Source organism: Zalophus californianus, chromosome 6 (genome assembly GCF_009762305.2).
Source record: "Zalophus californianus isolate mZalCal1 chromosome 6, mZalCal1.pri.v2, whole genome shotgun sequence".
Lineage (NCBI taxonomy): Eukaryota > Metazoa > Chordata > Mammalia > Carnivora > Otariidae > Zalophus > Zalophus californianus.
Genome location: NC_045600.1, coordinates 14588982 through 14710877, shown reverse-complemented (window position 1 = coordinate 14710877; position 121896 = coordinate 14588982). Strand labels below are relative to the sequence as shown.

Here is a 121896-nt window from a genome sequence, read left to right as displayed (position 1 = left end):
GGAGATTGAAACAACATGATCATAGAGAGTATCTTACTGCATGTAACAGAAACATAAAAGTAGTTTTATGTTTATGTTTTATATAAATAAAAATTAGTTGTCTTCCTTTTGTGTCAGTGGCTTAATGTACAGTTGATAAAGTGATAGAAAAATACGTGTTAGCTTTGAACCTTTCCCAATGTTGAATGATGTAATGCTCTTGTTTTGAAATTCCAATAAAAAAAACCCTGCATTTTCATTTTGCACTGGGGAAATTATGTAACTAGTTTTGGTGGTCAGGAATGATCACTCTAATAACATTTAATGTGGAACATGAAGGAAGAGAGGAAGCAATTCTCATGGACATCTGGGAAAAGAGTCTTCCTGGTAAGAAAAGAGTAAGTGCAAATAACCTGATAAGGGACCATGTGTGGTCCGTTCAAGGAATAGCATAGAGACCCCTGTGACTTGGGTACAATGAGCCAATGTAAGGGGGCATTAGATTAGTTTAATCTTATCTAATGAGGTGGGTGAGGGGGTCTTACGAGTTAGCGTTAAGAACTTTGGCTTTTAAATCTGAGTGAGATGGCCAACACTGAAGGGGTTTTGAGGAAAGAAGTGACATGATCTGACTTAGGATATTTTGAAAGAATCACTTTGGCTGCTGGGTTGAGTAGTGTCAATAAAGGGACAAAGACTAACGCAAAGCTCCCAGGAGGCTAAAGCAGTGATTGATATAAGAGATAAGGATAGTTGGGGCAAAGTGGTTTAGTAGAGGTGGATTCTGGATCTATTTTTGAGGTAGAACCAACACCGGGTTTGCTAATGAATTTGGATGGGTATGTTTGAGAAGAGAAGATAAGTATATATGTAAGTCTTTTGGTCTAAGCAACTGGAAGGATGGATGTACAGTTTCTTTTTTTTTTAAGATTTTTTATTTTATTTATTTGACAGAGAGAGACAGTGAGAGAGGGAACACACGCAGGGGGAATGGAAGAGAGAGAAGCAGGCCTCCCACCGAGCAGGGAGCCCAATGCGGGGCTCGATCCCAGGACCCCGGGATCATGACCCGAGCCAAAGGCAGACGCTTAACGACTGAGCCACCCAGGCGCCCCTGGATGTACCATTTTCTGAGATTGGATTGACTTCAGAAAGAACAGGTTGGGTAGTGTAGGGAGGAAATACCATGTTTATGATATGTTAAATCATCACATATGTGTAGCCATTTCTGGCTTTTCTATTCTATTCCATCAATCTACTTTGTGAACCTATTCTGGTACCACCTTGTTTTGATTATGTAGCTTCAGTGTACGTTTTTGATATCTTGTAGGGCAAGACTGTCCTTATCATTATTCTTTCTCAAATTTGGGGGGGGCCGTTCTTCCTGATGACTGTCAGATTCAACTATTCTAGTTATTGAAAATACACTGAATTTTAGGTTAATTTGAAGAGAACTGAAACTTTCCACTATATAATCTCCCCATCTAGGAACATGATATTTGTTTATGTTTCTTTTTATATGCCCTTCAGTAAAATTAGTAGTGTTCTTCATGTGGGACTTCTTCACATCTTGTTAATTTTGTAGAAATGGATATTTGAATTCTAATTATGGGAGAAAAAAAGGATGAGTATGAAGATATTAGCTTTGCCGCAATAAATGATCCAAGCATCTCAGTAGCTTACAATAACCAACATTTCTTTCCCATTCACATTGTTTGTAGGCAGTTGTAGGTCAGCTACTGTGATGTTGCTTAGCTGTACTTTGCTAAGCTCTTCTCATTCTAGGTCTCAGGCTGAAGGAGCAGAGCGAAAAAAGCAAAGCCAACCACAGAAAGGCACTTAAAGTTTTAGAACATGTAGCATACTTTTTCTGTTCATAACCCATTGGTCACAGCAAGTCCTATGGCCAGGTTCAATGTCAATGGGGGCCAACTCAATGTCAAGTCACATGGCAACAATGGGTGAGGATGTTTAATCTTCTTGCAGGGGAGGAGTGAATGAATAACCAGGGATAATAATACAGTCTGCCACAATATCCTGAAGGAAAAGGAGTCATGTAATGGAATTCAACAGCCTACAAATGCTTAGAACTTTAGAACTTCCAGAGTAGGGCACCTGGGTGGCTCAGTCGCTTAAGTGTCTGCGTTCGGCTCAGGTTATGATCCCAGAGTCCTGCTCAGTGGGGAGTCTGCTTCTCCCTCACCCTCTGGTCGCGCACCCTGCCCCCAGCTTGTGCGCGCGCTCTCTCTCTCTCTCAAATGAATAAATAAAATCTTTAAAAAAAACTTCAGTGTGAAGTGGACAATTTTTTCAAGATATTGAGGAGGGGAAGGGGAATGCTAGTAAGTGTAAATATGACACTTTCACAAGAAGACAAAATATGTTCCGCCATGCAGCTCTAGACATTCTCCTCTTCTCAGAGCCAGTTGGGGAGTCAGGGATGGGTGGTCAGGATGTAAGTGAAAGGAGGCAGTCTGCCGGGCAGATGACTCTTCTGGACTCTTTCTTCATCACTTCTGTGCTAAATTTGTCTAGTAATGAATACCATGAGGGTAGCACTCTGCTAGTGACCCTAACAGCAGCGAGAGGGCTGAGGCCAGGGATTATGAATAGAACGGGATAAAGACACAGAAGGTCTTGAGATGACAATTTTCTGTTTGGTTTTATGAGAAGTATAGATATTATGTTCAATTAAATAATCCTTACTACCAAGTGTCAATATTTATCAAAATGCTAATCAATAGTTGGATCGTTAAACTCAAATAGTAACCTACAACTTGTATTATTTAGTACAAGTTGTAGGTTACTTGTACCTACAAGTATTATTATTGGAAAGAAAGCAATTCATTCAGCAAATATTTTTTTGAGGACATATTATGTGCCAAGCGCTATTCTAGGCACTGGGGATACAGTAAAGTGTCAAATCTTGGTGCATGCGTTCTGGGGAAGAGAAGGTAGGTGCAGACATAGATGATAATATTTAGATGCATACTTAAGAAATCTGTTAAGGGGTAGGCACTACAGAGAAAAAAGTGGCAGGAAAATGAGATGGGCTGGTTTGTAGGGAGGACCTCTTTAATGAATAACATTTCAGTGGGGATCTTCCTGAAGTGACAGAGTGGAGGGAACTCTTCATTAAGTGACAGAGTGGATATGTGGGGGAAGAATGTGGCTGTCAGCAAAGACTAAGAACAAAATCGCCCTGCTAAGTCCAAAGACCAGCAACAGGCCAGTGTTGCATGAGTGGAGTAAGCAAGTTGATAAGGGGATGAGATACTATCAGAGAAGTAGCCAGGAGCTACAGGACTTTTAAGTCTTTTTTTTTTTTTAAAGATTTTATTTATTTTTTAACAGTGAGAGAGACAGTGAGAGAAGGAACACAAGCAGGGAGAGTGGGAGAGGGAGAAGCAGGCTTCCCGCTGAGCAGGGAGCCCGATGTGGGGCTCAATCCCAGGACCCTGGGATCATGACCTGAGCCAAAGGCAGACGCTTAACAACTGAGCCACGCAGGCGCCCCCCTGGACTTTTAAGTCTTGCTGCGGAGTTTGGATGGTGGTGTTAGAGCATTTCTGGAACTTAATTTTTTTAAAAATGAACAGTACTCCAGCCAAATCAAAGACACTTGCCCTCCTCCCATACATGTATGCAACTGTCCTTGTGGCAGGTCAGAGTAGAAGGCAGGGATGTAATAATACAGCATGTACCACATTTCTAAAATCTGTACTTTTATTTTGCATTTTTAAAATTTGAAGTATAGGGGCACTTGGGTGGCTCAGTCAGTTAAGCGGCTGCCTTTGGCTCAGGTCATGATCCCAGGGTCCTGGGATCGAGCCCCACGTCCGGCTCCCTGCTCAGCGGAGAGCCTGCTTCTCCCTCTCCCTCTGCCTGCCACTCTGCCTGCTTGTGCTGTCTCTTTATCTGTCGAATAAATAAATAAAATCTTTTAAAAAATAAAAATAAAATAAAATTTGAAGTATATTGAGGTATAGTTGACACACAATGTTGCATTAGTTTCAAGTGTACAACGTACTGATTTGATAACTCTATATGTTACACTATGCTTACAAGTTTAACTACCATTCATCATCATACAACACTATTGCAATACCATTGACTTGATTCCCTATGCTGTACTTTTCATCCCTGTGACTTATTCATTCCATAATTGGAAGTCTGTATCTCCCACTCTCCTTCACCCATTTTGCACATCCCCATACCCTTGCCCCTCTGGCAACCATCCGTTCGTTCTCTGTATTTATGAGTCTGATCCAGATTTTTATTTGCTTGTTTTGTTTTTTTTTAGCTTCCACATATAAGTGAAATCATATGGTATTTGTCTTTATCTGTCTGACTTATTTTATTTAGCATAATATCTTCTAAGTCCATCCATGTTGCTGCAAATGGCAAGATCTCATTCTTTTTCATGGCTGAGTAATATTCCAACATATCTATACATATTATCCGTACACACACACACACACACACACACACCGCATCTTCTTTATCCATTCATCTATAGATGGACACTTAGGTCACTTCCATATCTTGGCCATTGTAAATAATGCTGCGGTAAACATAGAAGTGCATGTATCTCTTCAAATTACTGTTTTTGTTTTCTTTGAAATATCCAGTAGTGGAATGACTAGATTATATGGTATTTCTATTTTTAATTTTTTTGAGGAAACGTCATACCGTTTTCCACAGTGGCTGTAGCAATTTACTGTACTTTTATTTTATATTTTAAATATTTATACTAGGATTCTCTATATGTAAATGTCATATGATAGGTAGATTTTGCTTTGATCCTCGTCATTTTTTTCAGTGAAAAGAATCTAGGTCTATTTTTCTTTTCTTTTAAAGATTTTAAAGAATCTGGATGACAACTTACCAGTGAACAGAAATAAGGTACTCTTTCATATCATGTCCAGCTGCTTGAGGACAAGATGGAGTCAGAAGTGGTTGTCTGTCACGTAAATAGAATTTACACCAACAGAGGTCTAAGCCTTCTTCAATTGTTAAGAATTAACTCATTTTTCAGACTTCAGAATCTGATTTTCAGAGTACAAGAAGCTTGATGGGAAAAGCAATTGAATGTAATCAGCCGCTCTTTATGTGCTTGGTTTAAAATTGTTTAGGCTGTCGTATGTGATATGAATCAAAGGGAATTGATAAATATTTCTAAGAACACCTAGATGGCTCACCTGAGTGGATGCATAATTGCTTGTGAAATTCAGACTGAAACAAGCAAATTTGGAATAAAAGGAAATGTTTAATAATTGTATTTTCACTTTCTTAAAGCCTTTGCCAAAATAACAGGTAATAGCTTCATTCAAGAGCCACAAAAAGAAAATAGATCCTGGCAGATGGTCAGTAATTTGAGATTAATGGAGTGCAGCTCAGGTGCAGAAACTGAGAAGCATTATCTTTATTTTCAAGGAAGTCACTGGTTTTATAGGGCTTTTTTGATTTGGGGTTTACTATAGTAGCAGCAGAGTATTAAGAGAATACTTCCCAGTAGGTTAGGAAAAATTATGGTTCAAGCATTTGAAACACCAGTAATATTGGAGTGTGACTACCTTTATAGCATAAAATAGCTTTTCTATGAATAAAGGCTCACGTAAGTTTGCAGACTTGGAAAAGATGTGTGAAGACTGTGAAAAGAAAAGATTTGTAAATAGAGCTACAGAAATTAAAACTGTGCTATACTTTCAAAAATATTGACCTTCATGTCAATGACCCTGAACAGACTACCCAGAAACAGTATTCCTTCTATTATAGAATTTATCATATAATGAAGGTAGCATTCCAAGGCACTGATTCAGAGTGTGCAATAAGTTACAGAATATGAAATATTAAAAAAACAAGAACTTTACAAATTACAAAATTTCCTAGAAAGACAATTATCTGCAACTGGTAAACAACAACATTTTGGTTCTGCCTTTCCAATAGCCAGACTTTTTAACTTTGTTCATTGCATTGACTGTAATTTTCTGAACAACATTAAATAATAGTAGTGCTAGCTGTCGTATTCCAGATTTTGCTGGGAATGTTTCTAAGGGTGTATCGTTGAGTTGAGTATCATGATGTTGGCCATGGTTTAGGATACGTATATTAGTAGTTTACCAATAGTTGTAACTTCTTCTCCCATCCATGACAAGACAGAGCTCTAATAATCAGTGTACCCATAGCTTAGAAAGTGTCTGGCACAGGTAGGCATTCAATAAATGCTTGGTGAATAACAAATTATCAAGGGGATTGTATCAGAAGCTCTGTGAAGTGTCAAAGAAATTATCTGAAAAAATAAAAAAGCTTATTTGAGATCTTAAGAAAAATTTATCTAGCAAGATTGGAATTATACATATAGAAAAGTATTAGAAAAAATACCCACTAGCTTAAAACAAATGAACTTTTTGATAATTTGTACTATACATATATTAAAATACGTAAAAATCTTTAAATTGATCATTTTAGAAAATAAAGACCAAAAATCAGTTTGATAGACTTTTAACCCTTTAAGGATTATCCCTTTTTAATTCTCTTTGAAAAGAATCTTCAAATTGCTTTAGGTAGACTATATTTATACAGACTGATCTTCAAAGGCTTTGGCGTTTTAATGAAAACAAGTTGTATAGCACTAAGTTTTGACACGGTCAAAATTAGTTCCCTAAGCATTTAGATAGATGTCAAAATGCATATTCAAACATTAAACTATTTATTTCAAAATATAACTGTCAATTTTGAATTTGGTACAAAAGTATAGTATTCACTGAACTTCATTCAGTGAAAATCTATGAGATGTCTATTATCATGCATCCACATGTACTAGGCTTTTGGGAAGGTATGGATAACATTAAAGTTTACTAGGGACAGAGATATTAAAATGTAGCACAAGAGGTTTTATATAAGAGGAGTATTGAGAGTATCCTATAGACAGGTCTTTGGAGAATCAGTAGAGTTCTAAATAGAGTTGAACTTTGGCTTGGATCTATGCCAATCAGACAAAAGAGATGGGGGAAGGAGACAAGACACTGCAGCTATGGGACATCATGTGCAAAAGCAAGGAAGGCTGAAAGTACATGAAGTGTAGAGGGAATAGGAGAAATTCAGTGTGGCTAGAGCATCTTGTACACTTGAAAAAATACAAGTTGCACATTTGGTGGAGGGTGTGGGATCTTGACTAAATATGAGGTCAAATCTTGGTTCTGCCACAAACTAGCAGAATGACTCAGCAAACAACTAAGTGTAAGTTTCCGTTCTTTCTTTGTAGAATGGGGACAGTAATAGTACCAGGCTTGCAGGGTTAGGGGGGAGAGTTAAGAGCATGTATAGAACCTTATATTGTGTCCAACCCACCCAGAGTGAGAGTTCAATAAGTGGTAGCCATCGTTATATTGGTAAATAGATACATCTGTTAGTGACTAGTCTATTTTTTTAAAAAGATTTTATTTACTTATTTGAGAGAGTGCGAGAGAGACAGAGAGAGAGCGAGTGAGTGAGCGAGCATGATCAGGCAGGGGTGGGGGGAGGGCAGAGGGAGAGGGAGAAGCAGATTACCCTCTGAGCAGGGAGGCTGATGTGGGGTTCAATCCCAGGACTCCAGGATCATGACCTCAGCCGAAGGCAGATGCTGAACTGACTGAGCCACCCAGGCACCCCAGTGACTCCTAGTTTAATACTGAGTAACATTTGCTTACATATTGCTGAGAATTGTTCTAGACTCCGTGGCTTTTTTTTTTTTTTTAAACTTAAAAAGTAGAATAAGTACCATCCTGGTGCTAATAATGAGCTCACTTTTTCAGTGGAGTCCAGGAGTATAAAACTATCGCTTCTCCCTGAGTAAAAAGAGTGTAAACATGTTACTTCAGATCATATCCATTTTAGAGAAAAATTTCTACTGCAGAATCTAGTACTATATATGCAACTATCAGTAGTAGAATCCTATAGCTTAAAAAAATCTTACAGTATCTATTATATGGTGAAACATCATAAAGTATAAAACTTCTATTAATTCAAGCATATGCATGTGGCTTTGAAAGTATTTTAAAATCATTTGCATGAGTGACTGTTCCTTGAAAAGAATAACCTAATGTTCCTGTGTCTATTTCTTAGGTCTGATTCTCACCTCAGCCAATTGCACTCAGATTTCTTTGCCTGTTCTCTCTTGACTCCACTGAAGTATCACTGAGAAATATTGTAAGTAGATGACTAATGGCCAAATCAGTTTTTTTTTTTTTTTTTAGTTTCCATCATTTCTTGCCAGAATTTAACATGGTTGAACTGCTTCTTCTTTTTTGAAATTCTCTCTGTACTTTGGCTTCATGATGCCACACTCATCTGTTTTTCTTATATCTGGTTTCTTACATGTCTGATCATTTCTTCTTGGTATGTTTTATCTTTCCTCTTTCATTACCTGTCTGTTTTTTCCTTTTAAAAAAAATTAGTTTCAGAGGTAGAATTTAGGGATTTATCAGTTGCATGTAACACCCAGTGCTCATTACATCCAGTGCCCTCCTTAATGCCCATCACCCAATTATCCCTTCCCCCCATCCACCTCCCCTCCAGCAACCCTCAGTTTGTTTCCTAGAGTTCAACATCTCTTATGGTTTGTCTCCCTCTCAATTTTTATCTTATTTTTCCTTCCCTTCCCCTATGTTCTTCTGTTTTGTTTCTTAAATTCCACATGAGTGAAATCATATGGTATTTGTCTTTCTCTGACTGACTTATTTCGCTTAGCATAGTACCCTCTAGTTCCATCCACGTCATTGCAAATGGCAAGATTTCATTCTTTTTGATGGCCAAGTAATATTCCATTGTATATATAGACCACATCTTCTTTATGCATTCATCTGTCGATGGACATCTGCATTACCTGTCTCTTGATATTGGTAATCTGCAGCGTTCTGTCTTTGGTTCTTTTCTTTTCTCATTCTACTAACTCTCTATGGGGGGTAATCTCATCCTCTCCATTGCCTTCAATGAGCAGATAAAAAATTATAGGAGTCTCAAATTTAACTCCATCCCCGACCTCTTTCCATGGCCTCTTATATGCATCTATTTCCAGTTACTAACAGAGTATCACCGTCTGGCTGTCCCAGAGACAATAAAATCATTATGCCCCAGACTGAATTTAGTATCTTTTTTTTTCTCAACCCATTCCCTCTCCTTCACTCTAATCTTGATGACTGGCCCCCCTATCCATACACTCACAACCTAGAAACCTGGGAGTTAGACTAGCTTTCTCTCTTTCCTTAGCCAAACGCCCTCCACCTATCCAATCAGTGTCCAGGTCCTACTGATTTTATTTAACTTTTTTTTTTTTTGCCTCTTCTGTCCATGCCCATTATTTCCAGAATCTCGTACCTTAACTATTGCAATAGTATCCTAAGTGATCTTTCTGCCTTTACTATCAGTCAGTCAAGTTGTTTTTGTTCCCTGATAAAATTTCCCTGGTGGTTTTTCATTGAATGTGCAAACTCCATTATGTGATATTCCACACTTTTATTTTTTTAAAGATTTTATTTATTTATTCAACAGCGAGCCATATATATAGAGACAGCACAAGCAGGGAGAGTGGCAGGCAGAGGCAGAGGGAGATGCAGGCTCCCTGAGAACAGGGAGCCTGATGTGGGGCTTGATCCCAGGACCCGGGGATCATGACCTGAGCCAAAGGCAGACGCTTCACCGACTAAGCCACCCAGGTGCCCCCATAAATTTCAACCTCCAATTTCTTTGGTATTGTCTCAAAGTACTCTTTCTCTGGCATGTAATAAATGTGTCTGACTGAAAATTGAGGTGATCCCTGGTTACATACATTGTTGGTTTCCATCCCAATGTGTTTCTGTGTTCTTTGAAAAGGTGATGTAATTACGCCTTACCTAAATTAAATTGGCTTGATCTCTATAACCATCCCATAAGGTAGTCACTATGTCATCATTGTTGTTGTAGTCATCATCATCGTCCCCATTTTATATGTAGTGGAGAAATGCCATGGTCGCCTCTAAGTACACAAACTTGTAGGCTATCCCAGAAGTCCTGGAATTGAAAGGTTCATAGACCAAATTAAAATGCTCAAACCAGCCAGTTTGTTGAATCAATTTAAAATCTACAGTGAAAAGCAAAGGGAAAGGGATTGGGTAGGTTAAGAATTTAGTGCAAATAGGTGGAAGGACCACACTGCCTGTGGGTCGCTCAAAGTTCCTCTGTCCTGACTCTCTTTGCACCACTTTCCTTTACTGCAAATGGTGTGGTTACAAGGAGCAGAGTTAAGGGCAGGCAAGAAAGTTTAAAGATGGAAGAAGGTTTGTGGTGCCAGTACATGCTTGCTCTATTGGAGAGATGAAGAGGCTATTAAAATATGCATGGCTACAGCTGTAGCTCTGTGATAATCCAGTGAGCAACAGTATGTATTTTAAGCAGAGGGCAAGTGTGCTAGAACATGTGATACCAATGGGTAGCCAATTTGAGTTGATAAACCTGATCCATGCTTTATGAATATTTAAGGTTTATTTTGCTTTCCATCTCTTTCTATCCGCAAGTAACACTTTCATTTTTTCATCCTTTCAATGTGTTTAACACGTAAATGTCTCTTCTATGTTTAACATGTCCTATGGGTCTATAATATACTTACTATCTATAGTTAACCTTTCTTATGAGTTTCATACATCCTGTTTGTTTTCCTTGTCCTTTAACGCAGAATCAAAAATTCTTAAAGAATGCAGCAAACACACATCATATTATAGATGAAGCACATACGTGAGGCACAGGACTACTATACCACTTGCTCAAGATCCCCACATTTCATGTCTAGGAGAGTCAGGAGTTCAAATATAGGAAATGCCGCTCCACAGCCCACTTCTTAACCGGCATCCTAACTTGATTCCTAATTAGCCTGAGAAAACACAGCTAGTTAAGTCTGACCTCAAATCCAATGCTCTTCCCGCTAAGTACCCTTAGGGCTCGAGACCCCTTTTTTTAATCTCTGTTGTTCATTTCCCCAAGCATAGGGCCTACACAAATACTTGTTGACCAAGAGAAGATCCCATTTTAACTTTGCTTTTCTTTTGGGTTGAGTTTAAAGGGCCCGAATAACACCCATTTAAGATTGAAGAAAATTTAAACTTTGGCGTTTAAAGTTACATTATCTTTGGCATTTGACTTTAAACCAAATTAACCTAAAGAGACACCTAGTCGCTGGAGAGCAAAAGATAAGGATCCATGAACTGAGATCTAGCTCTGATTGTGAAACTGACCCTTTCAAAGGGATTAAGGTATCTCTCTGCTTCATTTTCTTCAGTAGGAAAATGGCTCTAGTAATTCCTATCTACCGCTTTCACTAGGAACTGTTACATTTGCTATTCTTCCTGTTACTAGCATGCTGTTTAAAACAATGGCTTCTGCATTATGGATTAGAAATTATAAAAAATGTAATAAAGTCTATTTGTACATTCATATGATTAACATATTTACACGATTAAAAAATAACAAATGTTTATAACCTTTTTTTAAAAGATTTTATTTATTATCGCTTCTCGGCCTTTTGGCTAAGATCAAGTGTAGTATCTGTTCTTATCAGTTTAAAAGATTTTATTTATTTATTTATTTATTTGAGAGAGAGAGAGAGAGAGAGAGAGAAAGAGACAGCATGAGAGGGAAGAGGGTCAGAGGGAGAAGTAGGCTCCCCGCCAAGCCGGGAGCCCGACGCGGGACTCGATCCCAGGACTCTGGGACCACACCCGAGCCGAAGGCAGTCACCCAACCAACTGAGCCACCCAGGTACCCCAAATGTTTATAACCTTTTAAAAGCACAGTTTATGCTACATTTGGACATGTTTCACATCCAGCAGTTTGCTAAGTAATCCACAATTTTCCTCATCCATTTGACTTCTCTAAAATAAAAACAAATAGCAGCCTTCTGAAAGAAGCTAAGATGAATTATTAAGGCCCTAAAATATTTTTAATGCCACTTTTTAAATTCCATACTTATTTATATATTTATGTATTTATGTATGTATGTATGTATGTATTTATTTTCCCACTTACAAAAACCTTGTTCCTGTGTAGGAAGTTGGCAATGAGCTCAATATATGCAAGACCATGTAGAACTCAACATGGTGTTCAACCCTGGCTGCCTATTAGGATTGACATAAAAAAAAATACTGATGCTTTAGCTCTATATCAAACCATTTATTTATTTATTTAATATCAAACCATTTAAATCAGAATCTCTAAGGATGGAATTCGGCCATCTGTTTTTAAAAGATTTCCGGACATTCTACAAAATACTTGACCAGTACTCTTCAAAACTGTCAAGGTTATCATAAACAAGGTCTGAGAAACTGTCACAGACCAGAAGAGGGAAGGGAGACACAATAACTAAATGTAATAATGTATCCAAAGTGGGGTCCTGGAATGGAAAAAGGATATCAGGGAAAACCTACTGAAATCCAAATAAACTGTGGAGTTTAAAGCAATGTGCCAATATTGGTTCCTTTGCTGTGATTTTATGTACCGTAGTAATATAAAATGTTAACAATGTTAACAATAGGGGAACTCTAAAATAAAAAATTTATTTTAAAAATCTAATATGGAGCTGGAGTTGAGAATTACTTACATAGCACCTGCTTATACTGTATCAGCAAACAAAAAGTCCCTTTGAAATATTGAGCTCAAGTGCAATTGGCAGCATGCGTGGTCCTGAAAACCTGACTCCCAGAAACAACAGGCTGCTTAGGACAGAATACATTTCTAGAGGCACTTTGAGAGAAACAAAAATGGACTAATTATAATAAACATAACTATTTGCTTCTGAGATGCAAAAATTCAAGAAAGACTGCTTAGTAAAGGAGGAAAAAAACTACCCTCAACCCATTTCTCAGGTTAGAAAGGTAGTTTTATTTTGATATCTATGAAAGATATAAATATCTGGATTAAATATAATGTTTGCATTATGGTACCCTAGTAGTTTGAGAAAATTGTGAGTGATTTATCTTTGCTAAGAATTGTTGTTTCTTATCTATAAAGGAGATTTAGACCTGACCAGAAAGTTCTTCAGTATTAAGTTAATTTTTCCTCTCTTGCCTCTCCCCCTGTGGTAGGAAGGAGGCAAGGAAAAAAGATCTGCTAGTCCTCCATAATGAAGTCTACCTGGATTTAGCCCGGTCACACTTCTTTTTTTCATAACCATTAAAGATATTTGTTATCTGTGTAAATCTCTAGAGGGAAGTCAGAATTGTGCCTAAAGAAATTATTCTGCACAAATAAGCATTTGACAAACAGCAATTGTTTGGAGATGCCGTTTCAAAAAGCTCCCTTTTAATTTTTTGTGTTGCATTATTTTGTTTGCAAAAACGTCACCAATTTGTAATCCAGAATCTGTATGCGTTGAATAAACGGTATTAACAGCCTGTAGTCACCCAGATCACAGTCCAGCTCCCTAAATTCATGCGACTTCAGGTAAATAATTTCTCTTCTCTGAGCCGATCTGTTTCTCATCTGTAAAATGCGTCGGTTGGGCTAAGCAGTATTCAATGCTCCCTTCTATTCGAACATTGAGATTTTTTGAGGACTTGAAACAAACTGGAGAATTTTAGGATGTAGGTCTTTGGGTTCTGGTGGGCAGTATGGTATTGAAGAAACTGTTCTCATGCTTGTGTTTCTAGAGTCTGAACAGTAAACGACAGGAGCAAGGATGCGTACACGGGAAGAGTAGGACAGCGACCCGTAGGAGGGTCAACTCCTGAGACATAGCTTAGATTTGCAAAGCAAGCAGAGCGTTCGGCTGCTAGGCAACCGCTCCTCCTTTGCGAGCGTGGAGGACCCCAATCGGAGGTGTCTAAGTCACTACCTCTTAATTTAGCCATGGTGCCTTCTTCTCGACATTAATGAAATATGTATCCTTTAAAAGCACACCCTTTTTTGCAACCAAAGTTTAACAAGGCTTGTAGCTGAGTTCTGCTCGTGCTGGGTTTTCTTTTTCCTGTTCTCAGGCGCGATGCGGGCACCTCTCAGGCAAGGCCCTTGCCGCCGAGCGTTGCCGGGCAGAGCTGGACGCCTCCCGCTTCCTCCCTGGCCCGGCCCCTGGTCCTTCGTGGGCCGCGCTCCGCCGCCATGCGCTCGGAGATGGAGCCGCTGCTCCTGGCCTGGAGCTATTTTAGGCGCAGGAAGTTCCAGCTCTGCGCAGATCTGTGCACGCAGATGCTGGAGAAGTCCCCTTATGACCAGGTACCAGCCGGACCCCGTCAGCCCTGTGAATCCCAGCGAGAGGCAGAGGGCACTGGGGGTGCCGGGTGGGGGCTCCAGGGAGGAAGGCCCAGGGCGAAGTTGACCGTGTGGTCAGCACAGGCATCTGGAACGAGACCCCCTAGAGCCGTGGCCGGCTCGTCCCTGTCGGCGGCGTCCCCGAGTCCCCGCGGGACCCTCGAGTGCTGTGTCTTGGCCGCCCCCTCCTCAAACTTCAGCAGCCCCTTTCCTTTACGGGTCCCTTAAAGGAACACGTAAAAAGTCACCGAATTTTACTTGGGTGCAGAACTTTGATAATTCATTTATACTTGCATACGGATGGACTCGGAAGCTTGCTGCGTGTGCGTCATTAATTTCTAAAACTGATGTATAAACAAAGATCTGTAACTTCTCACCTCCTGTTGAAATAGCTGCCTTTTTTTTTTTTTTTTGATCAAACGTTGTGATCTCTCCACTTCATCTTAAGATTGTTGTCCAAGAGTGAAGGAGGCTTTGATTCTGGGACATGAGTGCATTTTGAGGCAAATAATACAAGTTAGAGAAATGCGAATCTAGGAGGGGAAGAGATACATTTACTATTAGGAGTGGGGAATGGGGGGAAAAAGCCCCCCTAAAGGAATGATGACAGTGGTTTTAAGAGAACTTAAATAAACTATTACTGTACTACCATAGTAAGATGAATTAAGATATTAAACAAAGAGAAAGAATGGTCATATACTCCCGTGGCAGGTAGTTCCTGGAAGAGGCAAAAAGGAGAAAAAAGGAGAATAAGAGCAGAGCTGTGGCAGTTTGTCAGTGCTTCTAGTAAAAACTGGTTCTCCAGCTTTTCCTCTAGTGGTGTTGCCTTGGAGATGTTAGAAAAAAAGGGGAAATTGAGGGGAGTTACATAAGTGGAGGCATATGTGTGAACACTGTTACTAGGGTCTGCCTTAGTTTCCAGCAAGTGGATGGAGGATAACCTGTTGAGGTGAACGTTTTGACTTCCAGATAGAACAATCCTAGAACAATCCACATTAGTGGGAATACTAAGCTAGATTCTTTTTTTGTGTTAGTTCATGTTAGTTAATAGGACTGCATTTTTGTTGGAGAAGCTCTTTTTTTTTTTTTTAATTTAAGATTTATTTATTTCAGAGAGAGAAAGTGAGAACGTGCCAGGGGATAGGGGGGCTGCAGACAGAATCCTCAAGCCGACTTCCCGATGAGCGGGAGCCTGATGCCTGGCTGGGTCCCAGGACCCTGACCATGACCCCAGCAGAAATTAAGAGTTGGTTGATTAACGGACTGAGCCACCCATCTGCCTCAGGAAGCATTTTTCTAAGTGTGTTTCTTGCCACAGTAGTCCCACCGATGCTGCTCAAAAAAACACAAAAATTCCACAATAAAATATGACTGGGAACGTTACAAAATCTTGACCCCTTTACATTTGTACAACAAAATTTTGTTAAAACTCTATGTGATGTACCAGACATTGTTCTAGGCACAATGGTTTGCAATGTACATGCTGTACAATGTAAAGTACATGCTGTTTCTGTTTTTCCATTGATTTAGGGCAGTTTCCTTTCTGTGTTCCACAGAGCAATAGTCCCAAGAACTGTTGTTCAGTGAAAGGAAGTTTCCTCATTCAATGCATTTGGGAACTGTATATTCCCTGAGAGATTCAAGATTCATACTAAAGGCCCTGGGTTCTGAAGAAAAGAAACTTAATTTTGCCTAATTTTGATTAATACAATAGTTCTGAAACTTATTTTTGGTAGTGGGCAAGGGTCAGATATCTTCATTGTTATCACACTAGGGAGACATCGTCTCCTGGGGAAATAATGTTATACGCAAAGCAGTACTGTTTTTATTAATGGTTAAGATCCTATAATCTTGGGGCACCTGGTTGGCTCACTAGGTTTAGCGTCTGCCTTGGGCTCAGATAATGAGCCCAGGGTCCTGGGATCAGCCCCACTCAGGCTTCCTGCTCAGCGGGAAGCCTGCTTCTCCCTCTCCCTCTGCCTGCCGCTCCCCCTGCTTGTGCTCTCTCACCCTCTCTTTCTCTCTCAAATAAATAAAAAAAATTTTAAATAAAAAGATCCTATAATCTTAGTAACATAATCATAGTGCATTCAGTACAGTACTGTGCCTGTGAATTCAGATTTAGTTTGTGCTAGGCACTGTCATCAGAATTTTATGTGTTCAATTAACTGACCTTTTGTTGAGTGCTTATTACTTGCCAGGCATAAGTTGTGTGAATTATATGGATTTCAATGCTTAGAATAACATTGCAAAGTAGGTAACAAAAATAATAGCTAACATTTATTATTTACTCTGTGTCAGGCTTGGTTCAGAGGGTTTTATAAGTCGTCTCATTTAATCCTCAGCTGTCTTAGGAAGTTGGTACTATTTCCCCCATTTTACAGATTCAGTACACTGGGGCACAAGGTGAAGTAATTTGTCCCAAATTACAAAGCTGGTACACCCATTCTCTTTATCTATACCATGCTGCCTCTTTGGCCCTTATGTAGCCAAATTTTTCCAAAATGGTGTGTTTCTCAACTTTTCCTAGTACATTTTCCCATCTACTGTGCCTTTTTCCAGATTTTAGCTAAATGGTAAAGAATTTTGACGTATTTGTGTGCTTGTATTAAAGTTCTGTAAAGACCTGAAGGAAGGAAACCTAACCAATTTTGATTGAGACAGTATTCTGAAACTTATGTGATCTCTGGTGTCTTTTTTTGGAGGCAGAGGGAGAGATCTCTCCCTTATTATCTTGGAGAGATACCATTTTGGAAAGTGCAGGGCAAAGCAGCAGTGTTTTCATTAATGGTTTAGATGGGGCCATAGAGATCTTCTTGCTCCCCTTTTTATCTAGGAAGAGTAAGATAAACAGATTAAGGACGTTGTCTACAACTCCTGAATTAGCAGCTAAATAAGGTTAAGGGCTTGGGTCTTTTTATTTGGTTTCTTGTACAGCTATCATTAGGCCTTATGGGCCCTCTTGGCAGATTAAAGACTTGTTATAAGGTCTGTTTGGCGGAACTGTGATTTTGATAATGATAATGAAGAAAAAGACGGAGGTTTATATAGGGAAATATTGCTGTTGGCATTGGTTAACCATTTGACGTGGTTAAGATCATTAGGGTAGTAGGTCTTGTTAGGCCCTGGCCTATTCTATTGGCTTATTTGTTGTGGATTTCAAAGAATAATCTATAATGTGATACATAGTTAATGTCTAATACCATAGACATTAAAAAATGTTATTCTTTGTTAGTATTTTTTTGTTTTGAGCAGGAGTTGATAAGTTTAGCTCCTATAAATATCAGAGTAGGCCTAGGAGAATCAGTACCAGATCTAGAAGAAATTTATGATATTCTTTTCCTTTCTAATCCTTTTTATTTGTTTTGCTGAGGTAGTTAAGTAGGAACTATATATATTGCCAGAACAATGCAGTATTATGTCAGGAGTAGAAGTTTAACTTGAGTTACCTTACCAAACTGGGCTTTTGATAGCTGGATAGGGCTGCTGAAAAGTTTATAGGGTGCATTCATGTTAGTTATTTTTTTTTTATTTTTTTAAGATTTTATTTATTTATTTGACAGAGAGAGAGAGAGAGAGCACCAGCAGGGGGAGTGGCCGGCAGAGGGAGAGGGAGAAGCAGGCTCCCCGCTGAGCAGGGAGCGGATGCAGGGCTCGATCCCAGGGCCCTGGGATCATGACCTGAGCCGAAGGCAGATGCTTAACGACTGAGCCACCCAGGCGCCCCTTATGTTAGTTATTTTTTGACTCAACCTTTAAACGTTATGCTTTTCCACTGTGTACTTTTCTTTAAGTAATTATTTTTAATTTTTTAATCCGAGTATAGTCGGCACACGTTACATTAGTTTCAGGTGTACAACATAGTGATTCACCTTCTCTATACTATGCTGTGCTCACCCCAGGGGTAGCTACCATCTGTCACCGTACCGCGCTATTACAGTCTCATTGACCATATTCCCTTTGCTGTTCCTTTTATTCCCACGACTTATTCACTTCATAACTAGAAGCCTATATCTCACACTCCCTGGCGCCCATTTTGCCCACTCACTCCCCCACCCCTTCCCTCTGGCAACCATCAGTTTATTCTCTTTATTTGAGTCTGTTTCTATTTTCTGTTTGTTTGTTTTGTTTTAAATGAAATCATACGGTATTTATCTTTTTCTGTCTGACTTATTTCACTTAGCATAATATCCTCTAGGGTCCATCCATGTTGCAGATGGCAAGATCTCATTCTTTTTTATGGCTGTGTAATATTCCATTGTACATATATACCACATCTTCTTTATCCATGGATATGGTTGCTTCTGTATCATGGGAATTGTGTGTTTTTTTTAATATAATTTTATTTTTTAGAAGATTTTATTTATTTATTTGACAGAGAGAAAGACAGGGAGAGAGGGAACACAAGCAGGGGGAGTGGGAGAGGGAGAAGCAGGCTTCCCACGGAGCAGGGAGCCCGATGCGGGGCTCGATCCCAGGACCCCGGGATCATGACCTGAGCTGAAGGCCGACGCTTAACCGACTGAACCACCCAGGTGCCCCTATATCATGGGAATTGTAAATAATGCTGCAGGAAACATCAGGGATGCAAATATCTTTTCAAATTAGTGTTTTCGTTTTCTTTGGGTAAATACCCAGAAGTGGAAATACTGGATCATACAGTATTTCTATTTTTAATTTTTTGAGGAACCTCTATACTGTTTTCCACAGTGGCTGTTCCGACTTACATTCCCACAAACAGTGCATGAGAGTTCCTTCACTGTGTGCTTTTCTTAGCACAAATTTGTGTATTTTGTACCCATATGTTATTTTATTTTGGAAATATTTCCTGGTATGATCTCCCCCGGTATGTAGAAATCTTCCCTTTTTCTTATTTAATTAAAACATTTAAAAATATTTATGTTGGAGTGATGATACAACTAATGAAGAGCTTTAGGAAGCTTAAGAAGTTTCCTTTGATTAAAAACTTGAAAATTCTCTTTCCTTTCCTTACAGCATGAATCCAGCATGGCATATCTGTATGGCTATGGCAGAGACTGGTACACAGGGGCTCTCATTAAGTATCTGCTGAATGAGTGTATCGATTGTATTCGTGTTTATGTGTGTGTGTGTGTGTGTGTATTTTAAAGATTTTATTGTTAAGTAATCTCACGCCCAATGCGGAGCTTGAACCTACAACCCTGAGATTAAGAGTTGCATGCTCTTCTGACTGAGCCAGCCAGGCACCCCTATGTGTTTTGATGGCATTATCCATGTGTACCACCTTCCCTCCTGTTTACAAAGATCATCTTAGTTGCCTGAGGACCTTTGTGTCCTTCCACCCCCATAGGTTCCTAAACATATATTTACCTTTTCAAATAAATGTAATTGCATTATGGACATTCTTAACTCATTTCTTGATTTGAGGGTCAGTTTTTTGTTTTTGTTTTTATTATTCCCACTACAAAATAGAAGTGATAATTATGTGATGTGATAGAGGTGCTAACTATCACCATAATGCCAGTCTTCTTACAATATATAAATATAGCAAGTGAACATGTTGTATACCTTATTATTTATTATATTTTTTAAAGATTTTATTGATTTATTTGAAAGAGAGAGAGCATGAGCAGGGTGGGAGTGGAGGGGGCAGAGGGAGACGGAGAAGCAGGGAGACTGACATGGGCTTGATCCCAGGACCCCGAGATCATGACCTGAGCCAAAGGCAGACACCCAACCGACTGAGCCACCCAGGCGCTCCCACCTTATTGTTTTTTAATCAGTTAAGAAAATTCTTCCTAGATTCCTCCCAGAGAGTGTTTCTGATAGTAGTTATCCTCACTGGCATTTCTTATGATACTCTCATTGTTTCAGTGGAGGAAGTTAAATGATGGTGAGACTCCCAATCTATGAAAAGCTAACAGAAATGTGATCAGAGAAGAAGCAGATGGTCCTCAGCTCTGCAGTTAGCTGATTTATCTTCACATGCTCCTTTAGCCTCATGGGCTGCGTTTTTTGAGGCTTCTACATTTTAGAGTATTTTTTTCCCCACTTTGAATTACCATTCCTGTGCCACCAAACTGGTTTTAGTACAAATGAATGACTTTGAAGCAGTGTCTGGACACACGGAAGAGCAAGGAAGTTAAAATATTTTTATGTGTGCCAAATGGATTCAGTTTTGCTCTCCCAAGACAAAAATAGCTTTTGTTTTGGATGTTATTTTTCACTTTTGGTTTTGCTTATTTTTGTCCCAGGTGAGGAGAACCTCTCTACAGTGATTTGTTATTTGTTAATCTTTCTCTAAGCTGCTCCAGGGAGCTTCTCAACCCATTTTGGTTCTGATACATCATGCTTTTAGGATAAGCCCACCTCTGAGACTATTCCTTTTACATTTATTTCTTCTTTAAGAGATACAATTTTGGTATACTATCATCAAAAATATTTAAGTTGTGCCTTGTACTTTCCATTAGGACATCTGGATTTTATTCAGTTTTGATTCTTGCCCAAGTCAGGGTAGTTAGGCTAGTCAGGGAGGTATACTATGGAATAGCATGTTTCCCTAGAGTAATACATTTTAATTTGGACACAAAAGGACTGAAGGGTAGGTTGACTGTAATAACACGGTATTTGGTAACGGGGAAAGGCTCTTGAAGAAGATGGATTGTGAACTGTTTTTCCCAGGTGCAGAGTAGTGAGAAATAAGAAGGCAGGGTCTGTAAGCATGGCTTTAAGAGTCTGATCTCTTGAGAAAAAAGAAATAAAGATAACTGGTTAATTTATTATAGTCTCCCTGCTCGATAAAATATAGTAAGAGCAAGAATTTCATAGAGAGGCATTGTCTTTTTTCAAAGTGTTCTTTAAATCGTGATTGAAAAACTGGTTATAAGATATAAAAGGGAGAAATGCAAAATTGTCTTCCTTCCACACAGCAGTGTGACCTAGAGGGAATGCTTGCTGTTACAGCTCATGTCCATCATCCTGATTAGTTGCCTAATCTGATTACTGTTCTTTGTGTTCCATATGTCGGATGCACGGCTTTAAAACCAGCCCCAGTTTTTTTTAGCTCCATTATAATTAAACAGTTCATAAAACATGCAGGTTTTTCAGGCAGTGAGGTTTTTAAAAGACGGTATGCTTTTATTATAGGGTAGATTTCTGATAGATTTTCAAATTATTAAAATCAGTGATTCTGGGAGTGGGAGTGTTGGCTGTATATCAGAATGGGAATTCACATTCTCCTCCCCAATCTCTACTTATAATGAGAGATGTTACAGAGAGGAGTGGATTATTATTGTAAATGATTTGAAGATAGAGAAAAGGCTGAAAGCCACTGGCTTAGAGGAAAGACATGGAACCAGGGGTCCCCAGTGAGCTACATCTTAGTAGTTGATTGAGACAATGATCTGATGCCCCAAGCCTAACAAAACAAAACAAAACCATCTTTCTGTATGATTATCTAATTTATTTCCTCTTTGGGGCCATGGAGACAGTCAAACTTAATCTTTTGATTTTTATACTCTGTGGAGCAGTTCACTTAATGAATTTGTATTCCCGCTGTATTTTAGATTACATTCCTACTTGGCTACTTGGTCCCTAGATCTCCCTAAACCTTCTGACATCCATCCATTTCTCTGTTCTCTTACATTTTTTTTTTCCCTTCTTGTTGCTGTTAACTTCTGAAAAATGTCTCAGTAGTTTCAGAGCAGAGCCGGCTCAGACTCATTAGCCAGAGTAAGTATTGGTGGCAATTAAGAAGTCACATTCAGAATTATCTAGAGATTTGATTCCCTGAAGTAACAGCAACAACCTAAGAGAGAAAGCCTTACCCTGGGGATGAAGGAAGGAAGCAAACTGATGTGATGCTAATTAGTATTTGCTGGTTCTAGGCAGTGTCACTCCACTCCCTGTCCTCTCAGTCACTCACTTTGAAGGAGAGTAAAGGGAAGTCTTAATTTGATGTGCCATGACTGGGAGTTAGTTCTGAGTTCTGAGAAGGGAAGTAATAGCATGTTGGATGCTTTTCTGTTCATTATAGGATTGTTTATAAAGAAATTCTATGTGACTTATACTTCTTATTGAAAGTGATAGCACCTTACTTTTCATTAATTATGATAGCATATGTGAAAAGACTCTGAAAATTATGAAATATTCTTAAAAATGCAAGGTTTTCTTTTTAAAAATATCCTATAGACACTATTGCTCCAATTCGAGAGGCGGACTAAGTTACAGAGGTTGTATGATTTATTCAAGGTCATGCAGCTAAGTGACTCCCTGAGGATCAAGCCTAGCTCTTCTGACTTTAGGGCTAGGCCTGGTGCTTCCTTTTTTTTTTTTTTTAAGATTTTGTTTATTTATTTGACAGAGAGTGAGAGAGCACAAGCAGGGGAAGGAGCAGGGAGAGGGAGAAGCAGGGTCCCCGCTGAGCAGGGAGCCTGATGCGGGGCTCGATCCCAGGACCCTGGGATTATGACCTGAGCTGAAGGCAGCCGCTTAACGGACTGAGCCACCCAGGTGCCCCCCTGCCCTTTTTTTTAAGAGGGAGAGAGAGAGAGAGAGAAAGTTGTTGGGGGAGGGGTAGAGGGGAGAGAGAGAATCTTAAACAGGCTCTAGCAGGTACTAACTAGCATGGAGCCTGTCACAGGGAGCCTGACACGGGGCTTGATCTCTCAACCCTGACCTGAGCCGAAATCAAGAGTTGGACACTTAACCAGCTGAGCCACTCAGGCTCCCCTAGGTTCAAGTGTGTTGATACCCATGGAAATAATCTGCTAGACCAAATGAACCTATCTTGTGATTCCCTATTTGGGTGGATTAATTTAAATAACAGACTATAATTGAGAGACCCAAAGATGAAAGTCCCATTGATTAAAAAAAAAAAAAAGTTTTGCCCTATCTATAAATTAAAACATCCTGACTCTTCCTTCTTGGTCCTGCTACTCTTGATGGATCTCCAGTCCAGACCAGCCATACCCGGCCTTGGTCTCCCTCACCATATAGTAGCCAGCTTTCATGCCTTGCTGTGATCTCACATACTCAGCCAAGTGCAGGCTCTTGACCCGGAGTGTCTGGGTTCAAACACTGCCTGTACACCTTGACCTCAGGGTTTTCTCATCTGTAAAATGGGGATAATAATATGCCTCAAAGGGTTGTTGTGAGCATTAAGTTCAGTAAGTGATCACAAATGTTAGCTATTTTCTCTATATACAGCTAGAGATATTTGTAAGTAGGATTCTGTCATTGATATTTTTCTGAAAGGATTGTTGGTAATCTGGGAAGCATCTGTGAGGAAAATGTTCAGTGAAATTGATGATAAAGTGATGTTGAATATAGTTCATAGATCCCTGGCACTCAGTAATTTCCAGAACAGTCTCCTTCCCTTTTCTCTGACTCCCTTAGCTCCCATGTATTCTGTTTTTCCCTTCTCCCTCTAAGTCATCTATAACTGGCCCCTAACTTGAATATAGCATTTGATACATTGTATTGAAATTTATATAATTCTGTGCCTTCCTCATAGAATGTTTTAAGCACCTAGCGGGGTGCCAGGGCCGTCAGGGGCATGTTGCGGAACTAACGTGTTCTCTGCCTCACTCCTGGTTCCAAGCCTTTCTCCTTCCATCCAAGCAACCTCACCTGTCTCTCCACCTTCCCATCTTCTGGGCCTCTCATTGTCTTTTCTGACCTTCTCATTGCTTATCATTTCCCCACATGCTCTTTACCTGCATGGTAAATCACAAATGTGTTCCTCTGGGGCAAAAGAACCACATGGAGCACAAAGACCTTTATCAGTGAACGGAACACTGAGGCTGAGCTGGCGGTTTGAGTTTGGGCCACTGGAAGCATCTTCTTGCCCTTGGCAGGATAACAGGCGTCCAGTTTTTATTTACGATTAGAGGCTTCTAGCTCTTATACCTGTTTGGTTTTCCTTTTCAAGTACTGTTTGGTAAACGTTTTTCTTCTCTTTCTGTGTGGAACTTATCTTGTACCTCTCCTACAATTTATGCTTCAATCCTGCCTTATTATGTCCAGCTCATTTTTTAATCTCCAAGATGCACTGGCAAGGAAGAGCTCTGGCTTCTTTGTGTGACCTTGAGCAAATTATATGACCTCTCTGAGCTGGTTTCCTCATCTGTCAAATGGATAAGAACACTGACCTGCCTCCCTCCAGTGGTTGTCTTGAGACTCAAATGAGAGACATGTCTCATACAGACATTGTCTACAAATAAATAGAGGAAAGAATAGACAGGGTTATTTCTTTTGTCATCTCATTGCCTGTTATCAGTATGTTTAAGTATGGACTGTGGGTTCTAGGCAATCTGTACTTTTCCAGATCTTCCTTATACACACTAGAATTGAAAACCTCCAATTGCCACATATTCTTAGCTGCTGTTTTGTGTTTGGTTCAGCTGCTTGCCAAATATTCTCTAAATCCCACCCTCTGAGGCCTTCACTTTTTCTAGCCGAGCTTAGCCTTTGCCTGTCATGTTCCTCCTGTGTGTTTTGCTACAGAAGTTGCTTATCATTGTATGGTGACCAGATGGCTTACACATTGCTTGTGCACATAATATATTCTTAAAATATTTAGGGTATTCTTCTTGGGTTTTAGAGCTGTAGAAAGCAAGGCAAGGAAGGATCTTTTTTTTTTCTTTCTCTGTTTTGTTTCTTGGTGGCTTCCCTCATAAAACGTGCCAATTAAGTGTTCAATGCAGGTTGCTAACCGTAGATATATAAATGTAGATGTTTTGTAAATAAATTTGTTACAAGTCTGACTTTTTCCTAGTGGATTTCTATTTAATTTGGACAGAAAAAAACGCTGAGCTTATTAGCACCTGACACTAATATATATGACATAGTCTATTTATAAACATTTCTCAGAGTACATTACAGTCAGAATTAACTTTTTATCTTCAGCAACTAATCCCATTATATATATGTGGAGCAGAAGGGTTTATAGTATGTGGATTTTCTTCCTCCTCCCCAATTGATTAAAGTCTGAATGTTTTAACCACCATGAACTTATTTTTGAGTATAAAGAAATGTTACCTTGGTATAGTTGTAAAATTATTTTAATTTCTGAGATTTTGTGTCTTCATTAAACAAGTAGTTAAGATAACTTCTCTGTGCTTTAAATGAGGTTAGAGTAATTAGAAGTTCCTACTTGTAGAAAATTCAGCACTCTTCAGTATATATCAGTTTTACACTAATACCAATATTAGTATTGATCTATCTCAAACTCTTGAAAGCAGTTGTGGAGAAAAATTAAAGTGAATATTTGGATTTTTATTGAATGAGTTTGAGTCCACCTATACATACCTAATTTGTCACTAAGACTTTTTATTTTAGAAGCTGTATTTCTTAAAAATGTTTACTACCTTCTTAATGCTTTCCAGGAACCAGATCCTGAATTGCCAGTGTCTCAGGTAAAGGTTTAGCTGCAACCTTTAGTTTAGAGAATACTGTAGTTTCAATTGCTTACTTGTTCCTGTAGATTAGAAAGTTTGCTGCATATCTGTTAATGCTGTTATAAAAGTAGCCATCTCTACCAGACATTCTGTACCTTTTTATGTAAAGTATTATATTTCCAATATTTTTATATCTATGGATGAGTAGTCTTATGGTCTTAGGACTTGGAGCTTAAATAGAAATGACCAATATTGACCAGAGGTTGAGAAAAATAGAGGAGGAGGCAAGGGGAACCAGGAGCTTAGAAAGGGAGCCAAGAAGTCAGCAGAGCCCCAAGTGTCCAAAAAGACTGTGATGGATAGGACAATATGTTTTGAGTAAAGAGTAGGCTGACTCTGCTTGGGAAGGGCTTGGTTTTAGACAGTGGTGTCTGCCACCACGAGGAAGAAAGGAAGGGCACACTGGCCAGATAGCCATGTCTACTAAATCATCGTGGTTAGAGATAGGAGGTGGCCACAGAGACCTGCTAACTGGGTAAGACACAGTGAATGAGTCTGGAGGGAACCCAAGGAGAGGAGGTGAATCTTTTAACTCAAGAGGGTTTCCAGTAAGTCTGGGAATAAGGCGAAGGGATGAAAGTGCTACAAATCAGAGAGCTTAAATATTGCCAGGTGTTTGCACTGCCACATAAGAGAGAATTGTAACAGTGGTTTTTAGGTAAATAAACAGTTTGGAACCTCTTATGTGGTTCATATGAGTAATCATCCAACCTTTTAGAAGAAAGCAAGATACAAAGTACTCTGATAGAGGTCTGTGTGACATTAAACAGGCACCGTAAATAGTTTAAAATGTAGCACTCTGTTCTTGAAAAGGATTTAAACATTGTCTACAATGTTCATAATCATGATTTCCAAATTGATAGATGGTACAAAGCTGTTTTTTGCATTATATATGTACAATTTGTTTGAGAAGGACCTAAATTATAAATAAAGTAATGTGCTTTTTGTTTTCAGTAATTTTGGAAGTCTTTGTTAAAATTAAATTAAAACACCAATAATTGCATTGTTGGTATGGTTTTAAAACTGTAAATGGCATTTGAAAGTTTCCATCCAGCGCAGGGACTTGATGAAGGATCTGTATTTAGTATTACTTTCCTGTTCTGTTACTGTAGACTGAATTATCCACTGGATAGTGATCTAAAAGAATAAAAAGGGAACAAGTCTGACAGGATTCTTTTGAGTTCATTATTTACACATTTTGCCTTCCTCATTTGCACATTTTTACAATTTCAAAATAAATGAGGCTTTACAATAACAATTCGATATTTTGTGTCTAAGTTTTCATTTTCATAGAGTAGGCAGAGTGTCACATGTTACTGATTCTTATGATGGCTCAATCAGGTTAGACATTCTGTTCTTTGGCAGCCTTATTCTAATAATAACCTAACAAAATTGTTTCTTTTATGTCTTAAACTAGTGGCCTCAAATTCTGTCTTAAAAGGAACAGGACAATTCAAACATGTTTTGCTCAGTCACTAGAGTTTTTACCTTTTCATATATTTATTTTCAAAAATTGGATCAACCTCACAGAAGATAGTACAAGCAAGGCATTATTTCCCTGATGTTATTGCCTCAAGAGTAATGTCATGTAGACTGCCTCAGTAGGTGAAGGAGATGGGATTATGTTTCACAGGCAAAGAAGGACATAATTGACATGATGATTACTCACTTAGATGAGAATCTATGCTTTTCCCTTTAGAAAAGTTCCTACACTTCTATGATTTTTGTTGATTTCACTGTACTTCCAATGGATAGGTATTCAAATGTATTTACTACATGACCCTGTCATTTAGTAACAACTTAAACATATCTGATAGCACCAATTTATATTTTTATTCAGATGCAAGGGGCAGTTTGGGATCATCCATTGTGCCTTGTTAGCATTTTACTCTAATCACTGATTAGTTTTGAACTTTTTTTTTTTAATTTAAACAGAGGATTTTAGGGCTGTAAAACATACTTGGCTTGTTTCCAAAATAAAATTTTTAACTTTTTTTTTTTTAAAGCCAAAGCCCCATCTGCTGTTTTCATCAAAATCCTAAGAATTGTTCACATTGCCAAGAGCAGTTCTTGAATACAGTCTGATGTTTAATCAAGCAGTGATATGTGATTTTCAAGGTCACTTTTGTTAGGACAGAAGGAAAGTCAGGAAAATTAATATTCTCAAATACTGATGAAATTAAAGTAAAATTAAAGTAAAATAAAGTAAAATTAAGTAATGGTTTAAGTAGATGTTATTATAGATCTTTAAATATACAAGATTCCCACCATTATTTCTACTTCTGAAGAATTAGGTTCTAGAAACTGAAATAAATATAGATCTATTTACCTTTTTGAAAAAGTGATTTCTTATGGAATAACATTTTTAAAAAGATGTGAAGCATTTATTATTTGGTGGGGAGGGAACAGTGGATTTACTTTCTTTTATTTTGCTTAGCCTAATATTAAAAAAAAAAGTTGTACCTTCTTAATATTTGAGAGATTAGTAGGCAGATGGATGTCAGGAAGCATGATGGAGTGGACTATAACAGTAGATACATGCAAATTGTTAAAAAGATATGTGCAGGGATAATTAATGCCCAGCTATGTAAATGATACCATAATAATAAAAACTTAGCTTTTAAAAAGTCGATTTAACTAGAACTCCAAGTCATAGTTTTGAAGCTTTATGAGCTCCTCCTCATCAGGATGAAAGTCCATATGTCTCACTGTGGCATACAGGGTCCCTCATCTGCCCTTTGCCTTTTTCTCCAGCTTCCTCTCTGATTGCTGCCTCAGCTGAACCTGATTCAACCTACTCAACTGATTTGGATTTGCCAAACTTGCCACCAGCCTTCAAGCTAGCCTGCCCTGGTCCCGTTGCTTTGCCTAGTAAACGCTTTCCAGTCTTGGCCATTAGCAAATTCTCTTCTACCCTTCTTCCACCCCCCCCCCCCACCCCCAGGCAGCTGGGTGCCTCTTTCTGTCTTCCCATAGTATGCTCCAAACTTTTATTATTGTGCTTTTCCTACAACACTGAAATTCGTGTGAGCTAGAAGACCTGTGGCTTACTCATCTCTATTCCCAGGACCTGGCATGTATGTAGCAGGTGCTCCCTGGTAGTATGGGAGTGAACCAGCGGAGCCCACATCCTGCCTCACTGTTTCAAAGCAAATGCTGCAGGTCCTTCCTGTCCACCAGACTGCTGACCAAGGAACACCCTTTTGAGAAATGAAAGCCATCAGATCCTTGCAGGGCAGTCTGAGCTGTGGGGACTCAAGATAAATCAGGATTACTTATTTCTATCTTTGAAGTTAAATTAAACCATTAGTTCAAGCCAGGGATGACTTCCCTGACCCCTGAGCATACTTGTATAGATCTGCCAACCTTCCTGATCTTTGAGGATTGAAAACCTCCAATTGTTTCCACACTTTAGTGGATCCCATAATTAGATGCAGTTCCAATTGGAATTTTTTTTTTTTTACAAATTAAGTATTTGATTCCATATTCTGCTCATTCAATGGTGTTAAATCCACACAGTTGAAACATTTTATTAAAAGTTATCTGATGAGAATACAGTAAACCTTACCCAGGAAAGTATAAGCTAAAAAACCCAATCATCTAACCAAATATAATTTCATTTTAGGAACCTAAGGATGCAATGAAGGCAGCCTTCTTTATTCCCATTAAAGTGAAAGCATGAAGAGTTTCTTCTTTCCTTAAAAATTTTTGTCTAATATATGCATTCCAATTATTTTAGCCCACAAAAAGATCTCTTCTTTTTAATTCCTATAAAACCATTTTCCATACCACACACCTGTCACCTATCATGCACTGCTTTGCCTTGTCACTTAATTCAAGTAGGTGATGTGTTCAGGGAAATTAGAATCCCAAGTTTTAATCTTCTCATGTCTCCTTTTCAGAACCTAGCCCAATGCCATGTAACTAGGAGGTGCTCAATAGATATGGACTGACTGAATGAATGCATCTCGGGTACTTTACATGAGGACTTTTTTGTTCTCTGCTTCTAGTCTCTAGTGAAGCAGAAAGTAAATATTTCTGATAAGGCTGTTTTAAATGTTTAACAAGATATTTAATTGTGCAGACCTTGACATCTAATTTCTCAAGGTAGAATAAAGCTGATATTTTCCAGATTTCTTAATTATGTTTTCCATTCTACCCCTCCCCCCCCACACACACACTCTACGGCAGTTTTTCTACTGGCTAGATCACAAACCAAGATTGTGTTGATTAGTTATTGGGAATTGGGAGAAATTGATCTTAGTTCAGTTCAACATTTTTGGAATACCTAATGTGTGCAAAAACCATAGGTGTTATGGAAAATTCAGAACTGAACAAGGTAAAAAGGCTTGTGTTCTGGGGAAGGGAGGGCTAACATGTGCCCAATAATTACAGAGTTTCTCGAATATGGTAAGTACATATAATAGAAGTGTAAAGAGAATGCTCTAGGACAAAGACAAGAAGTAAGTAGGTTTAGTAGGTTTCCCCATCAGGGAAGTCTTCATGATGGACTTCTGGTCCTGAAGGCAGAAAGAGCACTGTGGTCGTAGCTTAATTAATTTGTTTTCAAATTACTATTCCAGTAAAATTTTCTCTAAAGATCTTCTTTTACTTATAAAAAGGCATGTTAGAAGACTACCAGGCAATACCACACTTTTATTTACTAGGTAATTGATCTAATGGGTATTTCTTGATTAGTAATGACCTTGCCTTCCTGTATTAGTTTCTTGACATAGTTCTTTAAATTAGTATAATGCACTAAGTGGTAAACATGCCCAGTAAAAAGTTAGACAATAATAAAGCTTCCATAGGCAGTATTTTTTTTTAAGATTTTATTTATTTATTTGACAGACAGTGAGAGAGGGAACACAAGCAGGGGGGATGGGAGAGGGAGAAGCAGGCCTCTCACTGAGCCGGGAGCTCAATGTGGGGCTCGATCCCAGGACCCTGAGATCACGACCCGAGCTGAAGGCAGTCGCTTAACTGACTGAGCCACCCAGGCGCCCCTATAGGCAGTACTTCTAATACTACTTAATATATGCTTTATTTTATCCATGCTTATAGGCAGCTTGGATTTTAAAGGCACGAGCACTAACCGAAATGGTGTACGTAGATGAAATTGATGTAGATCAGGAAGGAATTGCAGAAATGATGCTGGATGAAAATGCTATTGCTCAAGTTCCACGTAAGTATTGGTTCTTCCCTTAAGTAAATGAAATGCCATTAGGAGGAAGAATACTATTTGTATATAAAAGAAACACAAGACATATACATGAAAAAACATTTATCAAGTAAATGGTCTCTATCCTGCCATATAGTACAAAGACTTTCCTTCCCCAATTCAATTATATTATCTTAAACTTAAGATGTGAGATTGCTGTATAAAGCCATTTTTTAATAAAAGCCATATTATGCATTTAAAAATATTTTATATTTAAAATGCATTCTAGCTGAACTGCTTATCTAAGTATATCAGAACTGAGAATTGCAACCCAGGAAGCACCCAAACAACAGAAGTGTTCTAAAAGGATTTTTTTTTTTTAAAAGATCACTGGAAAACATCACTTCACTGTAATAATTGAAGGTGATTTGCTCTAATGCTTGATGTGAGGTGACGGGGTGATATGCTGGCCTGTGAATGCTGCTGGGATTGTCACAGAAGCCCAGTCCCCAGCTTGCGGATGTGCTAGTGCAAATGGTATTTAGTGATTACCACGACATTTGGTGGTCTTGCTGGTATTTGATAGTTATAACAGTTATCAGTCATTTATATGTTTTGAAAGATAATAACTTTTAAAGCTTCAAATGAAAATTGAGAAAAAATACATATTGTTCATGTTAGAATTCTTTTTTCCCCATCGTTTTGCTCTTTTGGAGCTAAAATGTCCCAATTCTAGATTTTATATCAGAAATAAACTATGAGTATAGAACCGTCTTTTGGTGCTTTGAAGCTTGCTAGCCTTGAGTTTGAACCCCAGCTCTACTAACAGGTTGACCTCTTTGCTTAACCCTCTAAGCCTTTGCTAAACAAGTGAATACTACCTACCTTCCAGACTTTGAGGATTACATGTGATAACATAAAATAACATGATAGATACTCAATAAATACCAGTCTCAAACACATTTCCCTAAAATACATTTCCTATTATTAATGTCCTTTGCACCAGGCCGGCGCATTTCTGAAAATTATGTTAGCTGACAGTTTTTACAGATTAACAACTAATATATTAATTGAATTTCCCATCTCATCTCACAGGCCCTGGCACATCTTTGAAACTCCCTGGAACTAATCAGACGGGAGGGCCTAGTCCAGCTATAAGGTATGCACTTCTGTTTCTTTCTTTTTTTTTTTTTTTAAAGATTTTATTTATTTATTTGACAGAGAGAGACACAGCGAGAGAGGGAACACAAGCAGGGGGAGTAGAGAGAGAGAAGCAGGCTTCCCGCTGAGCAGGGAGCCTGATGCGGGGCTTGATCCCAGGACCCTGGGATCATGACCTGAGCTGAAGGCAGTTGCTTAACGACGGTGCCACCCAGGCGCCCCTGTACTTCTGTTTCATACCTGCTGTCCTTAAATAGTGACCAGACTGTAGGAGAATCTTCCTTTATTGACCTTCTTTGTATTTTCACAATGTACACTTTTCACAGGCCAATCACTCAAGCTGGAAGACCCATTACAGGTTTCCTTAGACCCGGCACACAGAGTGGAAGGCCTGGCACCATGGAGCAGGCCATCAGAACTCCCAGAACTGCCTACACAGCTCGCCCTATCACCAGCTCATCTGGAAGATTTGTCAGGCTGGGAACGGTAAATTCTGTCAGCTTTACCATAGTTTGTATTACCCAAGTAACTTTATGTTATATCATTTTTTTGCTATTGTTATAGTGGAAAGTTATATGGGAGATTTTTTACAGGTGATTCTTTTTTACTTATGTTGCCTTTATAATTTTTATGCCCATTAAACTCAATTTATGTTTTAAGAGAAAGTCTCAGATCTCTTGTTCTGTCATTTTTTCCCCATAGGCTTCCATGCTTACAAGTCCTGATGGACCTTTTATAAACTTATCTAGACTGAATTTAACAAAATATGCCCAGAAACCTAAATTGGCAAAGGTATGTACTTAAAGTGATTATATGTTATGAAGTAATGTTAGATGTATTATCATAACAACATTGTAGGAAATAGAAAAAAAGTTGTGAAGGAAAGGTGATGTCTTGATTGAAACGGAAATGTTTAATTACTGAACTGTGTAAAATTTCTCTTAATCTTTTAAGTAAAGTCAATCAGAAATAAAGTCTATATACCATTATTATAGGAAATTCTTTTTCCTCTGATAAACAACAGCAACTTTTTAAAAAATTTAAATTCTAGTTAGTTAACATACAGCGCAATATTGGTTTCTGGAATAGAATTTAGTGCTTCGTCACTTACATACAACACCCAGTGCTCATCCCAACAAGTGCGCTCCTTCATCCCCATCACCCATCTAGCCCATCTCCCATCCATCTCCCTCCATCAACCCTGTTTGTTCTCTACCATTGAGGGTCTCTTATGGTTTGTTTCCCTGTCTCCTTTCCTTTTTCTTTCCCCCTTCCCATATGAACAAACAGATGAACATCTGTTTTTTTTCTTAAATTCCACATATGAGTGAGATCATATGGTATTTGTCTTTCTCTGACTGATTTGTTTCACTTAGCATAACACTCTAGCTCCATGCAAGTCATTGTAAATGGCAAGATTTCATTCTTTTTGAGGGCTGAGTAATATTCTATTGTATATATATATACCACATCTTCTTTATCCATTCATCAGTCATTGGACATTTGGGCTCTCTCCATAGTTTGTCTATTGTTGATAAAGGAATAGCAATTTATAACAAAGAAAGCAGATATGCAGCATCATCTTTGTGGAAGGAAGCTTAGAAGGTCATCAGTGTGTGTGTGTTTTTCTTTTTCATCTTGGACTACTCTCAGAAAAATAATCTTCTATCCTTGTAGAATTTTAGGACTGTCCAAAAGGAAGATAAAAAAATATGTACTTCTAATTAGTAATTAGGCAGGCATCTCACTATCACTGACTGGCTTGAGTGATCCTTATTGAGAATTACATTAATAATTCTAACTACTCAAAGACTAGTTGCTCGGGGGCACCTGGGTGACTCAGTCAGTTGAGTGTCCGACTTTTCCTTTAGGTTCGGGTCATGATCTCAGAGTCATGAGATCGAGCCCTGCATCTGGCTCTGCACTCAGCAGAGGGAGTCTGCTTGAAGATTTTCTCCCTCTGCCCCTCCCCCCACTTGCATGTACATGCACATTCTCTCCCCCCTCTCAAATAAATAAATAAATCTTAAAAAGATTAGATGTTCCTTTAAATTAAAGAGAGTGAAAGTAAGTGTGTGTATGCGTGGTGAGAGAGTGAGAAAGAGAGAGAGAAAGAGCCTGAGAGGTCCATGACCTTTTCAGTGTAAAGATAAACTTGGAGTTGAGCTTGGAATAGTTCAGAGACATGAGCACTTAGCTGATGCTGAAACTAGTCTAAGCCTAGCCCAGGTTTGTAGCTGTAATCTCTGAATTCTGTGCATGAGTGCTGAGTTCATTCTGAATCTTAGTTCTAATGGTGTTTAACATATTTACTAAATGTCAAACACTAAGGAATATAAGAATGGATGCTAGCCATACAGAGTTGAAATTAAAATCAGAAAAAGAAATGTCAGTTGATAGGGAATTAGCCTATAATAACACTGATGACATTTTTCTTAATTTCTTATTTGACAGCAATCTGGTCAACTTCATTTTACTAGAATTGTAAGGCTATACTTATTTCCCTAACCTTTGTGAGAATGGAGTATTAACTGCAACTCATATGGAATATCTGGTTCCCCTGCCTTTTTAGGCCATTTACTTGAGGTGGCTGGATGGCTAGTTGGTAAAATTGCTGTTTTCTTTTTTAAAGATTTATTTATTTGAGAGAGAGAGAGAGAGAGAGGAGGTGAAGTGGTGCAGAGGAAGAGGGAGAGAGAGAAACTTAAGCAGACTCTGCACTCAGTGTGGAGCCTGATGTGGGGCTTGATCCCATGATCCTGAGATCACGACCTGAGCTGAAACCAAGAGTCAGTTGCTTAACTGACTGCGCCCCTCAGGTGCCCCCCCACCGTTGCTGTTTTCTATCTGGGGAGTGCAGTCTGTGAAGGCATCTCCCTCAAATGAAGATGCTTCTAGAACAGACCTGGTCTGTGGTAATAGATTTAAACTGAACTAGATTTTGTGCTTTTTTAGTGTGTTGTAGAAATAATGCCCACCTTTTCTGTCTTTGGTTTCCAATTCGCCTTTACTCACCAGGACTCATTTCTGATAAAGATTGCTTGAGTTGTCTATGGTAACTTTTCACAGCAATGGGAGCACCAACTGCACTCTAAACTTTTCTTCTTTATAAGAGAACAAGTGGAGGTATAGGTATAGTTTTTAAAAGAAGGGCCTTGTCCTGATTTCTTTTTTTCTTTCTTTGGTTGCCTCTTAAGTCTTCTCTGGTAATAACCCTGATACGCTAGCCTCTTTGCAAGTGTCCAATAATGGCTTTACAGACAAACGTGATACCACCAAGGGGTAGTTCAGGAAATGCTTATTTATCCAGATGAGTTGAGTGAAGTCATCTACACCTCCCATTTTACACTTAAGCTCCACTTTGTTTCAAAAGGAACTTCCAGATTTTCCTCATGTCTAAAGTGTCATTATCCATAGCATAATCACTATATCATATATGTAAAATGTGTAAAAGAATGGGCTGAATCTGTTTTAGGATAATTCCAAAGTTGGTCTTTTCATTTGTCTCTTTCTAGTAAAATAGTATGTGTAATATGAAAAACATTGTTTAGTTCTTTGAGTTTTCCAGTTTGTAGTCTATAAAAACAGGAATCAGGTATAAATTGCTGTATTTTAAAATGGTGATTATAACAGATAATGGATAGACCATTTACTCATAAAGGTACTTTGAGAGTACCTTCTTATTTTGGTTCAACCCAGCTGCTGTCAAAATAGTCTCTCAGTTTTGATATAACAATAGAGTGCTTTTGTTAAAATAAAATCTAATGTATTTTTGGCATTTTTTTTTCTTCATAGGCTTTGTTTGAATATATCTTTCATCATGAAAATGATGTTAAAACTGTAAGTTTTGAATTCATGCTATTTTCTCTTGTAATTTTCCTGACTTTGGGGATTTTGATTCTGAAATGTTCTATTTCTTACCTTATCAACAGAGGGAATTATTAAAAATTGGAGCATTACTAATACTTTCAAATCCACTGTCAGTTTCAAGAGGAAAATATGTTATAAATATAGAAGTGGTAAGAACTGTGCCTGGTCCATAGAGTATGTAGATATCCACTGAAGAGCAAGATACAGATAATTGAGAATATTGCATAATGTGCTTGTGCTACAGGTTATTTTTCATGCTAATAGTTGGCACTGTTGTTCCATTGCTTTCCTGTAGTCCATATAGTATATTATTATAGGTTTACTCATATGCGTATTTCTGGTTTCTTTGTAATGCACCCCTTCCCCCTCCTTAAACATTTTATGATAGAAAAATTCAAACACACACAAGTAGAGAGAATGATATAATGAGCCAGTATCACCCATCACCCAGCTTCAGTAATATTCAATCATCTTGGTAGCTTCTTGGCAGAGTTTTAAGGGTATATGCATATGACTTCATGTGTTTCACTTTTTACATGCTAATATGCAAATGACAAATTTTGTCAAATTGAACGTAGTTAATTCCGCAGTGTCTGGTGATAGTATTTTCCCTTTTTCTTATTAGTTTAGGGAAAAAGCTTTATAACCATATGTTAAATATTCAGGAAAATAAAAACATTTTCCTCAGTTGTGTTTTCTGTGTGTCAACCACTGTGCTATGTGCTAGGAAAACTAATAAAAATATTCTTTTTTCCTGACTCTATAAGCCATGCAGTCTAGCTGAGAAAATAAAATTGGCATAACGAAACAAAGTGGCAATTGCCAAGTTGTGAAATTGTCAACAGGTAGCAAAGGGAAAAAAAAAATCAAAGGGGTGATATCAGTAAAGAGCCACAAAGTCAGTCAGATTTTTGGGGAGAAGGAGGGAAAATAAATATAAAAAAGTGTAAAAACATGAGCAAGGTATGGAGTGAGAAATAAATTGTCCAGCTACTAAGAAATGGGAGCATCAAAGAGATATTTTAAAGAATGAAGTGGTGGAACATGATGATAGATTAGATGTGGAGGACAGAGGAAAGACACACATCAAATCTGCCTCCTAAAGGTGCTACGAGAAAGATTGTTTTACTAACAGAAACGGGATAATTAAGGAAGGAAGTAGTCAGTTTCTACGGAAGCTGGATAATTCACTCGAAGGCATTTTGAGTTTGAAATTGTGACAGACTATCCAAGTGGAGATACCACTGCACATCTTGGAAGATGCGGTACTAACTGTTGGTGAGAGCCTGCACCCCATACACACAATGTGGAAGTTGTCTGTCACGAAGTGCTAGTGCATGTGGCCATGTAGGGAAGAGAGGAAACCCAGGTTGGAGCAGAAATCATGCATATTTCTGTAAGTAAGTGGGTACAGGCCATTTTCACTTAATATAAAGGTGGGCAGAGGCTTTCAATGTGACATGTAAAATCATGTAGTTAAACTGTCCTTATAAAGAAACATCCAAATAAAGGAGTCAATCTCTACATAGCATAAAGCTGTATCTTGACTTTTTGAGGATTAATTCATTTATTGAAGAGACATGTAGTCTTTCATCTAAAAATGTCTAAGCCAAGACAGTGTGCTAGCCACTGTTCTAAGGCCTTGAGATCACAGAGTGAAGCAGGCCGACAGAATCTCTGCCCTTTTGGAGATCATACCCTGGTTGTGCAAGGAATAGAGACAACCAGCAAATTTAGAAACACATCACGTGTCATGGGATAATAAGTACTATGAGAGCAACAGAGCAGGAAAGCAGGTAGGGGATTGGACAGTGCTACAGGGGAAGATGCTATTTTGGATGGGGTGGAAGGTGGTCAGTGAAATCCACTCTGAAAAGACACTTAAACAGAGACCTAACAAAGGGGGGCGGACCATACAGTCTTGCGTAGGAAGAATATGTAAGTCAGAGAGAACTTTAACTGCAAACGCCCTGAGTGGAGGCACGCTTGGATTGCTCAAGAAACAGTAAGGAGGCCAGGGTGGCTGGAGTGAGGGCTGTGAGGGGAGGAGTTGCAGACAATGGGTTCAGAAAGTAGACAGATTGTACGCTGTTTATAGATCATGGTGATGGTGTCTTTATCAATAGATTCATCTTGGGGATGTCGCTCTACATCTTGGCATTGATATAATGGTGTTGAGGAATAGGAACCACATTGAAATAAAATAGGATTTATTCTCTGCACTAACTGATTATATACTAAAGGTTCTAAGGATTCTAAGGAGTCTTAACAGACTTTAACCTTTACGTATTATGTGAGTATTTTAGAATGCTTTCACTGTTCTTCATATTCATTGAGTGAAAAAATATGTGAACATCTTAAAATCTTAAAATTTGAAAACGTTAAACAAATAGAGCAGTGACTTTCAAATTTTTTTTTTTAAGCAGCACAACCTTTCTCTTCAAATGACATCTCATGCAGACCCTGCTGTATAAAACAGACAAAAGCAGGGCTGCTTGAATTTAAACAGAAGTAGCAGACCAAGAACACACCCACCAGGACTCCTTACTCCTCCACCACGTGAGCTTCAGCCCCTCAAAGCCTAGGGCTCTTAAGTAGTTCCTAAATCCTACTGTTTCTGCATCACCTGGTGAATTTTAAAATAATGGATTTCTGGATCCGTGCTTGACTTCCTGAATCAGAATCCCCATGGGTATGTCTGGTAAATCTGTTGTTAAAAGTTCCACAGGCAATGCGAGTTTTCAACCAGGATTGGGAACTACTCCTGAAGAATATGGTTTGAAAGGCAATGATTAATAGAAAGCTGGAATGCTAGGCCTTCTAATGTAGGAAAATAGAGCTGGGAGCATGAACAGGACTTGAAGGCCAGAGCTGCACGTAACAAATGAATAGGAGGGAGTGTGTCTCCTGGCTTAATGGAGGAAGCCCACAAATTAAGAGAAAAGGCACAGCAAAAATGATTGTCAAATAGATCTCAGTAGCAAGGAAGTGATACAAAATTGTGTTTGAGAGCTAAAGTCCCCACCTACAAATTTTATATTTTTTATTCTTAGAACAATGAAACACTCTTTAATACTCCAAAAACAGGCAACATTGTGTGCAATTTTTGACTCTTTTTGAAATAGATTCTTATACTTCATTAAACAACACTGTTGAGAAAATTTGTTTAAAGACTTTCTTATAGACATTTGAGTAGTGAAGAATTTTTTTAAAAATTAAATCAGTAAGCAATAGAATAGTTCACAGATTTGGTTGCATTTATGAAGCAATCACAAAGGATAAAGACTTATTGATTCATATATATCTCTGCACAGTGAACAGAAACAAAACAAAACACAACATAGAAGGACAACGGAAGGGTGAATCATGTACATGAGCATGATTTAAAAATGTTAGTGTTTTGTTAAATAGGAAAAAGCTTATCTGACTTTGTTAGGAAATGTTTCATGGAAATGGAAATGATCCAGGAACAGAAAATTTACATGAGAGAAAATGCCAGTAAACAAGCACATTAGAGATACACCTTCTAACAGAAAAATGTAAGTGAAAGAAATTCTGGACTTGCAATTTTGCATTTATGAAATTTAGGGAGAATGCTGGGAGAGAGGAGTGTAATTGTTATACTGATATATTATAGATGATATTTTAAATGGTATAATATCTTGGAAAAGAGTATGATAATATAAAACAGATAGTTATAAACATACTTATTCCATTTGTTTCTGTAGTTTCCCTTCTCAAGAAATTTCACAAAGAAGTGCTATATTTGCAAAGATGTTCATTGTAGCATCGGTCATAGTAGCAAAGCAAACTGGACGATAACCTATATGTTCAATGATAGAAGACGAGCATAGTAAATTATAATACACTGCATGCCGGGGTTTTATGCAGCCATTAAAAATCATAATTATAAAAATTAGGCAGAAACAGAAAAGTGTTTATAATGTTAAGCCAACAAAGTATACCCTTTAGCACGTACGTTAAATAGAATTATCATTCTAAACATATATATTTATAACATATACTAGAAGGTATTACCAAAAAATGGAAATAAAAGTATTACAGGGTTGACATCTATTAATTCTACAAATATTTGTTAAATGCCTACATCATGCCAGTAGCTTACATTACAACAGTAAATAAAAAAGCTATACTTCATGGCACTAATGGAAATTATCCAATTTTACCAAAATTTTATCCATTTTTTTCCAAAATTTTCAATAATGTTATAGCAACTTTTCATTTGTAGGTTTAGCTATGAGTTAGGGGCAGTGATAAATTAAAATGCTTGTAATTGTATGCTTCTTGTTATTTTCATCTGCTTACCCTCAATACACATATTTTATAGAACATGAAATTAAGCAATTTTTGTTTTTATTTAGTAAAAAGCACAAATTGTTCATTCCTCTGTTTTCCTTTTATTCATTAATTTATTAATTGGCTTATTGCTTGATTGGGTTATTCTTTAAACAAGGAATTATTGAGTGCCTGTGTATTGGTGCTGTGATGGATGTGAGCAGTATCGAGTAGGACAGATGCCCTGTATCTGTTTTTTTACTCTGTTACGGGCTCATCACATTAAAGTTCTGTTATGGATCAGCTTGTTCCATTAAGATGTCATTTTAGATTTTTACCACAAATGTTATTTTCTCAATGGAAGAAGGATTTAGGTAATGAGCAGAAAGCATGCATTTGTGCATTTTTATACCTTTTTTTCCAAACTATGTTTTACAACTGTAGCTGGAAAAAGAAAAGAGAAACTGTCTTTTTCACATGTTTAAGAAATCAGACGTACTTTTGTATTAGTTACTTTGGGTGGCCTCCAAATTTCTTTTTCAATAAACTATTTCACACAGATACAGAGAATATTATTGACAAATAGGGAGGGTACTGTGAAGTCCTACTTAAATGTTAAGAAAGAATGAAATTGATCTTCCATGGAAAACTATACTCCTGTCTTTCCATTCTGAATGGTTTTTCCATTTGTGTGGGCAATGTCGACAAAACTAAGTGCCATGTGGGTTGGTGATTCTGTATTTTTCTACAGACCAATCTGGAGGATACTGTAGGTAACTATAGAGAATATTATGAAGTGATAGTTAAGCGATAAGTAAAGTTGATTTATGGAAAACTGTATTTTTGCCTTTGAGTTCTTAATTCCCTTCTCTCCTCACTTGTGCCTTTTGGGGTGATCCTGGCAGTACTGGCAAAATTAAAGTGGGCGGATTCTGGGATCTTCATTTCCATATGCTCTTTAATCATCCTAAAGTTGTTGCAGCTATAACAATAGTTAAAGGATGGCTGGTTTTTTAAAAAATATCAGTGGTGGGAGCACTGATACTTAGAAATACACTGGGACACTCGGTTGGGTGTGTTCACAAACATTATGTAGTCTAGCTCTGCCAAGGTCCCCTCTCCTTACGGACTCTGATAAACTTGTGGCTTTTATACGACATCCTAGGCCTTCACTAATATCTAGATATTAGATTGATTAAATCATTCAAAGATTCTTAAATATTATGTAGTCATTTATTTTTAAACATTGGGAAAGGCTTTAAAGAAATATACATCTGTCATTACCTTAACATTTTAAAATGTTAATAGCTTTTCATTATGAATCTTATTACTATGACAGTTTTGTTTGGCTCTTAAGTTATTTTCAATATAAGTCAGAAATAAGGAGTAGAATTAATTCAATCAACACATCATTCCTGAGTGCCTCTTAACAGCATAGATACATATCAGAACAACAGAGATGCGTAAGAAGGGGTGCCTGTCCTCAAGGAACTTAAGGCCCATTTGAAAAGGTCACAAATAGTTTTGTCTAGTAAATCCTCAGTGTTCATATGATAAATGATCACTAAAATGTGTATATTTTTTACAATTTTTATTCTATATCAACAATTCATGGTAATTTCCTTAATCAGTTCAGCACAAACATAGACGTCTTACGTAGGAAGACTTGTTTTAGGACCATAAGCAAAATCAGCAGCCTGTAATAAGTGCTAAATCTAACCTTGGGCAATTAGAATATGTGACAAATTTAGAGTGACATATTTTTCTGAAAACCTAGAAGGTCTGTTATAGTCAATATGAGAGTGAATATGATCTATCTGCTGGAAGAGTTCTTTATAAATATTAAGTTAAAATTAATATGTTCAGATATTTACAATGCAGTCCTGAATTGAGCTGTTCGAAAATATGGTTTTCGAGTATTTTCAGAGATAATGCTAATGAAAGTTATACTTTTTCCCCGTATTTTTTTGCTTCCACTTATTTCTGGCTTGGGGAAAAAGGAAAATAAGCATATGAAAGTAGTGTGTGGCTTATTTTTAATTCCCATAGCTTTCAAATAGAGGTGTTGATTTTTTCAGGTCCATTAGAACCTCAGTGTGGTGACATCATCTCTTTATAAAGAGTTTGCATAGTTAGAAGTCTCCCCTGGAGCAAGAAGAGATGGGAAAACGCAAGGAAAAGTTATTAACTCTGCGGTAGGAGATCGAAGGAACTCATCTGGCTTGCATTTCAGGAAAGAGTTCATATTAAGACATGGACAGTAATATGGGATATATTCTGAGCTAATAGAACTGAAATCTGAGAGTTACTTTAACTGTTGGATATCCTGGTTATACTAACACTGGCTAAAGAATAAGAGCTTTCTAACCTTGAAAGAATAAATATAATAAAACATGAGAATTCTCTTTTAACTAATAACCTGAGTTTTTATTCACCAGATCTTCACCTGAGCTTCAAATTTGTGTAAAGATGGATTTGCTTTCCTTTTTGTCCAAAAGGTTTCCACTTCTTCTGTATAAAATCGTAATTCCTATTTAGTCATCTCATGTCTGATCTTGAATAAACACTAGAAGGAACAAACTAGAAGACATTAGAGAGAAAGGGATAAACACATGTAAAATAAGAAAGCAGCTCAGAAGATCTTTTTCAGTCTGCAGCAAAGACGAGTCTGACCCTCAGCATCACTAGATGTGAGCTGGGGTCAGAAAGATAGAATAGTGGTGGTGGAAGACGATGGGTATCCAAGTGCCTTTGCTCTTTTGACACTTCATGATCCTGTTCTCTAGACCTCCTTCTCTCTGCTTACTTGCTCTTTCTCTGTTTCTCTACATCTGTCTTCAAGTGGGGCCTGGCAGTTGTTCCTGGCTGACACACCAAAGGCTTGGCTGCCGCTGAGTTTAGAGGCACTTTGAATCACTGGACGGTAGATAAAGGGTGGGGAGACCATACAACTTAGGGGATTTTTTAATATCCATTTTGTGCCTTGTATATTAAAATTGTATTCTAATATATTGTACATCTGCTTTTCTTTGATCAGTTTTTACTATTCATCTGCTGCCAGCCCTCCGGTCTGGAACTGATTATTTAGGGAAAATTGGTGGAGCCATCTGGAAACATGAGCAACTTGAGTTTCTGTCTGATTTCTAATGCATGTTTTGATTGATGCTAATTATACGGTTTATTTCATTATTTATTGTTTCTGTTCATTGTTCGAAAAGAAAATCCTAATCCAAAATGAATTGTTTTCAAAGGCTTTGGACTTGGCTGCCCTTTCCACAGAGCACTCTCAGTACAAGGACTGGTGGTGGAAAGTGCAGATTGGAAAATGTTACTACAGGTAAAATTTTGAGTATTTGTGAAGGGCTTAGACATGGTGGCATGTTTTAGAGTCTCAGCCCTGATCGTTACTTTTTTCTGGGTTGATTTCCTCTGGTAGAAATGAGAACTATGTCTTTGACTTAGGTGAGAAAGCATTTAAACATGGTAGCGCTAAGAACTGATACCTTTGGAATAATAAAATGGTAGTGCTGGGCAGGGGAAACTCTGAGACCATCAGATCCAACACCCCTTTTCAGGTGAGGAAGTGAGGCCAGAGAGAGCCTTGGATTTGCTTCAGGCACTACTTAGTGAAAAACTAGTTAGTAACGGACCTGTTGGATCTGAGTCTGTTGACTCCCATTCCTCTTCTCTTGCTCTCAAGTCTTTTTATGTCCCCTGATGCCTCCCATCCGTAAAGTGCTTCCCAGCTGAGAGCTTCTTTGTCCACACGTTACATTAACTCACTTAAATCTCACAGCACCTGGAGGTAGTTGCTATTATCATTAGCTCTTTGTCCAGATGAGAAAAATCAAGCCTCAGAAAGATAAAGTGACTGGTCCAAAGTCACACGGCCTGTAAGTGGCAGAACAAGAATTTGAGCTCAGCTTTCTGATGCCAGTTCTCTTACTACTTGCACAATTCTAGTGTTTCTCTAGGATCTGAATATTCTTACATTAATTCACTTAATGTTTAAACACATTTTTTTTGGAGGTAGGAAGAGTGCACACACAAGCGGGGGTGGGGCAGAGGGTGAGACTCTTCAAGTATATTTCCCACTGAGCATGGAGCCCCACACAGGGCTCGATCTCATGACCCTGAGATCATGGCCTGAGCTGAAATCAAGAGTCAGATGCCTAACTGACTGAGCCACCCAGGCGCCCTTAAACACATTTTTAAGCAAATTAATTGAGAGGTCAGAAAAGTTGTAATTAATTTTATGAATATTATACAGCAACTAGTAAATGAGATCTAAAACGTGTTGCCTGGTATTGAAATGCATTTGGAGCATTTGAAAAATAGAGACAAATGGGCAATTGTATTTTATAAATATAAATACATCTTTTAGCATTCAAAACAAGGTAGACCAGTTACTGTGAGCATCCTTTAGTCCTTATGAACTTTACTTATCAAACACTGTGAGGAAAAGAAAATATATAAATGGAATGAAAAGGATGCTTATTCTTTTTTGGTTGAAATTAAGACTACTTTCCACTTAGATATTTTACATAGAACTTGAAGTGTTTTTTTTCTGCTGTTAGGCTGAGGAAGTATTTTCTACTAAAAGGTAATTTTATAGCATTATACCATTAAACTTTTATGAATATAATTTCTGAAGGCAAGCTTGAAATCTGAGCTTCTAAACAAATCTTAAGAAATCTTGAATAATTGAAGAAAAGCACAATTTGGATTCCTTCTGCCATCTGTATAAGATGGCACTTAAATGAGTGTACCTTGCCATATTAATCACTGTTCTCTGTCCCTTAATAGCCTCTCATCTTTAGTATGTGCTCAGCACTCCTGCATTCACTGACTCACTAAGCTATTTAACGAGCCAGGTACAGGGGTTACAAATATTTATTAGATAGTCCTTCCTTCAAATGGTTTACAGTCCAATGGGGGAGAGAGGACAGTAAACAATCATAAGCATGGCTCCCACTGTGATAGAAGCAAGCGCAGGAAGCTCAGAGAAAGAGCTCCTAACTTGGACTGGAGGGGTCAAGGATTGATTGCCAGAGGATGGAGCCCTAATTGACTTGTGTCTCTTGCTCCTGACTGGTAAATCCTGCCAGTTCTTTGTCTACAGTAGCTCCCCTACCACCCCATTCCCACTCCAGGGCCTGAATTCTGACTTTCAGTTTTTTTGAATTGTTCCATTAGCTTCTTATCTGGGTTCTCTCCCCCCGCCAATCCTTCTTATATACTACCATCAGAATAACTGTTAGGAAAAAAACAGCTCCTGGTGAGTTCTTTGACTAATCTCTGCTACCTCTAGGATAAAGTCTGCATTTCAAGTATGGCGTGTCTGATCTTGTCCCAGTCCGTGCTTGCCCTCTCACTGTCCTTCTTCCCAGTTAAGCCAGACAGCTCAGCATTCCCCTCCCATGCTGTGCACTCTGCGGTGTGTCTGTGCAGGTAGTTTGCTTCCATCTGAGATGTCCCCCCACTCACCGCACCCTGTCTAGCTCTCAAAATCTTGCCTGTCACTTCCTCCCTGAAACTATCTTGGTTCACTCCTCCTCTGTGCTCGCAAAGCACTTTTTTTTTTCTTATTAGCCATAATATGTTTCCATTTATTTGTGAACATGTTTTGTTCCATTCTTATTGGTGCCTTTAGGACTGTTTGTGATCTTCATTTTTGCATCATGAAATGTACATGCGTTGGTGCTTCACAATATTTACTGAATTAAATTGGAGAGAAAAAGTTGGCAGTCGGTGGGGTTATCTTGGGACTTTGACTCTCTGATATGGGCTTGTATTCATGAACTTGACTGATATTTTCCTTATTCCTAGACTTTCTTTATACATGGCCCACTTAATTCCTTTGCAGAAGAACCCATGTGGTTATTCCTTTTTGATAGTATTAGAAGTTACCTCTTGAGGATGCAGTAATAAACAAATGTATGACCCACCCTTCCTTCCTTTGGTTTCCAGGGTAGCTAAATGGCTTTGCTTTTTTTTTTTTAATTTGTTTATCTTTCCATCACCATTGTTTAAAAAAATCTATTTCTGTTTTCATATTATTGTTTTATATGTATCTTATAGGATTATATTGTAATCCCTTTTAAATGATTTTTGGGAAGAGACATCATAGTAGATAAAAATATACAGACTCTCATGGATAATTAAGTGTGGCTGAACTTTAGCCACATGCTTAAGATTTGAATGCTCAGTTGAAGCTTTGTATAGAACCTATGCTGTTTTTCAGAACTTGAGAGTTCTTTGATAACATTTTGTGAATACTCCTGGTAAAAGTTGTGGGAGCTTTGAAGAGGGGGGGCTTCTGCCATTTCACACATTCTAACTTTAGGGTAGTTTTGGGGGGTCCCTTTTAACCCCATTAATCCTACATCTCCCTACAGCTGCTCGCTGTAGCCACACCAGTGCTCGAGGCTTAGACAACCAGGTAGAAGGTCAGAGTTCTTCTGTCAAGCCTCCGAATGAAAGTAGCACAGTGGAACATCCTGTGAAACACTCATTTCACAAAATGAAAGCATCATCAAGTGCCTAAGCAGCTCTTAGCTGGCTAGGGATGAGTAGTTAGGAGAAAACCCGACAGATCTAGAACAGGCTGAAGTGTGCTTTAATGACTGACTGAGCTTTAATGCTCTAATGATTGATTCAGTAGTAATAAAATGGTCCCTGGGCAGAAGAAATGGGGCTGATTTCAGGACAGTTGTAGTTAGGCAAGGAACAACTCTCAAATCTGTAGACTAGGACAGTCTGTATCAGATACGAAGATGAAAAAGGAAAATGTTTCTAGAATCATAAAATGGTAAAACTATATCACTCAAGAAGCAATTACTACTTACATCAAAACTTTAAAAAGGGCTTTAAAAATGGGCCTTTGTTGGGGTGCCTGGGTGGCTCAGTCGTTAAGCATCTGCCTTCGGCTCAGGTCATGATCCCAGGGTCCTGGGATCGAGTCCCACATCAGGCCCCCTGCTCTGCGGGAAGCCTGGTTCTCCCTCTCCCACTCCCCCTGCTTGTGTTCCCTCTCTCGCTGTCTCTCTTCTCTGTCAAATAAGTAAATAAAATGTTTAAAAAAAAAAATGGGCCTTTGTCTCAGAGTAGATGATGTTTTCAAAGAAATGCCATCCCTAATTTCTTCCAATAAAATGGAGACCCAGAGAGTCTACTCAGGTCACCTGCCGTATGTCCAGCTGATTATAAGCCCTTTGGGTGGTAAACTGATGCGCCCTGGCTCGATGGCAGCTCTGTTAGTCCTGCTGTGTCCAGGCTGCAGATAGACTTGTGACACACCATTGGAGGGTTACATGGACAGTGAATATGGGAAATAGGCAACTTTGTGCTCAACTAGATCAACATGATGCTGATAATAATTTCTATGTGTATATAACATTAGCTTCTTTAGTACATGCTTACTCTTAGAGATAGAAATGTGATTTGTCTCTATTCATATCCTCAGTGTGTGAATAAGTGCTGTAGTATTTATTTTTAAGTTGAATGTCTCATTTTTAAAATGGCTGTTCTTAGGTTAGGAATGTATCGTGAAGCAGAAAAACAGTTTAAATCAGCCCTGAAGCAGCAGGAAATGGTAGATACATTTCTCTACTTGGCAAAAGTAAGTAAGTATTCTTAACTAGAGTGAAATCTGTCTTCTCAAAATAGATGTTCAAATTCTGGCCAATATATACAGAGAGTTGCCAGTTTCTTCAGGAATAGTTGGCAAGTTAATGTGCTCAGACTTATTTTTCTTTATAGCAAGTGGAAAAGTGAGAACATATGGAGGGTAACTGTCTCAGGAGAAATTGATTGCCATGAAAAAGAAGAAAACCCCTTTGAAAGATTGCCCATTAGAGCAGAAGAAACTGCCACAGGCTTATTACCACTCCCGTGTTAACGGGCCCCAGAGAGGTCTTCTTTTCTACAGCATGCCTGTCTCCCACCTAAGCAGACTGCAGAGAACCGGAATTGTTTTTACGTAGGTCCTTGGCTTCTTGGCTCTGCCATAATAACAAAGACAATATTTTCCCTTGATTGAACACCTATTCAGGAGAAGGTAGTATATCCGGTCTGTTCCACCCACAGGTGAATTTAAGCCTCATGAAGCCACCCCGCAAGGGAGATTTGTTACATTTCCTTTGTACTCTTAGGACAGTGGGGACTTAAAGAGGCTAAGTAGGATTTTCAGGGTCACTTGGCTGTTCAGAGCCAGCACTCCAACGCAGGTCTTCCTCCTCACTGTCCCATACTGGTCCCCACAACCACAGTGGAAGTGAAGGGCCACCAGAATTTTCAGTCCTGGGAAAAAGTTACTTCTTGGCCCTTGCCAGGGCTACTCGAAACAATTGACGAAGTGTTGGTTAGGACATCATCTTGCTGTATCTTGACTAATTTTTTAAAATTAAAAAGTGTGCGAAAGGGGGTTGAAGAGCTATAAAAGGAAATGCCACTACTTCCTAAATATGGCTTTAAGAATTTGCACACTAAAAAGAAACAAAATGAAAGTTACACACTATAAACTTATGGTGCTAAATAATCTTGATCTGTTTACCATAGTTTTCCATCTTCTGTACATTATATATAAAACCTAAAATTCTTAAAGAAGTTTCTAAGCATCACAGTAGACTTTTAAACTTTTCAGATACCTTGAAATTAAAACTCAGGTCACACTATTTGACTCATCTTCTTAACTGATGATCGCCAGGTGTTTTAAAAAAATGTGCTTTTTAACTATTTCATTGAATACATGGTTTGACATATTTTTCCATAAATTGATTTGCTTAAATCTATTACTGCCTACATGACTGTCTCAAAGTAAAATTTATTTTCTTTAATATATGAAAGAATAATTGCTATGAAATAGAGATCAATCTGATTGAGGAATATTATTTCTGAAAATATTGGATTAATTTTTTTAAAAAATTATTAAATGTTTATGTTACTTGGTATATTTTGTTGTATTTAAAAAAGCAGTTCAATGGTGTATAAAGTAAAAGTTGAAATATTTTCATCCATACCTCTCCCTTTAATCTCATACTTCAGCATTAAACACTATAAACAGTTTTTCTGTGGATCCATTTGGGCCTTCTTCAAAGCACAGTCTATTTGAAAAGAAATAGAGGATCCAAGATCATGAAGAAAAAAATGTCATAATCTTGTATTTCCATGCCTAAAACTATAATTCCCTATTTTAGAAATTCCCATGAAGTATACAATTTATTTATGCTGATGTTCTAATTGCTAATTAAGTGGAAGTCATCAAGTGCTAACTTTCCCAACTCCCTGACCCCATTCCTCACAAATCTGTTCCTCCTCTATTTCCGAAGGCCCTTTTCCAAAACCAGCTTCTCCACGGGCTCTCCACTGCTGCTCTTTCTCAGACCTTCTTGTTCATTGGTCCTCCGCTCTTTCTCCTGCGTCTCCAACTTCGATCTCCTAATTGGTTCCTTTGTGCCCACTTATAGACATACTCCCGTCTCCTCTATCCTAAACAGATTTTCCCTCATTCCTTTCTTATTGAGTTACTGCTCAGTCTCTAAGGCGATAGCAAGCCTACAATGAGCGTTTGTTGAAGGAATAAATGAGTGGATGCTTCATATATGACATGTGACGATAAAACTAACATCACTATTGAAAATTAATCCACGTTTCTGAAAACTTTTTACTTGTATCTAGGAGATAATCTGTTACTAAGCAATAATTATAAACTTGTCATAACAAATACTGTTATTTTAAGAACCAGTACTTTCATTGAAATGTCTCTTGGTTTTAGGTTTATATCTCATTGGATCAACCAGTGACAGCTTTAAATCTTTTCAAACAAGGCTTAGATAAGTTTCCAGGAGAAGTAACCCTACTTTGTGGAATTGCCAGGATCTATGAGGTAAGATTTATATTATACAAAAAGTTGATGTGAAATTGACGTTATATGCAACTTAAGTAAGCTCATAGGCCCTTGGATCCTAGCAAGGAGAACAGTTTGTAAGATTATGATTACTGGCCTGTGGTTTACTAACAGAGTAAGAGATTTTAGTGTATGCATTTAGTCAAACTAAGTTTTTATTATGATGCATTTCAAACATACAGAAGAGTAAGGAGCGTGGTATGAGATAGGGATTTAAATGAGTTTCCCACTATAGATAGCTATTTGTCGAGGGGCACCTGAGTGGCTCAGTCAGTTGAGCATCTGCCTTCAGCTTGGGTCATGATCCTGGGATCCTGGGATCGAGCCCCACATCGGGCTCCCTGCTTAGTGGGGAGTCTGCTTCTCCGTCTCCCCAACCCCACCCCCTGCTTGTGCTCTATCTCTCTCTCTCTCAAATAAATAAAATCTTAAAAAAAAAAAAGATAGCTATTTGTCCAGCACATCTATTGATCCTTCTTCCAAGGTCTGTAATGTCAAATATCAACTTTTTTTTTTTTCTATATATGGTCAATATGTTTTGGGGGCTTTCTATTCTTTTGGTCTGTTTGTCTATCCTTGTACCAGTATTATACCATCTTAATTACTACAGCCTCACATACTACTTGGTATGGTTCTTTATCAGGAATGTTTTGTCTATTTTGGACTTTTACTTATTCTTACAAATTTTAGAATCATGTTGTCAAATTCCATGGAAAGCCCCATTGAGGTACCCTTCCCACTGCCTAATTATTATAGCTTTACAGTAAATCCTGATCTCAAGTTGGACAAATTCTACCACCTGCTCTTCTTCACAGCTAGTTATTTTTGGCCCTTTGCTCTTCCATATTGATTTTAGGATTGACTTATCACGAACCATTAAAAATCAAAACAATTCCTACAGGCATATTGATTGGAATTGCATTGATAATATGAATGATGGGGGTGGGTGGACTGCCTTTCTTCTCACTCTCCATCATGGCAAAATTCTCATTTAGGTCTTCTTCAGTGAATATAATTATCTCCATGAAGATGTTATATTGGGGGTCCCCAAAACCAACCTGAGTTTCAATGATTTATTAGAAGGACTCAGGACTCAGCATTCAGTCATACTCATGGTTAAGATTTATACCAAAAGGCTATAAAGCAAACTCAGTAAAGGGAAAAGGTACATGCGTCAAAGTTCAGAGGAAATCAGGCACACAAGCTTCTAGGAGTTGTCCCCTAGTGGAATCACACAGGATACACTTTATTCTTTCTTCCAACAAGTTGTGACAACATGTGTGAAGCACTATCAGGGAAGCTCATGAAAGACTTGGTACTCAAGGTGATTCCTAGGGGTTGGTCATATGGGCACCTTCTGCCTACCATGTACCAAAATCCCAGACTCCAAGACATAAAGCAGGTATTCATGCACCATATCAGCTTTTTGCACCACACCGTTTGTACAAAAAGTTTAGGTGTGTGAGCCCCTCTTATCATTTGAGGGAAGTTTTTTTATTAACATACAACGTATTACTTGTTTCAGGGGTACAGGTCTGTGATTCATCAGTTTTACACAATTCACTGCCCTCACCATAGCACATACCCTCCCCAATGTCTATCACCCAGCCACCTCCCATGCCTCCCACCCCCCGCCCCCACCACTCCAGCAGGAAGTTTTATATCAATATAGGGAACCCACCAATTTCTCAGATGCCAGCCAGGGACCAACCTTACAAGCAGGCCTTTCTAAGAATAGCAGTTTCCGGTCTGTTACACTCTTTCCTGCAGAGATCCATCCCTAGGTATAACTGTGGATGGAATCCTTTTTTTCTATTGTAATTTTCTATTTGACTATTTCTGGTAAATAGGAATACACTAATTTTTTAAAGTTCATTTGATACTAGAAAACAGGCCTAATACTGGGGTGCCTGGGTGGCTCAGTTAGTTAAGCATCTGCCTTTGGCTCAGGTCATGATCCCAGGGTCCCAGGATCAAGCCCCACATTGGGTTCCCTGCTCAGTGGGGAGTCTGCTTTTCCTGTCCCTCTGCCCTTCTCCCCTGCTCATGCTCTCAAATAAATTTTAAAAATCTTAAAAAAAAATAAAATAGGCCTAATACTCAAATTTTTAAGTTTTAATACTTTATCCTTAATTTCTCTTAAGATTTTCTAAGTAAATAAAATAGTCATTATCTGCAAACATAGTTTTATCTCTTCGTCTCAATTATTTTGCCACTTAATAAAAAAACTTATTGTTTAGGACTTCCAGTACAGTACTGACAAGAAGCATCTCTGTTCTCTTTAAATTCCTTGAAGTTCTAGGTATAATATTTTAAAATTATTTTGTTAGGAAAATAGTGGAAGGTATTAATAGTTGCTATATCTGGGTAATAGTATATGAATGACTTTTATTTTCTTTTTCATACTTTCTATATTTTCAAGATTTTCTGTCATGAACTTGCATTCCTTTTAAAATGAAAAATTTTATTTTTAAATTGTCTAGAAATACGGTTTCCTTTTGAAATACAATTCTGATAAACACAGAAGTAGAAGGCTTTGATCATTCAATAAAAATAAAATACTGTATTTGTATCTCTGTATCTGTCCTTGTGTGACCTTAAATTGAACATGAACAAAATTTTGACCAAGAAGCTTTTTTTTTTTTTAAAGATTTATTTATTTATTTCACAGATAGCACAAGCAGGCAGAGTGGCAGGCAGAGGGAGAGGGAGAAACAGGCTCCCCGCTGAGCAGGGAGCCGGACATGGGGCTCGATCCCAGGACCCTAGGATCATGACCCAAGCCGAAGGCAGCCGCTTAACCAACTGAGCCACCCAGGCGCCCCTTGACCAAGAAGCTTAAGAAATAGAACTGTGGTATTCATACAGAGCAGTGCCTGTCTCAATAGGATCAGAGCTCTCTGACCTTTAAGCTCCTCCACTTTCTACCCATTTCAGTGCTTCTGCTCTTCTTCTCAGGCAGGAAGCACTGGCAGAAAGAGCTAGACATCTGTGGAATCTTTGATCGTTGCTGGTTGGAAGAATTCCTGCCAACCTTCTGTTAGAGTCACTCTGGCTGAGACAGGGAGTAGACCCTTAACCAGCTCCCTTCACTGTTCCGTGCTCAGGGTCTCACCAGGACTTGAAGGACCATATCCTTTTAGAAGTCTACAGGGGAAGGTTTGGGGAGAAAAGTAGAATTGGAGTTGGCTCTCAAAGTGGAGAAGACAGCATCCAAGTTGTGGGGACAATTTATCATCCAGATAAAGCATGATCAAGGACTAAGCGCAAATTTAAAGTAGTGAGATGCAGTATTTCCCCATGAACCTAACCGCTGATTTCCCTTGTGCCAAAGTTTACCATACCGGAAGACAGGTTTCTAGTGTATTCTTTTTCTTTTTATGTGACAGTAAATTTGGAGTTCCTTGGTAAAGTTTGTCCCTTAGCATTGCAGCCTACACCACGTACGCCTTGGGGGTTTTCGTATGCCCATCAGACTTCCCTGGAGGGTCCTCTTCCTTTGTGTTCTTCTTTTTTATCACATTCATTTGGTCTTGCATCTTTTCAGTGTTTTCCTGTTTTAAAATGCACATGTCGTGCTGCCTAGTGTTCATTGCTTATTGTTTAAAATGATTTATTCTTGCTAAATTTGGTTGTGGTCTTAATTGTTCTTGAGGAATTCTGTTTATCCATTCAAAAGGCAGGTCTCTGAACTGTTCTTTGTTGAAGATATTTGAAATTAGAAATGTTACCCTAGAAGAGATTATTCTAGTGATCCTTGACGTTTACTGTGTGTTCAAATAACTTCAGGAGTGGTTGAGAAGGGTGGCCTATCCTCTGCCTACTGAATCAGATATCCTGGAAGGCAGGACTCCGGCAATTATTTGTTTGTTTGAGCTCACTAGGCATTTCTGACATATAACAGAGTTTGAGAACCACTGCAACATTCACCTCGTTATTTGCAATTTCATTTTAAATAACTTACATAGTATTTTGTGAATTTGTTCCAAAATAACCACTATCAGCATCACTTAAATGATACCATAGTCGTTTATATACTTGAGGTGACATTTATATATTTGAAAATATTTTTTAAATCTACATTAACAAAATTTATTCTAGAGTTACTATAATTTAAACAATTCTGATGCAGGAATAGATTAAAGGAGCAAAATAGAGTCTGTGTATGTTCATACATATGACAATTTACAATGTTCTAAAGACTGTCTATTTAACCAATTGGATTATTAGATTATTTAAAAAAAAATAGAGCTGGAGGAATAATGGTTTCTTATACTAAAAGAGTCTATCTCACCGCCAGATGACTCATAGATTTAAAACCATGAAAGTTCCAGAAAAAAGACACAGATGAATTATTTGTATAAACTTGGAATAGGAAGACCTTTCTAAGTGTGATAGAAAGTCGAAAGCCATAATAGAAAAGACTGAATTTGAGAAGATAAAAGTTAAATTTTCTATAGAGTTAAGTAAGTGTTCTATAAAGTTAAATTTTCTATAAAAACAAATAGAAATAAAACCAAAACAAACAGTATAAAAATATCCAACAGGGAAAATATTTGCCATACCTGAGACAGACAAAAGATTACTTTTAATTTCCTCAGTCTATACATTGCTTAAAAGTTGCTGAATTTCAGGTGGTTTCCAGGTTGGTGGGAGAATTACACACACACACACACACACTTGCATGAACACAAACTTACAGGTTCTCATTTAGTCAAGATTGTAAACACTTATGGAAACAAGGTGTTTCTTCAGAGCAGTTGTGGGTTGAAATCATAGTGTGGCTTTTGCATTAGCCCTTGTTTTCCTACTGGCCTGCATTGTGGCTGCTGATCCTCCTCATGCAAGTAAAATCACCCCAGAGATGAGACAACAGCCAATTCCAGCTACACCATGGCTACACCACTGCCTTTCATACTGGGGCTTGGTAAGACCCATCTGGAAGACCTTAAACCATCTATACTTTTCCTCTGAAGGAAATGTTTATAAACGCCAGGACTTCCGGGATTTGGAACTTAAGTCACATCAGCAGACTTGTTTAATCTGGAAGGAGAAAACAGAGTCAGTGCCCAGTCTCTGAGGCACATGTCTGCCCCCAGCTCTCCTGTATCCAGGAGGGCAGTTTCCAACCCAAGCCCCCATAACACAAGCCAATAGTAAAAGAACAAAAGATAGGATAGAAAAATGGGCAAAGGACATGAATCGGCAGTTCACAGAAAAGGAAATATAAATAGGTGTGTATTAAATGCCTAACCTCAGTCATAATTGAAGAAATAAAAACTAAAATAAGGAGATGCCTTTTTTGACTTAATCAGGTTGACAGAGATGGAGAAGTTCCAGGACATGTAGGGTTGTGAAGGTTGTGAGGAACACACCCCACATATGAACACTGATGCTGGGAGTGTATGTTGGCACAACCCATTTGGAGGCTGTTTGTGATTACTGATGAGATTTCCAAGCATGCATACTCTTTGGCCCAGCAATTTCACTTGTAGGAATTTTCCTTAAGGATGCTTTCATACAAGTTCAGAAAATATGTACAAGGATGATTTTATAGTATTTTTTTATAGCAAAAACAAAGAAATGAATGCTTCATCAAAAGGGGGCTGGTTAAATAAACTATGGTCTATGTATTGATGGAAAACTATGCAGAAATAAAAAAGTAACGGGGTGGAACCCTTTGTGCTGATATGGAAAGAGTCAAGACACTGAGAATAGAAACAATGAACCGTGTATCAGAATGTGTAGAATGATTATGTTATGGTAAAAACTTGCATACATGTTTGTCTACACATATATGAACAAAGTTTCTTGAAAATTACTCAAACCATTCACAGAACCTCTGACTGGATTTGGAGAGGGGACTATTACTTTTCATTTTATAACCTTTTTCAGTGTTTAAATTTATTTAGCATAAGCACATATTTTACAATAACACGTTTAAAAAACTACATGTGGGGTTGCCAAAAACACAAATTAGTTTCAGTCTAAAATTCCTTAAGATTACATAAATTAATTATGTACCCATCAATCAAGTATACAGACATTCCAAGGTAATTTTATAGAACTGAAAGCCTTGAAACAATTATCCATTCAGGCTGGAGTCTTTTTGCATTGGGCTGAATTTCCTCCCAAATTAATATGTTGAAGCCCTAACCCCCAGTGTGATGGTATTTAGAGATGAGGCCTTTTGAGATAATTACGTTTAGATGCCGTCATGAAGGTGGGGCCCTCATGGTGGGATTCATGCCCTTAAGAGAAGAGACATCAGAGTGTGCTGGTGCTCGCTCTGCCTTTTGAGGACACGATGAGAAGGTGACCTTTTGTAAGCCTGTAAGAGAGTCCTCACAAGATCCCCACCATGCTGGCACCTTGATCTTGGACTTACGGCCTCCAAAACTATAGGAAAATAAAAAGTTTTGTTGTTTAAGCTACAGCCTTTGGTATTTTGGTATAGGAGCTCGAGCAGACTAAGACACCAACTTTGACAACAGTAATACTGAAGCCTTGCACTATGGGATGTTGTTGCCCTGTAAACCAGAAAATTCATGTTCATGGAGACCCAGGCTGCTCAGGGCCATTAGATTCAGTGGTCAGGTTGCTGCCTAGGTGTGGAGATTATTCTTTGGAAGGACGATATCTTAGTCTTCTCAGGCTGCTGTAACAAAATACCATAAACTGGGACGCTTAAAGGACATAAAATTTATTTCGATAATTCTGGAGGCTGGGAAGTCTAAGATCAAGGTGCTGGCCAGTTCATTTCTGAGTGAGGGCCCTTTTCCTGGTCTGTAGACAGACACCATCTATACCCTTATATGGTAGAGAGAGAGATCATCTCTCTGGTCTCTCCCTTTTTTTTTTTTTTTAAAGATTTTATTTTTTTTGAGAGGGGGGGAGAGAGCGAGTGAGAACAAGCAGGGGGAGGGGCCGAGGGAGAAGCAGGCTTCCACCTCAGCGGGGGCTCGATCCCAGGACCCTGGGATCATGACCTGAGTGGAAGGCAAACACTTAACCAACTGAGCCACCCAGGCGCCCCTCTCCTTGCCTTTCTTCATATCAGTTATACTTGCCTGACATTATATTACCTATTTATTCATTCGCTTGTCTTCCTTACCAGCTGTACCCTCCTTGCGGATAGCAGCTTTGTCTTTTTGTTCGTATTGTGTCCTCAGGGCCTAGAACACAGTCTGGCACATGGTAGGCTCTCAATATTTGTTGAATGAATGAACATAAATCAGCCAGAAGAAAAATAATTTCCTGGCACTGAAGTACTGCTCTTCTGTCTTGTTGGAGAATAGGAAATGAACAATATTTCATCAGCAGCGGAATACTACAGAGAAGTTTTGAAACAGGACAATACTCATGTGGAAGCCATTGCGTGCATTGGAAGCAACCACTTTTATTCTGATCAACCAGAAATAGCTCTTCGGTTTTACAGGTGTGCTTTACACTCTCTGTGTAGAACTTTCCTGTGAAATATCAGTGCAGCAGCAATAATGATGGTGTGAAAATGTAGACACATAATATATAGGCCATGTCTACAGGAGACTAAACATTCCAGCACCCAGAGGTTTTATGAGCATTCAAGTGACATCTAAGAATTTGAAAATGCGCAGATATTTGGCATCTTGCAGGAACATACCTGGATAATTGAGTTTTTAACACCACGTCATTGTATGAGTTAGCCATTTTCTTGTCAATGAGTAACTGTTTAATAGTTCCTGGAAACAGTTCTCCCCATCACTGCTTCCCTTAATACCACCACATGGCCTATGAAGACCCCGAAGCTGAAACAGTGATGAGATTTGCAAAGAGCAGTGGGTCCCAGGTTCCAAGCCCTGACAAGGACCTGAAACAGGTTCCCCTGTTCTGTGAAGTATTGTCAACTCTTGTCCAAATAAGTGTTCAAAGCCTAAATAAGTTCTGCTCTCTGGTTCTCTTTTGAGCACATTCTTATTTCATCCTACAGATGGCTTCTGAGATTAATTTTTAAATTCTGATTTCCTCTTCTGCCCTCAGGTAATATACAAGGAGATAACTGGCTGCTGATGAGAGTTCTTTCCAAATACATGTCGGCAGCATAAAATATGATAAAATGAGTGTTGTGTTAGGCACAGGCAGTTGCCTCTACTCTCCCACCCTGAAAGTGGGTCATGGGTTCCTCAGGGCTGCTGAAGTGGATTTTCATTTGCTTATGTGAATAGTCTTGTCCTTTGGGATTAATGATGCATAGAAACAGATGGGTTTTTTGAGCTCTAGCATGAGAGCTGAGTGGATAAGGTAGGGATCGCACTGATGGTCTTGTCTTCCTTGCTGGAAGCTCACTGGAAGGTCAGTAGACACAGCTAAACCACAAAATACTACAGATAACCACAACCAAGATTCAGTTTACCTGAGAACTTGAAGGTAAATCCTAAACACAGCCCTCAAATTAGATTAGAAGGTCTCAGGGGTTTACTGCTTGACACCAAACCTTTATGAAGCAAAATGTTGTGGGTTTTACTTTATGTGACTCTTTTGTAGCTTGGTTTTCTCTAGCAGAATTTTTTTGGGGAAAAGAACTTACGCAAGTTGATTCTGACCTTGCCTCTGGACACATTACCCATGACTAGTACCCTTAAAAAAGACATGCTTTTGTGTTTGCGTTGACATTTTTTTCCATTTCCTGTAATACCTTCTATTCTTTGGGGATGTTAAAAATTATAAAACATTTCTAACTTTATAAAAAAAATAGGTCTTAATATTTATCAGGTTGGTCTGACACCAAAATATGTGTTCTCCTTTTCAAAAAGGCGACTCCTGCAGATGGGTGTTTATAACTGTCAGCTCTTTAACAATCTGGGACTCTGCTGCTTCTATGCCCAGCAGTATGATATGACTCTGACCTCGTTCGAACGTGCCCTTGCTCTGGCTGAAAACGAAGAAGAGGCAGCCGATATCTGGTACAACCTGGGCCACGTAGCTGTGGTAAGTTGTTCCTCTCATGTAATTTCTGGTATAGAAAAGGTAGCCGCAAGTTAGTTTGAAGGAATATTCGGGTATCGTAAATCCAGGTTTGGTTGGTTATGGTCTTCTGTAGCGATTGAGCGATTTCTGAGAGTCACCCTAGAACATATTTTCTCAGGTTAACTCCTCGTATATACAATTCACACTTGATTATGATCAGTACTTGTTGCTTGGTAGCAGAAAAGACATACTCGAGGAAAGAAGGGAGGAGATGGCGGGCAGAAGCGTATGGATCTGTGTGTGCGAATACATGCTTTTCTGTTCAAGGGCATAGGGGATATGAACTTGGCCCATCAGTGCTTCAGGCTCACTCTGGTCAACAACAATCACCACGCCGAGGCCTACAACAACCTGGCTGTGCTGGAGATGCGGAAGGGCCATGTCGAGCAGGTCAGTGAACTACTGTGGCACAGTGGACAATCTGCTTTCTTCAAAGAGGGGCTGTCAGGTGTAGCTGTCTTTACATGCTGCAGTTTATTTATTTTTTAAAAGATTTCTTTTGAGAGAGAGAGAACACGAGTGGGAGGGGCAGAGGGAGAGAGAGAGAGAATCCCAAGCAGACTCCCTGCTGAGCCCAGAGCCTGGGCTTGATCCCAGGACCCTGAGATCAGGACCTGAGCCAAAATCAAGAGTCGGTCACTTAACCCACTGAGCCACCCAGGCCCCCCTACATGCTGCAGTTGAAAAATGAGCTCTGATTGGCTGGATTTGAATCCCAGTTTTGGCACGTATTAGTGATGTGACATTGGACAAGTTACTTAACCTTTCTGTTTTCTCTTACCCTTTGGTTTTATCAGGACAGATCTGTACCTCCCTCGTCTTCCCTGCCTTAGTGAACTGTTGCATCATTCCCAGTCCCCCATCCACCAGCTGGGTGCTCCAGCCAAAGTCCTAGGAGCCCCGCTTGAAACCTCTCTGTCCCAGCTGCCTCGCGCAGCCACCCCACACCCCATCGCGTTTGGCAGGCCCTGCCAAGTTCTACCTCCAAGCCCCATCCCGGACCTGGATGCTTTACCCCACCTCTGCCACCCTTCTCCAGACCCTACTCCTCTCTTGCCTGGACCCTATGACAACGGTCTCCTCGCTGGTCTTTTTGTCTCCACTTACGTCAGCAAGTAATTGTACCCTATAACACGTCCTCCTCACAACAGCAGAAGGGATTTTTTTAAAAAAACAAGAATGATTTATCACTGCTTTGCTCGGCATCCTCCAAAGTCTTTCCTTTTCATTTGGAATGAAATGTGGATTCAAATCTTGGCCTACAGGGTCCCATATACTCCGGCCTCTAGCTCCTCCTCAGACCACATCTTTCATCACTTCTCCCTTCACACCGACTTCCGGACACATCAGCTGCCTCCCTGCTCTGCAAATATGCTGTGCCCATTCTTCCTTTACAGTCTTTGGAATGTTCCTCTTTCAGATCCTGCAGTGACTTTTCTTTTTGTCAGCCGGGTCTTAGCTTAATCACCACCTCCTTAGAAAGGTCATCTGAAACATCAGTCTAAGGGGGCCCTCAGGCACTATCACATCTCCGAGTATATTTTTTCTTCACCATACTTATTTTATCAGATATGTTCATATTTATATGTAGAATGGAGCATGGCAGCCACGTGAAAATAGGGATCTTCTTTGTCTTCCAACTGCTGTATTTTCAGCATCAAAAACTGCCTGGCATGTGATGGGTGGTGGGTCCATATTTGTGAAGTGAATGGACAGCATATAAAGTGAGGTAACAGCAGTACCTGAAAGTGTTCTGTGAGGATAAGCAGATTATGCATGGAAAGCATTGGACATGGTAGCCTAGGACTGAGCACACGGTAGATGCTTAATAAATTATTATTAATAAATTATATATTTATAATAAATTCTATTAAAAAGTTTAAAACACTAAATATACTCCTATAATATTAGTGACAATCGAGAATAGATAAGTGCTACATTACAGACTTTAAAGATGAAGAAACAGGGACTCAAGGAAGGTAAGTAACTTTACCTGCAGAAGTTACCTTCTAACTTTATTAAAAAAATAGGTCTTAATATTAATCAGGTTGGTCTGATAAATATTAAAGGATATATAGTGTTAAATATAACACTAAATATAGTGTTAAACTCCCGCCTGGTCTCCTAAGCACCGTGATGAACTTGTAATAACACAACGAGAAAAGAAACATCCTTGGATGTTGCCTTTATTTCATAAATTCCCCCAAAAGAGCTGGGTTTGTATTTTGTCAACAAAAACTAACTACAGAGGACTCTTGACCAACACAGGATTAGGGGTGCTGACCCCCCGTGTGGTTGAAAATTCAAGTATTACTTTTGAACCCCCCAAACTTAACTACTAAGAACCCACTGTTGACTAGAAGCCTTACCAAGAATGTACACAATTAACACACTTTATGTCATACGTACCGTGTACTGTATTCTACAGTAAAATAAGCTAAAGAAAATAAGATGTGATTAAGAAAATCATAAAGAGAAAATACATTTATAGTACCGTATTTATTGAAAAAATCCACACCTAAGTGGACCCATGCTGTTCAAACCTGTGTTGTTGAGTAACTACTCTAAAATGGGAACTTGTTCTGTGATGGAACTTTACCTGTGTCCATATGAAACAAGTGCTTTGTGATCTTCTCTGTTCCCATGTTGGTGTTTTTGTTTCCTACTTGTTACAGTTTCTCTACTAAACTGATTTGAAAGGTTCTGGTGAAAGTTTTCATGCTACTAACCTCTGTTTTATTACTAAAAATTATACCTCGATTAAAAGAAAAATAGCTAATCATAAAACAGAAATCAGTATCTACCATCCCATTGGTTATTTTCCATAAAAAAAAAAAATACACACATTTGTCCACAGGTCATGGGTGGAGGTTTTGGATTTAGTTACAAATTGGAGGGATGGTCAGCAGCTTGGAATGGTGAGTCTGTGGTCCTAAGGATCCTTTGAGCCTATAGGGAATGCCAATTTTGTTTTTTGAGTACTTGAGAGAACAGAAGGCTTGTCCTTTTCAGTTGCATTCACTTGTTATTTTGAGGTCAGCATTGTAATAAATGCTCATCACGGTGTTCTTGCACAGAACTTGGAGCTTGGAAATTTACTATTTTCTTTTATTGTTTTTGTTGTAGCATTAGAGAACAGGTAATTCGAAGCCTAAGAAACCAATCAACAGCAATAAAAACTAGGTTAATAAGCCTTTTTTTTTTTTAGCATTGAGAGGATAATATTTTGATTTGTCATATTGCAATACAAACTTTACAAGAACCGTGGTTCTCGACTTTAAATCTACTCTTAAGTTTCTTTATATTCTGAAGCAGTTTTATCATTAATTTTGGGAAGATGTAAATATTAATTGTATTTCAGTAAGTCATATTTCACAAATACAGAATGTCATCTGTATTTATCACAGGATCATGTTTATTAAGGTCCTATATCTTGGGTAAAGGATTCTTTTACCAAAAAAAAAAAAAAAAACACAAATATCATGCTGATAGATGCTCATATACCTTTGGTTTTCTCCCCCCCCCCTTTTTTTTAAATACAGGCAAGAGCACTGCTACAAACCGCATCATCTTTAGCACCCCATATGTATGAGCCACATTTTAATTTTGCAACGGTCTCTGATAAGGTATTCTCTTTATCAATTCATCATGCGATCTGTTTCTTTTTCTTTCCTGGTTTTAAAAAAAGTACAGCTAAATAAGGAAAGATAAATAAGGAAATTCTAATAATGTTTTGAAAGAAGTGGTTTTTTAAATATTGTATCCATCTGTCCTTCACTTCAGGGGACAGTTTAAGAAACCTTAAAGAAATTTATCACTGAATATGGACTAAATATTACAGATTGCATTACAGATTATTATCAATTGCAGAATTATTTTATTTTTAAAATAGGACATTTAGTCATGAAAAAAGTACTCATTAAGTAACTCCTGGTTGAGGAAGGATTTAGTAATTGGCTTTTACAGCAAAGAAGTCTTGTATTTTATTGAGGACCATGCTGCCATTAAGGCTCTGTCTGGCATAATTGCTATAAAATTAGGGATATGAGAGAAAGCTATTTTAGCTGTGAACAATGTGGGAAAAATAGAACTGTTAATACTGTGTTACGAGTCAGTTAACATCCAAGAGCTAAAAGGAATCATGCCATTTTCAATAAGAAAAACAAATAAAAGGGCGCCTGGGTGGCTCAGTTGGTTGGGCGACTGCCTTCGGCTCAGGTCATGATCCTGGAGTCCCGGGATCGAGTCCCACATCGGGCTCCCTGCTCAGCGGGGAGTCTGCTTCTCCCTCTGACCCTCTTCCCTCTCGTGCTCTCTATCTCTCATTCTCTCTCTCTCAAATAAATAAAATCTTTAAAAAAAAAAAAGAAAAGAAAAACAAATAAAAGGTATCTAATAACTTACTTTTACTGAGAAATCTTCCTTTAACATGGAAAGTGAGTTTGAAGGGTAAGGAAATGGCTAAAAGTGTTTGCTGATGTAAAGACTCTTTCTAGACCAGAAGACATTATGAAAATGTCATTTTTCAAAGCACAAACACAAAGCCATCCTCACTTTAATTTCTGCTTTGGAACTAAGCTGTCATTGTTGAGGGCTTGTCAAGTGCCAGCCACTGTCCCTGGGGCTCTACACACCCTCTTTGATTCTCCTAACAACCTGTCACGTAGGTTTCCCTCACCTTTCTGACTCCTTTCTTCGTACAACTGATGTTTCATTTATGGGGCCTCTTCTGTGTACCCGGCACTGTTGATGGCACAGAGGATGTTAGCAGTGAATAAAACAAAACCTCTACCTCATGCAGCTTACATTCTAATGGAACCCAAGGCTGGTCGAGCTTAAAAGACTCCCCTAGGGTCACATGGCCGTGGCAGGGTCAGAATTTATACCCAGCACCCAACGATGCCCATGTGTTTTCCACTGCTCTGTGCTGCCATTTACTTAAACCACTTTCACTTTATCACACTTTAATAATATATAACTCAAAGGAGATATTTTTTTAAGCAAAAGGTTATATTTTCCATAAAAGAAAATGGTATCTTAAAAAGAAATGCTGTGAGTTTTAAAAAAGGAAACTTATGTTTTTAATATGTATTACATGTTTCAAAAAAAAAACCTGCCAGAATTGAATTATCTAGGTTTTTTGTGTCCATGCACACACTAAAAAGCTCTTGGTTTTTATAAATGTATGCATGAATCCAGATCTATTCAGATGGATCCAGATACTGTGTACTTTTCTTTGGGACTGGACTTTAATACCAGCTTTATTGAAAATCAGAGATACTCTTAATAAACTTCTAAAGCCAGATATCTTCCCACACATTACTCTGCTAGCTGCCTTTAAAACCTCCCTGAGCATGTTATTGTATCTTTTTTTCTTTAAAGATTTTATTTATTAGAGTGAGAGAGAGCACGAGTGGGAGGGGGGAGCAGCAGAGAGAGGAGGAGAAGCAGACCCCCTGCTGAGCAGGGAGCCTGATACGGGACTCGATCCCAGAACCCTGGGATCATGACCCGAGCTGAAAGCAGACGCTTAACCAACTGAGCCACCCAGGTGCCCTGCATGTTATTGTATCTTATATACAATCATTTTTGCTTGAATTTTCTGTCTAAAAGATAATGCCCTAACCAAAAAATCTTTATGGTGCATTACAAATAGTTGTCCTAAGGCTTTTGGAAACTATACAGAGCTGGCTGTTGTAGTTTGCAAATGTTATGTTTATAATACTACCTGTGACAGGAAAAGAAAACAAGGTTTATGAATTCATAACTAGACAGATGTGATGGAGCAGAAATTATTTGTATAATTGGTTATTTTTCTCCTATTTTTCAAGATTGAATTGTAACCTAGGTGAAAGAATTCTAAAATCAAAGTGGCATAATCAAACGTTTTACCCTTAAAAACCTTTGATTTTCTACAGTGTACAGAGATTACATCTTTTTTTTTACTTTGTGACTCTTTTTTTCCTGGTCTCACTCTGTGGTCTTATTCTGGTATTTCTTACAGATTGGAGATCTACAGAGAAGCTATGTTGCTGCTCAGAAGTCGGAAGCAGCATTTCCAGATCATGTGGATACCCAACATTTAATTAAACAGCTAAAGCAGCATTTTGCTATGCTCTGATTGTCCCACAGACCAAGTATATCCTTATGAGGGCGCATTACACAAGGGAAAAAGTAGTGTTTATATATATATAGGATATACAAACCTGTGCTTGATATTAGTGAAGAGGACTTAAGGGAGTTTATGCAAGAATTTATAATGCATACTTGATAATAACTTGTATAATATTATAAAAGATAGGATTTAATATTTGTAAGTAGATCGTGAAAACTTCTCCCATATCTTATGGTAGATGTTTATAAAAATGTTTACAAAACATTTTCATGAATTTCCTCAAATGTTTATAAATGCATATTTTTAATGTCGTTAATTTGGCCATTAGCTAACATGTAGCTTCAGAGGTCTGAAATCTGCCATTAAAATTGCACTTTTATGGCTAGAAGTGTGTGTATTCATCCCAATTAGAGCTTAAAAATTGTATTTAAAACTATTTATCAAATGCTTTTTAAGACACTGTACATTTTCTTATATATTATGCTTTAAAATGAATCAGTGTATAATACACCATCATTCTGTCATTTTTTCATAAGTTTTAATTTTAGGCATCTCAGATAAAACAAGTTTTTCAGAAGTCCCGTGACCTTAGAAATCAAATCATAATTTTACTTGATGTAGCACCAATTTTGTATTTTCCTGAGAAGCTATTTATGGAATATCACATTGTCAATGTGAGAATATCAGGATTAGAAATGGAGTCACAGGCCCAGAGACTCACCTGCGGTCACCCCTGAGGTTAGGCCAGATCCCAGGACTGTCCATTGCAAAATCCTGGAAAGGCTCTTGAACTCGTCTCTCCCATATTTAGTGGAATTCTCATCAATGTGTTCACACTAGGAAATGTGCGGACAGAGCCACTCAAAATCGGAGTTTGGACTTTGGGACCCCTCCAGGTTATTTTTTCCAGGTTTTAATGTCGTGAAAACTATTTTACAGATACTTGTTTCTGTTTAGATTTATGTAAGTAGTACTACTTAGCTGACAGAACAAAAAGATGGGAATTTGAGGAATTAGAGCACATTAGAGGCTGGCAGGGACTTCAGAGGATGTGTAGATGAAGGTCTTTGTGGCACAGATGACCAAAGCAAGGCCTGGGGTCCCACTGCTGGGTGGTGGTACAGTGGCAACTAGAACCCAAGACCTTGTTCTTGTGCTTTACCTTTTTCTGCTTCTCTAGCATATGAGAGTGCTAACTTTTGAGCTCATGAGAATTTCCTCAAGCGCGATCCAATGTCCTAATACTGTATTCAATATTTAGGTTGAAATTTTGTAATGTGAATCATTTTCTTAGTTAATCTAAAATAAGAGCCAAAGCTTGCATCTCTGGAGGATGTTGTATGTGTCCAGCACTGTTCTAAGCGCTTGATGGGGATTAATCCTTTGATTCCCGTTCCAGTCCTATAAGGTGCTGTTATTCCCATTTTACTTAGGAGAAAAATGAGGCACAGAGAAGTCAAGTAACTTGCTCAGGGTTATAAAGCGAGTAAGTGGCAGAGCTGGGATTCAAATGCAGGCAGTGTGGGCCCCCGAGGATGTGCTTACCCCTCAAGGGAAATCACCTCAGGGTTTCTCCTGTCAGTAAAGCTATTCGCATTTAAAATGAATGTTCTACGCATTTGTAAAATTGGATAATAAGGGAATATTAACACAGCAAAAAATGAGTCAGTATTCCTAAAGTAATCTGGAGATATTTTTGTCTTGAGTTTATGTTAATTCGATATGAACACCAATACAAAGAATGAGTCAGATGGCTCCAGGCGGAAAGATGGCAGAAAAGAACACTGTGCAGCTGAAGCTACATACATCTTTGTAACAAAATTATGTCTGGACTGCATCGCTGGCTTTAGTGCCAACGCTTCCACAGAAGGAAGGTTAACGATGGTCTGCTACCCTGGCTAAAAAGGTGTTCAATCCATATACAAATTGTTCGACCAAAATTAACATCATTGAGCTTCCCACTGATGAAAATAAGATCTGGCAAGACCACTGCTAGCACAGTAATTGTTGGGGCTGGAAGTTCTTCCTTCCCAATAGGTCACATCTGAACCAGTCCCCAATGGTACTCATTGCTCTGTTACATTTCTGAATGGCATGTCCCAGCATCAGAGCACCCAACATAATTTATGGCCTAGAGACAAGAAAATTCATAAAGATAGCACACCCCTACACTTTTAATGTGGTTTCCACCACTAACTCTTAACATGAGGGATTTCTATCAAGAGCTTTCAACAACTGGGGTTGAGTTTAAGCATTCCGAAAAACCACAAAGATTTTCGAAATACGGTGGTCGGACCCAACACTGGAAAATAATGAACCCAGAAATGGAGTTTAGTTAAAAAGCCGTTCCTAGACAGCTTTAAGTTCTAGGGAATAAATGGGAATGGTCCGCGGATATGCTCCAGACTCCCAAAATGGTTATCTAGGCTCAGATATTGGGGGAATAAACTTGATTTAGCAATTTGAAAACAACTGCAGTTTTACATCCTTCCACATAGATGGCATTAGTCCTATTTTTGGCTGACTAAACACTTAACATTTTTGAGAGATGCTGTGATTTTATGTCCTTGATATTAAAGCCAAATTCTTGAGATGAAAGAATAAGGATTAATAAAGGTTAAATTATAATCCTTGGGGACTATACTATTTCCTGCACCGTGATCCTTCTCCTTCCCTGAATCCTGACCTATAAGGAGTAATTTGTTAGTGAAGTGTAAAGGACGGAAAGTCTTAGAGAAAGCAACCACGTTATCTTAGGGAAGAAAGGGTCAAACCTAGATAGATTTGAGGAAGAAAGATTTTTTTCGTATTTAAATAAAGTGGACCCTTTTCTGGTGTTTGAAACTCAAGTTTCTGTGGGCTCCAACACTTTACAACTGCCCCTGCCTCACACCTCACATGCTGCTCTGATCTAATAGCTTCAGTCTCTTTCTTTACAGGATTGTTTCTCTCTCTTTTTTTTAAATCAGTCCCTTTAAACCTTCTCCCTTTCAAGCACTACCCTATCTCCTTTGTCACAACATTTTGAAAAGGCAGGTAATGTTTGTTGCTTACTTCATTTATTCCTTGACCCTCTTCAGTCTGGCTTCAACTCCAATCACTACTGGAATTCCTCCCACTGAGGTCATTAATAACTCCCAATTAGCAAATCCAGAGGATTTTTTTGTTTTGTTTTGACATAACAGCTTTTTTTGATATTATTTATATACCATACAATTCTCTTTTAAAGTACCATTTGATGGTTTTTAATACACTTACACTTGGGCAACCATCATCATAATCAATTTTAAAAGACCGGTATGCTGAAACTATAAGAAAACTACAAGACATTCATGAAAGACATCGAAGATGTAAATAAGTGGAAAGATATTTTGTGCTCATGAATTGGAATACTGTTAAAATACCCAGACTATCCAAAACAATCTACAAATTCAATGCAATCCCTATCAAATTTCCAATGACACTTTTTTTCACAGAAATAGAAAAAAACAACCCTAATATTTGGAACCAAAAAGAGCCCAAAAAGTTAAATCAATCTTGAGAAAGAACAACAAAACTGTAGGTATAATGCATCCTTGACTTCAAACTATATCACAAAACTGTAATGAAAACAATGTTTTGGCATAAAAACTGGTACACAGATGAATAGAAAGGAATAAGGAGCCCAGAAATAATCAATTTAGGACGAAGCAGTCAACAATATGTGATGAGAAAAGGACAATGTCTTTAACAAATGGTGCTGGGAAAACTAGACAGCCGCGTATGTGAATGGAACTGGAACACTTTCATACCCCATGCACAAAAATCAAGTCAAAACAGAATACTTGACTATAATACCTGAAACCATAAAACTTCTAGAAGAAAAACAGAGGCGGTAGGCAACTTGACATTGGTTTTGGCCATTTTTTGGATCGGACACCAAAAGCACAGGCAACAAAAGCAAAAAATAAACCAGTGGGACTATGTGAAACTAAAAAGCTTCCGCACAGCGCACAGCAAAGAAAACCATCAACAAAATGAAAAAGCAACCTACTGAACGGGAGAAAACATTTGCAAGTCATATATATAATAAGGGGTTAATTTTCAAAATGTATAAAGAACTCATACAACACAATAGCAAAAAAATCTGATTAAAAAATGGGCAGAGAATCTGAAGAGACATTTTTGCATGGAAGACATACAGGTGGCCAATAGGTAACACGATTGTACTCAACGTCACTAATCATCAGGGCAATGCAAATCAAAACCACAGTGAGATATCATCCCATACACGTTAGAATGGATATTATTATATGACGAGAAATAATAAGCGTTCATGAGGTTGTGGAGAAAAGGGAACCCTCATGCACTGTTGGTGGGAATGTAAATTGGTACAATCAGTATGGAAAATAGTATGGAGGTTCCTCAAAAAATTAAAAATAGAACTACCCTATGATCCAGTCATTCCACTTCTGGGTATTTATCTGAGGGAAGCAAAAATACTAACTTGAAAAGTTATCTGTACCCCCATGTTCACTGCAGCATTTTATAATCGCCAGGACATGGAAGGAAACTAAGTGTCCACTGATGGATGAATGGATAAAGAAAATGTGGTGTCTATATACAATGGAACATTATTCAGCTATTAAAAAAAAAAAGAAGGAAATCCTGCCATTTGCAACAACATGGATGAACCTTGAGTGAATTATGCTAGGTGAACTAAGTCAGAGAAAGACAAATATTATACATCATTTACATGGAGAATCTAACCCCTGCCCTCCCCAAAAAACCCCTGAACTCATAGCTACAAAGAACAGGTTGGGGGTTACCAGAGATGGAGATGGAAGGTGGGCAAAATGGGGGAAGGTGATCAAAAGGTACAAACTTCCAATTATAAAATAAGTCCTAGGGATGCAATGTACAACATGGTTACTATAGTTAATAATGCTGTGTTGTATATTTGAAAGTTACTAAAAGAATAGATCTTAAAAGTCTTCATCACTGAAAAAAAATGTTACTATGTGAGGTGATAAATGTTAACTCCTTATTGTGGTGATCATTTTGTAACATACATATATCAAATCATCACGTTTTATGTTTGAAACTAATGTTCTATGTCAGTTACATCTCAATTAAATTTTTAAAAAAATTTAATGGAAGTTTTAAGGTTTTGTATTATGAAATGATGACTTTTTGCCTTTTAAAAGGCTATCCTACCAGATCAGACACGTGGAAATTTTTCCTATAGCAAGTGCTTAGTTATTCTCACTAGTTTTATATCTTAGAGCTACCTACTGTATTGTATTTTGACTTTTTCTTTTCTGTGGAAAACAGGTGTAGGTAAAACCCAGGCGCAAGTAAGAATTTTAGATGGCACTGGCAGAGTAAGTACAGGAAAAGTTAGAGAAGCACTTTTTCTTCCCCAAGAAAAGACTTTCAAAGTTATGTGTTGGCTGAGTTATTAATTTCCAAAAATTTCAAGAACTATATATAGCACTTAAAGGCAAATGGATTTTGTTATAAATTGAACTCTCTCAGCTCTTTGCATCCTCCCAGCATCAGGTTCAAACCTACTTGGAGTTCCGCAATTTTCACACCCTCCCTATATGCCACCTGTGCTCCAACCAAACACAATTAATAGTTTTCAGCATATTCAGTGCATTTGAGGTTTGGGGGTAAGGTTTTCTCTCAGCCTTGAATGCTCCTAACCTCAACCTCTGCATGTCCAAAGCTTAGGATGCCTTCAGATCCGGCTCCCTCAGAAGTGCACCCTGATCAAGTGGAATAAACATCCCTTACCTCTGAATCCCCACAGCAATGTGCCTGTACCATGCAGGTAACAAAGGAAGACGATAAAGAGGGAAAGGGGAACAAAGAAGAGACAGGGCAAACTGAAAACAAACAGTATGGTAGATTTAAACTTAACCACATCAATAATTGGGGGGCCTGGGTGGCTTAGTTTGTTGAGCGTCTGCCTTCGGCTCGGGTCGTGGTCCCAGGCATGTCAGGCTCCCTGCTCAGTGGGAGCCTGCCTCTCCCTCTCCTCCTCGCTTGTGCTCTCTCTTGCTATCTCTGTCACTACCTGTCTCTCTCTCAAATAAATAAAATCTAAAAAAAAAAGTTGTATTAAATGTAAATGGCCTGTCTTAGCGTGGGTGGCCATAATAAGCCCACCACAGACGGGGTGGCTTAAACAAGAGAAATTTATTTTCTTACAGTTCTGGAGCCTGGGAAGTCCACAATCAAGGTGTAAGCCAATTCCGTTCCTGGTGAGAGCTCGCTTCCTGGCTTGTAGATGGCTGCCTTCTTGCTGTGTCCTGGCGTGACAGAGAGAAAGCGAGTTCAGCTGTGTCTTTCTCTTTTTATAAGGGCACCTGCTGTATTGAATGAAGGTCTCAACCTTATGAGCTCATTTAACCTTAATTACCTTTTTAAAGCCCGATCTCTGAATGTAGTCCTATCAGGGGTTAGGGCTTCATGGATGAATTTGGGCGGGCACAATTCAGTCCATAGACTGGTCTAAATTAAATGCAGTTATCCTCAGTTAAAAGGCAGAGATTTTCAGATTGGACAAAAAAGAAAGACCCAGATACACACTACCTACAACACACATTAAATGTAAAGACATGAATAGGTTACAAGTATAAGAAAGGATACACCAGGGATGCCTGGGGGGCTCAGTCGTTAAGCTTCTGCCTTTGGCTCAGGTCATGATCCCAGGGTCCTATATTAATTAATAGTCAGGTGAAGAAGGTTTCTGAGCAGCCCGAGGAGAGAGCGGCTAGGGAGGGCCCTTCCAGGCAATGCTAATGAGAGAACATATTTGGGGACCTCTAAAATATGAATTTGTCTGGATGAGAGTTGGGCAGTAGCCACAGCAGCAGGCTAGGCATGAGAGCAAAATTTGGAGGCACAGGGAGAACTGGAACGCAGAAGGTTTTGAATCCATAGTTAAGGAGCTCAAGCTTTACCTGAGTTCAGGTTGAAGAGGAGGCAGGTGTTTTGTAAGAACTGATCTGGAGGCAATGTTTAGGATCAGCTGGAGAATATAAAGTTGGATATAAATTTTAAATTAAGTTTTCTGGAAAGAGTGTGAAAATGGATACACTTATACTAGATAATAAATAAAAACTTCTCAGCTGCATAGTACATGCAACCAATCAGATATTTTATGCCACACTTCTGTGTGGTTTCACCCTTTTGTCCTCCCGTTTGCACTCAAAAGCATAAAAATGGCCTAGACAGCTCCAACTCATGGAAAGAACACTGAATATCACAGATGGTGCTTCATTAATCATGGTTTGCAACAATAGTTTTCTTAGCAAGATTCCTGTCTTTTTATAAATTCAGGGCTACTAGTTATGTGATATCTTTGTATTTCATGAAACAGGAATTTGGGGGAAATAAAAACAGTAATACTTCCCCCAGGCTACAGTTTTTTTCCATTATGATATTTGTTACAACATTAGAATTAGTGTCTAGGGGGAGGCTGTAGTTACTCTGATGTATTCTAAAGTTTGAGAACCAATTTGCTAGGTGGTTTTTTTTTTAATTATTTTATTTATTTTGCGGGGGAGAGAGTATGGGGAGAGAGGGCTAGAGGGAGAGGGAGAATCTCAAGCAGACTCCCCACTGAGTGCAGACCCCCGACATGGGATTGGACGCCAGGCTCGATCTCACGACCCTGAGATCATGAACTCAACCGAAGTCAAGAGTTAGACGCTTAATTGACTAAGCCACCAAGGGGCCCTGCTAGGTGGTTTCTAAGAGCAACTTTACTTTTAAATTCCTCAAAAGACACAAACTATTCAAGTTCCCTCAAGAAGAAATAGATAATCTAAATAGCCCTATATCTATTAAAGAATCTACCTATTACTACAACTCAGATGAGAGGTGTCCAGTAGAGCTCCAGTGGGAGGTGTCCCAGCTTCCTGTAGAGAGAGGACTGCAAGCTGAAGGATCCAGACTACCCTTCGAGACCCTCATGAAATACTTGTGATCAGAGGTGGGGAGAAGGAACATCATAACGAGAGGTAATTACTACGGATTAGGTGCCCACTGTTTGTAATCTTTACAACTCTACAAATTAACTGTCATGATTCCCATTTTCCCAGTGATAACCTCAGAGGGGTTACATATTATGCCCAAGGCCACCTAGATAGTAAAATGCAGAGCTGGGGAGAGGGGCGCCTGGAGGGCTCAGTCAGTTGAGTGGCTGACTTTTGATTTTGGCTCAGGTCATGATCTCAAGGTCCTGGGATTGAGGCCCAAGTCAGGCTCCATGCTCAGTGGGGAGTCTGCTTGAGGTTCTCTCTCTCCCTTTCCCTCTGCCCCTCCCCCTGCTCTCTCAAGCCATAAGGGTACAAATGGTTCACACACGATGAGAGGTCTCCCATCAGACCATGTCCTAATATTTCCATGAGTTCTATAGGTCACAAAGTGCCTTTATGATCTTCTCTGACACTCTCAGCAGCCCTGTGGGGCTGGCCGTCCAGCAATTCAGATCCCCATCTTACAGATGAGACACAGAAAATTCAGAGACATGAAATGGTCCCCCCACAGCCACACAGCTGGTAAGAGACTGAAGGAGGACTTAAATATGTCTATTCCCCACTACACCAGTACATTTCCACTTTCCCAACCATGCAACCTGCTAAAAATGTAGACACTAACTGGAAGGCAAAGCAGAATGTATTCAACTTCCCAGGCTAGGGAGTCCTGTGATTGGAAACGGTCACCTCAAACACCACTGAGCACGTCTTAGTTCCATTACAGTGAACAAGCAAGGACAATGTTCATTCATTTGAAAGGAAGTGGGAGAAAATCCCAAATGACTCTGACAGAAACAGGATGCATTACACTCCCTCCATGCTGACCTGCCAGGCTTACAGGGGGCTTATTTTGGTTTTATAGCCTCCGATAGGATGTCAATCAGAAAAAAATTTCTCAGCAACTTCCATTGAAAAGAACACGAGTTCTCACGACTGCACTGTGTTCTTGATTTCCCAGGACAAGGCTCCTTAGTTTCATGTCCTTGAAGCTCTTTAGCCAGTAGCTTTTCCAGGTGCATGATGACAGTCACTAACAGGGGCCGGCGAGATGGCAGAGCTGAGAAAGTCACCCCAAGAGGTCCCCAGTGAGCATGACATTTGAGGCTGGAGCCTTCTGGTTTGTTCTCTTTAAAATAGCCACGTGGATCTTGCAAATAACCCCCAAGCATATCTGTATTTGTTTTAATATAAAAATAACATATCCCTCACATTTTCACACAAAGCAGCAGCTGTTCCAGGGCGAAGGTCTATAATTTAGCCTGTGGCTTCCCCAGCAGTACCTACACTATCCTTCTATTTTCTCAGCTTGAGGTAGAAGAATTAAGTGGGTGGAGATTGCCCTGTTTAGGGCCTTCCTCCCCTCCCCCTCCCCCTCTGGCTCACCCAGCCTCCTTTCCTCCTGCTCAGGTCTCGGGGTTCTGCCCTACCCTGCCCAGCGGCATCTCCTGTTCTAGACCTTTGTACCCCTTCCCCAATATTTGCCAGTTCTGTCTTCTTCCCTCAAGATGATGCCAAAATTGCTCTTAAATGTTGGCCGCTTGATGCGTTTCTCTCCTAAGTAAAATACTTGTAATTTTTACATGGGACTTCAGGCATCATGGCAGAGTGATATGAGAGACATTTGGGGGCTGGAGGAGCCCCACGGAATCCCTAAGCTCACACCATGAAAGCAGCCACCTTGCAGGGGCACTGCTCTTGCAGATCCCCAGACTGGAAGGGCGGCTGGTGACGTTATCACAGCAAAGAGCCAGAAAACTTTAGGTTCTGTCTATTCAAATAGCTTTTCTGGGCTTTCACCATGGTATTGCTTGGAGCTGTACCCAGTGCAGTTTAATTTTCAAATGGGATACAGGCAGGGATAGGGCAACGACGACAGCAGGATTCAAAGAAAGGTTATGACCTAAGCCCATGTTCCTAGGAGACCAGAAAATGGTGGCTCTACTTGGTTTATCCTTCAGGGGAACCATTGCTCATTGAGATTTGAATCTGTTTCTAGTACACCCCGTTAAAAAAAAATCTCAGGGCCTACTCTCCCATGACTAAAAGTGTTCATTACATTTTCAAAGCTGTAAACTCAATGCAATGTGTTTGGAAGGGGGTGGGAGGATGAATAAGTGTTTGGGGACACTGTCTGGGCTGGCTCTGCTCACACATACATTTCTGCCCACACGGTGCCACACAGATTACACCTTTGGGGTTCTGCAGGGTATTTTCTTGGTATATCTGTGTGTGTGGAGGTGTATATATGGTGGAGGGGATCATAGTCTTTTTTTTTTTTTTTAACTGCAAGTTAATCTGAAGATCCTAGAAGTTACTATGTAGATACCATTTGGGAAATCGAAGTCTTATATTGGTGTTTTTTTTTTTTTTTTACAAAAATATTTTATTTATTTATTTATTTGAGAGAGAGGGAGGACGCATGTGCGTGCATGAGTTGGGGGAGGGGCAGAGGGACAAGCAGACTCCCCACTCCCTGAGTGAGGATCCCAGGACCCTGAGGTCATGACCTGAGCAGAAGTGAGATGCTTAACTGACTGAGCCACCCAGGTGCCCCATTCTATTAGCTTTAAATACAGAAACAATCTTTATAGCATCATATTAGCTGCATCAATCTACCACATGGAATAAACATATTTTTATGGTGCCAGCAGAGCCCACGATGTCTCTTGGAAATATCTGCTCCTTATCTGCAGACACGCTTTAAACAACACATCCCTGCTCCCACCCCTCTACCATAGCCAGTGGCAGTGAGTAGCAAATTCCTTGACCAGGAGCACTCGTCTGGTTCTCTCACATGCTGTTGGCGCTAGATCTGAAAGGCAGCGAGGAGTTGAGGTGGCCCTGGAGGAGAGCCAGAAAATATTCCTTTTCTTTCTTTCTTTTTAAAGATTTTATCCATTCATTTGTGAGAGAGAGAGAGAGAGAACACGCAGGCGCAGAGGGAGAGGGAGAAGCAGGCTCCCTGCCAAGCAGGGAACATGACATGGGGCTCGATCCCAGACCCCTGGGATCATGACCTGAGCCCAAGGCAGACGCTTAACTGACTGAGCCACCCAGGCACCCAGAGAATATTCCTTTTAGTGTCTCTCTACTGATTTGGAAGTTTTACAAGCTCTTTCTGTGTCTTTTTAGTAGTTCTTCTTCTTCTTTTTTTAATATTTATTCATTTTATTTTAGAGAGTGTATATGCACGTGAGCATGGGGAAGGGCAGAGAGAGAGGGAGACAAGCAGACTCACCCCACCCCCCACAGGGATTGATCCCAAGACCCCGAGATCATGACCTGAGCCAAAACAAAGAGTTGGACACTCAACCGACTGTGCCACCCAGGCGCCTCCGTAGTTATTCTTAATATTAAAAGGCATCCTCAACTTAAGCCTCTATTTAATATTTCCAGTCTTTTCCTATGTATTTCCAACCCCTCCAATCTGACATGGTAACATCTAGCTCAGTGCTCTACTTCATCTTTTCCTTCCTTCTCCCTCACTCTCCTTCCCACAATGGTCCAAGCCTTTGTTGACCTACAATGTCATGGCACAAAATCCGGAACCATGTTATTTTATCTTAATATACTTTTATCTGGGGGAATCCCACATTGCAGGAAGAAGTCCCAAATCAAGCCATCAGCAAGGTTCTGCTGCCTCTGAAAGCTTCTTCCTCGGTGGCCAGCAATCCTTGGCATTCCTTGGCTTGTCGTTGCGTCACTCCAGATTTCACCTTTACTATCACGTGGCCTCCTTCCCTGTGTGTCTGTATGTGTCCTCTCTCCTCTTATAAGGACATTAGTTATTGGATTTAGAGTCCACTTTAATATGACCTCATCTTAACTAATTACATCTGCAAAGGCCCTATTTCCACATAAGCCATATTCTGAGGTTCTGGGTGGACATGAATATTCTGAAGACGCTAGTCAACCCACTGCAGGGGATCATGTGTACAGGGTTGAATGGTCTCATTCTCTGAATGAAATCTGTCCTCTCCCATCACCTTTACTGGGGCCAGCCCTCTCTGAAAGAGGATGTTCGGGTCATCTTGGGAACAAAAGTTGCTGGATTGTGTAGGTAGAACGCTGCTCTGGGGCACAGTGAGTCAGGATTGGGAAGTGCTCTTATAAAAGAGAGACTGAAGTTCCCTTCTGCAAATTGGAACAGCACAGGCTGCAGGCCCCGCAGGGCCTGGAAAAATGAACCGCATTCTCCCCCTCTTTTTTGTGTCCTTGATAAAGGGCTCTGACTCAGAGGAAAAATACACAGACAGCCAGGGGCCATGTTTACACTGAAGTCCACACGGGAGTAACAGAAGCCTGCTGGGAGGAATTAGGGCTGTTATGTGTGTGGCAGAATCAGTGTGAACAGTGGCCCACGCCTTTGTCTGTGCCGAACACGTGGGCTCAGAGTTCTGGGCCATGGCTGGCACATGAAGGGACATTAGCAGGCAGTGAGGAAAGGTCTGTCTTGGGAAGAATGTTTATTTATTTATTTAGAGAGAGTGTGCACGTGCACGTGCGTGTGTGGGGGGAGGGGCAGAAGGAAAGGGAGAGAGAGAATCTTAAGCAGACTCCTGCTGACCGCAGAGCCCCATGCCGGGCTGGATCTCACAACCCAGAGATCATGACCTGAGCTGAAATCAAGAGTCGGATGTTTAACCGACTGAGCTGCCCAGGAGCCCCTCTCTTGGGAAGAATATATAGATGGCAGCTATTTATTTATTCAACAAACCCTTACTGAAGTCCCATTATGTACCAGGCACTGTATTATATTTTGTTTCTTTTTCAGTATAACTCAAAGACTATGTAAAGGCATATTTCCTATGGTTAAATCCTCAAAAAGTGTGGAAAAGCTCATGTGAAGATGACATAGCTTTGCTTCAAGCGGTGTTAACTAAAGCACAGGATGTTGATATAAAATAACTAGGCATTGGGCTCAGAGTTAAATGGGAAATGTCAGAGTTTGTATGAGGCTCAAAGAGTCGGATGAAATCAACATGAAGTACAGAGCGGATGACACTGAAATCTACTAACCTAAGATGATCCCTTAGCCAGGGTTGCATTAGGTGCTGTGGAAAAGCCTAGAAAAAAGAAATAGTGAACTTTATCATATATTCAGGAAAATGTGTTGCTTTTTAAGTTTATGTAAACAGAATTGCTAAAAGGAAAAAAGTTTTAACATCTTCCACTAAAACAGCTTTGCTCATATACCTTAACAATGTGCTTCTCAGCTGGATAATTTCTTCTTCTTTTTTTTTTTTAATGCTTCCATTTATAATTGCTTCAAATATTTTTAAAAAGATTTTATTTATTTATTTATTTGACAGAGGGAGAGAGAGAGAGCACATGTGGGGAGGAGCAGGAGGGGAGGGAGAGGAACAAGCAGACCCCACACTGAGTGTGGAGCCTGACGCGGGGCTCCATCTCAGGGCCCTGAGATCACGATCTGAGCCAAAACCAACAGTCAGACGCCCAACCAACTGAGCCTCCCAGGCGCCCCTGGATTATTTCTCTTATCTCAAAAGTGTGAATTTTGATACAGGCTCTGGATGCTCGTGGAGGCCCAGGTATTTCTTTCTCTTTATGGGCACCTAATCCATGTAATCATTCATTCACGCATGTTTTTGGAGTGACTACCAGGGGCCAGGTACTAGCTGCCCATGGAGTCATAGCATTTTGCAGCCAGAAGACCTTGCACAAAGTGTTTAGTCCCTCCCCTTTATGTCTCAGAGGAGGACATTGCTCACAATGTTGAAAGGCCTGCCTCAAAACCACCATCGCCCAGGGAAACAGGTCTGCTGAGCCATGTTGAATGCTTTCTTTTTTTTTTTTTTTTAAGATTTTATTTATTTGAGAGAGAGAGAGAATGCAAGCATGAGGTGGAGCGGCAGAGGGAGAGGGAGAAGCAGACTCCCTGCTGAGCAGGGAGCCCAATGTGGGGCTCGATCCCAGGACCCTGAGATCATGACCTGAGCCGAAGGCAGATGCTTAACCGACTGAGCCACCCCGGCGCCCCCATGTTGAACGCTTTTTGTGCAAGGCCATTGTTACAGACTGAATGTTTGTGCTCCCCCCCAAATTCATATGTGGAAGTCTTAACCACCCAATATGATAGTATTTGGAGGTGGGGCATTTGGGAGGTGACTAGGTTAAATGAGGTCATGAGGATGGAACCCCCATAATGGGATTAGTGCCCTTATAGGAAGAGCAAGAGACACTAAAACACACACACTCTCTCTCTCTCAGCCAATGTGAGCACACAGTGAGAAGGCATGCTTATGAGCCAGGAGGAGCGCCCTCGCCATTAATGGAATCTGCCGGCACCTTAATTTTGGACTTCCCAACCTCAAGAACTGTAGGAAATAAATACCTGTTCTTTAAGCCATCTAGTGTATGTATTTTGTTATAGCAGCAGAGCTAATCTTGCCTTATTATCCCCTACATTTTTTTTTTCTAAAGTCCTGGTATCAGCTTGTTTTTCTGTTACTTCAAACAACTCCCTCCATCTGACCCCATTCTCTAAAGCAAAACAAACAAGAAAGGAAAACAGAGTTTGAAATGTACTTGTAGAAGTCAAATCCAAATACTGAAAAATGAAGAAGCAGCAAACAGTCTAAATGACAAAGATAGTGGATCCATTTCAAATTATTATCAGCACGGTAAAACCCAGAACAGTGCAAGAATCCAGGTGGTGCTGAGAATTTTGCCCAGGTGTGACAATCAAAATCTGTGAGTGTAAATCATAGGAATGGAGCATCTCTTAGGGCTTTTCCAACCTAAAATTCTATGATCCAATTTTTTCTTTTCTTTTTAAAACCACTAATTTTGTCTATATGATATAATTGACCCACAGGTTGCTCTTTTTCAAGGAATAATTAGCAACGGGTTTAATTAAATTCCAACAATTAATTCAATTTCATCCACTACTCTGCAGCCCAATATAACCATATACGTAATGATTTTATGTCTTTCACCCAAAATACACATGTATGTATGTACCCTTACGGCATAGTAACAAAAGTTTCCATAAAACCTATATGACTTCTTATTACAGCAGCTCTGGAGATGTGAAGAGAGAAAATCCATTTTTTATGCAATCTCAGCATCTCCAGGAGATTGGGCTTTCTTTTCACACAAGAATGGGAATCTTCTCTCCCAAATCATTATTACAAGGTTTTTGCAAAAGTAACGTCTATTTTAATATGAGCCAGTCTGGAATTAACTTTGCCTGTGCCTATGTTTGATATTCAGGGTGCAGTAATTTCGTATCAGGTACTCACTCATAAGCATTCCAGATATGTAACTAGCTCAAGAGCACCCAATTAAGTAGCAGACCCTACTGCAGCCACATTTTCCTACCCCAAGTCAGCTGAGACTCACTGGCATGTCACCAAACCTGTACCCAGACACTGCTTATAAGAGCTTAACCTTACTCGTGGGGAAAGCTTCTGGGTGCACTGTGTTTCTTATAGTGTGGTGTGAAGCCCATCTGAATGAGAATCTCCCTGGGGAGGGTGTGATTTTTAAAAACCATATGAGACTCCTGACTCTGGGAAACAAACTGCAGGTGGCAGAAAGGGAGGTGGGGGGGAGATGGGGTAAATGGGTGATGGGCACTAAGGAGGGCACGTGATGTGATGAGCACTGGGTGTTATACGCAACTAATGAATCATTGAACATTTTATCAAAAACTAAGGATGTCCTAAACGTTGGCTAATTGAATTTAAATTAAAAAAATTTTAAAAACCCGTAATTCCTAGGCCCTATATCCATCTCTACTGAATCAGGTCCTGGGGAAGGTCCCAGGCATAAACCTTATAGGCATGCTCTGTGGTTGATGCTGAGGCTTATTAAGGTGTTAGAACTGTTTTTAGAAGGGACAGTGATTCGTAGCAGGGTGATCACCATAGCAACCTAGGAACCCATCACTTGAACTGTATTCCACACGATTTCATGTTTACTGTCTTCTACTTTAAATGACAGATCAGAGAGAAAGAAAACCCACAAGGATCTGGGCAAGTCATCATTTATTCATTAACACAAGTCCATGTCCAGAAACAGCCTGACATGACAATTTCTCTAACCAGACAACAGAATGACAGGGTCATGGATCCCCTTCAATAGACCAGAGATGTGCTTGCTCTATTGTGCCCTCTTCGGGGACACATCGTCATTCTGCCAGCCTTCCAACGTGCGACATGGCAGGGTGACCCCCGAGGGAACTGCTGTGTGCTCATTCTATCCCAATCCCTCACCTCATCAAGTGCAAGGATCCATGAATCAGACCACAAATCAGAGATGGAAATAAAAAGGCATTCAGAATAATTTTAGGAAGAGACGGGACGGGCCACTTTTAGAACTCCAGTACCAAAACACAAGAAAGGACAAGAAAGAGCGCGAGAGGATGAATTTTCCACCTTCCATTTTCTGAGCTTGGGTGCAACAATTCACTCCTGATAAAGCAGTTTGAACAAAGCTCAGGTGATGGGCCTTCGGTTGCCATGGCAATTACTCAGCTGTGTGCAGCCACCTAATGCTTCTCTAATTTCCCTGCAGAAGTGCACCCAAGGTCAGCAGAGAAAACACAGTGCCTGTCCCAGACTCCCGGGGACAAAGTTAGACTCTGCCTGGCACGTGACCAAACTGTCTTTGAAATTCATTCCATTCCTTGAAATATTAGTAATCATTTTGACATGACATAAAATGAGGCAGGTTGGAGCTCTGGCGTGCAGGAAATAGAATTTTATTTTTACAGAACTCAAATTTCCATCTTTATCCCAGTGGGGTGGTGGGAAAATCCAATCAGTCTTTAGGGATCACTGCACTTTCTCAGGGTTATGTGAAGGTGTTGGTGGGGGGCGATTACAGACGACCTGTGTGGGGAGGGGACATCTGGGCACACAGGCTGCTGCTGAGACCTCTCTCCTCCTGTCCACGGGGCTGTCCTCAGTCCCGCACCCCTCTCTGCTGCTCCACCCGCTCCTGGGTATGTATCTCTCGGAGAGGCTGTTTCTCATCCCCTCTGCACAGAGGCAGCAGCACCAGGCATCCCCCATCAGGGGTCTTGAGGTTTCCCTGGGACTCTGCCCATGAGGCAAAACGAAGGGTTCACTCTCTAGAACTCACCAAACTCAGTTTCATCAGTTTCCTTCAACCCCCTCAGATGTTTTTCTAGTTATGTGGGTAGGAGAGAATCCTTCCCCCTTTCAAGTTTCTCCCACGCATTTTGTCTACACCCTAACCTTCCTCTTGCCCATGGGCTTAGAGTTTTAGAAACTCGGGAAGAGGACGCCTGGGTGGCTCAGTTGGTTAAGCGACTGCCTTCGGCTCAGGTCATGATCCTGGAGTCCCGGGATCGAGTCCCGGGATCGAGTCCTACATCGGGCTCCCTGCTCAGCGGGGAGTCTGCTTCTCCCTCTGACCCTCCCTCCTCTCATGCTCTCTCTCTCTCTCTCATTCTCTCTCTCAAATAAATAAATAAAATCTTTTTTAAAAAAGAAAGAAACTCGGGAAGACTGTTTTCTGCCCAGCAGAAACTTACTTCACCCCTGAGACATTTAGTCAATAAACATTTATTGAGCATCCACTAAATGCTAAGTACTGATCTAGGCTATGGAGATGTAGTAGTGGGAAAAATACGCAAAAATCCTTGTAATTATGGGGTTTAGGTTCTAGCAGGGGAGACAGACAATAGTCAATAAATGTAGCAACAAAGGAGAAGTGTGGAAGGGAAGCAGCAAGTTGCAATTTTTTTTTTTAGATTATTTATTTATTTGACAGAGAGAGACAGCGAGAGCGAGAGAGAGAGAGAGAGAGAGAGAACGAGAACACAAGCAGGGGAAGTGGGAGAGGGAGAACCAGGCTTCCCGCCGAGCAGGGAGCCCGATGCGGGGCTCGATCCCAGGACCCTGGGATCATGACCCGAGCCGAAGGCAGACACTTAACGACTGAGCCACCCAGGCGCCCCAGCAAGTTGCAATTTTAAATAGAGAGGATGCGGTAGGCCTTGTGGAGGAGGTGACATTTGAGCACAGACTTCAGGAAGCTTGAGGGAGTCAGCTAAGTGGGTGTCCTAGGGAAGAGCGTTCCGGGCAGAGGGAACAGCTCAGGCGAAGACCTTAAGGCAGGAACATGCTTGGTGTTGTTCAAGAGCAGCAAGCAGACCAGTCTGGCTGAAGTGAGTGAGTGGAAGAGGAGCGCAAGGTGAGGCCAAAGATGCGTGTGCGCGTGTGTAGGAGAGTGTGGAGGCAGATGTTGACACATCACACGGTCTTGTAAGCCACTGCGAGGGCTTTTCTGCGTGGGCGGGGCATCATTGCTGAGTTCTGCTTAGGAACATAATTAGGACTTTGGTTTTAAAAGGATCACTCTAGCTGCTGTGACGAGAACAGGCCCTAAAGAGGGAAGATAAGGAGACAGAAAGCCATTGCAGAGACCCCAGGTGTGAGATGGCACTGGAGGAGGTGAGAAGTGGTCGGATTCTGGGGTTCCGACCCTCCTCCACCTCCACCACCACCAGATTTTTTTTTATCATGGTCTCTAAGTTTCTTCTTTTCCCCCACGGCTGGGAGGTCGGCACAAAGCAGTGTTTTATAGATAACATGTGATCGGTCTACCCGAGCTTTGTTTCCTGACAAGCGGAACGCCCTTCAGGGATCAGGCAGGCTGTCCTTTGTACCATACCCCTTCCTGGTAACATGAGTCATTTTCCAAAAATGCTGTCTAGAAACTTGATTTGCAGATGACCTCACCATATGAGTCCTCTGATCTACATTTCTTTAAATCCGGGAGGATATGTCCTATTACATGCTGTATCAGTTAAGCAGTTCTTTCAATAAAATAGTTTGACTTCCATATTCTGTAGCAATTTGTCTCTCTTAACTGCTATATAACAGCCCCGCTATTATCTCTGAGGGCCTCCTATGACTTTCGAATGAAATCTCAGCTATTTGCTGGGCATCTATCAGTATCCGTCCTATGCATGACTTGGAGACTGTTCCTCTGGTTTAAACCACAGGAATATGGGGGGTAGTGGGGCAGGAGGGACTGGCATCTTACTGTTACCTCAGCGCTTTTTGGTAGTATTCATTCTGAATGTAGCGGTTTCTGCTTGGGACCCCGTTAAAACGCAGTTGCGGGGTGCTTGGGTGGCTCAGGCTTTTGAGCGTCTGACTCTTGATCCTGGCTCAGGTCATGATCTCAGGGTCCTGAGATCGAGCCCGGTGTCGGGCTCTGTGCTCAGCAGAGTCTGCTTGAGATTCTCTCTCTCCCTCTCCCTCTGCCCTTCCCCCACCCCCTACCCTGTACTCTCTGTCTCTGGAAAAAAAAAAAAAAGTAGGTTGCAACTACTATATACTCAGAAGAAAGCTTATCTGTCTGTCTTCACTACTTCAAAATTGTCGAGTAACAATCCAAATATCTTGGTTTCATTCATTTGTTTTTGTTCTGGATCTCCTTTCCTAAGTCTCTTCAGTTTATTAGGTGCTGAGCCAGTCAGGATTCCTGGCTGTGAACAACAGAAATCAAGCCTGGCTAACTCGAGTGAGGGTGATTCACAAGGATATGAGATGCAGCCTGGAAATGATGAGATGGCTGGAGAACCAACCTCGAAGGACAGGCAGCGGCTGGGGGGGAAAGGGACGGTCAAGGCCACTGCGATGCACCAGATTTTTGCGTTCCCTCCAAATTCATATGTTGAATGCCAATGTGATGGCATGAGGATGTGCGGTATATGGGAGGTAATTAGTTCATGAGAATGGGGACCTCATGAATCAGATTAGCGCCCTTATCAGGGAACCCCTAGAGCTCTGTAGCTCTCTTCCCACTGTGAGGATACAGCCAGGACACAGCAGTCTGCAGTCGAGAAGAGGGCTCTCACCGAAACCCGACCATTTCCTTGGACCCCCACAGCCAATCTATCACCAAGTCCTACTGCGTCTTTAAAATGTCTCTTGGCTCCTTATTGGTCATTGTTAATTATGTCATCTTTGTCGACAACCTAGTGACATATTGCCTGAGATCTATAAAACTCTTTAAGTACTCTCCTTGAGTCTAGTTCCTCCCTGCCACAATGCCTCCATGCCATCCGAGACAGTGTTTGCAAACCCAGATGACCACCTGGCTTTCTTAAAAAGTCTGCAGCAGACCCAACACAAGGTCTTTAGCCTGCTGTTAAGTGCCTCTCCTTCCCTCATCTTCATCCCTGCAGCTTTAGTCTGCACACGTCGTGCTCCCGTCTCAGTATACTTTCACCTGTGGTTAGAACCTTCCAATCACCCCCTCGCTCCCTGCAGGAATGAGTTCCCCTCTGTGGCACAGCACGCAGGGGTCTCCTCACCTGTTCCCGGCTACGTGGGCCACTTCCACACAGTACAAAGCTGTTTTTATTCCTCAGTGCCGATTACATTCGCTGGTCTTTCTCTCAGACTAGGATGCCTGCCCATATTGTTCTTCTTTACAAACTCTTATTTATCCTTAAAGATTTAACTCATTCATTTAGTCCATAATTACTGAGTACCTAACGTATGTCACATGCCGTCCTGGGTGCGGTGAGTGAGTCAGACAGGATTTCTGCTCATGGATCTTATGTTTTGGGAGGAGAAGACCAACAATTAATTGGAAACAAATAAATGAGGTAGCTGATGATAATGGTAACAATGCTTAAAGAAACAAAACAAGATGTGCTGGAGAGCAGAGGGAGGGGCATGGCCTTTATCCTTGGGTTTAGAGAAGGCTCTCTTAGAGAAGGCACCATTTTATCTGAGACCTGAATGAGAGAAGGAACTAGCATGCAAAGTTCAGGGGAGAAGATCATTCCAAGTCGAGGGAACCGCAAGTGCTAAGGCCCTAAGGCAGGAAAACTAGCTACACTGGAGGAACAGAGAGGAGGCCGGGGGGCTGAATGAAGGGAAGAATAACAGAGATGAGCCCAGAGGATTGGTAAGGGCCAGATCATACAATGTCTTATAATGCATTGAAGGAGTCTGGATTTTTTGCTTTCTCCAGTGGAACTTCCCTGACCTTCTTTCACTAATTTAAGCACCATTTTTTTTTATCCTAATTGACTCTACTACTGAGAACACCTAGCTGGTCACCAGCATTCTCATCTCGACTTCCTTCATGGATCTCTGGTCATTGTTTCATGTATTCTTAGACAATGAAGCAAACTGTTTCTTTGTTTTAAAAGGGCACTAGATTAAGAGAAAATATAAATGAAAATTGAAAAGGCAGTGAGGATATGCATAGGAAACATGTCAAAACAGGATTCTCAGTGAACACATTATATGTATTTGCAAATTTGGGGACTCCAAAGTCTCCAGAGACTGTCCTCCTGAATGTCTAAAGGTCTACTCAGCCATGACTTGCCAATCTTGGTTATAATCTAGTGGTCTATTTTTTCTTTTTCTTTTTTCAGCTAAATTATAAAATCCTTCCAATGTAGATTCCATGTTTGAAATTGCTATACACATAAGCTTCCACACAGCACCAAACACACTTCTGGTTTCACTGTAGATGCTTACTAAGTAGCTAAACAAATCTACTTCAGAAATCTTTGCTTACACTGACAGAGGGATGGTGTAAAGATAGCGTATAGTAAATAATGGTGGGGGGTTATGACCATCCAGCATTTGGGGGAGAATGTCCTAAAATATAAATCCCTCCCCCCACAAGCCAAATAAAAGCCATCCTCCCTTTTCCAACTGCCCTTGCAGCTAGGGTGCAGACACGTGACCTTGACTTCTCCAATCCGATGTACCCACGTGACACTTTAATTTGGAAGAAAGCAATGGGAGGAAACAGCTGTTTCCCAGAATCCAATTTTCAGATGACAGGGCAATGAAGGAATCCAGCTTTCAATAAGCTGGAGGGAGCAGGAGGGAGAGGTCTGGCATCCAGAACCTGGGGTAAGATGTGGCAGCCATACATAGTCTCTGTATCTAGTGATAGGGACCATGTCCTTGCCTTAGCTGCCCTGCAGCCTGGCTCCCATGTTCATCAACTCTTATTTAGCCTGACTCTAGCCCTCCAGGGATTTCTGTAAGCAATCTCATCTCCTTTAATAAATTCCATTTCTGTGTAAACTGCTGGTATACCTTCTATTTTTCTCAACTCAGAACTCTGGTTGCAGGCAGGGTAGAGATAGCAGAGAGACTTTCAATTAAGCATTAGGGTCGAAAACGAATCAGGAATTAAAAACAAAAACCTCTGCAAGTTATCATTTAAGCCAGTCGGGGCACGGTAGCTGATTTATAAAAATTTAATTTGCTCACTGCCTCTTAGAGAGCAAAACTATTGAAGGCGCATTGCTTTAAAATGGAAGGCGGGCATGTGGCAACTGGAAACTCGTAAAGACATTTTGACTGTAGAGGACCCCAGTGGGACGGATGCATAGACAGAATAAGGCTACTCTCTCACTTACTTACACTGGCTTGCTACTTGATGGTATTACATCCTTTTCCAACACGAGCTTTTCCAACACCTGCAGACCCCCGAGCATGTGAGTGTCTCTACATTGAATTCCTGGCAACTGAAGGGGAGGTTTTGAACTCCCTGGCAGAGCTGGTATTCTTGTATTGTAAACGGTTCAGGGTTCCCCCTGCCACCCCCAGACTGTTCTCATAGCCTGTTCTTTATTTTTTATGTAATCACAGTACTAGGTATGATTAGTTCTGCCAGTTGGGTTCCAGGAATAAAAGCCAGCATCAGTCTTGGGCTAAACCCTGAGCTAGAATCAATCCTTACTTACGTCTATCAATAACCCTATAAAGGGGGCATTATTTCTCCTACTTTCCAGATGGGAAGGGAGACTCGGGAAACTGGCGTTTCTTGCCCAAGTACTTGGGTTGCGGAATCAATATAGTAGTAGGTCACCATCATCGTCTGTTGAGGCTGCTAGAATAAATTAGCAAACTCAAGGTGGTTTAAACAACAGAAATTTGTCTCTCACATTTCTGGAGGCTGGAATTCTGAGATCAGGGTGCCTGCACAGTTGGGTTCTGGTGAGGCTCTTCAACTGGGTTGCAGATTGCTGACTTAGCATGTCCTCACATGGTGCAAAGAGACTGGGAGAACTGCCTGAGGTCTCTTTATAAGGGCACTCACCCTGTCCATGAGGTCTCCACCCATGTGATCCAATCACCAGCAAGACTCTACCTCCAAATACCATCACATTAAGGGTTAGGATTTCAACACGTGAACTTTGGGGGAAGTCACGCATTCAGTCCGTAATAATTACCAAGAGCGTTTAAAAAAATAGAACATCAGAATACATTGTACTTCTCCAGGGTCTTATTTTATGAAACCCTAGTCTTAGTTTTTTTGTATGCATGCAGATGTAAGTACTGGGTAGTGATGTAAAATATATTTTTTATCGCAAGTTGCAGCAAAAGCTGTTTGAAAGCTAATGGTTGTAGTCTAAAGTCTTCATGTTACAGGGGAAGGAATGGAGGCATAGAAAGAGGAACTAAATTGGCCAAAATTACTCAGCTGTTGAGAAGAAAAGATAGACCCAGCCATGAGGCTCCTGCTAGTCCATTTTTCTATTCCCCATACAAAAATGTTCACTATAATCCCTGTCTTTTCAACCTTACAGAATTGTTATAGAATTTAAATAAGATAATTCAAAAGATTTTTTTTTTAAAACCACAAACCATGAAACAAATACAAGGTACACTTTGTATCAGTCAGGGTTATCAGTCCGAAGACAGACACCGCTCTAGGTCTTCTGGCCAAGAGGAATTTAAATAGGATTTAGGTCACAGAGTTATTGGAAGGGCAGGGGGAACAGAAAGCAGGGAAGGATGATGGTATCTAGAGCCCAGAAAGCGCAGAAACAGGCTGAGAGGAGACCAAGTCAGGAATGTGGTTACAGACCACAGAGGATGCCCAGCATAATGTTTAATCCAAATTTTCTCTTCACAAAAACAAATAGTATTTCTCTGCCCCCTCCACAGTTAACGGGGGCTTCAGCTCTCACTAAGATACCCTCCTGCTATTCCTGTGGGTCCTGTGGAGTGTCTCTGAGTGCTGGTGAACACACCATTTCTGGGTACTATGTGTCGCTGACCCAGTCTTCTCTGGAGCCCGGTTCGTGGTATCTGCGGCTGGCGAATTTCGTGGTATCTCCTGCTGGCGAATTTCGTGGTGTCTGCTGCTGGCGAATTTCGTGGTGTCGGCTGCTGGTGAATTTCCAGGCTGGTGTGACTGTGGCGCTCCCGTGGGCTCCACTACTAAAGGGTCCGCAGCCACTAAAGCTCAGGGGCTGCCATCTGTGCTTGTGCCCATCACCGGGGTGCCGCTACCACCATCTATAGGAGGTGTCAGTGCCTCCATGATCTGCCAGCTGAAAACAACAGCATCAGCTGCTAAGGCCGTCTGACCCACGGCTCTGCCCCCGCAAGGCTCTGCTCCTGCCATCTGCTAAGTCTGCGCGTTATCCTGGGGCCAGCTCACCACCCAGCCTTACCATTGTGGCCGCTTCCAGCAGCACAGTCTGTGGATGTTACTGGAGCCATCTTGTACCCATTCCATACCCCACTGCTTTGTTCTGGAGAGGGCTGTTTTCGTTGCCCCGGATGTATTGTCCCATGTGACTCTGCTACCGTATGCCACAGTTTTTGTTTGAAAAAGGGATCTTTGGGTACTCTTTGTTTTTAAGTTCATTGCTCATTTTTCTCTGAGAACAGGACCATGGGAGCCTGGGCTCAGAACCGTACACCCATGCCTTTGGTCAACAAATATTTGTTGAGACCTGGCATCGCCAGCCCCATTCTAGGCTCTGGAGGTAAAGTAGCAAACAGAACAAAGTTCTGGCTCTTGTGGAACTTACAGTCAGATTGGAGGTTGACAATAAAGGCAGACCATAAATAATTTTATAATATATCAGGGGGTAATGAACTGTCATGTATCCCAATAGGAAATCGAGAAAAAGAGAAGGGGGGAAGGGATTTTAGGGGTGGTTAGGGAAGACCTCCGTGATAAGGTGACATTTGAGCTCTATTTTTGCTAGGGACTAAATTTTTGTGTACCCCCAGCTCCAGCAAATACATATGTTGAAACCTAATCCCTAATCCCCAATATGATGCTGTTAGGAGATGGGACTTCTGGGAGATGATTAGGTCATAAGGATGGAGACCTCATGAGTAGGATTGATGCCCTTATAAAAAAGACCTTGGAAAGATGATCTCTCTCTCAGCCATATGAGGACAAATCAAGAAAGCAGCTGTCTGCAAATCAGAAAGGGGGCTCTCATCAGACGCTGAATCTATGGTATCTTGATCTTGGATTTCCCAGCCTCTAGAACTATGAGAAATAAATGTTTGTTGTGTAAGCCACCCAATCTGTGGGATTTTTGTGATAGCAGCCAAAGCCGACCGAGATAGCTCTCTACCTGTTGGCTCTTGCCATTTATGCTGCTTCTGTCCACATCCAATTATCTCAGTGATCCTCCAGCAGCCAATCCGCAAGGATACTCAGGGCACAATATGCGCTGGTCAAAGAGAATATGAGACGACCACAACAACCACAATCACAGCTCCAACGGCTAAGATATTTTAAGCATCTCTTATGTGCCAGACACTGTCCTAAGTGCTTTGCATATATGATCTAATTTAATGCTTATCTCCATTCTATGAAGACAGTAACATTGTTATTTCCACTTCATGATAGGAAAATGGAAACATAGAAAGAGGGAATTCCTCACTCAAAGTCAAACACAGACAGTCTGGCTTCAGAGCCTACGATTAGGGGTTATCCTGTATGAATAAAAGCTGACAGAATGAGCTGTGGAAATATCCAGGTGAAGGAGGTTCAGATAAAGAGAACAGCAAAAACCCTGGGAGGTAAGGCTTGGCATCCTGGAGAAACAGCTGGATGCCAGTGTGGCTGGAGTGGAGTGATAGAAATATTCTGGGCTGAGTTGTGATCCCCCCCAAATCCATGTCAAAGCCCTAACCCCCAGTATCTCAGAATGTAACTGTATTTGGAGATAAGGTCATTAAAGAGGTAGTTAAGTTAAAATGAGGTCTGTAGGGTGGACCCGGATCCAATACGACTGGTGTCTTTGTAAGAAGAGGACATTTGGAAAACAGACGTGCACATGCATAGAGAGACAACCAGGTGAAGATACGGGGAGAAGGCGCCATTTGCAAGCCAAGGAGAGAGGCCTCAGAAGAAACCAACCCGGGTGACACCTTGGTGCTGGCCTTGGAGCCTCCACAACTGTGAGAAAATAAATGTCTGTTGTTTTTGCTGCCCAGTCTGTGGTATTTTGTTAAAGCAACACAATTAGATTGAGATAGGAGGGGGAGAGTGGAATGAGGTGAGGACAGGGGGCCCCAGTGCAGATCCCGCAAGGCCTTGGTGGCCATGGTGAAGACCTTAGATTCTACTAGTATCCAAAATCTATAAAGAACTTATCAAACTCAACACCCACAGAACAAATAATCCAATCAAGAAATGGGCAGAAGACATGAACAGACATTTCTGCAAAGAAGACATCCAAATGGCCAACAGACACATGAAAAAGTGCTCAACATCCCTTGGCCTCAGGGAAATCCAAATCAAAACTTCAACGAGATACCACCTTACACCAGTCAGAATGGCTAAAATTAACAAGTCAGGAAACGACAGATAATTATCATATGATCTCACTGATATGTGGAATTTGAGAAACAAGACAGAGGATCATAGGGGAATGGAGGGAAAAATGAAACCAGAGGAAACCAGAGAGGGAGATAAACCATAAGAGACTCTTAATCTCAGGAAACAAACTGAGGGTTGCTGGAGTGGAGGCGGGTGGGAGGGATGGGGTGGCTGGGTGATGGACATTGGGGAGGGTGTGTGCTATGGTGAGCGCTGTGAATTGTGTAAGACTGATGAATGACAGACCTGTGGCCCTGAAACAAATAATACATTATATGCTAATAAAAGGAAAAAAAAAGACCTTAGATTCTATCGGAGAGAGGCAGAAAGTGATCTGGGCGTTTTGAGAAGAGGAACGACACAGTCTAACCTGAGTTAAAGTCTCATCCTGCCTGTCAGAAGCCAAAGGGGGAATCATAGGGTGGAGGACAACGATCGGGGTGAGAGATGGTGGTGGGATCAGGGCCGTAGCCGTGGACTGAGGGAGGGGTGAGCAGATGCTGGATTACTTTTGGAAGTGGAGCTGCCAGGGATTTGCTGGTGGGTCAGATGTAGAGAGTGAGAGAAAGGAATTACAGATGCCTCGGTGGCTTTTTGGTCTCAGCAATTGAGACATCTGATGGAGGGGAAGACATCAAGAGTGAACTGTTGGTCATCCAAATGGAGACGTTGAGGAGGCAGCTGGACACAAGCGCTGGGTTTGGGCTGGAACATGTGGGGGTCCTTAGTGGATAGATGGTACTTAACGCCATCAGATTGAGATTTCCTAGAGATCCTCTAAGAAATGCATGTAGCTGGAGACAAGATGTCCAGTGACTGTATCCTCCAGACTTTGGGGATGGGAAAGCCATGGGGATGCGGCAAAAGAGGCTGAGGAGTCGCCAGTGAGTAAGAAGGAAAGAAGAGAGTGAACGGTGGAGCTTAGCCAAGTGTGTCTCAGCGGGGAAGGTGTTCAGCGGGGTAACATGAGTCTACTGACACAGTAAGAGGAGAGCTGAAATTGACCACTGCATTGAGAACCCTCTCACTGGTGGGTAGTGATGAAAATCTGACCTGAGGGGATTCACAAAAGACTGGAAGGAGCCAGTGAGTCTATTTCTGTAAAAGGGAGAAAGAAAGTGGCCGTACTGGGATTGGAGATAGGAGGTCAGTGGAGGTTTTCGCTTCCATGTTTTGTTTTGCTTTGCTTGTATTTCATGTTGGTACACTGATGGGAACGGTCCAGTGGAGAGGGGGATCTTGGTGAGGCAGGAAAGAGAGGGGTCACTGCAAGAGGAGAGAGGGAAAGTGTTCCAGGGAAGGGTTTAGATTTAGATGAAGTGTAGAGTTCTATCCATAGTAACCGGAGGGAAGACAGAGTGCAAGGGCCTTAGACACTGCCACCTGGACAGGTGTGTTGGTGGGAGCATATGACTTTTGCCTCTAATTGCTCCTATTCTTTCAGGGAAATGTTTACTTCCTAGGTTAGGGTCTTCAGCTGATAGTAAGGAGAAGAGAGGCGATACCAGAGGTTTGAGGAAAGAGGAAAAGGTGTGATTATTCAGGTGAACGCAAGATGGAATTGTCAACTGGCAGTGAGAGACCCTGTGGGGACAGATGAGGCCTTGAATGTGAGAACAGACAGCATGGCCATGGGCTTCCCGCCCACCACATTCACTGGTTTGGATGCAGGTGCAGGGTAGGTAGAGGAGTGGGCTTTTGTGAGGAAAGAGAAAGAGAGAATGGCAGAGGCAAGGCAGTGACCATGATGCACTGTTGGATTTCAGCCTGGAGTGACAACAGGCGGGTCACCGGTCAGGGACAGTGGAAGAGAGGTAGGACCAGTGGGCTGGGGGGCCAGTGAGTTTGAAGTAAGGGGATAACAACACGTAAGTCATCTTCCATCCATTACGGGGGCCAGGTGACTGGACCAACCTTATGATCCAGGTTTTTGTTGCTGTATTCCCGAGAGACTGAGACCCCTCATACAAACAGGATTCTGACATTCCCTCCCCTCCACACACGGGGTGCATTTGGGCTATCTGCTCCATATTTTGAACTCTGTATATCCAACTTGGAATTTCTGGTTAACACACTATGTCTGGATCTATCTTTAACTGGGCCACTTATAAAGATGTTTTTCCCCCTGTAGCCCTAAATACCTCCTTACAAGCAAGGTGACTCACCTGAGTTGGCTGTCTTATTTAATCAAGCTATTAAAAGCCAAACAGCAGTGTGAAAAAGTACAGGCTCAATTTAGGTGACAACTCATTGAAAAATTGGCCCTTATAGGCTATACTTAGGAGGGAAAGAGCCCACAATTGATCCACATGGAATAAAGGATCAGGAGAGGGACTTGCGGGCCCAGGGGACAGGGAAGTGCCATCTGTGGACGCTACCCATCGCTGAGGTGCTTCTTTTCCTTCTCTCCTCATTGGCTCTGCCAGCGACCACCCCAACCCCCCAGGAGCTGCCTTCATCTTTGTAGCCCCTCCAATGAGGCCTGAGGGTGCAGGGGGGGTTAGGGCAGAACCTAACATCCAGGCAGAACCTAAGCAAGGGCTGGTGTGAGTGGAGTGAGCCTGGGGCCCTGGTGAAACCACAGGATAAATCACTGGGGAGCGTCCCCTACTCTCTGTTCCTCTCGCCTTCCAGGACTTTGATCCAAAGCAAAAGAGGCTTCACTGACTGTCAGGGTCACCCTTCAGAGGAAAGAGACACAGGAAGTGCAAAAACAGCAGGGGTGGAGGTAGGAGTTTTGTAGGAGGCCCTGCCCACTGCAATGCTGTAGAGCTGGCTCTAGCCACATTCCCCAAGTCCCCACTCCTGGAAAGAGAAAACCCCAGGGGGCTGCCTTCCTTGGAGCTCCTTTCAAGTCCCCCAAATGATTTTCACACCATTGTACTGAATTCCCCACCCCCAGCCACAGCACTGAACAAACGTGACTGTCACCTAGGTCTTGGTGATCCCTCACTGCCATGGTGGTTACAGCACACTCAGGATGGTTGCGAGAGGCAAAAGGCAAACCCACTTTTCCTCTATCCCCTCTGCACATCTTTGGTTCTTAATAGTCACAGAGGAAAATGAATTCAGCTGGTTTGATCACCAAACAGAAGGAAACACACCTACAAGCAAGCGAGTATCAGGTGCAGCCTACCAATAGGTGGGGTGTCCGTGTGTGTGTGTGTGTGTGTGTGTGTGTGTGCACGCGTGCACGCGCGCATGGGCTGTTGGTTCATGTCTCATTGTCTTTCTGATGTCTCTCTTACACTGGGGCCCACTCTGTCTTAAGTCATGGAGTGCTGTCTGAATTGCCCAAGTGGTCTCTCCTCCTGTGTATTGCAGGGAAGGTTTCCTCGGAGAAATGAAGCAAGTTTCCCAGGTCAGACCTCATAGTAGAAAACGGAGAGGAAAAAGCATTCTGGGGCTGCAAAATGAGAGTCCTCCAAATAAATTCGGAATTACACTGAGTATCATATCCTCTCCCCACAGTTCCTATACCCAATGGTATGTCAGTAAATGTTTAACAGTTGGCTCTCTGGTGGGTGGAGGGGAGGATTTACAGTCTGTGCTGACTGCTGTGGTATAAATCCTCCCACCATGTCCACTTCCAGACTTTCCCATGGGAGGTCACTGGATGCAAAGTTGGGAAGAGATGTGTACCGTTGGCTCCTGAGAGTCACTGTGAGGTGGCTGTAGCACACAGTGTTTTGTTGTTGACAATGTGAGGGCAGGAGGACTTCATCTCTGTCTTTAATTAAAGCTGTGGTAGGACCCAGAGAAGTAAGTGGTATGGCGATGTCAGCCTGGAGAAGGAGTTGGGCAATAATGTGATTCTGAGCCCAATTCCAGCGTGGGATCGGAGGGTTTCCTCACACCACCAAGCAATGCTCCAGACACTAGCTGGGTGTCCTATAATTGAACTCAATTCTGACACTATCTATCTGTCTATCCAGAGATGCCATCAGATTCCCTAGATTAAGGGCTCAGTCTCAAAGACTGTCCCCTGCCCCAATTCAGATGTCAGTTGCAAGCTCTGGTTGTCACCTGTACTTCTGACCAAATGACTGTAAACCAGCAGTTGCAACAACCCCCTCCTTGGGTTTGAATAATTTGCTAGAGCAGTTCCCAGAGCTCGGGAAACCCATTTACTTGTCAGATTACTGGTTTATTATATGATAGAACTCAGGAGCAGCCAGAAGGAAGAGATGCATGGGGCGAGGTATGGGGAAGAGCACAGAGCTCCCATGAATGGTGCTCAGCACACACTGAGTATTGCTGAGTGGCTCTCTAACACGTCTCTAGTGCTCCAACCCAGCACAGCCTAACAGAATGTTTTGTAATGATGGAAATGTTCTACATATGTGCTGTCTGAAAATGGCAGCCACTAGCCACAGGTGGTTACTGAACACCTGAAATATGGCTATAGCAATTAACAAAGTGGATTATAAGTTTTATTTAATTTTAATAATTTAAATCTAAATGGCCCCGCATGACTGGCGGCTACCATAAAGGACGGTTGCAAGCAAACAGCTTGCAACTCAAGTTACAACCTATGGACCAGCAGCTCTGGCTGGCATTAGTGTCTGCAAAGCACAATGACACAAAATGCAGTGAAACAGGGCATGCTGGTACCTGGGAGTTTGCGAGACATTCAGACTCTCAGGCTCTACCTCTGATCTACAGAATCAGAATCTGTGTTCCATTCCCATGTGCTTGTATACACATCAGTGCCGGACAAGCTCTGATCTAAAAAAATGGTAGCACTTTCACTGACTTTATTTCACCTGATCCTCACACAACCTCACAAAACCCCACATTGTGGTTATGACGCTTCCCATTTTAGACATGAGGTCATTAAGCCTCTGGAAGGTTATGTGGTTTGCTCAAAATCACTAAAGGGGAAGGAAAGACTGAATCTCCAAGCCCAGCATTGCTTCTGCTATCACACATAGTAGAAACTGTCTAGTCCCAGGCAATTTTGTCACCACTGTTTCTTCCAGTACTGTTTTAAAGATTTTATTTACTTATTTATTTACTTACTTACTTATTTATTTATTTATTGGGGGGAGGGGCAGAGGGAGCGGCAGAGGGAAAGAATCTCAAGCAGATTCCTGGCTGAGCATGGAGCCCTCAGCGGGGCTCAATCCCAAGACCCTGAGATAATGATCTGAGCTGAAACCAAGAGTTGCACACTTAACTGACCGAGCCACCCAGGTGCCCCTCTTCCAGTACTGTTTTAAATGGAAGATGATCACAGCACTTTGCTGTTGGAATCATGAGCTATAGATGTGATAGTGGAGATGGATTGTGGAATGAGACAGAATTGGAAGGGCAGGTAGGGAATTAGCCATGAGTTCCAGTCTCTTCAACAAGTACATCGAGTGAGGAGGAATGAGGACAGGGCTACCGGTAATGTCAGGCTGGCTTTTAACCAGAAAAGGAGGTCATTTTGCTGCCCAGGTTCTATTTAGATGCATAAGCCAAGCTGCAGCTCCTTTTTTCTTTTGTTAGTTCATCATGTGAAAAGGTTACAGACATTTTCAACAATTTGGAGATTAAATATTGACTGGCTTGGTTAAGAATTTCCTCTGGGAAGTCCCAGGGATGAAGGGTGAGAGTGCTTCCTCCAGAATGGCTGAAGGTGAGGTAAAATGACAGAGAAGAATGAACAGTGGTTTCAAATATGAACCCCACGCCTGGCCGGCAGTCAGTAGAACATGCAACTCTTGATCTCAGAGTTGTCAGTTCAAGCCCCACATTGGGTGTAGAGATTATAAATAAACTTAAAAAAAAAAAAGCCCTGGAAACCCCAAATACGGACCCCAAATCAAAAGGTCATGAAGACTGAGACTCTAAATTAAAAGACTTTTTTTTTGGCTGTCTAGCAGGGTCTCATGGAGGCATCTCTCTGAAGGAAGCTCCAGGTTCATATTAAATGAATACATAAATGTATTTAATGTTGATAAGTGAGTCTCCCAAGCAAAATAAAGAAGTCTGCAATATGTATGTGTTGGTCAGTTACTGAGTTTTCATTGTGGTCACTTTCTTCTTCAGAGGAACACATTCCCTGATCAGCTTCACACTATTTCATCAACCCTGTCTTTATAGAACTCACACCCTTAAGTGAAGAGCTAGGTTACAAATAATAACAGTTAAAAAGCCAGGTGTATGTAGTCCTGGCTTGCAAACCAGTAGTGAGAGAGCAAGCAAGAGAACAAGTAAGTAAACAAAGAGGAAAAAAAGGAAAATAATAAGGTTCAGTTATCAACCAAGCCCTGAAATGACAGCCATCACTTTCCTGTGACCCACCTACCCCATGACCTGCTTGCTTTTGCTCTGTTCCCCTTGCATGGAGAATGGCACCCGAGCTCAGAGCCCTGTGGTCACTATGGATTCATCTCTGTAGGCATTCTTGACTCATCTCTCCTGCACTTTGCACATGTAATTGATCATCAAGTCTGGTCAGCTCTCGCTTTTAAATAACTCTATTATGTCATTTCTATTCTTAGGGTCATAGTTCAGGTCTTTATCATTTTACCTGGAATTCTGCTTCCTAACTACCCCCTCCCAACTCCATCTTTAATCTCGTCCCTTAATAATCCATCCTTTCTGCAAAAAACAGAAAGCTAAGTCCCAAGGATAAACAATCATGTATATTTCCATCATCCATAATTGTCATATTGCATTAAGTCATTTATAAAATGATATAACAGTCTAGATAACATCCCCTTTATTCACTAACTCCTGCTTGCTTTCCCCTTCTTGCTCCTCCAGAGGCAATTACCATCATAAGTTTGGGGTGTGCGGCAGATTGAATTACTTTTTTCACGACAATTTGTTGCCTCCTCATCCTGTTGTTCTCCCTGGAGGCAGAGTATAAACTCACCATAGTCCATCAGAGCCTGGCAGAGCTGAGCAGAGCCATGGCCAACCTATAGCCTTCATGTAATGTGAATAAAAATAAGTATTGGTTATTATAATCCACTAAGATACTGAGGTTATTTGTTACCCAGCAAAAGCTAACTAATTCAAAATATTTATGTATACGAAGGTTACAAAATGAAAACAAATGTATCTCTTGTGTTCATTTTGTGTATTTTGATATACATGTGTATCTGCCTGCAGTATATGGTTCTGCTTGGTATGTGTTCCAAGTTTTACACAAATGGTTACATTCTCTGTGTATTTTTCTATATCTTTTTTTTAAGAGACAGGGGAGGGGCTGGAAGAGGGAGAGAGAATCTCTAGTAGACTGCCCGCTGAGCGAGGAGCCTGACATGGAGCTCAATCCCATGACCCTGAGAGCATGACCTGAGCCTAACTCAAGAGTCAGATGCTTAACAGACGGAGCCACCCAGGCACCCCTATATTTTTCTACATCTTGATTTTTACATTCAAGATTTGTTTTGGATATCTCTCCATGTGGATGTGTATGGATCTAGATCATTCCCTTCAACAGCTATCAGAGAAATCTTTCCAAATCACAAATTTAGTTCTGTCAGTTCTCTGCCAGGAAGAGTGACAGCTGAAGGCAGTCACCAACAGCGCTCCCAGCAGTGGGGCAACAAGCCTTTCCTGAAAGGGATCTAGGTGATACCTCACAGCCACCACCACAGTCCGCCCTTTGTAGCTAGATCCACTCTTCATGTGCATTCTGGAAGCAGCTCCTTCCAGGGTCCAGGGGGCCTCTTTCCAGGGGGCAACTCAGAAAAGGAAGATTTGTAAGAAGAGCTGGAGTCCCTCGTCTGCATCCGGTCTTAGAACCACAACCGATACTCATCATCTCTCCTCTACCATCCATTCTATTTCTCCACCACCCATTTTCACATCCCCAGCCAGCATCTCTGCTGATCTTGAGGGCTTACTCAGCAGTGTGACCCAGATTTGCATCCCTGAGGGGTCTGTGCCGCTGGTCACCATGCCCTTCTCAGGCTGGGCTTGCTGCCCTCGTGCACTCACTGTTAAAATGGTGCACATACCAAAAGGCACTCAAGTGGATTGGCTGGGTGCCAAACATATTCCTCCTTACCCCCATCGCATGGTGGCAATCCAAGTAGGTTTTGCACAGAAAAAAGTGAGTAAAACCCAGGAAACTTATACTAAACCATTTCCTAACTCCATTCTCAGGTAACCAGTCCATTATTTTGATTTCCTCTCCATTGTTCAAACTAGGCTTATTTTAAAATTCTGATAATTATAAGTAGGCGTGTATAAAAGTATACATATATGTGTACGTCTATATATCAGAGGCTTTAGAAAAATATAGGGACACCATAAAAATCAGCCAGGACACCACCATCCAGAAGGAAATACTACTATCCTCTTGTTATCTTTCTTTGCAATCTCTTTCTCTATGTACTTAATTCTTCTAAAATGAGAAACTACACATAAAAATTAGTCTCCCGGGGCACCTGGGTGGCTCAGTCGTTAAGCGTCTGCCTTCGGCTCAGGTCATGATCCCAGGGTCCTGGGATCGAGCCCTGCATCGGGCTCCCTGCTCAGCGGGAAGCCTGCTTCTCCCTCTCCCACTCACCCTGCTTGTGGTCCCTCTCTCGCTGTGTCTCTGTCAAATAAATAAATAAAATCTTAAAAAAAAAAATTAGTCTCCTGCCTCTTTTTAAAAAATGTGGCAAGATATTGTGACTACTTCTCAACCCTTCTATCTTTATCCTATATTCAAAGGGCAAAAGAATCAGGCTGATTGTGGTTACTTTCAAACAGCATTTCTTAAAGTAATCTTCGTGATAAGAATTGATTGACTTTGAAGAACTACACAAAGTTATTTCAATTTGGAAGGCTAAAAAGTAGCATATACAGTACGAAGCATAATACAATAATAATATTAATTATTAATATTATATTAATATATTAATGATATTAATATATTAATATAAATATTAATACCATAATAATAGGTGCATTATCTCATGTAACTCATGTAACTCAGCAGCTGCATTATGAGTTCCGTGTATGTTATTACTGTCACTGTAGATGAGAACTGAAGTGTAGAGAGAGTAAATCACGTGCCACGGGCACACAATTAGAACCCAGAACTGAAGTTCAAATCCAGATTTCCTGCCCTTAAATCCCACACTCATAACTACTGAAGGAGGTTAAGACGAATTTGCTGGGGCGGGGGGCGGACAGAAGCCCAGGGGAGACAGCTACCAGGGATGGAAGAAGTCCATGGCATCGAGCGAAGACAGGGACGTGCCAAAGAGCTGGCAGGGAGGTTAGGTGTCTGACTCCGGGGGCTCTCCTGAGGGCCCAGGAACTCTGACCTGTAGGTCGGTGGAAGGGACATGGCAGCACCCCGCCACAGCAGTTGGAGCGCCGGGGGGCAAGCGCATCAGCAGGAAGGCAGCCAGTGGCTGGGGTAGGTCCGAAGGCCAGGTGTGAGGGAGCCGGTGGAGGAAGGTGGTTGGGAAGGCAGGAAGGTGGGAGCTAGAAGTCAGGCCATCAGAATGTCATTTTCCTTCACTTTTCCTACCCACCACCCACTCTGGTTACCCTGCCTCACTGTGACAAGGGGAGGGACCCTTGGCAGGAAAGAGGGAAGACAAACCAGCGGCACAGAACAAGACCGATGACACACCTTTACCAGAAGACATGTACCAGAAGGTTCCAAAAGCACCATTCAATATAGCCCCAAACCAGAAACTATTCAGATATCCCTCCAATAGGATGCATAAACAAATGGTGGCATAATCACACAATGGAATACTACACAGCAATGAGCCTGCACAAACTACAACCACATGTGCTAATAAAACAGATGAACCTCACAAACATCACATTCAGTGAAAACAGACCCGAAACCATACATTTGTAAGATTCCATTCATGTAGGGTATCAGAACAGTCAGAACTATTCTAGGCCCTTGAAGTAAGGTCATGCTTGGGGGTAGGGGGTACACAGAAGGGGTCATGACAGGGCTTCTAGGGGACTTGTAATGTTCATTTACAAAATTTTGGGTGCAGGTTGCAGTTGGGCATGCTATTTTATCTAAAACCCCAACAAAGATTTATTTGATTAAAAATTAGAAAAGAAGTAGGAGAAAGAAAAGGAATGAACAAGAGCAGCAATAATAACAGAGAAAAACTTAAATCATTTTGATGAAAACATCAAATTTCACTCCACTTCCATCTACGGGTAGAAAATTGCACTTTTTTGGCCACCTGTTTCTGTACAGTTACCCCAAAAAGTGTCCTAGCCCAGCGATCATAAGAGAATCGGCAAGGGAGAAGTTTCGTGTAGTTAAATAATTTACAAATGTTCCAGCCCACTCTGGAAGGTTCAGAGCTATGGGCTGCAGGGCACAGTTCCAAGTAGCTTTGAAGTCCTATTACATTATTTCTATGTAATGCAAATTGACAAGGTCTCTCAATTAGGCAACTAACTAGAAAATGAGGTCTGGAAGCCAGCTTTATTAGCAGCCAGGAGTCTGGTTGGAGAGACTTACCTGTTTGTGGCCAGGTAATGGGTGGGGAGTACATTTTCCATGCAGGGAATCGGGATGAGAGCAACAAGGAGGAGAAGATCAAATGGAGAGGCCAGAGAATAAACCTGGCGGTTGATAATCTTTCTGGGTTTTACTTAACAAATATGTGTAGAGTGGTTTCTACGTGCCAAGCACTAAGTACTCACTCTATAAATAAAGAGTCATTTAATCCTTCCAACAAACCTATGAGGCGGGTGCTATTACCACGGCTCTCATTTTAAAGGCCCCACAGCTGCTAAGTGGCAGAACCAGGATCCAAACCCAGTTAGATTCCCGTGTCCGCGTTCTCACCTCTGAGCTCTGCAGCTTCGCCCAGCAAGATGGCGTCATGACTCTGAGGATGAGGACCTTGGTTTTTCTTGCCGACTTCCGCACAGGCAGACTCTGGTGGTGGATCTGGCAGCTGCCTGCATGCTGTGATGAAAAATTGCTAAGACCGCAACGTGCCCCCCCGCAACTTCTGTCCCTCCCCCAACATATCTTCCATGTTGTACTATTACTAATGCCTGAACTTCCATCACTGATATTTATTCTTTTGGGTTAGTGTCTGTTGCCCCCAGGGTTCCTGATAAAAGTGCAGATAGCCCCGCAAAATGTCTGGGAATCAACATCTGAGTGTAAAACTTCACCTAGTAAGAGAACACTGAAGGCCCAGCCGGCTAGGAAGATACCCAAACTGGTGGCGGGGCCTCACTGTTCTGGCTCAGCGAAGTGGGTCAGTGGCATTTCTTCATCCATCCACTCAGCTCCTGCATTTGAGTCCTTAAATAGATGCCAGATCTCCTTCTAGGTGTCACGTGGGACACGACGGCTCCACAACCCTCATTATCCTTTATGTGCTGCCTATTTAATTCACAAAATCCTTTCTCATGCGATCCTCCAGGGTACTTCTTATTATTCCCAATTATCCATGAAGAAAGTTAGGTTCACAGAATTTTCGTGAACTTCCCAGGGTCACTTGGTTTCTGAACAGCTGCTCTGGGATTAGGATCCATGTCTGTGACATCTCAGGGGAGGAGCTGGGGAAGGAAAGGGGAAACCATTCAACCAACCAGGGATGGGTTTTTGGTTTTGTTAATTTGTTTTTATTGTGGTAATATACACATAACATAAAATTTGCCATCCCAATCATGTTTGAGCATACAGTTCAGTAGTGTTCGTGGCTTTGCACCGTTGTGTAACCCATCTCTAGAGCTCTTTTGATCTTGCAGAACGGTAACTCCACACCCACTGAAGAACAACTCCCCACTCCTCTTTGCTCTGCAGCCCCTGGAAACCATCATTCTACTTCTGTTCCTCACATAAGTGGAATCATATACTATCCATCTTTTGGTGACTGGCTTCTTTCACTTAGCATCACGCCCCTGAGGCTCATCCATGAGGTAGCCTGTGCCAGAGTTTCCTTCCTTGTGAAGGCTGAACAGCATCCCCGTTGTATGTATGTAGCACCTTTTGCTTATCCTTTTCTCTGCCGATGGGCACTTGGATCGTTTTACATTTTGGCTGTTGGGAATAATGCCGCTATGAAAGGACAAGTGTTTTTAATATCAAGTATTAACATGAAGATGATCAAGCCTGGGATGAGACCTTAGAAAAGGCATTGGGAAAGCCAAGGTCAGTCTGAGGAGTAAGTGACTGAGTCTTTAGGGGTCAGATCATAAGACTTCCGGGGAAGTGGTCAGAGTGAGGCACCTTCTTGCATTCTGTGCTGGGGTCCTCCCCCTCCTGCAGTGCAGTCCCCGCCCCTGGACTCTCTTCTCCTCATGGGAGGACTGGCCAGGGCCTCCAACACCTATTTTGGTTGAGCAACTTGTCCGTTTGGAGATATGGTCCAGGATGCCACGGATTGCCCTGAACTTCTCAGAGGACTAATTCTTGATTGTCTGTTTTCAGGCACCCGTGGCTGACCCATCACCTCCAGCTTGATCCCCAGCCACAGTGCGCAGTTGGGGTCACGGCAGGTGACATTCCCTCCGTAAAGACACCCCACAGCTCAGGCTCCACCCTGGCAGTGCCAAAGGACAACCATCCACATCCAAGTGAACAACATTACAGTAGGATAGATTGTTGGATAAAACTCGCTCTTAGAATTCCAAGAGGAAGAGAAAGAAAATAATGACTTCACCTAACTCTCAATTATCTATAACAGGCAAACTTTAAGACTCCCATTAGACACGTTGTGTTTCAAACACAAGCTGTTTATGGTGTAAATGAGCCAAAGTCACATTTCCCATTTCTGCCTTGGCCACTTAGTTTGGCAGGGAGGAACATGGCTTTTTCACCACCACAGAGTTAACAGACAAGCTGGGATCCTCAAGGACCAGGCTGGCCACGGGATGGATGGAGAAGGAGGAGTGTGGATGGCTCCAAGCGCACATTCTCCCGAAAGCCAGGGATGCCTCTGTGACCTTATGAATGCCTTCCACTCACTTGCTTGGACAGGTGAGTGTGGGCTAGTTTGGGAAGAAGGCCGGGCTCACACCCATGTGTCTTATTTCACCGTGGGCACATTTTTTCATCTTATCTCATGACAAGACCCATCTTTGTAGCATCTCAACATGGCAAGCGGCCTCCAAAAGGACAGTCCATAGACCATTTCCCTTTCAGGTCAGAAGTCCCAGGCAATCCGTCAGTGGCCTGGTCTTTGATGTACACAGGCTGCAGAATTTTGGCCAATACTCTACATTTCCTTTCCTTGGATCCTTAAGACCGCTCTCTGCAGGCCAAGGAAAGCACATGACAAGGACAAGGAAACAGGGAGGGGGAATTGCTTAGTTACAGCTCTGGAGTGAGGGTGCAAGGCTCCGTCCTGCATCAGGGGTTTTGGCTGTGGACCCTCCACCTGGCTCTTCGTCTCTCTGACTCTTCTTTGTGTGGTGGAAATACAGCTCTTCGGAATCAGCAGATGGAATAATGGGCTGGAGAAACATAGGTGGCGCCTGTGCTGTAGGAAGGTGACCGTGAACCCCTCCCTGAGAAATCACCGGGGTTGTTTTATGGCCCTGAGTCTGCAGCTCTGATTAGCCCTCTCCATTAGCACGTGGGCCCAGAGCGTGTGTTGCCACCGTCTCTTCCAAAGCGAGCCCAAAGTACCCTTTGGGTCAAACAGAGATGGGGCTTCTGCAGAAGGTGAGATTTAAATAAAAAGCGGAAATAGACACTTGGAGAAAGGGCACTTTATTTTTAGAAAAGAAAAGGAATTAGGAGATTAATGGTTGCTATGGCAACAGCAGAGCTCTGCATATATTCTATAGGCCCGGCTTTCACCAGGATTCAGGAAACAAAACAGCTTCCCTGGTGACTTCCTGAGAAAATATAGATGACAATAAAAAGGCTGCCCAGAAACAGTCTCTGCTGTTAGTTCAAGTGCCATTTCCCTGCCACCTTACCAGCTCCATACTCCACAGCACTGCCTTCACTTAAAAACCCATTTTAAGGTTTGGCACAGAATCCATGGTCAATGAACGTCTTCGGGTTTTTTTTTTTTTTTTTTCTTCTGTGTTCCTAATTGTGCTTTCAAAATTGAACAGGGGGCAGCAGACTGAGGAGCAGGGCTTGGAAACCAGTGGTTCTCAATCTAAACGGGGAGATGATGTGGGCAGCATCCGCAAGCCTCTACATTAACCGAGAAGGATACACGCACAGATTGGTTGCTAACATTTAAACAGATGCAGGTTGCACATAAAAATTCACATTTCTGTCCTTTCTTGAAGATTTAGAAAAGCTGACCCTCCTGGATCTTCCTTTTCACGTAGCAAAAACCAGCCACAGCTCACTCATGTCTTGATCACAATCCCTTCTGTTTATTACCCTTGGTACTACTGCCTGGTCTCTGTGGGCATTCCGTTTGGAACCCCCACCTAGTTACAGCCAAAGTCCCCCCTTCAATGCTTCTCAAACTTTAGTACACATCTGAGTTACCTGGAGGGCTTGTGAAAACAAATTGCTGGATCCCACCCCCGGAGTTTCTGTTTCTGTGGTTTTGGGGTGAGGCCTGAGAATCTGTATTTCTTTCTTTCTTTCTTTTTTGTGGGAATGTTTTTTTAAAAGATTTAATTTGTTTATTTGTCAGAGAGAAAGAGAAAGAGAGAGCACAAGCAGGGGGAGTGGCAGGCAGAGGGAAAAGCAGGCTCCCCACTGAGCAAGGATCCCAATGTAGGACTCAATCCCAGCACCCTGGGATCATGACCTGAGCCAAAGCCAGACGCTTAACCAACTGAGCCACCCAAGTGTCCCGAGAATCTGTGTTTCTAACAAGTTCCCAGGGGATGCCTTTGCCCCTAGTCCAGGGACCACACTTTGAGAACGACTGCCCTAGATTAATGGTTCTTACACTTTTGTTAGTAAAGACTCCCCTTTTTTGAATGATTTTTTCCTCAAAGAAATATACAGTAAGTTTAATAAGGTGGGGGAAATTTTTCTTCCTTGCCATTCATTGGAGAAAGACAGCCATATTGTGCAGAGGGAGAAGAGACACAATGCTCTAGCTACAAAAGCTGTCGGCTGGACTGCTTTGCTGAGACAAAGCAAGAAATGAGAAAGGAAGAAGGGAAAAGGGAGACAGAGAAGAAAGGGAGTTTTTTTTAATGTGAAGTCAATAAGAGGAGGGGTCCTGGCCAGTGACACCTCCATCCTTGTGACCCCCAAACCTCAGCAAAGTTAATTAAACCCAAAAGTGCATGGTGTGAGTGGACTGTGTGTGCGTGCGTGTGTGTGTGTGTGTGTGTAAATGCTGACAAAGCTCAGACCGAAGTGGAGTCAAAGGGGAACCAGCATGGGAGCCAGTGGGTAAGGTCACTACAGAACCAAATCCCCAGAGGTCTGCAGATGCCTGATGAAGGCTTTGGACTTCCTCTAACTATGGAATTGAGAGATGTGAGGCAGGTTTCCTCAGATCTCAGAGCCCCCAGCTGACCTCTGGATTCCATAAGGAAGATTCCACCCGTGCTATGGTCTGAATATTTGTGGCTCCCGCCCCACATCCCTTTGTTGATATCCCAACCTCCGAGGTGATGGTATTAGAAGCTGGGGCCTTTGGGAGGTGATGAGGTTCTGAGGGCAGAGCCCCCATGAATAAGATTAGTGCCCTATAAAAGAGACCCCAGAGAGATCCCTTGTTCCTTTGGTCAAGTGAGATTACAGGGAAGTGATGTCTGCCTAGGAAGTGGCTCTCACCAGACACTGAAATCTGCCAGCACCATGACCTTGGACTTCCCAGCCTCCAGAACTATGAGAAATAAATGTTTGTTGTTCATAAGTAACCCCGTCTATGGTATTGTTATTATAGTTACCTGAATGTATGAATACAACCTGAGTAAAAATGTATAATTTGTTTTGCCCAATTTTAGTCATCAAAGACATGTATGGCAAAGAATCTGAGCTTCTGCTCAACATGAGTTAACACCTGGGTTCACTTAATTTCAGACAAAAGCCACAGCTCTTGAACTTTCAGATAGTCTGTGCAAGTTTATAGAGCTATTTCTTTTCTTGAAATACTAATGATAGCTCTTGGGAAATCCATTATTTCCTTTGCAGACCTGGGGATGCCTCCTGGCCTGGTGCGGTGTCTAACACAGAGGGACATCCTGTGATGATGGGCCCTTGGAGCACCACGTTGAAGGCCTGGTACCAGGAGGGATATTCAAACTGATTATTTTACTTGATGTCTCCAATATATTTTGGTCTTGAGTATACACAAGTACATATATGAAAGCATTATGTCGATACCATGTTAGTCACATGCCTCTCCTTTACTGACCACCTACTATGTGTCAATGCTTTATGTGTGCTTTCTCATTTAATATTGACGAAACCCGGAGACATAAGCATTTTAGTTCTATTTTACAGACAGAAAACTAAGCTCAGAGAGGTTTAGTAAATGTCCAAAGGTCATTCAGCTGGTAAGTGGTGGAGGTGGGGATTTGAACCCAGATCTGTCCAACTCCAAATTCTCCATTGTTTTCTTATAACCACCCCACTGCTCCCTGCTTCTCAAATGAAAGGGATTGCCTTTCTTACTTCTACAGGTTTTGAGTGTGGCAAGCGATATTCTGGTTGACTTACATTTGTTCAGAGTTTAAAAACTATCCCCCAGCTCCAAGGAAAGCATAAAATAAGAATTTGTATGTACTACATCTGTCTGAATAATAACACTGCATTCCTGAGCCTAACCCTAAAGGAGTCTTCTCTGTAATGACGGTATTTGAAAATGGCTGTGTGTTCCCAGCCCTCTGTGATTTTTTTTCCAGGGAGCAGTTCCAGCAGAACACAGATTTGCTTTGCAAGTAAGAAAGTTCCACTTGGCTCACAATGAATTTAATCTCTCAATTTTCCTCAGTTGTGGACACGCAAGAATGAAATTCAAATGAGATGCGATGATAACGACCCTTCTTTCCTTAGCCTTTCTCACAGCTGGGCTCTATTTATGTGCCCATAAACGAGCTCCTCTTTGCAGCACAGGAGTGACGATGAACTGGGAAACTGAGCTAGACCCGAAATCGTAGCCAAACCCTCTCGGTTCTGCTGCCCTTCTCTCTGGTTGCCATTTTGTTTGAAGGGGAAGAAAGAGTCCACATAGAGGGGCAGCTGTTGGTTTTTCCTCTACTCTACATAAAGTACTGTGTGACAGAACTGAGGGGAACGCTGTCATCTTGCCAGGAGGTTTCTATGGAGAGAGCTCTCTGGCACTGGGCATCCCGTTAACCAGAACTCCCAACAAATCAGCATTCCTGGTTCTCTAGAATAAACTATGTAGAGATGCTTAGAACGTGGACGCTGAGGAAGAGTTTGAAGTATTCTAATGGTCACTCACCCGTAACCCTCCCGTCCCACTCTCTTCAAGGTCACTCTCCGCAGCGGCCAGTATGATCTTTCTAGCATGTGAAACTGAGCAAATCACACCCCGGCTTCAACTGTCCCGCTCTAAGGTCTTTTATGACCACAGCCCTGCTGACTTTTCCAGTCATGTGTTAACATGTCTTCCTGCTTCCCCATGCCTTGAATAGCCTAAACTGGATCATGTTGCTGCCCTGCTCAGTCTCCCTTCACCACCACCGCCGTGGCGTCCCCCTGCATGCAAAATGAAACCCCGGGTCTTTACACTGGTCTGGGAGAGCCTTTTATTGGACATTTTGAGGTTTTTTTTGGGGGGGGGGCAAAGTCCCTGTTCAATTCTTCTGCCCACTTTGTCTATTTCTTTTTAAAAATTTTTTATTTGAATTCAATTTAGTTAATATATAGTGTATTATTAGTTTCAGGGGTAGAATTTAGTGATTCGTTAGTTGCATAGAACAGCCAGTGCTCATTCCATCAAGTGCCCTCCTTAATGCCCATCACCCAGTTCCCCTCCCCGCCCCTCCAGCACCCTCAGTTTGTTCCCTAGAGTTAAGAGTCTCTTACGGTTTGTCTCCCTCTCTTTTTTTTGGTCTTATTTTATTTCTCCTTCCCTTCCCTTATGTTCATCTGTTTTGTTTCTTAAATTCCTCATATGAGTGAAATCATATGGTATTGATCTTTCCCCGACTGACTTCTTTCACTTAGCATAGTACCCTCTAGTTCCATCCCCATCATTGCAAGTGGGCACTCTTGTCTCCTTCTTACTGATTTTCTGGAGTTCTTAATACAGTGTGGATACAAGTTCTTTGTTGGATGTACGTTATGTATCTTCCAGCCAGCGGCTCACCTTTTCACTCTTCCAATGTTCTGTTTTTTTGCCAAAGTTTTAAATTTTAATTCAATTCAATTTATCGTTTTTAAAAGTTAGTGGGGTTTTTTGTGTGTGTTTTAAGGAGTCTTTGCTTATCCCAAGATCGTGAAGATATTTTCCTATCTTTTTTCTACATACTTCACGGATTTTACTTTCACATTTAGTTCTATGACCTACCATAAATTAATTTTTGTGTATGCTGGGAAGTAAAGATTGAAATTCATTCTTTCCCCTGTATGGACATCCCAGTGACCCAGCATCACCGAAAAGACCAACACTTCTCTACTGAATTGAAATAAAGCTTTTGTTGTCAATCCGGTGTCCCTATATGCCACACCTCTGTGCTTTTGCTGCATGTTCTTCCCTCTGCCTGATAGGCCTTCCTTGCTCTTGTCTATATTTGCGTCTTTCTCGCCTTTCAAGACTCCTCCTAAACATCATCATGCCTGCGAAGCCTCTGCTGTCCTCGACACCCACCCGCTGCCCCCAAGCAGTCTCTGGTATTCTTGGCCACTGCATCACGCCCGTGCCGCCCCTGCACACTGGCTTATGTGTGTGCCTCCATCCCAAGACTGAGAACATCTCCAGGGCAGGGTCTGGGCAGTATTCATCTCCGGAGCCTGTGCCTAACACTGTACCAAACGTAGATGATCAGTCAATGTTTGTCCAGTGAGTAGAGAACTTCTGAGCAGCTAAAAATAAAAAGGTGAGATTCCCCTCAGTGAATTAAAAGTAATCTGTGCTGGGAGTCTCACTCTTCGAAAAAAATCAGTATTCAATGACCAGTATGTGGTATAACCAAGTGTTCACGGGAAGAAGGGTAGTTTGTAAGCCAGTCACTTAGATGATAAAAAAGAAGGCTTAGTCATGAACGGGGGAAGGAAGGAAGGAAAGAAGCAAAAGCAAGGTGTTTAAACCAGAATATTCCTAAGGACATAAAATAGAAAGTATCTGACTAGTGATATATGAATTAGTGTATTTTTCCTTGTTCTCTGCCAAGTCATACCTCAATTTGCCATCCACACCCCCACTTGTAATTGACATAAAGCATTGTATTAGTTTAAGGAGTACAACATAATGATTTGGTATATGTATATATCGTGAAATGATTACCACACTAAGTCTAGGTAACAACCACACCTAACTTGGTTACAAATTTTTTTTCTTGTGATGAGAACTTTTAAGAGCTACTCTCTTAGCAGCTTTCAATATATAATACGGTATTTTTAAGCACAGTCACAGTGCTGTGTATTACAACCTCAGAACATATTAACACCTCAGAACATATTAACCTTGTAACTGAAACTCTGTACCTTTTGACCACCTTCACCCATTTCCCCCAGCCCCAGATCCCTACCTCTGACAACTACCACTCCACTCTGTTTCTGGGAACTCAAATTTTTTTTTAGGTTCCACATATAAGTAAGGTCGTACAGTATTTGTCTTTCTCTGTCTGATTTCACTGAGCACAATGCCCTCAAAGTCCATCTACGTTGTTGCCAGTGGCAGGATTTCCTTTTTTTTATGACTGAATAAAATATTCCTTTTATACATATACCACATCATCTTTATCCATTCACACACTGACAGACATATAGGTTGTGTTCATGTCTTGGCTAGGGTAAATAGTGCTGCAGTGAGAATGGGGGTGCAGATATCTCTTTAATGTCATGATTTCATTTCCTTTAGTCAAATGGCATGCCATAGTTCACAAGTGCCTTTCATCAGAGTCATAATTTCTAGGAGCAATCATATGGTGTCCCTGGTAAGAGGATAGAATTTGGAATCAGGTCTGAGTTCTAATCCATCATAGATACCTGTAATGTGATCTTAATTTCTCCCTCCCTCAGTTTCATCATCTGTAAAATGGATTGTTGCAACGCTGGCATGAGACAAGTATGCAAAGCACAGATCACAGTGCCTGACATAGTCGGCACTCCACAGAGGGTGCAAACATTTGGGAGCTCTTTCCCCGGTGCCTCATTCACAGTGTGCGAAGATGAGAAGCCGCAACAAGGACTTTTCCAGGAAACTTACAAAACTACAAAAAGATCTTTATGTTGCCGTCATTTCAACGGAACCAAGGCAAGAGCCGACATTCATCTCTATTCATTCATCTCTATTTGTTAGAGCGATGACAATATAATTATGTGCTGGGAGTGCTTTTGCTTTGTGGCAGAGACTATGTATCCCAATGCCCATTCTTTCCTCTGCCCTTTTAGAGTAGAGCTTGTTGCCACTCCCATATAATTTTTGTCAGAGCATGTGGCCGTCTTGCTAACCACTTCTTTTTTTCCCCTCTGGGCTGAAATGCTGATAGGATTTCCAAGATGAACCAGCTGTGATTATGTGGATCATAATCCCCTGTGTCCCAAGGGGAAGGGCTGAGCAGTAAGATGGAAGACACGTGAGTCTCTCAATGACCTGATGGAGCAACACTGCTTATTCTTTCTAGATGGTTCTTATGACAAAAATGAAGAAATTGCTATCATTTGAGTTGTGTTTAGGGAGTCTTTTGCCATAGCAACTACTATCAACCTGAACTACTGCAAGTACCATGTATTTTTTTGGCCTGTATGTGTACCCTCCTCCACCTCCGCCAGAACATTCTCCCTCTACCCTTCTACCTAATTAGCTCTTTTTCTTCTTTCTGATCCCAAAGACCTTTTTCTTTCCTTTCTCCTTCCTTCCTTCCTTTTCTTTCTTTCTCTCTCCCTTCTTCCCACTCTCTCTCTCTCTCTCCATCCCTCCTTTCTTTCTTCTCTTTTTTTTGGAAAACTATGTCCTCCAAATTCAATCCACCCAGTTTGAGCAAGCTAGGGAGGGAAAGGAATTCTGGAGAGGAGGCTGAACTTTGAACCTTCAAGGGGAAGGCTGTGGCAGACTACAGCCGCTGCACAGCCGTACGGGGAATGAGGCTTCTGTGGGATGCGGCTTGCTCTTGGCCTTCAGTACCAAACTCCTTAGCGGGGCAAACGCATCTCTTCCCAAGACTCTGCTGTCACAGCATGGGGCCGTTCAAGGGACTGAGAGCCTCCAGTGTATGGACAAGAGTTCTGAGGACAACCACCCACCCAAATGGCAGTGCTGTCTCCCTGAATCCACTCTTGAGATAGAAGCTTTTGCCAAATGCAAGCTCTTCTGGTGGAGCTGGAAAGGCTAAAACCGGGCCGTTGCACAAATGTGGCCACCTTGAGCCCCTCTTCCTTTCATTTCTGGGGGAGATGAAGCCATCCCAAAGAGACACCGTCATCCCTTTGCCTCCCACCAACCTGCCGCAGAGATGCAGAGCTCGGCCATGGGAGGCTAACGGGGCTACAAGCTCCCTGCTCCTGATGGCAGCCTGTGGGACATGATGTCCTTGCAGGAAGGAACAAGCAGGTGCTCGGGGTTGCTTCAGGGCTATCAAATTATGTGTCCTTGTGAGCGTCCTCCTGGGAATTCTAGAGGTTCCAGCCTTGCAGGGAGTGAACTGGGACAGGACGGAGATCTGGCCTCCCATCAAACCCCCAGGTCAGGCCAGAAGGGCCTTGCTACTGCTTCCTCAGAAAGCAGGTCCTCTCGGGCTTTCTCTGCTGGCTGAGTGGGCAGCAGGCCTGCTGTAGGGACAGTACAAGGATTGACTTGGCCGCACCTGTCTCTGTCCAAGAGTCAGGAGGTGTGTGTTTGAGTCCCAGTTCCCAGCCCTACAGCTGAGAGAACTTGAGCAAATTCTTCCAATTCTACATGCCTCAGTTTCCTCATCTGTAAAGTGAAGGTACAAAAACTGGCCCCACCTTTAACCAGTGAGACAGTCTGAGAATAAAACCAAATAGTACATGTGAGAGCACTCTGCTGGCTGGTTCAGTCGGTGGAGCGTGCGACTCTTGATCTTGTGGCTGTGAGTTCGAGCCTCACGTTGGGTGTAGAGATCACTTAAAAATAAAATTGTATAAAAAATAAAGAAAACACTCTAAGTTTAAAGCCTTGTGCAGATGCAAACCTTAGGTCAAAATAATGCATCTTATCGTTGGGATATTAACAGTATTCTATGAGCCCATTCAGAGAGCTGTCCCACGAATTTCACTAGGTAAGCAGATCCATGGAATACTGACAACCCGTCAGTGACGGGTTTGACATTGACAACTGACAACTTGACAACCCGTCAGTGCCCCTGGGAATGTCTAGGATAAGTTACAATAAAACAGTATGAATTCAGTGATGTGTAGGTGAAATTGGCAAAATGCATCTTCTCCATTCTACCAAAGTCCTGACTTTGTTTAGGATTAATTAGTTTGGTAATACTGGAGGCATAGTTAACCCCCAAATCTCAGTGGCTTAACCACTCTGTGTCCCATGTGATTCAGGAATTTAAGTGCTGGGCCCTCGTAGTTTTCAGACTCTCGTCCTTGATTAAATTGCATTTATCTTGTCTGCAGTGACTGTATTTTTTTCTTTCTCTTCTGCTGATTTCAGGAGGGTAATCAAGGGCAACTTTATGAGCATATGACCTGTGTAGTGGCCCAGGCTCTCAGAAGGGCCCCGCGCTTGGTTTAAGGCCTTGCCTGCTGATGCTGCCTTCAAATACTTCGTCATTTTTGAAACAGGGGCATGCATTTTCATTTTGCACTGGGTCCCACAAATCATGAAGCCGGTCCTGGTGGTGGATATATTGACGAGCAACCAGCCCCCTTCCTCCCAGACGCCTTCCACTGAGCGACCCAGCCCACAGTTCACTCCTTGCGAGGACAGAGGCTTGGAGCCTTTGGGCGGCTGAGATTCCAGCCCTGTGTCTTGCCTACAAGCCACACCCATAATGTGTCATCTTCATCTCCAGTTTCTGGGTGAACACTTAAAGACACAGCCACGCATTCATGGTACAAAATCCTCCCAATTTGCCCCACTTGCTTATAGTGATCTCACTTAGATCTCATTCCACACAATTCCTTGGGAACTGTGATTTACGAAGCCTTTCTTCATAAACTACTCAAGGTAGTTTTCATAGACACAACTCTTTCTGCACCGTGCTGCATCACTGCATGATACTTCATTGTATTATGGGATGACTGTAATAAGCACGGATGCCATGAACTACTTTGGGATGACCCCTGCAGGCTCTTAGTGAGCACACAGTTGAGCAGGTACCGCCAGATATGGAATGCAGTCATTTGCACAGCGCACTGGCCCGCTGGGGGGACCACAGCCTCAGTCAACAGATTTTATGGAGGAAAAGGAAGTCAGTTCAGTTAGGTCGGTTAAGAGGGCTTTCACTTTCCCATGACTGATCCAACCATGTGACTGGACATTTTGGTGGTTTCCCACTACATTTTTCTATTATAAATAATGCCTCACTGGACATTCTTGTCCTTAAATCTTTGATTTAGTATTTAGGACAAAATGAATGATTTAAGATAAATTTGCAGAAGCGGAGGGACAGGATCCAACAGTCTGCGTGGTTTTAACGCTTGTGGTAAGATTTGCCAAACTGTCCTGCGAATGGTACCATCGGCCCTAAGGAGGAGTCTTTTCTACTCCCTGTCAACTCTGGATAGTGCAGGGGAGTTGCATTATATACGTATTTACTTGGAGGAATGCAATTCTATGTGCGCAGCAAATCTTCCACAAACACACGCACAAACTACTTTCAGGACTAACTGGTAGTTCAACTGCTGCTCTCACTTTGTTGGAAAGGCAGTCTTACTGGAAAGGAGATCTCCTGAGAGGTGCTATAGTGATCAGTCCACATAGCTGCCACAGAGGTGTCCCTGTTCGTGTCCACAAAGGTCCTTCATGTCTGGGGGCTCTCCCCACGACTGCCAGGGTGCAGCCAGCCACCTGCCTAAGCCTCGCAAACCAGTCATCTCCTCTTTGGGTCCTGCTGGCTGTAGCAGGAAGCCGACTGTAGGGTCCCTGTTTAGGAACACACTGGTGCCTGTACCTTCATCACTGACCCTTCATTTCCTCTTCCCACAGTCTAAGGAACACCTGCTTGGTCTTCAGAAAAAGCCCCTCTTCATCCAAGATTTGGTGGAGTCCTTGTCTTAATCAGCCCCAGTGTGGGGGCGTGCCTAACAAAAATACCAGAGACGGGTGGGGGAGGGGGGCTGATGGACAACAGAAGTTTATTTCTCCTGGTTCTGGAGGTGTAAGTCTGGGATCAGATGCCAGTATGGCCGGGTTCTGGTGAGGCCCCTCCTCCAGGCTGCAGATGGCTGGCTTCTCGTTGTATCTTCATGTGGTGAGAGCAGAGAGGGAAGCAAGTCCTCTTCCTGGGCTTACAAGGGCACAGATCCCATCGTTGAGGGCTCCACCCTCATGAGCTCATCTGATCCCATTTACTTCCCAAAGACCCCACCTCCTAATCCAGCTCCGCATAGGGTCTCAACAAGGTATGAATTGTCAGGGGACACCAACATTCATAGCGGTTCTCTTCAACCGCCCACCTAGCCAGGGCCTCAGGCTTTTGGAAACCAAAGCCAGGGGGAAGCTCCTGGGTCATTATCACTGGGAAGACCCGGCTGCTTGAATGAGAAGGGCAGTGAAAGAAAATAGCAGGATAAACAAAGTTATTATTAAAACAAAATGCTCCTGCCCCACATCTCTCAGCTTAGAGCAAGCTGCTCCTCTGGGACACCTCGTCTTTTCATGGGAGGTCATAGTGTCAACTCTATTATCATTTGGAACCTATTATTTTCAATGACCTAAAATAAATTTAGAATATTAGATCAAGCAATCGTTCTTTTTCTTTTTTTAAAAGATTTTATTTTAGAGAGAGTGCACGCACGCATGGGGAGAGGGGCAGGAGAGGGAGAGAATCTCAAGCAGACTCCCCGCTCAGTGAGGACCCTAATGTAGGACTCGATCTCATGACCCTGAGATCATGACCTGAGCCGAAATCAAGAGTCAGATGCTCAACTGACTGAGCCACTCAGACGCCCTTCAAGCAATGTTTCATTCAGATAATAATTATCAAATTATTTTATCTACAGGCTTTACAGCTTTGAGTTTATAATAAAATTAACATGACTTGAATTCTTACTCATTTTCAACATTGTCTAGGGATGCAGAATAGAACTCAAAAATTTTTTGAACATCAACGTATTTATTATGAAAATTGAAATGTGTACCAAAACATAATGAACCTCAGAGGGGAAGAAGCTTGTCTGAATTCTCTACTGCTTCCTTTCTTCCTCTTCTTTTTTTTTTTTATTGGATTAAAATACACATAACATGAAACTGACTGTCTTAGCCATTTCTTAAATGTACAGAATGTCCACTAGGTACATTCACATGGGTGTGCCACCATCACCACCATCCATCCCCAGAACTCTTTCATCCTGTGAAGCTGAAACTACCTATTAAAGAATAACACTCCAGACTCCCCTCCCTCCCCAGCCCCTGGCAACCCTCAATCTACTTTTTGTCTCTGTGACCTTGACCACTCTAGGTACTTCATGTAAGTGGAATCTTTATCCACCCTATTGTGACCAGCTTATTTCATTTAGCATACTGTCCTTAAGGTTAATCCATATTGTAGCACATCCCCTCCTTTTTAAGGCTCAATAATATTCCATTGTGTGTATATACCATATTTTGTTTATTCATTTATCCATAGATGGACACTGGGGTTGCTTCCACATTTTGGCTATGAATAATGCTGCTATGACCATGGGTGTACAGATATCTCTCTGAGACCATGCTTTCAATTCTTTTCAGTATATACCTAGAAGTGGAATTGCTGGGTTATATGGTAATTCTATTTATAATTTTTTTGAGGAAACTTCATACTGTTTTCCATAGCAGCTACACCCTATGGTGTAGGTAAATAAAATATAAATATTTTACATTCCCATCAACAGTGCACAAGAAGAACTCAATCTGGTCCACCAGAATCATACTGCTCACCTACTCTAAGTCTGGGACCAGGGCTAGACATGGTGGGGGCCAAAGAAATGGAGAGCATGCTGCCTTTATCCTAAAGAGTATGCAAATTTATCTTACTAATTAGATTGAGAGGGGTTAGTTTAAATACTTACTGCATGTTAAAAGATTAAGTTTTTAGATAAAATACACAACTAAAATGCTTTTTGGAGAAAACAAACAGAGTATGACCATCTGGTTGTCTGCTTCCCCCAATCAGGGAGGCAATAACCCAGCCCTCTAGGATGCCTTCTGAGAGAGAACCCTAGAATATTTTGCTATCCTCCCGTCTTCAGCAGCCAGCTGAGACAGGTGATATTTCAGAACAGGAGATGCAGACAAGTGCTATGTTCACCCCTCGAGACATTCTAAGTGCTAATTTGGACCAGGTCAGAGTACCTGGGGTGCATACTCATACCTCATTAATTTTGCCCTTGCACAAAGGTCTTCATGGAGTTGAAAGAACATTAGGAAGGTTTTTGGAGGTGGACAGATTGGGGCTCCCATTCTAGCTGCTTTGCCTAATGGCTGTATAATCTTGGGTAAAGAACCCATACCTCTTTTTTTCTTTACTTTTTTTTATTATGTTACGTTAATGACCATACATTACATCATTAGTTTTTGATGTAGTGTTCCATGATTCATTGTTTGCGTATAACACCCAGTGCTCCATTCAGTACGCGTCCTCTTTAATACCCATCACCAGGCTACACCCTCTTCCCCTCTAGAACCCTTATAAAAGCATCCCTGAGTCCTGTCTCTGCTGGAAATGAATCATCCCCTCCTCTCTGGTACCCCATAATGCAAACTTCTATTAATGTAACACTTGCATCATACCATGCCTGTTTATTTGATCACTGGCTTGTCTTCTAGCACCTTGGCATCAGGGAGCATGGCTGCATTGTACCTATATCCCCAAGACACTGCACAGAGCCTGGTACATAGTGGAGGTGTGAGGAGGCACACCTACAGCTGACGCTATGCAGAAACTGCCACACCTGTTAGGTAGCACTGTTAGGGACCCACTTAACTCAAACTGTGACAGGGCCTCTGATAGTATCATCCAGTATTGCAGAGATCAAAGTAATGAGAACTAACAAAGCAGAACCAGATTCTAGCCTCAAAGCCATTATTCTGAGAGCTGCTTTGTATCTATCTTTCTTTAGCTCACTGTGATGTGATTCTCAGTTCTGGTCCCTATACAGTTCCTCCAAGGAGAAGGCAGTCCTGGAAGGGAGTCAACCTGGGCACCAGAGGACTACAGAAATCTGAAATTCACTTTTTATTGTCTTCTCCCATATCTTATCAGTGGAAGAATGCTAGAAGTCTGGAGGCAGGGGCTCTTGGCAGTTTGGTTTGTATGAGGCTGTGTATGTCCTATTTTTAAGGTTCACAGGCTCTAGGCTCATTCTCTAAAGAGTAGGTGCTATTCTTCACATCCCCAACCACATTCATTCTGTCTAGCCCCCAAATTACTCTTTAAGTGTTCTAGATCAGAACCCAGCCTCTCCAGAGTGGACTGAAAGGTAGTACCCCAAAAAGATATGTCCATGCCCCAATCCCAAGAACCTGTGTAACCTTATTTGAAAAATGGATCTTTGCAGATTAAGTTACGGATCATGAGATCATCCTGAATTACCTGGATGGACTCTAAATCCAATGACAAGTGTCCTTGGAAGAGAAGGAGAGAAGACACACAGAGGACAGAGTGGTACAAAGATGGAGGCAGAGAATGGAAGGACGGAACCACCCCAGAAGCTGGACAAGGCAAGGAATGGATTCTCCCCTAGAGCCTTTGGAGGGATTACAGCCTTGCCAACACCTTAATTTTGGACTTACGGCCTCCAGAACTCTACGAGAATACATTTCTGTTGTGCTAAGCAACTAAGTTTGTTTTAAGCCACTAAGTTATGGCAGCCCTAGCAAATAAATACACTTTGCAAGTTTCAGTTTCCTTAGCTGCAAGATGAAATAATAATCTTTCCCACCAGATTTATTATATGGATTTAATGAGAAACTATAAGTCAAATTGCCCATATCAATGGTCAACAGAGTAGGCCCTCAATAAATGGTAGCCACTAGAGTCTTATGCTCTTGACATTTATGGAAGCTCATTTGAAAACCATACTTGGGGATTTCACTTCAATGCCCCCACAAGACCCTGGATTGTCCTCTCAGAGTTAACCTGGGAGAGAAACACTCGATGAAGAAGGGCAAAGAGGTGAAAGATCACCCAAAAGAGACAAAGCCTTCTCAGATAAGCAGGATATCATTAAAGAGTGCTGTGACCCCAGAGAGGTTTGGGCAACCATGAAGTCTTAAAAAAAGAAGAGCAAAGGGGCCAATGTTGGCCATTCCTATTCAGACCGTGTTTAGGAAAGAAGGTCTCAGCCAAAAGGTTTCTATGATTTCCAATCTCTAGGTAAAACTATCCCATCTATGTGGCAATAGATGGTTTTGATGCCATTAAATATTTAAATATTAAATATTTCAAAGCAACCTTTAGATTTCCATGTAGATCTGTTTATGAGGAAAATGAATTAATGGTTGGGAGTTTTGAGTAATCCTTACCCCTGTGATAGAGATTTTTCATGACAGATCCAAAGTGTGGCTTTGGATGAAGATTTGGCTTCCCAAGTATCTTATCTTAACTGGAGAGAATGCACAGATGGTGCCAGTGAAGGCACTCTTAGTCTTTGTGACAACTATTTTACTTACTGGTGGTTCTTGTCCCCATTTCATATGCATTTCAGTTAGGCTGAGTTAGTCTTCCAGGATTTGATCACACCTGGCATCAGTGAGGCCCCGGGGCCTGGCATGGATCGCACCACTCTGACATTTCTGGCCCATCCTTTCCTCTGATTCCCACAGAACCACTTTTCACACCCTCTGCAAAACTCATCAAGAACATTCAATTGTGCCTTTCACTGTTTCCAACATTCATGGTGACCATGTTTTCTAAGACAGAGATTGGACATGCACAGGCGAGTATATGTATGGAGAACATTGGGATAGAATATTTAATAATGAAAGCAATTGAAAATGCAGAACAGGTAGCCATTATACTTATATGTGGTGCTAGCGAGAGAAACATTATAGAATTCAATTCCAATATACATTTTGCTTCTACTGAAGAATTGATATATTTGCTTCTTTGGTAAAAATAATGCTTTCTTTTCTGTGGGCTATCAAGAAGCTCAATATTAAAGCTGTTAATCATCGTACCTGCATGAATTCTTTTACTTTCCTTGTCCTTAATTTTCTAGTTCTCCCCCTCAGATTATACCACAATTTTAGCCACTCAGATGGCTGGCTGGCTATCTATTCATGGCAGAGACTGACTGGTTCCACCCCACATCCGTTCTCCTGTTCTTCCTTATTAGCAAAAGCTCCCTTTCAGCCACGTGTGGCCGTGTGACTAAGTTTGGGCCAATGAACTCTAAGTGTAAGTTTTGTGTGGGATTTCCAGGAAGGCTGCTTAAAGGGTGCTGAGCCGTTGGAGAGGGAGTCTTTTGTCTTTCCTACCTGTTGACTGGGTTGTATTACACACCAGCAGCCATCTTGGACCATGAGGTGTCCCAAAGGATAGAAGCCAGCACTGGGATGATGGAACAGAAAGATGGGTACGGAGTCACTGACACCTGGAAGGTCATCCTATCAGCTCCGGCCACCTAGCTAGAGGTTTCTCTTAGGTGAATCAGAAATAAACTTTGACGTTTTTGAAGTCATTCTTATTTTGGGTTTGCCTATAAAACTGCTACACTATTTTTTTTTATAGCATTTCCCAGAACTCTATCAAAAATTAATTTCAGATTCACCCCATTTTTTAAGACAGACCACTCCAAAAATATTCTCCAAATTTAATGAAAATCTGGTTCAACATTTTTGTGTGACGTGGTAATCAGACAAACATTTAATTTTATCTATATAGATGTGCCCTCTGTTATAGGCTGATTCTGACAC

At 41.2% G+C, this 121896-nt stretch overlaps 1 protein-coding gene and 1 pseudogene across 6 annotated transcripts; both read left to right on the top strand.

Moving 5' to 3' along the window:
- The first annotated feature begins 11499 nt into the window (after window positions 1-11499).
- Window positions 11500-11622, top strand: LOC113910821 (annotated as a pseudogene).
- A 2391-nt stretch (window positions 11623-14013) lies between these two features.
- Window positions 14014-65697, top strand: TTC8 (tetratricopeptide repeat domain 8). Of its 6 annotated transcripts, XM_027571559.2 has the most exons (16): window positions 14015-14199; window positions 25602-25631; window positions 30738-30858; window positions 31930-31993; window positions 32322-32481; window positions 32698-32787; window positions 35791-35835; window positions 37992-38063; window positions 43407-43498; window positions 47695-47782; window positions 49937-50047; window positions 57367-57506; window positions 58861-59035; window positions 59342-59464; window positions 62617-62700; window positions 65079-65697. In XM_027571559.2, exons 1-16 carry the CDS (start codon window positions 14086-14088, stop codon window positions 65193-65195), a joined length of 1626 nt encoding a protein of 541 aa, XP_027427360.1. In that variant the 5' UTR covers window positions 14015-14085; the 3' UTR covers window positions 65196-65697. The 6 variants fall into 6 exon arrangements, with proteins under 6 accessions (XP_027427358.1, XP_027427360.1, XP_027427359.1 ...); XM_027571560.2 differs by lacking the exon at window positions 25602-25631 and having other exon boundaries at window positions 14016-14199; XM_027571555.2 differs by lacking the exon at window positions 37992-38063 and having other exon boundaries at window positions 14017-14199; window positions 43413-43498.
- Window positions 65698-121896: the final 56199 nt, after the last annotated feature.

What these genes read in the sequence shown, in the direction of transcription:
- TTC8 (XM_027571559.2), top strand. Translation starts at nt 14,086, where the DNA reads ATGCGCTCGGAGATGGAGCCGCTGCTCCTGGCCTGGAGCTATTTTAGG. An exon ending in GGGCCTAGTCCAGCTATAAG is followed by an intron (nt 31,994 to 32,321) that starts GTATGCACTTCT and finishes CACTTTTCACAG; the next exon opens with GCCAATCACTCAAGCTGGAA. An exon ending in GGAATAGGAACCACATTGAA is followed by an intron (nt 38,064 to 43,406) that starts ATAAAATAGGAT and finishes AATGAATTGTTT; the next exon opens with TCAAAGGCTTTGGACTTGGC.